The sequence below is a fragment of the Leucopleurus acutus genome (genome assembly GCF_964270905.1).
Source record: "Leucopleurus acutus genome assembly, chromosome: 9".
Taxonomy (NCBI): domain Eukaryota; kingdom Metazoa; phylum Chordata; class Mammalia; order Artiodactyla; family Delphinidae; genus Leucopleurus; species Leucopleurus acutus.
In genome coordinates this window covers 102,575,006-102,710,710 of record NC_139144.1, presented here as the reverse complement: position 1 = coordinate 102,710,710, position 135,705 = coordinate 102,575,006, and the positions used below count along the sequence as shown (strand labels likewise).

The 135,705-nt window shown below is 47.3% G+C and overlaps 8 protein-coding genes across 11 annotated transcripts in view; 3 read left to right on the top strand and 5 right to left on the bottom strand.

Moving 5' to 3' along the window:
- Positions 1 to 16,210: 16,210 nt before the first annotated feature.
- On the bottom strand, positions 16,211 to 19,908 carry AOC1 (amine oxidase copper containing 1; the record flags this gene model as incomplete). Its single annotated transcript, XM_082845870.1, has 4 exons — positions 16,211 to 16,527; positions 16,729 to 16,861; positions 17,218 to 17,503; positions 18,330 to 19,908. 4 exons carry the CDS (start codon positions 19,906 to 19,908, stop codon positions 16,258 to 16,260), a joined length of 2,268 nt encoding a protein of 755 aa, XP_082701996.1. The 3' UTR covers positions 16,211 to 16,257.
- Positions 19,909 to 36,302: 16,394 nt separating this feature from the next.
- Positions 36,303 to 46,205, bottom strand: TMEM176A (transmembrane protein 176A; the record flags this gene model as incomplete). Its single annotated transcript, XM_082846871.1, has 7 exons — positions 36,303 to 36,398; positions 40,962 to 41,092; positions 41,618 to 41,828; positions 41,992 to 42,048; positions 43,174 to 43,284; positions 43,764 to 43,971; positions 46,141 to 46,205. 7 exons carry the CDS (start codon positions 46,203 to 46,205, stop codon positions 36,303 to 36,305), a joined length of 879 nt encoding a protein of 292 aa, XP_082702997.1.
- Positions 46,003 to 53,399, top strand: TMEM176B (transmembrane protein 176B). Its single transcript, XM_082846066.1, has 7 exons — positions 46,003 to 46,103; positions 48,673 to 48,872; positions 50,662 to 50,772; positions 51,144 to 51,200; positions 51,440 to 51,667; positions 52,610 to 52,729; positions 53,131 to 53,399. Exons 2-7 carry the CDS (start codon positions 48,681 to 48,683, stop codon positions 53,218 to 53,220), a joined length of 798 nt encoding a protein of 265 aa, XP_082702192.1. The 5' UTR covers positions 46,003 to 46,103; positions 48,673 to 48,680; the 3' UTR covers positions 53,221 to 53,399.
- Positions 53,400 to 68,918: 15,519 nt separating this feature from the next.
- Positions 68,919 to 74,494, top strand: LOC309966195 (GTPase IMAP family member 5-like; the record flags this gene model as incomplete). Its single annotated transcript, XM_082846167.1, has 3 exons — positions 68,919 to 68,984; positions 72,606 to 72,654; positions 73,614 to 74,494. Exons 2-3 carry the CDS (start codon positions 72,612 to 72,614, stop codon positions 74,492 to 74,494), a joined length of 924 nt encoding a protein of 307 aa, XP_082702293.1. The 5' UTR covers positions 68,919 to 68,984; positions 72,606 to 72,611.
- A 3,297-nt stretch (positions 74,495 to 77,791) lies between these two features.
- Positions 77,792 to 91,473, bottom strand: LOC309966194 (GTPase IMAP family member 5-like). 2 transcript variants are annotated; one of them, XM_082846166.1, is made up of 3 exons: positions 91,298 to 91,473; positions 80,767 to 80,815; positions 77,792 to 78,856 (listed from the first exon to the last, which is right to left on the bottom strand). In XM_082846166.1, the coding sequence occupies exons 1-3, from the start codon at positions 91,301 to 91,303 to the stop codon at positions 77,970 to 77,972; spliced, it is 942 nt and encodes a 313-aa protein (XP_082702292.1). In that variant the 5' UTR covers positions 91,304 to 91,473; the 3' UTR covers positions 77,792 to 77,969. The 2 variants fall into 2 exon arrangements, with proteins under 2 accessions (XP_082702292.1, XP_082702291.1); XM_082846165.1 differs by lacking the exon at positions 91,298 to 91,473 and adding an exon at positions 88,789 to 88,815.
- A 9,859-nt stretch (positions 91,474 to 101,332) lies between these two features.
- GIMAP2 (GTPase, IMAP family member 2) lies at positions 101,333 to 103,554 on the bottom strand (the record flags this gene model as incomplete). The annotated part of the gene is made up of 2 exons (XM_082846161.1): positions 101,333 to 102,524; positions 103,527 to 103,554. The coding sequence occupies 2 exons, from the start codon at positions 103,552 to 103,554 to the stop codon at positions 101,560 to 101,562; spliced, it is 993 nt and encodes a 330-aa protein (XP_082702287.1). The 3' UTR covers positions 101,333 to 101,559.
- A 14,295-nt stretch (positions 103,555 to 117,849) lies between these two features.
- Positions 117,850 to 123,685, top strand: GIMAP6 (GTPase, IMAP family member 6). Its single transcript, XM_082846168.1, has 3 exons — positions 117,850 to 118,068; positions 120,084 to 120,158; positions 121,467 to 123,685. The coding sequence occupies exons 1-3, from the start codon at positions 117,897 to 117,899 to the stop codon at positions 122,117 to 122,119; spliced, it is 900 nt and encodes a 299-aa protein (XP_082702294.1). The 5' UTR covers positions 117,850 to 117,896; the 3' UTR covers positions 122,120 to 123,685.
- An 11,378-nt stretch (positions 123,686 to 135,063) lies between these two features.
- Positions 135,064 to 135,705, bottom strand: part of LOC309966193 (GTPase IMAP family member 4-like) — a 43,523-nt gene continuing 42,881 nt past the window's right edge. For all 3 annotated transcript variants that reach the window (XM_082846163.1, XM_082846162.1, XM_082846164.1), the window contains one exon: positions 135,064 to 135,705. This exon is cut by the window's right edge and continues 1,173 nt beyond it. The gene's annotated coding sequence lies outside the window, so the exon portion shown is untranslated.

Genomic DNA, 135,705 nt, shown 5'->3' with positions numbered 1-135,705 from the left:
GTACAAGCCTCAATGGCCAACCATGTCCCAAGTAGAGTTCAAATTGCAAAAACGAGTCTTGGAGGTTTAGAAATTCCAGAGATTTGGTGGAAAGACCCCTGGCACCCGGACACACGGGTTTACACCCAGTCTGGTCATGGGCGGTGTGTAACCCGGGGCCCACTTTCTCTCTCTGGCCTCACTTGGAACAGGAGGTGGCTGGGACACCACTGTGTTGCCGCCTAGGCCTCTGTAATAAGTGTGGCCCTGCGTCACTAAAGCAAGACCGCGTAGGCTTTGGGGAGCAGCACAGATACCAAGAGCAGGAAGATGGCTTCTCCAGCTTTAACTGGTAGTAGGAATGAGACGACTGCCATGCGAGGAGGTCAATGTCACCTAGGAAGTGGTGGACTTCAGCAGACTGACGTAGGTCCTTGGTTTTTCCCGGGGGTGGGGGCAGGGGACCTGTAAGGCTGGGGTGGGGGAATGCGGTGGGGGGAGGAGAGCCAGAGGGCAGAGAGAGCAGCCCCAGGGTCAAGGGCAGTGGGGCAGTGAGTATGGAGGAGATAGAGCTGGAAGAGGGAATGAGGTCTATGGGGCAGGGAGAGGGGGACGAAGGGTACCCCCAGTCCAGAAGCTGTGACCCTCAGGCTGGAAGGAAGGAATGAGTGTCAAGCCGAGGAAACTCAGTCGTGTGTGAGTTGCACCGCACGGCGCTTATTGGCAGAGCTGGGCTGGCCCAGGCTCTCTACCTCCGGGGAGGATGCTCCAGCCTGAGGGGCCCTGGGGTTAGAGTCCTGCTTCCCTGGAATCAGAACCCAGATGACCGGGAAGGCTCTGCTTTGTAATTCTTTCTCCTTTTTATACTTGAAATGAGAAAAATGAGAACATTCTTAAAGAAACCCTACACCTTTTGACTCTTCTCTGAGACAGGGGTTCCTCCGTGTGGGCCAGGAAGTCCCCCACCACCCCCTCCGCCGCCCCTCCTTCCCAGAGAAGCTCTCCCTCCCTGCCCCGGGGCTGCCTTAATCTGTGCCCCATTCTTGGAAGGCCTCTCAAAGCAACAGGTTCCTGTGTCCCTAAATCTTCTGGCTTCATCCTCTGTCGTTCTGTAAAGCAATCTAGTCCTCTCTCCCTTTTTCCTATTTCCATCTCCACCTGGTAGAGGAGGGGCCACAGACAAAATGACAATCTGCTTTACGTGGGAGGGGGAGCGGAGGGAGGGGGAACCTGTTGTTCTCTCCTCTTCTCTCGATGGCCCAGGAAGTTTCCTGGTGGGGCGGTGTCTCTTCCCACTCAGAGCTTCTCCTTCTGTCGCTGCGCCGCCAGCAGCTTTGCCGAGCCTGGCATGGGGGAGCCCCGCAGCAACGCTTCCAGCAGAGCTGGGGGAAATGCATAGGACCAATCCCCCCATCCCGGGGTCCAAGCCTTCGGCAGGTACGGATCCGATGGGGGAAGGTGTGTATAACACGGTCTCCCTCCTCGGTACATCTTCTCCCTCAACCAAACACACATAGAGTCGTGCCAGGCAGCCCCTATATTCTGGGGTCTGAGCCGCCAGAGGACTGTGGGCCAGTCTGGCCACATGGGAGGCAAATCACAGGGCACACCCATGGCCCAGGCTGCAGTCTGCCTACCCCAAAGGATGCAGCCAGGGTCCTCCTCTGGACACTAGCTTCATAGATGTGACTTGGGTCAGACCACCCTGGCAGCCCTGTTTGAGCACCGCTGGTCCTGTTTCCTGGGGGCCAACGTGACATGAGCCAACTTACTGAACAGTCTGAGCCAGAAGGGGCGAGAAGTGGAAATGGAGGCTTCCGGGGCTTCCCTGGTGGCGCAGTGGTTGAGAGTCCGCCTGCCGATGCAGGGGACGTGGGTTCGTGCCCCGGTCCAGGAAGATTCCACATGCCGCGGAGTGGCTGGGCCTGTGAGCCATGGCCGCTGAGCCTGTGCGTCCGGAGCCTGTGCTCCGCAACGGGAGAGGCCACAACACTGAGAGGCCTGCGTACCGCAAAAAAAAAAAAAAAAAGTCCACATGCCACCGCAACTAAGAGGCCCATATGCCTCAAGGAGGATCCCACGTGCAGCAACTAAGACCTGGTGCAGCCAAAATAAATAAATAAATTAAAAAAAAAAAAGAAAAGAAATGGAGGCTTCCACCTGCTGCCTTTCCACCTGCCGTGCAGGTCCTGGGACACTTCCTCTCCCTCCCTCCTCCGTCTGTCTCTCTGGGGACAGGCCCTGCGGCTGTGTCTTCCATGCTGCAGGTTCCACCAGCGGGAGGCCCTGCTGGGAGATTGGGGTGGGTCATCCCCATCCGTCTCCGTCTGTGGATAGACGCCCACAGGGTCCAGCTTCCAGGGGTGAACCTGGCCCCTGGGTCTGGGAGCCCCTCTTCCTCCCTTTGTCCCCCACTCCCGGGCTGGACGTGTCTCTGGAATGCCTGCCCCTGCTTGTTTCTTAGCACCTCTGTCACCTAAGTCACCAGGTCCCTAACTTCATGGGTCTCTGTGCTAAGTGCCCCAGGGCTTCTGTTTCCCCACAGCCACGTCTGCTGGGCCTTTCATCCTGGCCTTAACCTGGGAGCAGATCCCACCATTGATTTTTTTTTTTTTTTTTTTTTTTTTTTTGCGGTACGTGGGCCTCTCACTGCTGTGGCCTCTCCCGTTGCGGAGCACAGGCTCCGGACACGCAGGCTCAGCGGCCATGGCTCACAGGTCCAGCCGCTCCGCGGCATGTAGGATCTTCCCAGACCGGGGCACGAACCCGTGTCCCCTGCATCGGCAGGCGGACTCTCAACCGCTGCACCACCAGGGAAGCCCCCACCATTGATTTTTGATTATGTTTGGGTATTAAACACCCTGTCGAGTTGATTTAAAACTCTTATCTGACAGCCAAGTCAAAGTTTTTCCTCCCACTTCTGCTGGATCCCAGGTCCACGGGTCCTGGCCTGGGAATGGGCAGGGTCTGCTTTCCCCCGACTGGGACAGGGCCAGGCAGGGGTGGGATGAGGATTGAGGAAGACTGGCCCTGCTGGTGTGGGCCATTCCTGCCATCCCCGGGCTCAGGACGGCAAGCGGCAGGTACATGACACCCAAAAGGACCAGGTGGAGTGCAGCGAGCTGTATGGGGACCCTCTCCCGCCTGCTGGGGGGCGCGAACAGGAGACAGCTGGGAACTCATGGTTGGGCCTCTGGGGCCCTGTGACGCCCAAAGGTGTCGAGGCAGTACATGAAATTTCAGGCCCTCCAATCCATGGCGGTACTCTGTGTTTTCAGCTTTGGACTTTACCAAAGATTTGTGGATGCGGAAAAAGCCCCGTTCCGTAATCAGTTGCCTTTTTCTCATCCTTCTTTCTAATTAGCTTCCTTAAGGGTGAGAATTCAGGCATCTGCTCAGGCTTATGGTCAAGTCTAAATCTCTCCAAATTCTTTTTGGCTATAAATTGTTCCAGCAGTGACCTGACCGGCCAGTCCGGAGCCTCCTGCTGGGCCACGGACACTCAGCTCAGAGGGCCAGCAGCCAGGTCATGTGGGTTTCACTCTCATGCTGACACTTCTTCCCTCTTGTTGATGTGGATCACAGCCAGGAATTCCAGTGTGGAATCGGAGATCTTTGTGGCTTGGGGCAGAAAATACTCCTAATTCTAGATCCTGTAGGAAAATGTAAGAAGTGATGAAGAGCAAAAAGACCCTACTCTTTCCTTCCTTTTTCTCTCTATGCCCCGTCTCTTCCTCTCTTCTTTTTTTTTTTTTTTTTTACGGTACGGGGGCCTCTCACTGTTGCAGCCTCTCCTGCTGCGGAGCACAGGCTCCGGACGCGCAGGCTCAGCGGCCATGGCTCACGGGCCCAGCCGCCCCGCGGCACGTGGGATCCTCCCGGACCGGGGCACGAACCCGCGTCCCCTGCATCGGCAGGTGGACTCTCAACCACTGCGCCACCAGGGAAGCCCCCTCTCTTCTTTTTTAAAAAATATAACAGCTTTATTAAAATATAATGCACATACATACAATCCGCCCATTTAAAGTGTGCAATTCAGTGGTTTTTAATATTTTCACAGAGTTGTGTGACCACTACCACATTGAATTTTAGAACATTTTTTAGCATCTCCAGAAAGAAACCGTACACCCATTAGCAATCACTCCAAATTTCTCCCCAACACTCTCCAGCCCTAGGCAATCGTTAATCTACAGAAATAGCAAGATGGCCGCAGCATTTTACATTTCCACAGCAATGTATGACGGTTCCCATTTCTCTACATGCTCGCTGACATGTGCTATTGTCTGTCTTGTTGATTTTAGCACCCTAGTGAACGTGAAATCGTATCTCTTTGTGGTTTTGATTTGCATTTCTCTAATGACTAATATAATGTTGAGCATCTTTGAATATGCTCATTGGCCATCTGACATCTTCTTAGGCGAAATGTCTATTCAATGCTTTGCCCAGTTTTAATTATTTGTCTTTTTTTATTGATAAAGTGTGTGTGTGTGGGCGTGCACACGCGTACACATATAGAGTCTGGACACCAGACCCTTGTCAGGTATATGATTTGTAAATATTTGCTCCCATTCTGTAGGTTGTCCTCTCATTTTCTTTCTTTCTTTTTTTTTTTTTAAATAAATTTATTTATTTATTTTTGGCCGCATTGGGTCTTCGTTGCTGCGCGCGGGCTTTCTCTAGTTGCGGCGAGCGGGGCCTACTCTTCATTGCGGTGCGCGGGCTTCTCATTGCGGTGGCTTCTCTTGTTGCGGAGCATGGGCTCTAGGTGCGCGGGCTTCAGTAGTTGTGGCACGCAGGCTCAGTAGTTGTGGCTTGTGGGCTCTAGAGCGCAGGCTCAGTAGCTGTGGCACACGGGCTTAGTTGCTCCGTGGCATGTGAGATCTTCCCGGACCGCAGCTTGAACCTGTGTCCTCTGCATTGGCAGGTGGATTCTTAACCACGGCACCACCAGGGAAGTCCCGTGTCCCCTTAATTTCTTGATAAAGTCCTTTGAAGAACAAAAGTTTTTAACAGTGGTGAAGTCAAATTTATATATTTTTTCTTTAGACCATTAAGACAGTTAAGACAAACTTGCACTGATACTGGACACTGACCCTGCCCCCGCCCCCAGGCTTCTTGCTGTTGCTGGTTTGTTGCTTTGGTGACTTTGCTGGGTTATTTTTGTGGAGTGTGTTTACCCGTAGTGTGAAGGCTCTAATGTTGCTCCTCAGAAGGTGCAGACTCAGCCTGTGCACAATCACCCTGGGACGAGAGTAGCTTGATTTTCTCTTCCCCTGACCTCTCTCTTAAACCTTCTGTCTCTGTTGGCATCACACTCAGATGTTAGGCTCCACTGACTACTGGTTGACTACTCTATTGTTTTCAACCGTGCCTGGGGTATACAGTGCCTCACTGTCTGATCCAGTTTAAATTTGGGCCTCTTTATGGGAGTGTTTTTTTTTACATATTTATTGGAGTATAATTGCTTTACAATGGTGTGTTAGTTTCTGCTTTATAACAAAGTGAATCAGTTATACATATACATATATTCCCATATCTCTTCCTTCTTACGTCTCCCTCCCTCCCTCCCACCGTCCCTATCCCACCCTCTAGGTGGTCACAAAGCACCGAGCTGATCTCCCTGTGCTATGTGGCTGCTTCCCACTAGCTATCTATTTTACGTTTGGTAGTGTATATATGTCCATGCCACTCTCTCACTTTGTCACAGCTTACCCTTCCCCCTCCCCATATCCTCAAGTCCATTCTCTAGTAGGTCTGTGTCTTTATTCCCGTCTTGCCCCTAGGTTCTTCATGACCTTTTTTTTCTTTTTTTCTTAGATTCCATATATATGTGTTAGCATACAGTATTTGTTTTTCTCTTTCTGACTTACTTCACTCTGTATGACAGACACCTCACTACAAATAACTCAATTTCGTTTCTTTTTATGGCTGAGTAATATTCCATTGTATATATGTGCCACATCTTCTTTATCCATTCATCTGTTGATGGACACTTAGGTTGTTTCCATCTCCTGGCTATTGTAAATAGAGCTGCAATGAACATTTTGGTACATGACTCTTTTTGAATCATGGTGTTCTTAGGGTATATGCCCAGTAGTGGGATTGCTGGGTTGAATGGTAGTTCTATTTTTAGTTTTTTAAGGAACCTCCATACTGTTCTCCATAGTGGCTGTACCAATTCACATTCCTACAGCAGTGCAAGAGTGTTCCCTTTTCTCCACACCCTCTCCAGCATTTATTGTTTCTAGATTTTTTGATGATGGCCATTCTAACTGGTGTGAGATGATATCTCATTATAGTTTTGATTTGCATTTCTCTAATGATTAATGATGTTGAGCATTCTTTCATGTGTTTGTTGGCAATCTGCATATCTTCTTTGGAGAAATGTCTATTTAGGTCTTCTGCCCATTTTTGGATTGGGTTGTTTGTTTCTTTGTTATTGAGCTGCATGAGCTGCTTGTAAATTCTGGAGATTAATCCTTTGTCAGTTGCTTCATTTGCAAATATTTTCTCCCATTCTGAGGGTTGTCTTTTGGTCTTGTTTATGGTTTCCTTTGCTGTGCAAAAGCTTTGAAGTTTCATTAGGTCCCATTTGTTTATTTTTATTTCCATTCCTCTAGGAGGTGGGTCAAAAAGGACCTTGCTGTGATTTATGTCATAGAGTGTTCTGCCTATGTTTTCCTCTAAGAGTTTGGTAGTTTCTGGCCTTACATTTAGGTCTTTAATCCATTTTGAGTTATTTTTGTGTACGGTGTTAGGGAGTGTTCTAACCTCATACTTGGGAGTGGTTTTTTGAGGCCAGCCTTTGAGGTTTGTTCTAACTTCTGGAGGCGTCTTCGCTGTCTCTCTCTCTTCTTTTTTCTCTGACAAACTAGCTGACCTGCGGTTTACCTCATTGCTCTTATGGAGCTACAAGTGTTCTCGTCACTGTTTACCACCAAAATCTCCATGGTTTTCAAGAGCACCCTTATGCTAGAACTTCCCCAACATTTTGTTCTAAATAAAGTCAGCTTGCCTTTCTTTCTTTCTTTCTTTTTCTTTCTTTCTTTCTTTCTTTCTTTCTTTCTTTCTTTCTTTCTTTCTTTCTTCTCTCCTTTCTTTTTCTTTCTTTCTCTCTTTCTCTTTCTTTCTTCCTCTCTCTCCTTCTTTCTTTCTTTCTCTCCTTCCCTCCCCCTCCCTTTCTTCCTTCCTTCCTTTCTCTCTCTCTCTCTCTTTCTTTCCCTCCCTTCCTTCCTCCCTCCCTCCCTCCTCCTTTTCTTACTTCCTTCCTTTCTCTCTCTTTCTTTCTTTTCTTTTCTTTCTTTCTTTCTTCTCTCCTTCTCTCTTTCTCTTTCTTTCTTCCTCTCTCTCCTTCTTTCTTTCTTTCCCTCCCTTCCATCCTCCCTCCCCCCTCCCTTTCTCTCTTTCTTTCTTTCACATCATAGCTCTCTATTCTTATGGCCTTCTCTTTCCATGGCACAATTTGAACCACTGCTTCAGAGCTGGGGGCAGAGACAGTGGCTTCCTTCTCTGAGTGATGCCCCTGCTTTACAAGGTGGGGCTTTGGGTGGAAGCAATAGCTCTGGTCTTCTCAGCTTGCTGCTCCCAGCATGAAATCTCTGACCTACAAGCAAATTGAGGCAAGAGGAACTGAGGTCCCAGAGACTTTAAATGCTTAAAAAATACAATTAAATATATTTTTTACCAGTTATGAGTGTTTTGCTCCAGAGGAGGTTTGCAGAGCTCCTCACACCACCATTTTGAAAGTGGATCTCTTCTTTTTCTTCCTTCCTTCTTTCTTTCTTTCTGTGAGTTTTGTTTTGTTAACTTACGAGTTAATCATAGAATATTCCAGGTGTTAGAGATGATGTTCAGATGTGGGATGCCATTAATAAATATATCAGCTAATGTTGAAGACACTCCTCTTAACTCAAGGAAACTATGATCAGAAGTTAAAAGAAGTTTTTGTTTGTTTTTTGTTTTTGTATTTTTTTAAGCACAGTGAACAGCTTCCTCAGGAAGATTGAAGGTTAAAAGTAAAAAGTTTCAAAGCAAATACATTTCCTGGCTCCTCTTTGCAAGAAGTTATTTTCTACTGAACTGTAACCCTTTGTGTTTAAGAAGATTAGATTTTCCCCCTAATGTAAAAGATTTGTTACCTTCCTTTTCCTTTTACAGACATTCACCATCTTTTGTCTTTTAGTAGTTTCAAAGCTTTGAAACAATGTTCAGATAATCTCAAAAATTAAAAAACAATGGCTAGGATAAAAACTGTTGATGTTTTAAATATTGGATCAGTTGTTATAAAAGTGCTTTGTCCAAATCCTATAACAAACTTGTCTTAATGGTGTTAAGATGAAAGGTTTAAGATTTACCTCCTTAAACCTTGAAACATATTTGGCTAATTGGAATAATGGTTTTAAACTACAATTATGAACTTTATTTTTTTCTTCCAGTTTTATTGAGATAGAACTGACATAAAGTACTGTGTAAGTTTAAGGTTTGAAGCATGATTCATGATAAGTTTAGTGAACATCTGTCATCTCATATAGATGCAAAATTAAAGAAATTAAAAATTTTTTTCTTGTGATGAGAACTTAGAATTTTCCCTCCTAGCAAATTTCATGTATAATGTAGAGCAGTGTTAATTATATTTTTATCATGTTGTACATTACATCACTAGTACTTATTGATCTTATAAGTTTGTACCTTGTGACGGCCTTCACACAATCTCCCTTTTTCTCATCCCCTGCCCCTGGTAACCACAAATCTGATCTATTTTTCTATGTCGTTTGTCTGTTTTTTTTTTTGCGGTACGTGGGCCTCTCACTGCTGTGGCGTCTCCCATTGCGGAGCACAGGCTCCGGACGCGCAGGCTCAGCGGCCATGGCTCACGGGCCCAGCCGCTCCGTGGCATGTGGGATCTTCCCGGACCGGGGCACGAACCCGTGTCCCCTGCATCGGCAGGCGGACTCCCAACCACTGCGCCACCAGGGGAGCCCCGTTTGTCTGTTTTTGACCTACAACATTATGTTAGTTTCTGTTACATAACAGCAATTTGATACTTCTATACATTTCAAACCAATCACCACCATAAGTCTAGTTACGGATATGTCATCCTACAAAGATATCACATAGTTATTAACTATTCCCTATAGGGTGCATTTCTTACCCATGACTCATTTATTTTGCAAATGGAAGTTTGTATCTCTTAATCTCCCTCACTTCTTTCTTTCTTCTGCCTGCTGCCCTCCCCTCTGGCAAACACCTGTTTGTTCTCTGTACCTATAACTCTGTTTTGTTATGTTTGTGCATTTGTTTTTTAGATTCCACATATAAATAAAACCATACAGTAAAAAAAAAAAAAAAGATTTACCTCCTTACTGCTGGAAAAATAAAAGGTATTCAGACAGTTTTCTGGAATATTAAGCACAATGTGAAACTTTGTTTGCTTAATTCACATTCCTTGGGCACCAGGGAACCGGGAACGAACCTGCCCCGTTGGAGTCCTGGGGTTAGGGGTAGGCAAGCAGGAGCAAAGGCAAGCGAGCTCACACGAATTGTTAATTGGGGGTGGCCCCAATCTCTTTAGGGGAGACTACAGCAGAGAGTGGAGGGCTGTTCCGTGAGTCTCCTCTCACCCCAAACTGTCTCAGGTTTTCCCACCAGCTGGATGCAGGTGTGGAAGGGAGGAGAGAAAGATGACAGGTGTGCTGGTCTGCTGTCCACCCCCTCCCGCCCCAGTTTCCATAGATGATCAGGTAGAACAGGAATGGGCAGCGTTGGCCCATCTCCCAGGTGGAAACGGCACTAGCCCTTCATTCCGAGGCATGGGGGGAGGGAAGGAAGAACCAACCACACCCATGGGCTTATTTTTTCCCATGTCTCCTTGAAAACAGAAAAGAAGGTTGGGGAAGGTGGCGGTCCAGGAGGAAGCAGGCTTCTCCTCTAGCTTGCATTCTCTACATTTCTTTGTCCCTTGTTAACCTACTCAGTTTGATGGCCAAGTCTGGTCGGCCAGGAGCCTGGCTGCACACCTTGGATGGCTGCCAAAGAGTGGAGCCTGTCACTTCTTAAAGCCACTGCTGTGATCCCTGCCTGCCCCTGGTTATCCTCCCTGGACCGGGAGGTGGATAATGCGCATGTGGTACCAAGATTCCAGAATTAGTTCATGGCCAGACCAAATGCCCTCTCTATTATGGCCAGTTACGTAGAGACAGCCCTGCGTGCCGACAGTACGTTCTCCATTCGTGCTTTCGCGAGTTGGAGATGGTTCTGTTACTTCAACTACAGACAAGGTGAGACTAATCTACAGAATTAAAATAACCCACTAATGCAACAACCCGGTGCTTCTTTCCTTGATAATAAGAGGCCTGTTGTAGTTTTTGGTGGTGCTCTTTCTGGCAAACGTGTTGCCTGCTCTCCCGACTCAGAATGGAGCCAGTAGGCGGCCTGAGACAACCCAGGAGGTTTGGAAACATAAGCTGAAGGCACATTCTTAGAGGTCCTGGAGGAGAAACGGGCCCCGAGGAGGGGGCAGGAAGGAGTAAGGGAAGTGAATAATATGCAATAAGACGTGAATGCTGGGCTTTGGAGAAGACACTCCCCGCAGGAAGGCAGGCGTCTGGCCACTCCGTAGCCTGCCATCACTCCCAGGCCTCCCCAGGTGCACCTGTCTGGACGCTGAATTTGGACCCAGTGGTGCATACAGCAGGACTGCGGAGGAGCCTCGGGTCTGGAGGGGATCTCGGGCTCGCGACGGCGTCGTGGCGGGGATGGTAGGGAGGGTGTGGGTGGGCGCAGAAGCGCAGCGGCGCCACCTAGCGCCCAACCGGCGGCGGCGCCGCGAAATCTCAGCTCTTTCTCCCCAAAGGAGCAAAGTTGCGGAGTCCACCGGTCTTCAGCGCCTGGGAAGCCTTGGCGAAAGCAGGGCATGAAGATGGTGAGGAAAAGAAGCGTAGGGACAGCCTGAGCCCCCTTTATTTTTAAATTTGACATATACCCTTGATTTCGTATGTATTCTTATAAAATATGGTGATGCGGCGCCGCAGATTTCAAAATAATGCTTTTCTCTCTTTCCTGGGTCGGGTCTTCCTTATTTTTAGTAAAATAGTAATTGCTGAATTACACAGATGCAGTGTTTTGTTCTTATGATCCAGCTTTTGCGTGTAGGAAGTTGAGACTTGGTGAAATATCCTCATCACATATTTGCTCATGCCATATCCTTTTATTTTAAATTTTCACCAGTTTTATTGAGATATAATTGACATATAACATTGTATGAGTTTCAGCTGTACCACATAATGATTTGATACATGTACGTATTGCAAAATGTCACCACAACAAGCCCAGTTAACTTCCATCACCTCACATAGTTACATTTTGTTTTCTTGTGATGAGAGCTTTTAAGAATTACCCTCGGGGCTTCCCTGGTGGCACAGTGGTTGAGAATCTGCCTGCCAATGCAGGGGACATGGGTTCGAGCCCTGGTCTGGGAAGATCCCACATGCCACGGAACAACTAGGCCCGTGAGCCGCAACTACTGAGCCTGCACGTCTGGAGCCTGTGCTCCGCAACAGGAGAGGCCGCAACAGTGAGAGGCAAGCGCACCGCGGCCCCCGCTCGCCGCAACTAGAGAAAGCCCTCGCACAGAAACGAAGACCCAACACAGCCAAAAATTAAAAAAAAAAAAAAAAAAAAAAAAGAATTACCCTCCTAGCAACTTTCAAGTAGAGTGTAGAGGTTTATATCAATATATAAGTTTGAACTTATTAAATGTATTATTCAGATAATCTATATCTCTGCTTAGTTTTCATCTGCTTGACCTGTCAGTTACTGAGTTATGTACTAAGTATGTTTTCTTCCTGCACTTGAGATAATCTTGTTAGGTGCACACATGTTGTACCTCCTTCATCTCTAGTTTCTTTTATCATCTCTAGTTTCTATTATCTAGTTTCTTTTCAAGCATACACGGAAGTAGAGAAAAGAATAAAACAAACCCTCCTGAATCCAGGTTCAACGACGTGTGGTTAATCTCATTTCATTTATACCCCACGGACTCTTCCACAGCCCTTCTACTTGGTTATTTTGAAGTAAGTGACAGACATCATATCATTTTATTAGTAAATACGTTAGCACCTATCTAAAAAAGATAAGGAATTCTTATTAAAACATAACCACAATACCATCATCACTCCTAAACAATTTATAATAATTTCTTAGTAGCGTTAAATATCCAATGAGTGTTCAAATTTCCCAATTGTCTCATGAATATTTTGATTCTCTTTGCTCAGATTAGGATCCTAATAAGATTCATACATTATGATTAGTTGATATGCATCCAGTGTCCTTTTTAAAAAAAGTTTTTTTTTGGCCACTCTGCAAGGCTTGTGGAATCTTAGTTCCCCACCAGGGATTGAACCCAGGTCACGGCAGTGAAAGCGCCGAGTCCTAACCACTGGACCACCAGGGGATTCCCTCCAGTATCCTTTTTTATATATAGGTATGACATATCTCTTTGTCCCTTTTGATATTTCCCGGTCTTGAGTTTTATTTTGTCATATATTAGAATTTCTAGTTTTGGAAAATTAAACATTTTTCAAGATTACAAAAATTATATACGAATAAATGCTCCTCTCATTGAGATGTGGGGTCTGTGTTTTCTTCCCTTCAATTTGGGTGAGTTGGTGACTTCACCGACCAGTAGAGTATGGCAGAAGTGAAGTCATGTGACGTCTGAAGCTCGGTCATAAGAAGCATGCAGTTTCCTTCTAGTTTGCTAGAACACCCACTCTTGAAGCCCTGTCTCCACCTAAGAAGTTTGGTTACTCTGAGACCACCATGCTGTGAGGAAGCCCAAGCCACGTGGAGAGGCCATGCATAAGTGCTCTGTCTATAGTCCCTCCTGAGCATAGCCTTCGAGTCATCCCAGCCCAGGTGCCAGACACATAAGGGAAGAAGATTCCAGATGTTCCTCCTCGTCTTCTGAGATACTCTCAGCTTTTGAGCCCTCCCTGCTGAGGCCCCAGACATCATGGAGCAGAGACAAGCCGTCCCTGGTGTGTCCTGTCTGAATCCCTGTTCCACAGAGTTTGGGAGCATAATAAAATACTTGTTATTTTATGCCACTAAATTGGGGCAGTTTGTTATGTGGCAGTGGGTAACTGTAACACGGAATCAATTCTCAGGCATTGATGGGGATACTGTGACTTTTGCAAACCAGCCCTTGAATGCCCTAGCCTGTGGGTTTGGTAGGTGTTTTTTTTTTTTGGCTGCACTGCACAGCTTGTGAGATCTTAGTTCCCTGAACGGGGGTCAAACCTGTGACCTCAGCAATGAGAGTGCGGAGTGTTAACCACTGGACCACCGGGGAGTTCCCTGGTAAGCGTCCTTTTAACTTTCTAGCCAAATCCTTGGATCCAACATCTACACTTGGTATGTTTTCATTTTTATCAGATTTACCCTGGTTTCATCCATTAGAAATTCCAGATTATGGGATGTGGAGCTCAAAGTGGCCCCAGGACAGGGAATCGTGCAATTCAAAAGAGCAGGCCAGTTATCACACAGGCGGTATTATCACACAAAGCAAGGAGGTTGAAGAGTGCTTGCCTGCAAGGACCACCAGGGGTCTGGAGCCTGCACGAGGGGGAGGTAAAGACTCTGGGGTGCTTGGGGCTGCCTTTTTAGGTGTGACACTCAGGTTTTCTTGCCGTTTCATTAGGTGGGGAGGCGGTGCTGTAGCCAGGGAAATGGCCCAAATTATTAGGGCCAGGGAACAAGAACAGGGTGGGGGGAAGAGGACATGAGGAGTAGGTGTATCTGGAGTTTTCATTTCTTAGGCTGTTGGTGACTCAGCCACTCAACAAGCACCACTGGGGGCCACTGAATGCAGAACACCATCAGACCTGCTATGAAGAGACACAGAGGTAAGTGAGGGGTGGGTTTTGGTCTTCAAGCTGCCCCCAGTGTGGGTGGGGATGCAACAGTCCCACACACACAACAAAACGCATGTGAAGGAGCCCCTTGTCCTCTGGTTTCTAACCTGCTCTCATCTGGGTCCCCTTAGACCAATTACGATCTTCTGTCTTGGGGGAAAAGTTGGAATCTGTATAATTAACATCCAGTCAAAAAGCCAGGACTTGGCCCCCTCCCCCTGTGTGCCCTGGTTCCCTGTCGGCAGATCCTGGTCCTGGGCTCGCTTGGGTGACTGAGCTCCGAGCAGAGACGGGGACACATAGGTGGTGGTGAGGGGGCAGCGGAAGATTCGCTTGTTCTGCTTCCTTCCAGCCACAGTCGTCTGGGTGGAAATCCACACCTGTTGTATTGGTTCCTGTCGCTGCCATACATAAGCTGCCATAAGCTTAGTGGCTTCAAGCAACACGTTTATTCTCTCACCGTCTAGAGTCTGCAGGGCTGTGTTGCTAATAAAGGCTCTCGGGGACAATCCGCGTCCTTGCCTTTTCCACCGACAACCCTGGCTTCTTGCGCCTTCCCCGACTTCAGAGCCAGCAGTGTGGCAGCTTCTCTCCTCTCTGACCCCCTGTCTCTCTCTTACCGGGAAGGACCCTCAGAAGGAAAAAACCCACCCCAGACCCAAGAACAATATAGAAGATTTACGCTGAGAAATCCTTGTGATGATATCGAGCCACCTGGAGAATTTCCCATCTCAGGATCCTTACCTTAATCACACCTGCAGAACGCCTTCCTTTTGCCGTGTAAGGTGACGTATTCCCAGGTCCCAGGGACGTTAGAATGTGGAAATCTTTGTGGGGGGTTGAGTCTGTCTATCCGTCCATCCTGGCCAGCTGCTTTATCCCGTTAATCAGCAATAAGAGTTCCTTCCTCCCTCCCTCCTTCTCTTTTTCTTTTAAAACTTAGATTTTATTATTTTGAGTAGGTAATATGTTCCCATGATTAAAAGATAAAAACAACATAGCACTGGGGTGGGGGGTGATGGCACCTGGGGACCCACCGACCTGGGACTGCGCTGTGGCTGGGACACTTGGAGGCTCCTTCAACCTCCAGAGGGAGGGAGGAGACCCCGCCCCTCCCCACCACCCTGCCCGCCCCACTGTGGGTCCCCTCAGGCTCTCTTCACTCAAAAAAAAAAAAAGCCCACAAAGAAACCCAGCCACACGGAGCATCTCTTCTCCCTTCCCTGCCTCAGCCATCCCGCTTCTCCCTGTGTCTTCAGCTGCTGTGGTTTCAACGCCTGTGTCCCCGCTAACGTCCAATGTGATGGTGTTAGGAGGTGGGGCCTTTGGGAGGTGCTTAAGTCATGGAGGCGGAGCCCTCACGAATCGATTAATCTTCTTATAAAAGAGACCCCGGAAGACCCCTCACCCCTCTGCCATGGGAGGATGTACCGAAAAGTCACAGGTCTTTGACCCAGAAGAAGCCCCTCACGTGACCTTGCTGGTGCCCCGATCCTGGACGTCCAGCCTCCAGAACTATGAGCAACAAACTTTTGCTGCTTAAAAGCCACCCAGACTACGGTATTTTGTTACAGCAGCTTGAAGGGACGAAGACAATGGGCAACCATTTACATTAGAATCGTGTGTATTTTTCTTGGGTTTTTTGAATACATATATTCCTCTCTGACGCGAAGATTAGCATGCTATCTCTATATTGTTCTATACCTATCTTCTTACTTAGTATATCCTGAAGATCTTTCCCCATCAGTCTAGAGAATGCCCCTGTTCATTCGTTTCTTTTACAATCACCTAAAATGGCACTGTGTGGACACCCCGTAGTTTACTCAGATCTATAGGCTCTCTCCTGTAGAAGGACGTCTGGGTCGTTTCCAGGCTCTGCCAGTACCAACAGCACTGCAGTGGATTACTGTGTACATCTATTCTTCCTCTGTTTGTGGGTAGCTCCCCAGGATAACTCCGAGAAGTTGGATCAGTGTGTCAAAGGGTAAAGGTGTTGGCAATTTTGCTCGATTTTCCCATAGTGTCTTCCTGTGGTTGCACTATTGCATGCCTGTCAGCCACCCAGAAGGGTCCCCCACAGCCCCCCGAGAGGGAGCCGTCAGCCTCAGATTCTCCAAACTGATCTGATAGGGCAACCTAGTGAGTGTCCTCGCCTTAGTGATGGAGGTCTTCTCTGGGGTGGAGGCCAAGGCCTGTGTTTCTCATCGGTGTGTGTGCCGCACGCCCGGCCTGATGTACGGCCTCATCTGCTACGCCTTCTGCAGGAGGCAGCATAGGAGCTGAGGCCTGAGGGGGTTTACTGTCTGTGCTTGGGGTAGGGGGGGCACTCGGGCTTCAGGTGGGAGTTAGTGGGGGGAGGGGGCCTTCACACAGGCCTGTAGGTTCCATTGTAGCTAAAAGGGGGAGGCATCAAGCAGCCCCCGTCCTCCTCAGGGATCCAGCGCTGGACATAGGTGGAGCCATTTTCCAGAGGCCTCACGACCACGAGGTCTCTGGACGCCAGGGACGGGTCCTCTGGGAAGAAGTTGAAGGGCCGGAGCAGGAAGCCCACGGAGTTCCCGGGCGTGGCCGTGTTGGGGATGTCCTCGGAGTGGGGGATGTGCAGGAAGCCCACTGTGACCCAGGCCACCAGGTCCTACAGGAGAGGGGATGTTCAGAGGGGAAGGGGTGGGCAACCCCCCTAAGCCCCATGTTTAAGGAAGGGGCAAATCCAGTGACCACCGAGCTTGTTCCCCAAGCAGCAGGCCGGCCCTCACCATCCTGGGACCGGGCACAGATCTTGGGACTGGGCGGGGATCTGGTCTCAGGGTGGGGCTGGAAAGGGCAGAGCTGGTACCTCATCTTCAATGTTCTCATTGTTGTGAAGAAACTCCTCAAAGACCACAGGCGGGTCCCAGGGGTCGTTCTGGTTGTAGACGCTGCTGCTGCGTAGCTCCGACTCCCGGTATTTGGTCACTGCCAGGGGATACCTGTCCGGGCAGAGAGAGGAAGGTAGCCTCCAGCCGCTCCCAGGGAACATCTTCAGGGTCGATGATGGGGGAAAGTTACCGCCTTCGCTCAGATGCGGGATCATCCCCTGGGAGTCAGCCAGACGCACTGTCAACAGAGGCTCCGGGGCTCCGCAGGGGCTCTGTACCTCCCCTCCCGAAACAGAGCCACGTGACCAAGATCGTACACACGTGCACACGTACACACACACGCCCAGATACACCACAGCATAGACTCAGAATCTCCTGGACAGAAACACAGACGCACATGGACACAGGGAAACACAGGGACACGGAGAAGAACCTCCCGCCCTCCCGGCCCCCTGGGCCTCCCTCACCTGGCCCAGGTGACAGCCCGTTCCTCCTGCCAGCCCGGGGGCAGCACTTGGTCGGCCATGGAGTGGATCTGCAGTCGGTAGCTGCGCTTGTGGCCCCAGGGGTTCTTCTTGGGGCTGGTAAAGAGCAGGTACTTGGGCAGAGTCTGTCTGAAGAGGAAGGCTGCCTGACGCTCCCAGGAGAACTTCGTCTCCTGGAGAGCCGGCTGGACCAGGCGGTGTCTCGGGCTCCAGGGGTTGGTAATGTTTTCTAGCTTCATGTGCAGGGTCTGGAAGCTATTCTTCGTGCCTGAGTGTGTGCAGGGAAGGAGGAGAGTCAAGCGCTCCGCCCTGGGCCCTCCTTCCCGACCACACCCAGCAACAAACCACGGGAGTGGAGAGGGTATCCAGGGCGTGCACTGAGCCAGACAGTGGTGGAGGGAAGGGACCAAGGAACTAGCAGACAGCTCAGAGTCGGGCACGGCAGCTGCGGTGATTCCACCGCCACTCTCACAGTTCCTCTTGAGAGCAGAGCTCTGTGTCTGTTTGCTGAGGCCTTGGCCCCAGCAAAGGGCAGCTGACCTTTCCCCAGGGGAAGAGACTATGCCTTGGTCCCAGCAAAGGGCAGCTGGCCTTTCCCCAGGGGAAGAGACTATGTCAGTGCCCTCTGGGCCCAGGGGCAAGAGGGGTGGAGTGAGAAGAAGCTGCCCACCTGGTCACGGGGGGCTCTTCTAACATGTGATTTGATGTCAGGCCAAATCCTGTCATTAGGCCCATGACATCTTTTAAGGTGACACCACTAACTCAGGAGACACGAGGAGTATTCCCGACGTCACCGCATCCACTCAAAGCACCACTGGGCATTATCACCTCCCCCGCCCTGTGCACGCCTTTCTCTCCGGTCCGTCCCCCTAGGGGGTCAATGCAGCACCAGGGGAACAGCTGGCACTATTCACGTTCACCATTTTGCAGGGGCACACGGGTTTCTAGCACTGCAGGTTCCACGCATGCAGGCTGGGTAAACTCTCCTGGTATCGCGCTTCCAGGGGGAGTCTAAGCACCGTCTCCCACGAGTGTAAGTTATTGCTCTGATGTGGACATTTGGCCCGGAGGGTGGTTCCGAGCCCGAGTCCTACCTGCCACGTCCAGGTCAACGCGGTAATGCACTAGGTGGGTGTGCAGGTTGCCAAGCAGGTGTGTGTGCAGGCGGGTCCCGTGGCGCAGCCCCTCGGGGGTGTAGAAGGTGGCGTGGACATAGCCGGTGGCGTGCATCTTGGCCTCCATCACCCCATTGGGGTAGAAGATAAAGTCCCAGATATAGTCATAATTGTAGACCGTCGAGGTGGTCCTCAGCACGAGCACCTGGCCCTTGAGGCCCGCGTAGAAGTTGAAGCCGTCGCTGAAGTTGGAGTTGAAATGCCGCCGGATGGGCACCCCCGTAGGCATCTCGAAGAGACAGAGGGCTCGAGGGTAGAGGACAGGACCGTCAGCGTCGTAGTAGTGGAGGGCATCCAGGAAGGTGGCCGTCTCCGGGCAGTCGATGCCAGGGGCCAGCTCATGAGTGACGCTGCCCAAGCCCCAGCCGACGTCTATGTACTTGGTCTGCATGCCCGCGGGCGTGTGTCCTCCGTACAGCGCCACGGCCTCCTGCACGCTCACCTCGTAGGCTATACGCTCACCTCCGAAGTGCACGTCCAGGACCTGCAGCCCTGAGGACGAGCGCAGCCGGAAGGCGAAGCTCCAGCCCCCGTAGAGCACGGTGTTGTCCTCCAGGCTGTAGCGGGGGCCCTCGGACTGCACCAGGCGGGGGCCGTTCTTGGTGATGGCGAAGTCCCCACGTGGCTGGTAGAAGGAGAAGAGGGCTGCCTCTGGTAGGTTCTCTCCATCCTTGTCCTTGGCGAGCGGGTCTTCCAGGACTACCGCATCCACCTCTCCGTCGTCATACTTCTGAGCCAGCTCTGCGGGGCTGCGGTAGAACTTCCCGTTGTACCAGACCTGCTCCACCGTCCAGTCTTGGGGGTTCGTGCTTGCGTGATCCACCAGGAGCTCCAGCCCCGTGGGGTGCAGGAAGTAGCCTTCCATATGGCGCTGCAGGATGAACCAAGAGCGGCGCTGGCCGGAGGCCAGGCCGCGGGGCGCCACGTCTGTGAACGTCAGGCACTGCTCGTGGCAGTTTCCAAACGTGAAGCCCGTGGTGTGACGGAAAAACTGGTGCAGGGGTTTGCTGGCCTCCTCCAGGGTGTGGCTCAGGAGGCTATACTCTGCCTTGGACATGGGCCTGGAGGCCCAGGAGGCCTGGTGCCCGGGCTTGTGGGGCAGATGTCGCATGTAATGGGGCCTGGGCAGTGGTCCCACAGCAAACTCGGTGATGTTGGGATGCTCCTGGGCTCCGAAGAAGATGACAGCGCGCGCTTCCCGAACGGGAGCCTGGCGGCCTTTATCCAGAAATTTCAGCACGTGTTGCTTCTTGGGCAGCAGCATCTCAATGAGGAACACGGAGTTCTTGGCCATGGTCAACGTGCTGGCTGGCTGCAGCCTCAGCTCCTTCTGGGACCAAAGGAAGCCGTGCACGGCCTTCAGCTCTTGGGCGCTCAGGTCCGCAAACACCCTGCCCTTGTTGCCCGGGGTCCATGGGGAGCCCTCTGCCGCGGCCAATGTCTGTAGCACCAGGATGACAGCACCCGCCCAGCCGAGGGCCAGGGTCTTCCGCCCCATGGTCTGGAATGCAGTGGAATAGATGAACTTAGTTTTATGGGAGGAAATGGCTTTCCACCAGGTCGGGTCTTGGACTACGATATCCCTTGGCCTTGTGTTTTTCCCACAGACTCACTTCCTGGCTCGTCCCCGCCCAGCTCGAGGCAGCCCTCAGTGGCAGCAGGGGACCCACGCAGCTCCCAACACTGCTCTGGTCTCTGCTGTCCATCGACTTTAATTCTGCTGTCTCCTCCCTGGTCCGTAAACCTCTTTTAGTCCCGTAGATTTTCTTACTTGTGCAAACTCCTTTTCCCCTTCTCTGTGCGTTATCTGCGGGACAGCTCTTATCTCTCCAGCTTTAGGTCACTCGGAGATTCACAGTGCCCCTCAAATCCCACAGAATGCCTATTGTGCCATGGGTATTGACGGCAAAACTGCATTTTTGATACAACACGATATTTTTTATGTAGATAAAATCTGAAATTTAGCCTAGAAGTTCAAAGATGTGGCTCTGGAGCCAGGCTGCCAGATTTCGAGTGCTAGTACATCTCACCATTGGGAACAGCTGTGTGGCCTTGGGCTCCTTGCTTAAACTCTCTGGGTCTCCATTCACCCAACGGTGAAATGGAAATAAATGGAAAAATCGGTTGGACAATAAGGATAAAGTGTTTAGAACAAAGCCTGCCTCCTGGGAAGCACTCAAGAAGTGCGAGCTTTTTATTTTATTTATTTATTTATTTTTATTTCGCGGTACGCGGGCCTCTCACTGTTGCGGCCTCTCCCGCTGCGGAGCACAGGCTCTGGACGCGCAGGCTCAGCGGCCATGGCTCACGGGCCCAGCCGCTCCGCGGCATGTGGGATCTTCCCGGACCGGGGCACGAACCCGCGTTCCCTGCATCGGCAGGCGGACTCTCAACCACTGCGCCACCAGGGAAGCCCAGGTAACAAATATTTATACCGACAGTTGCTATGCTTTTGGAGTGGCATACAACTTTGGAATGCTGTGAAAACAGTGAGGTTTTAAACCTCTTCAGGACAACTTAAAAAGAATAGAAAACAGGTTGAAGAGTTATTAATCATTATACAACTGCCCAAACAGTTAGCAATTAGGAAAACAACACGGCATTCCAAATCTGACGCTGCAGAAGCTAAAGGAAACCAGCTTGCGGATGCTGCCGCCAAATGGGCAGCTTTAATATTCGTCCTGTCCAGCCTCCGGAATGTCCACTGCTGTCCGCTAACCCTGCTAACTCAATAAAAGATTTCTTTCTACAGGCTCAAGAAATCACCTCTAAAGGAGAGAAACAGATATGGCAACAAAAAGGGGGAATTTTGACCCCTCCACACAAATATGGTTTAGACCTGATAAAACAAAATGAAACCTATAGTGTCTTTTGAAGCCCAATGGCTATTACTCCAACATGTACATTCTTTAACCCGCTGGGTGTCTGAAAAAAGGTTTTTCTGGGGAAAACAATATTTTGGAAAACTCCACCCATAGTGGTGCAGAGGAAATATATTGTATTATTGACAGGGACTTACTGAGACAATTAAAAAAATCGGTAACTACTTTTACAGCAAGCTCCCAGGAGGTGAAAAGGATCGTGGATTACAACCTAGAGATTTTGTTTGTTGGAAAGGACATCAGATAAAAGATTCTTTGCAGCCATGATGGAAAGAACCTTATCAAGTATCAGTATTATTAACGAATCCATGCACAGCCACACTGAAAGACACTAATTCATGGACTCACACCTCTCGTCTTAAAAAGACCCCTCCACTTGAGTGGACTTGGATCCCTGTTTCTGGCTTCAACTAAGGCGAGCGTCACCAAGCTAGGATGAGAAGAAGACGGCAACAGTAGCAAGCGTCGAAACCAGGCCTCTGAGACCCATCCTACCGGTTCAATTGCACTGTTTACCAAAGGTCTGTCTCTCTATCAAAAAGTTATTGTTTTATTTCTAGCTATGGTTTTGCCCCAAAGTTTAGGACAGGAAGAGAACTCTCTAGTGACACTGTCACAGAATATAGTTCCTAGGGGCAATCTAGCTGCGGTTGGATTTGTCATCCAATTCCTAAGTCCACACAAGGCCGAGATGACCCCACATAACTTTCTGTCACTGACTTTTCAGATGTTTCTCTCATCTATAAAAAGTCTCCCCACCGGCCTATACCTCCATACTGGTTTACTACGTTCCATTAGTTTACTCAGTTCTGAAGTTTCTATGATGAGAAAGTGCTGTGGAAAACTCAAACGACACTTGATTTTTTTTCTTTTCTTTTTTCTTTTTTCTTTTTTTTTGCGACGCGCGGGCCTCTCGCTGTTGCGGCCCCTCCCGCCGCGGAGCGCAGGCTCCGGACGCGCAGGCTCAGCGGCCACGGCTCCCGGGCCCAGCCGCTCCGCGGCACGTGGGATCTTCCCGGACCCGGGCATGAACCCCACGTCCCCTGCATCGGCAGGCGGACTCTCAACCACTGCGCCACCGGGGAAGCCCGACACTTGATTTTTAAAACTGCTTTGCAGGGGAAAACTTACGCTATAATCCAGACAGCGTTATGCTCATACCAGATGAGTCCTTTAATATAACCTTCTAATGACTCACATAAGAAATCAGATTTCTGCCCTGGGGAATTCCCTTTCTAGTCTAAATGAAATCTTGAATAAATGGTTCAGTTCTGGGGACTCATAGCTTAAATCTCTGCTTCTGACTTTGCTATTGTTGCTGGCCATGTTGATTGTGTTCTACGTCATTTAGAGAGTAATAATCTCTTGTGCCTCTCGATGTATATTCAAAACTCCACCTAAAATACCGATGTCTAAATGACTTCAAACTATTGATCATCTCTATAGCTCTATATAAAATAGTGGGCACGCACAATTCACATACAGAGTAAAGTTGGCATAAGTCTTATCGGACAACCTAGAGTTGCCTATCAGTCCATGCCAAGCATTCTACTAGCCTAATCCCCTTAAAGGAAAGAAAGAACTGGGCTGTTAAGACAGGGCATTGGGGGACATGGTGGATCCAGAGCAGATAAGCAGCCATCCTGGCCTTGGGGGACCAAATATTTGCTCACCAAATGCTTTCTACTGAAAGAGTAATGATCTTAAAGGGGGGAAATAATGAAATAAAATTTACATTAAGGTAGGGCAAGAAAAACTTAAACATAGAATTCTCTCTCTGTGTTTGTTTGGGCCTCCCTCCTTCCCTCCTTAAAATGCAAGGTGCATCTGCGTTACACATTAACCAGAGCTCCTCAAAGATGGGAGTGCCTGCTGGACCGTAAAGATCAATTTTCCCCCTTTTTTCTGATGCTAGCAATGTAACCGCTTATAAGAAGAGTGTTCTTTCCCAGCTCTGCAGGGGGTCATGGTGACTTGCGGCTTTGCTCCCTGTGTGTTTACCTGGACTGTGCATCCTTGGCGAACTTTATGTAAAATGTCAATATGGCATTTTGATGTATGATCCTTTTGTCTTGAAAATGTATGTGACTGTGCCTTCCACTTCTAACTGGCAGAGCAGCTCTCAGAGCTTCCTGAGAATCTGCTCCCTGAGTTCTAATCCTCAGTTTGACTTGCATCAAATTCTCCTTTTTCCTTCTTAACTTGGTAGTTAACTGAGTTTTCATCAACACTTCTTATCCCCAGATTGCTTTCTGCTCCGCTAAGGAGGGAGGTGAGGAAGAGACCTGCGGTCCTTTAAGCCGAACTTGGCGATTCCTTTAACCTTTCCCTTTCCCAGGACCATCCTCTTGTCCAATGTCCAAATGGGCAGTGGGTGAGGTGGACAATGAAGCCATGGGAGAAGGGAGAACTTAGTGGCCAGTGAGACCTCCACGCTGGGAGATGTGATACGCACCCTCTCCTCCCCACTGCTCATCTCCAGCACCCGAAGGACAGAAGCCGCCTCCTCGCGGCACATTTCCCATCTTGCCCCCGGGCGGCTTGTGCCCTGGAGTGACACCTTCTGGGCTGTGTCTTGTGTACTTGTTTCTCTTGACCCTTCACTCCATGTCCATCTTCCCTTGCTTCCCTCCTTCCCAGTCAACCCCTGCTTGACTCTCCCTGGATACCCCATCAGTACATACCTGTGTGCTCTGCTCTGGACTCACCTCTGCTGCCAGACTTTGTCTCTGACTCCTTGAGCTTTATGGCTCTACTGGTCCCGCCCTGGAGGGAGGGACAGGGTGAGGCATGTGCTGAACAAGGTGGTGACCTACAGCTCAGGAGCTCCACAATGGGCAAGGGCAGTGGTACAAGGAAGTGCACGGGGCTCTGGTGGCTGCAGCCCAAAAGGTGCCTGTTACCCCAAGTACCCAAGTTTGGAAACTGCCCAGTCCTTCACCACTTTAGCAGCTGGGTTCACTTCTGTTCTCCCCAACAACACCTGTGCCCTAGATCTGCTTCCCTATCATCCTCCTTCTGCAGGGACACCTTTCACAGGAGTTGTCTGTGTTTCCTCTCTTATGATCTGTGCTGTGCCAAGGTCCGCTAAAGTAGGTGGTGAGTTTCAGAGGCCGGAGATAAGGAAGAGGAGAAATTTACCAGCAAGTAGTCTCACCTGAAGCAGATATACGGACGGAGGCAGAAGCTGGTAGAGACGGACACCGAAACAAAACCCAGAGAATTTAACCCATGTGTAAATGGAGAATCAGAGACAGAGTAGTTTGGGAGAGAGAAGCCACTGAGCTGAGACTCCAGAAGAAGTCATATTAGCCATCTCTGAGACCCTGACAGGATTCAGGAAGGAGGGAGGAGTTGGCTGGGAAGAAAGTCTATCAGGAGGGCTGAGGCTGCGGCCCAGAGAAGGGAAAAGGGAAAGGGAAGTGCGGGTGGGATGGGACAGGTACCCGTGCCAGGAGGGGAGATGGTACTAGAGTGGCTTAGTTAGATGGCAAGGGCAACTGGGCAGAGAGGATGCTCTTGGTCAAAGGGAAAGAACAGTCAGGAACATTGTGTGGCTTGGGAGAACCAAGCTACACCATTCCCTTGCTCACCGATTCCTGACGGCTTATTCTTTTAGTATTACATGCCTTTTGTCTTTCTCATCATTATCTTCCTGCTTCTTGCAAGTCATTTCAGTATTTACTGACAGCCAGATGAAGGAAGGAGAAAACTGTTAATCAACCCGATACTTGTTTGCAATTTCAGAAATCAGAACGTCAGATAACAAGTGCTGGTTAGGATGTGGAGAAATCAGAACCCTCTACAGAGTCCTCAGGAATGTGAACGGTGCAGCCACTTCGGAAAACAGGCTGGCAGCTCCTCAAATGATTAAACATAGAGTTACCGTATGTCCGGAAATTCCACTCTTCAGTGAATGAGAAATGAAAACATATGCTCACACAGAAACTTGTATATGGATGTTCATAGCAGCGTTATTCATAATAGCCAAAAGGTGGGAACAGCCCAATGTCCATCAACTAATGAATGGATAAACAAAATGTGCTGTATCCACACAATGGAATGCTATTCTGCATTCAAAAGAACTGAAGTACTGATACATGCTACAGTATGAATGAATCTTAAAACATGTGAAATGGGGCTTCCCTGGTGGCGCAGTGGTTGAGAGTCCGCCTGCCGATGCAGGGGACACGGGTTCGTGCCCCGGTCCGGGAAGATCCTGCATGCCGCGGAGCGGCTGGGCCCGTGAGCCATGGCCGCTGAGCCTGCGCGTCCGGAGCCTGTGCTCCGCAACGGGAGAGGCCACAACAGTGAGAGGCCCGCGTACCGCAAAAAACAAAAAACCAAAAACAACAAACATGTGAAATGAAAGAAGCCAGTTAAGAAAGACCACCTATTATATGATTCCATTTAAATGAAGAATTCAGAACAGGCAAATCTATAGAGACAGAAAGTAGATTAGTGGTTGCTTCAGGCTGAGGAGGGGAGGTTGTGCAGGTGGTGATACCAAATGGATGTGGGGTTTCTTTTTGAACTGATGAAAATGTTCTCAAATTGACTGTGGTGAGGGTTGTATATATCTGTGAATATACTAAAATCCATCCGATTATTTACTTGATGGGTGAATTGTGTAGTAAGAGGATGCTATCTTAAGAAAGCTGTTTTTAAAAAAATATCGAGAGGGACTAATATCTAGAAACACACACAAAACTCCTAAAAAATCAACCAGAATGAGGAAGTCATCCCAACAGAAACACGAGTGAAGAATCTCAGGGTAACTTACAGAAGGGGAAGCCTAAAGGGCGCAAGGGCACGTGAAAAGGTGCCCAAATGTAGTGGTTTTAGAACAGTGCAAATCCTTCAGCAATGAGAGATAATTTTATACCCATTTCTGGCAGAAATGAGAAAGCTGGATGACGCCAAGTGTTGGCAGAGATGTAGGGAAATATGCTTGAGGGAGGGGATGCGATGATACAGTCGTTCTGGAGCGCCATCCCCAGGACGCGGGCACAAGGTAGTTGCATCGCAGGGTAGAAACAGCCTCGGGAGCAGGTACCCCTGCAGGGCTCACTCCTGGAGGATGAAGGATGGTGAGGCCACCGCTTACTTTTGTGCAGGCAGGGAGGGAGGGCGTACAAGTGCGCATTTCACTGTTTTTTTTGAAGGAGTACAAAAAATGTTCATAGAAAGATAAAAATGTTACAGGGTAGCACAGAATAAGTGCCGCAGGAGCTGTGCCCGACTGGGATCCTGCAGGATTCAGAAGGAGCTGGCCCTCAGGACTGCGGCTTCTCAAGGCCTGCGGCTCTGTTTAGATTCCCCTGCGTTAGACGCCCAGGGCTGCTGTAACAAGTGCCACACACTGTGTGGTTTAAACAACAGGAGTTTATTCTTTCACGGTTCTGGAGGCTGGAAGGCTGACATCAAGGTGCTGGCAGGGCCAGGCTCCCTCTGAAACCTCTAGGGGAGAGCCCTCGCTTGCCTCTTCCAGCCTCAGGTGTTGCCGGCAATCCCCGGTGTCCCAGCGTTCCTTGGCTTGTAGACTCATCTCTCCAGTCCCTGCCCCCGTGGTCACATGACATTCCCCCCTCTCCCACCCGCCCCCCACCCGGTGTCTATGTCTCTCCTCTTCTTACAGGGATACCTAGTCATTGGATTAAGGGCCCACCCTACTCCAGTATAATTTCATTTTATCTAATTAAATCTGCAATGACCTTATTTCTTTGTACTATTGTTTTTTTTTTTTTTGTTTTTTGTTTTTTTTGCGGTACACGGGCCTCTCACTGCTGTGGCCTCTCCCGTTGCGGAGCACAGGCTCCGGACGTGCAGGCTCAGCGGCCACGGCTCACGGGCCCAGCCGCTCCACGGCATGTGGGATCTTCCCGGACCGGGACACGAACCCGCATCCCCTGCATCGGCAGGCAGACTCTCAACCACTGCGTCACCAGGGAAGCCCGCAATGACCTTATTTCTAAATAAGGGCGCATTCTGTGGCTCCAGGAAGGACAAGAATCTGGGGGGACGCTATCCAACCCAGCACACCCTCTTCACATCCCCCCACCCCCTGCCCTAGCAGGTGTGTGGCTCAGGGCAGGTGAGCTGCTCCACCCTGAGGGCTCCACAAAGCCGAGGCGAGTGTTGTCCTGGGGGGCCAGGTAGGAGCAGAGCTGCAGAGCTGAGATGGGTGGTGTATTCCCAGGAGCCCGGCTGGGGTGTGAGTCCTGGGCAGAATCTGCTAGTGTGCCGAGGAGGGCGGAGGTGGGGTGTCTGGGAGGAGGTGGTTAGAGCCATGAGCCCCTTGTGCACATCTGTGGAAAAGTGGGACGAAGAGGGGGACTTGAGGGAATGCCATGGAGCCCGTGGAGAGAAATGTCTTTAAGAACCACCCCAAGGAAAGAGAAAAGAATGGGGCCGGCAGAGGTGTCGGGTGAAGCTATGGCTGTTCACGTCGGGCCAAGGGTAGTGAGGTGTGGAATTTTGGAATTTGGGCTCTGCTACCTGGCTTCCTGCTCTGTTTTCCCAGCTCACCATAGTCTCTGTCTGGCTGCTGGTCCCTCCTGTACATGACCTTGATTTCTGAGGTGTGGTTCCTCCCCTCTTGGTGTTAATGATTGGTGAGAGTTACAGATAACACTTGGGCAAAGATTGTGTCCTTGAAGTTCTGGGCTGCCTGCCTCCCTTAAAGGGGCAGAAATGATGGCCTTGCGGACGACCGTGTTGTAGGGGACAGATTATCCAGTCTTGGAGAGGGGCAGCGTGACAGGTGAGGATGGATCCAGTGTCTGTGGTTAGTGGGCCAGAGGTCACAGCTCACAGCTTCCCCATTGCTAACTCTTGATGTTTTGTTTCTGGAAAAGTCACAACACATCAGAGATAATTTGCGGTAGTCTAGAGAGCGTGAGTGTTTCTGTAGAACCAGGAGAAAGAGATAGTTCCGCAGGTGCCGCACCACCGAAGTCGCCTGATGAGCTCTCTAGGCTAATGCAGCCACCGTCATGGGTTGCATCCCTGATTAGGGAAGACTGGTTCACAAGGAGAAAATTCTACCGTTTTCAAAAGGGGCCCTGGCACCACTGGTATTTCGAGCCCGGTCGCTCTTTGTTATGTGGCTGTCCTGTGCATTGTACGGTGTTTAGCAGAATCCCTGGCCTTTACTCACTCACTAGATGCCAGTAGCACCCACCCCGCTCCCGTTGTGACAAATAAAAATGTCTTCTGACATTGACAAGTCTTTCCTGAGGGGCAAAATTGCCCTCCTGTTGAGAACCATTGGTCTATATTTAAACCCTCATGATTTGTACCTGGAAATTATTATTATTGCTATTGGATGCTATCATACAATAGCATCTAAACTCCCTGACTCTCCGCTGGGGCCTCTCCCATCTGGCCTTCATGCTTTTGCAAGAATAAATCTGACCACGGGCCTTCCCCGCGTTGGTGGGGTACTGTTGCCTATTGGATAACACTCATACTATTGAGTTGGCATTAAACACCCTTTCCAGCCCAGCCCTGACCTTTCTTTTGTTCTTGGAATATCCCTTTCCCTCTAATTTGCCATCACCTAGCCCCGTGCTCCAGCCATTCCCAACCAGGCCAGGCCCACGGGGCCTCCTGGGCTTGGTCCACATCGTTCCCTTCTCTGAAAGCTCTCTCTCACTCTCCTTGTTCACTCACCGAGCTCCTTCCTTCAAGGCTCAATGCCAAGGCCCCTCTTTCAACCCCTTTTCCATTCCCCCATGGCCTTCCTTCACTGCTCGTAACTCTCTGTTCACAGGTCTGTCTCTTCTTATCTGCTTCCTTGAGCTCAGGGACTGTGTCTTAATTTCTTCAAATATACAGAGACCAACACAGGGCCTGGCATACGGCAGGGGCTCGAGGTTTGTTTTCAGAGCGCATGAATGAACAGATCATGCGGACACAAGGGGCACAGAAGAGATGTTAGAACCCAGAGGTTAGAAAAGTCTTGACGGATTGCTGTGTGGCATTCTAAGGAAAAGACATGGTGAAGTTGCGACTAGATTACGCTTCTAGCTTTATTGAGATATAATTGACCTACAACATAGAATAGAATGTGTTGATCTGATACACTTACGTATGGCAGTATGACAACTGACCAGCTGTAGTGTCAGCTGATGCCCCCATCATGTCACATAATGACCATTTCTCTTTCCTGGTGAGAACATTTAAGATCTACTCTCTTACCAACCTTCACGTATACAGCACGGTATCAATAACCACCATGCTGTGCGTTAGATGCCCAGAACTTATTCATTTTCTAACTGGAGGTTTGTATTCTTTGACCAACATCTCCTCATTTCCCTCATGCCCCAGCCCCTGATAGCCACCATTCTACTCTATATTTCTACACGTTTGGCTTTTTTTAAAGATTCTACATAAAAGTGGGATCGCATAGTATTTGTCTTTCTCTGTCAGACTTATTTCACACAGCATAATGCCCTCAAGGTCCACCCATGTTGTCACGAGTGGCAGGATTTCCTCCTTTCTCATGGCTGAATAATATTCCAGTGTGTAAACATACACCACATCTTCTGTATCCATTCATCTGTCAGTGGACCACTAGGTTGTTTCCATTCCTTGGCTATTGTGAATAATGCTGCAGTGAACCTGGCAGTGCACATCCTGTTTTCATTTCCTTTGAAAATATACTCAGAAGTGGGATTGCTGGGTCACATGGGAGTTCTATTTTTAATCTTTTGAGGAAACTCCATACTATTCTCCATAGTGGCTGCACAAACTCACATCCCCGCCCACAGTGTAGGAGGGTTCCCTTCTCTCCACACCCTCCCTAACACTTCTTACCACTTGTCTGTTTTTTTTTTTTTTTTTGCGGTACGTGGGCCTCTCACTGCTGTGGCCTCTCCCGTTGCGGAGCACAGGCTCTGGACGCGCAGGCTCAGTGGCCATGGCTCACGGGCCCAGCCGCTCCGCGGCATGTGGGATCTTCCCGGACCGGGGCACGAACCCGCATCCCCTGCATCGGCAGGCGGACTCTCAACCACTGCGCCACCGGGGAAGCTCCCACTTGTCTTTTTGACGACGGTCATTCTAAGAGGTGTGAGGTGATACCTCATTTTGCCTTTGATTTGCATTTCCCTGATGATTAGTGATGCTGAGCGCGTTTTCATGCACCTGTTGGCCACCTCTATGTCTTCTTTGGAAAAAATGCCTATTCAGTTTCTCTGCCCATTTTTCAGTCCGAGTGTTAATTTTGTTGTTGTTGTTGTTATTCAGTTGTATGAGTTCTTTTTTTTAAAGTTTATTTATTTATTTTTGGGTCTTCGTTGCTGCACGCGGACTTTCTCTAGTTGCGGCGAGCGGGGGCTACTCTTCGTTGCGGTGCACGGGCTTCTCATTGCAGTGGCTTCTCCTGTTGAGGAGCATGGGCTGTAAGCACGCAGGCTTCAGTAGTTGTGGCACGCGGGCTCAGTAGTTGTGGCTCACGGGCTTAGTTGCTCCGCAGCATGTGGGATCTTCCTGGACCAGGGCTCGAACCCATGTCCCTTGCATTGGCAGGTGGATTCTTAACGACTGCGCCACCAGGGAAGCCTGTATGAGTTCTTTATATATTTTGGATATTGACCCCTTCTCAGATATATGATTTTGATATTTTCTCCCATTCTGTAAGTTGCCTTTTCATTTGGTTGATTACTTCTTTTGCTGAGCAGAAACATTTTCCTTTGATGTAGTCCCTCAACCAGGTTACTATTAATATGGCCACATGGCCGGGGTCTGGGGTGGGCCCCTTGGGGCAAGGACAGCTGAGGATGGTGTGAGTCAGCTCGGGCTTCGAGGACGTGCAACCTGTGGGGTCTGCCAGGCTCCACACTAGGAAGGGCCCTGCCCGCAGTTTAATGCTCTACTATTGCTGTCTTGAAGTTCTTAACTTTTGCAAAAGGGGTCCCACATTTTCACTTTATGCTGGGCTCTGCAATTCATGTACCTGCTGCTGGCTTCATAAGGACAAGATTTAGACCTGCCTTTAGAAGGCCAAGGAAGGGCAGGTCACGGGGACAGGGCGGAGGGCAATCAGGCTAGCCCACTGAAGGTAGATGAACAGGGTTGATAAGATAAAGGGGCGAGGCTGAATGGCAGAGGGATCCAGGTCAGGGATCAGGAAAAGACGCTCTGGGAAGATGGGTGACAGCAGCAAATATGTAACATCAATTGGGGCCAAAGTCTCAGGTGCCTGGTTCTGGGCGTAACCCTTGCCGACTCCTATTTCTTACTCTTAAGGATGCTCTCTAACCCCATTGTTCTCATACAACTCCCCATTTGCTGGAGTGCTGGACAAAGCCTTATTTCCCTCAAAGCAGATGCCCACTTTCAATGGTACAGCCCCTGGGTCTGGAGGCAGGTTGGGGACTGATCGAAGGGAGCAGGATCGAAGAAGCTGCTCTGAGCCGGTTGATGTTTGCTGTAGAAGAAAGGCAGTGGCCACAGGAAGCCCCCGGGGCCAAATCAAAGGCATGACGAGGATGAACCTGGCCCGGGGAGCTGGGTTGTGTCCCCCTCAGAGCCAGGGCTGGCGAAGCCTGTCTCACTCTGTACCCTCAGGGCCCAGCTCCAACCGCACCCTGAGAGCTTGATACTCTCTGTTAATCTGAGCTGGAATATTACTCAGCCATGAAAAGGAACAAACCCACATTCCAGTCTGCAGCCTGCGGGAGCCCTTGACAGCCTCCTCGGCCACTGAAGTTGAGGCCGGGCATTTCTTCTCCGCTCCTTCTCCGCCTTCCTGCTGAAAGCTGTAGGATTTTATAAACAGCAAGAAAAGGAAAACATCTATTATCATACATTATCCACATCAGTGGAGGGATGAATGAGACCCAGGCATGTAGCTCAGGTTTTTTATTTTTTTATTATTAATTTTTTATTGTAGTATAGTTGCTCTACAATGTTGTGTTAGTTTCTTGCTGTACAACAAATTGAATCAGTAATACGTATACATATATCCACTCTTTTTTAGATTTCCTTCCCATTTAGGTCACCCCAGAGCATTGAGTAGAGTTCCCTCTACGCAATGTAGAGAACCTTCTGTGCTATACAGTAGGTTCTCGTTAGTTATCTATTTCATACATAGTAGTGTATATGTGTCAAACCCAATCTCCCAGTTCAACCCTCCCCTGCTTCTCCCCTCGGTAACCATAAGTTTGGTCTCTACATCTGTGACTCTTTCTCTAATTTGCAAGTAAGTTCATCTCTACCATTTTTCTAGATTCCTCATACAAGCAATATTATACGGTAATTGTTTTTCTCTTTCTGACTTACTTCACTCTGTACGACAATGTCTAGGTCCATCCACGTCTCTGCAAATGGCACTAGTTTGTTCCTTTTCATGGCTGAGTAATATTCTAGCTCAGATTAACAGAGAGAGTATCAAGCTCTCAGGGTGGGGTTGGAGTTGGGCCCTGAGGGTACAGAGTGAGACAGGCTTCGCCAGCCCTGGCTATGAGGGAGCCACAACCCAGCTCCCCGGGCCAGGCTCATCCTTGTCATCCCTTTGATTTGTTCCCCACTAGGACTCGGTAGAGTCTTGTTTTACAGATTTCGAGGGTTAGGCTGGGCGTGCTTGTTAAAGGGAGGTGCAGGCAGGGGACCCAGAGGAGGTGACACTCATGGGGTAAACTGAGGCCACCGGCCAGCTTGTCTCTTCAGTGAGGAGGGTCCCTTCCACATTAACGTGGGAGGTTCTGGGTTTCACTGAGGAGTGAATACCCCCCACCACGCCCATCACTCACGCAGGCCCAGGTGCCACTGTGCCAGGGGTGCTGTGCATGGCCTCGAGGAACCCTAGAGGTGGCCCTGCAAACAGGCATCATTCCTGAGGCTGCGCTGCTGGTCAGTGGCAGGACTGGGATTTGCACCTGGGTCTCTCTGGCCCCCAAACTTGCAGCCATCCCCGTTCCCTGCGACAGGGTGGTATTCAGCCCTGTAAGGGGCAGGTGAGCACCTCCCTTACAAGAGGCATCTGCTGAGCCCCCTTCATCTGTGTAGGTAGCCCTTCCATGTCTCTTTCAGGAAAGGAACTTTTGTGTCTATGCCAGGATGGGTGTGTGGGAGAAAAAGGCCTGCTGCTAGTAGCAGATGCCTTTGCTCACACCTACTTAAAAAAACCTTCAAACAAATATTATACCTAGAGGATATCTCTTGCCACCTCAATGGCATTATAACTTAACCTAGAAGGTAGGGCAGAAGCTGGAAAATTTTGCTTTTTCTGGTAAAGAGTTTTGCACCTAAACAGGTGCTTAATCTCTGATTGTAAGCTATCGGAAACTGTCCAGGATAAACCCAGATTCCACGCACTGGAGGCTTCCTCTGACAGTTCTGGGTCCCGTCTGGAAGAGGAAGGGACCCTCTCCAGCGGGGGCTGCATGGGGCACCGGAAGGACGGCCTGGTGGTGCCACACGTGACAAGGCTCCTCACGGGGGCAGGAGTGAGCTGGTCCCCGCCCCCTCCCCCTCCCCCTCCCCTCCCCCCCCCTCCCCTCCCCTCCCCTCCCCTCCCCTCCCCTCCCCTCCCCCTCCCCTCCCCTCCCCTCCCCCTCCCCCTCCCCTCCCCTCCCCCTCCCCTCCCCTCCCCTCCCCTCCCCCTCCCCTCCCCTCTCCCTCCCCTCCCCTCCCCCTCCCCTCCCCTCTCCCTCCCCTCCCCTCCCCCTCCCCTCCCCTCTCCCTCCCCCCTCCCCCCCCAGGGATGGAGCCGACTTCACGCATGAGCAGAGTGGCCTCTGCCCTGCGTGGGCGGTCAGGCGTTAGCAGGCTGCCTTCGCTTTGCACACAATCCAAGGCTTCTCTAGAGCTGTAGGAGCCGACGAGCCGGTGTTTTTCGTAGGCTCCAAGACATGGGAGATCTGTGAGCACCCAGGGTAGAAAAGGCTTCTCAGCTGTGGGGCTCTGACACGTGCTCGAAGAAGCAAGGTCTGGGCTCTTCTACCTCAAAGCGGGGAAAAAAGAACTGAAAACAAATATGGAACTCTAGTTAATGATATGTGTGCTGAAGTATTTAAGGGGACGGGTACAGATGTCTGCAACTTCCCTTAAAATGCATAAAAGACAAAATGCAAAAAGAGATGGAGAGGTGGACAGGTATGTGACAAAGCAAACATAGCAAAATATTAATCGTAGAGTCTGAGTAATGGGTACATGTAAATTTTCCCCCCAACTTTTCTGTGTGTTTGAAAATTTTCATAGTAAGATGCCAGGGGGAAAGGCAGAGGCTCCCTTGGTGGTGTTTAGGAGTGGGCAGCTGCCCAGCGATGTTGTCTGTATTGCTGAGGGAGCAGTTGGTACAGCCAGTAAAAATGCCAGAGAGGTAGGCAAGGGCCGGACGTGCAGGGAATGTGGACTTTATCTCGGAGACCATGAGAAGCCAATAAAATGTTTGAAACGGGGAAAACAGACATGTTTTTGCATTTTCACCTCTCACTGCGCAAGTCACACCCCCAGACTGAATTTTCCGAACGGCTGGTTACTTGATTTGAAATGCAAATCATCTGGAATGGAGTTAGGAGAGGATTCTGCATTAGTCAAAGCATTACTTCCCTCGGTTTTCTTTCTCACTCGTGGGTATGGGGGCAAAGTCCCAGGCTCTTTCAGGAACACGTACAGATTGGAAAACTCAGAGTCTGCAGGCATAGAGCAGTTAATTCTACTGTTATCTTTCAGACCTACCGGTCCTTGGGGGTAAACAACATGAAGAAAAAAATATAAAACTCTAGTATAGATTGAGCAACCGAGGAGCTCATTCAGTGAAATGATTAACAAAAAGCCCAGGATCAGGAGTCAGACTCTCTGGATTCAACTCTCCGTGATGACATTTCCTAGCAGTGTGACCTTCGGCAAGTTACTTGACTTCTCTGAACCTTAGTTTCCTGTTTGTAAAATGAGGATCACACTAGTCAGTGCCTCACAAGGGTTGCTGTGAGGATTATAATAAATGAGGCAAAGGCATTCGATCACCGTAAAATACTTGGTTTAGTGCCTGGCGTGCAGCCAGTGCTGAAGAAATGTTCAGCAAATAATTATTGCTCACTGGTCTACTTCCCCACATGCAGTTTATCTGTACTCATGGCTTATGCCATTCCACCAATGTCTTTAAAATGGTTATTAAGCACCTATCTTTAGTTCCTACTATTTGGAGTTTCAGACCTATAGCTCCCTTATCATGGGAATGCCCCTTCCTTGCACCCTCCAGCTGGGCATCTGACAGTCCTGCCAGACCTGGACTTCTTGGCCTCCCAGCCCCTCCAGCACACCAGCCAGTTCTATGCCCAAGCAGCTCCTTCATCTATTGCCTGCTATCCACTCCTCCTGGTATTGATGCCGAGAACTTGGCCTCTGTGCACCGGGGCTGAATCGAATCTTGGAGACAGAGTTCTGGGTGAAGTAGAAAACGATAGCTTTATTGTTCTGCCAGGCAAAGGGGAACACAGAGGGTTCCTGCCCCTCAAAACTGTGTGTCCCAACCCAGGAGGATTTGGTGTGGAGTTTTATAACAATGGTTCAAGGATGGGGTTGTTGATAGGGTTAGGGTGTGTGCAGTGCCTGCACTCCTTTAATCTGGTCTCAGGTAATCTCTTTTTTATTTATTTTATTTTATTTTTTTGCGGTACATGGGCCTCTCACTGTTGTGGCCTCTCCCTTTGCGGAGCACAGGCTCCGGACGCGCAGGCTCAGCGGCCATGGCTCACGGGGCCAGCCGCTCCGCGGCATGTGGGATCTTCCCGGACCGGGGCACGAACCCGTGTCCCCTGCATCGGCAGGTGGACTCTCAAGCACTGCGCCACCAGGGAAGCCCCCTTAGGTAATCTCTTGATGAGCTTCTCTGGTTCCTTTAATCTGGCATGTTCCTAGAACAAGCTGAGACTTGTAGGACAGAGCCACCTGACAAAAGCTGTGGCCCTTGGTAGGACGCTGCCATGCCAAACTGGGGTCTGGCACAGAGGAAGCCAGGGGACCAAATACTTTGATCACCTCCGCCTGCCAGGGCCACCTATAGGCTGAAGCCAACCTGCGCTATGGCACAAGGGAGCCTCCAAATGCGGCCCATGGAGGCCAGGCTGCCAGGCGAGCAGGGTGGAGAGGACACCTGGAGGGGCAAGAAGAACGTCAGCACTCTTAGGAATCCTGGTTTCTTGTCCACTGACCAGGTCTAGGTCTGTGACTCTGAGCACGGAGGAAGGAAAGTGTTCACATCCGTAAGAACATCACCTCCTTTCTTCCGGTTTCATCTTTTTCAACCAGAAAAGTCATACTGGCAACCAAGGCAGTCCAGACCCACTCCTGGGCCGGGCACGGCAAAGTCACTGGGCCACGAGAGACACCTGATACCCACTCTCTCCTGGCTGTTCTCAGCTTATGCCACGGCGGCCTTTCCATGGAGAGCCACGGTTCTCTTCTGAAACCACCGGAAAGCTGGGATAGTTTCTGTCACTCATAGTGGTCAGGAGTGAGGATATCTTGTGCAAACTCAAGAGTAAACTTTAAATATCTCTCACTTATTTTTTATTTTTATTTTTTTTGCGGTATGCGGGCCTCTCACTGCTGTGGCCTCTCCCGTTGCGGAGCAAAGGCTCCGGACGCGCAGGCTCAGCGGCCATGGCTCACGGGCCCAGCCGCCCCGCGGCATGTGGGATCCTCCCAGACCGGGGCACGAACCCATGTCCCCTGTATTGACAGGCGGACTCTCAACCACTGCGCCACCAGGGAAGCCCAGAAGTCTCTAATTTTAATGCATTTAAATGTATCAGTCTTTTCTTATGGCTGGAGCTTTTGGTGTCTTGTTTAAGAAATCCTTCTTGTCTATTGTGCCGAAGGTGACCAGATTGTGCTGGAGGCTTGGAGCTGTGCTTCAGGGCATCTTCTTTGGGCCCTGGGTCACACTGCTTCCGCTGTGGGGCAGGCAGGTTCTTCTGGGACCCCAGGCTTGGCCGGGTAGGGGAGGGAGAGGCCACTTCCGGGGTCCTTCTACCATGGAGCCCAAGTTTCCAAGAAGAGATTTTCCGTGGACCGTGTCCCCACCATTCTTGTGAGTGTGGAAGGTCTTCCCAGTGGATGGGCAGGCCTGTGTCCCAGTGGGCCAGGACCGAGCTACCACCTGTATGGACGCTCAGGCAGGGTGGGCTGTAACAGGGGCTGACTCCAGCTCAGAACTGGGATATCTGGTTCCTGAACTGTGGGTCCCTGGAGCAGATGAGGTGGGACAGGGAGAAAACTGGAGGTGGTGGAGCAGTAGGAAACCTCCCATCTGCCCTCTAATTCTGGATTCGAGGGCATGTAATGGCACGATTCTAACCAACTGCCTCAAGCAGAACAGGTGGCAGGTTTACGCCTGTTGGGGGACGGGGAAGATGTCCTGCCTCCTTGGCCCTCACTCCTCAAGGTCACCTGGGTTAGGCAAGGATGTCGCACTGTTCACAGTTCCCTTCCCAGGACCCACAGTGCCTGCCACATGGGAGGCATTAGTAGATATTTGTTCAGTAATACATTGACAATTTTCAAAGAATTGTGTAAAAAAATTAATTTTCTGGTTTCTCCTGAAGAACACTTTTTGTAGCCACTAGGTGGCGGAGTTAATTACATCAAGCTGGCTTGTGCGGGGGTGGGGGGGGTGGGGGGAGGGGTGGAATTCAGATAGGGAAGCAGGCATTTGAATTTAAATTCAATCTTGTTTTAATTCTGTTTTGGAGCCTGTTAATTACTAAGTTTAAAAAACATATTGTCCTAAGAAATATTTGCAGGATAAATCTGAGATAAAGACCGTGGTGGATGACTTTCTTTCTCAAGCTAAAGATGGTATGAATTTCTCTTCTACATTGTTTCCAAATTCAGTCATTTTAGGGCTTTGACTAGATGTAAATTCTTTCCATTCTTTATTCAGTTAAATGAATGTCAACTCAGTTTGCCCTTTTGCTCAGAAGTGATCTTTTACTGTCAGAATGTGGCAACCTCCTTTGTTTATTGCATCTGGCAGATTTGAGTCTCTGGGACTGACCCCTTCCCAAGTCCCCCCCACCCCCCCACCCCCACCCAGAGCTCTTCCTCAGCTTCCATCCCTGTTGATTACCCTCCCTCATTCCGAACAGCTTCAGAGAGTCCTGGATCTTCGGTTTTCTCTTCTGTAGGAAATCAGGTATCTTGCCAGCCCTGCCTTTTGTTTAAAAAATTTTTTTCAAAAGCAATTTGTTTATTTGAAAATACAGGGCTTCCCTGGTGGTGCAGTGGTTAAGAATCTGCCTGCCAATGCAGGGGACATGGGTTCGAGCCCTGGTCTGGGAAGATCCCACATGCCATGGAGCAACTAAGCCCGTGCGCCACAACTACTGAGCCTGTGACACAACTACTGAAGCCCACACTCCTAGAGCCTGTGCTCTGCAACAAGAGAAGCCACTGCAATGAGAAGCCCTCGCACCACAACAAAGAGTAGCCCCTGCTCACCGCAACTAGAGAAAATCCATGCACAGCAACAAAGACCCAACGCAGCCAAAACAAAACAAAACAGAACAAAACAACAACAACAACAGCAACAACAACAACAAATATATATATAAAGTACAGCTACAATCACAGGCTTGCATCAAAGAGGCTCTTATTTTGAGGGGGAAAATGAATGTACACATCTGGAAATGACTTGGAGGTGTTGAGATAGGGATGGACAAATAATCCTAAATTTATCTCCGTATCATTATGAGTTATTATGATAGTAAAACTGTCCTTTGTTTTTCTGTGTACAGGTCTGTGAGTTTTAATACATGTATAGATTCCTGTAACCAGTACCATGATCAGGATAAAGAACAGACCATCAGCCCCCAGACTCCCTTGTGCCAGCTCTGTTTTTAGTCACACTAAAATGTTGCTGTACAATATTGTGCTTATATTTAATGATTTAAAAAAGCGTGGTGCCACTTTCTCTGGCCATCACAGTTTCTGATGAGAAACCACAGTCACTGGATTACCCTTCTCTATAGGTAATGGGTCATTTTTGTTTGGCTATTTTCAAGGCTTTGTCTTTAGTTTTTAGCAGTTTGATTATGATATATCTAGGCTTGTACTTCTTTGAGCTGGTTCTGTTAAGGGTTCATTGAGCTTCTTGAGTCTGTCTGTTTGTGTCTTTCAGCAAATTTGGGAAGTCTTCAACCATATTTTTTCACACACAAACAAAAGTAATTGTTTCAGATACCATTTGTTTGCCTCTCCAGATGTCCTTTCCATATTTCTCTGTGCCCCAGAGGGGTGTCGTATACGGATCATATCATTGCCCAATGTTCCATGACTTCCTGTTAGGTTTGGCGAATAGGGAAAACTAGCAAGAGGTAGAAATGGGTAGTTTGGGTATTTATTCCTCAGGATGCCTCGCTGCAGAATCATCTCAGGCTGGCTGTGTTTCTCTGGGAAGGTGAGAGCTCAAATCAAGCACCATCTCCATCAGGTTTCTCTGTCTCTGGCTGAAACACAGTAATTGCTCCCCTTCCTCGTTTTTTGGGTTTAGATGATGATACGCTCCCCTCCACCTTGGTTAGCAATCCTGGTATGACAAAATTCATACCAGGGAGTGGGGATCAGAGTCTCTCTTCCTTTCATCCTTCATTCCCAGGCATTTGGGCCTACAGTCCCAGGACCAGCCTCAAAGAGAGTCTGTTTTCAAGGCCGGCAACTCTAGACCCAGACTGGCTGTTGGGAGTGGAACGAGCTTTGTAGGTTTGCTGTTGCCTCATTCTCCTCTGCCTCCCTCCAGCCAAGAGAAATACCGTAAGCAAGAAACTGGGAGCAACAGCACGAGAGTTTATTATCATCATTGCTCAAGAAGGGACATGAAGCAGGCAGGATGGTGAAGGTGAGCAGGAAATGGACCAGAGCAGCTCTGATGGTTGGTGGTGCAGGGCAGTGGCTGTGGCCATGGGGGAAGGATAACTGGGGCCAGAGGAGAGCCTCTCTTCCCGGCCTGGTTCTTCTTCCACGAGGCAGATGCTGGGACACCCAGTCCAGGTGGAGCTCCAGACATGAGTCCTCTGGAGAAGCAGGGCTAATTTCACTCACTCCCAGCAGTTTCTTCCAAGGGAGGGTCTCTTTTCTAAGGGAAAAGGAGGGGGTGGGACAGCCCATGGGGGAGAGAAAGTGTAAATACTCTGTACCAGGGCAGCTTATTTCTGGAGCCAATCAGATCCACCATCAGCCTCATGGTACCTGATGCAAAGAGCCCCAAGGTCCCACCATGTACATGGACTTCCCTAGCTTCCTAGGGTCTCTTTTTCAGATTTTATTTTTGATGTGGACCAATTTTTTAAAAGTCTTTATTGAATTTGTTACAATATTGCTTCTGTTTTATGTTTTGGTGTTTTGGCCGCGAGCCATGTGGGATCTTAGCTCCCCGACCAGGGATTGAACCAGCAGCACCCCCTGCATTGGAAGGTGAAGTCTTAACCGCTGGATTGCCAGGGAAGTCCCTCACTAGGGTCTTTGGACTGGGTGTTACTTGGTCAGGGACAGGGGGTCTCTGGGCTGGGCCACTACTGGGGTGGAAAGACAGGAATGATGCCCCTTGACACTCACTATAATGACACTTTTCTCCTCCCCAAACCATCCGTTCTCCATTCCTATCTCCCCTGGACAGCACTGCTGCCCCAAACACACAGACACAAGCTTTAGCACTCACCTCCTTAGATCGGTATTTTCTCCAGCAGCACAGACACAGGGGGACCAGAGATGCTAGAAGCAGCAGAGCCCAGACCCCCAACAGCATGGCATTGATGCTTATGAACAGGGCCTGGGGACAGAGGACCGAAGCTATAGGCACCCAGAGAGACTGTTGCCATTTGTGGTCTGTCTTCACGCTGATCATGGCACAGGGTCACTCTCCACCCCATTCATCCCATCCCCAAGTCGGTAGCTTCCGGGGTGGGGGGAGGCTGACGAAGGAGCCTGGGGTGGGGGTCAGTGGGTGTAGCATGCAGAGAGCGGCCAGTAACCCCTGTCACCGGGTCTCAGCGTCCTCATCTGAGCAGCGATGGGCTTGGGCTGTGGTCTGGTTCCCTGACAAGCCCAAGACTTGAACATGCATTTAATACCTTCGTAGCTCTTCACGTATTTGCAGTATTAGCTCCTTTATTATGAGTTCAGTGTTTGTATTTCCCACAGATCTGTACCTCCCACAACCATAGGAACCGCTTCTGTTTCGTTCGCTGCCACGTGTGGTGACGGGAGACATGCTCAGGGCAGAACAGGTCACGCCCTTCTTGGTGGACAGCCTCACTCTCCTCCACTGTCTGACCCTCCCTGCCCACCGCCTGCTGCCTTCCCCGGCCCGGCTACTCAGCATGTTCACATAGGAGGTGCACAGCTGCAGCCTTCCCTCGTCTGCACTCGGAGAGCTGGGGGCCCCGGTGGGCCTCCAGGAAGGGGAGACATCACAGATACCATTAAAGAGGAAATGGTGGTACTCATGGAAACTTCTAGCCCCAAGGATGATGGCGGCTGTGGCCGTGGAGAAAGCTGCCAGGGCGAGCAGGGTCCTCAGCAGGGCCTGGTGAGGGCAGTGTGTGGAGACAGACCTTGGAGACTCAGTCTCTCTGGAGCCCAGCCCGGGACGAAGAGCGGGAAGCCTAGTGGAGGGGGCGTGGGATGGGCGGCAGGCTTGGGGTGGCCTCCAGCTTCCGGGGCTGGTGTCAACCCCTCCCCAAACTCACCCAGTAGGTGCCACCTCGTTTCTCATAAATGAAGGCGACAGCTCCAGCCAGCACAGCCTGGGGAGAGATTGAAGCAGCAGGGGTAGCTCGGGGCAGCCGAGCCCCACCCCCAGCAGCCTGCTTCTTTTTCCTTCCTCAAGTCCCACAGGCAAAACCAACCGTCCTGCTGGCCTTTCCCCACAGCACCCCACGTGGACCCGAGGTTTTGAGCTGAGCTCTGTTGTCTTCAACGGTGAGGGTATTGAAGGCCGAATCAAACGCCCGAGGCTGCAGGACCCTCTATTTTAGGGACATCAAAACTGCTCATGGTCAAGCCGGGTGTAAGCCCCCCTTCCCTTCTCCAAAACCCTCTCTTTTTAAGCAACACCAGGTGCTTTATGAAAGCTCCAGGGCGGTGGGGTGGAAGGTCCGGGGTGTTGGAGGAGCTCTCAGTACAGGATCAGCGTCCGCTGCCTCGGGGTGAGGGCAGGCGCTCGTTCCAACAGCGCTCAGCCTCCCACCCAGCGGGTCTTCCAGGACAGGAAGTCTGGCTGATGCCAAGGGAAAGATGGATCTGAATCCTGTCTGGCAGTTCTGTCGCTAATCTCAGTGTTTTCGGCCGTGGGGTGGATGACGATCATTACTTTGGGCTCCTCTCTTAATCGATATGTGTGTTTTGCTCTTGTTCTGTGAGGGTGGGCAGGACAGAGGGCGCCTCCTTCCTGCTATGATCCGCCCACCCATCTCCTGCCGCCGGTGGCACACGTCCATCTGCTGACATAGCTGCCGTTGTCCGGTGAGCCCCCCTGGACTTCCCCTGTGTGCAGGGCCTGCAGAGGGCAATGGGAAACCACCGGGGGGTGCATCTCCCTTGTACACACGCTCCAGCACGTTCCGCCTCCCTCCATCTCAGTGCAAGTGCCTGGAGATGAGCCCTGTCCTAGATCCTTAGCTGATCTGCTGCTGAAGGTGGGAGAAGTGGTGGGAGAAGCCCGGTGCAGGGACCCGGGAGAGCTGACCGGTGACCGTGGCCCTCCCAGCCCTTAGCTCAGCTGGTTTCCCGTCTGTAGAAGCCTGGTGTCAGCCTAGAGATCTGGGAGTCTTTTCAGCTGCAAACAGTCTACATTCTGATGGGGTCGATGGTGGTGGTCTCTCACCTCTGATAGGGGGTCCCTCTGCCCACGGTCCTCCCGCCCCACTCACCACAGCCCCTGTCCAGATGGGGGCTCCCGATCCAAGCAGCGTGGTGTAGTAGAAGATGAAGAGGAATCCCCCCAGGACCCCACTGAACACCCCCAGCACGATCTGCACCGCCTGAGAGGTGAAAAACCTAAGAACCCGGATCCCGGGTCCCAGGCCCAGTCTGCGTCTAAGCCTCAGGGGAGTTTTGAGGACTTTCCACTCCACGTATTAAAGGTTAGAACCCTATGAAAGGGGAAGAGAGAGAGAAGAGAGGAAGAGAGGGGGCACGAGAAGGGAGAGGACAGGAGGGGAGAGAAGGCAAGGGGAGGGGAGAGCTAGCCCACGCTGGGTCGTGAGAGGATGACCTCCGGGTTCCACCAGCTGGGACTTTAAATGGTCAGGGGCTCCTCTGCACACTTCAGCCCACAGCCCACCCTACCTACAGCTTTCACTGAGAGGCCAGTAAGTGAAGGAAAGGCCGGAACTTGATCTCTAGGAAGAGCATAAGCATCCCACTCAGAGAGAGGCTGGCTGGGAGAGTGTGCAGCCAGGGGAGGGGGCTTACCCTTCCCAGTCCGGGGAGCCTGGGTGCCCGTCCTCGCCCTACTCACCCAGGAGGCCACCAGCAGCCGGCGGTGGCCCAGGGCCCGGGAGGCGGCGTGCGGCGAGGGCACGTGGGGCTGCAGCAGGGGACACCTACTCAGCAGCAGCTTGGCCAGAGCCAACTCCTGGTGGATGTGCACCTTGATGCAGGTGGGCTGGGGAGCCCCAGAGGCCACGCCCCCGCCATCTGCCATCTTCAAGCCGGTGGACACCCGCCTGGGAGGGAGGAAGGGGGCGTCAGGGGGAAGAGTTGGCAGGAGGTTTGCACAGATTCCATGGGAGCTGGCGAGGCCCCCGGTCACAGTGCAGCATCTGGGACCTGCCTTGAGGGGTGTCATGTGAGGGACCCCTGCGTCTGCTGAGGCTGTGGTCACCGCTCAGCCCACTGGAGCTGCCCTCTTCACCCTAGACCTGCTGTGTCTCCCCATCCTCCACCCACGGCCTCAGGGTCTGGACCAAGCAGTGCCCTGGAGCCCTCACCTCTCTCCTTTCTGCTCCCAGCCCGCTTGTGTGATCACGGCCCTCACCCTGGCTCTCCCCCCTGCCTCTCCCCCTCCAGAGCCCTCAGGCTGCCGGACAGAAGAGAGTCCTGGCTGCCTGTTGAGCTACTGTTGAGGTAGCTGCTTCCCAGCTGAGCCCGGGGACCCACCCCCCGCCCCTACATGTCTCCCTCTCCATCAATGGCTACTCAGCCCCACGCTGCCTGTTCAGACTGCGCCCCCCCAACCCTCTGCATGAAGCTGTGGGTGCAGATGGAGGCCCAAGACCAGAATGACTTGACTTCAAACGGGGACGAGGCTGTACCTGGCCTCCACTCCTGCCACCTTCCTGGATGCATGTCCTCTACATGGTGGTTGGTCCTTCCCTCCCCAGCAAGTTCTGGGGGGCCTTTGAGGGGCAGGGTGTGGACTCCTCTGGGGAGGGGCCCTGTGAGAAGGGTCTCTGGGAAAAGGCCGCCTGGGCTGAGGGTCTGCCTCACCTGCTCTCATCAGGGACCGGCAGTCACGGTCGAGGGTGATAGGAGGGCTGGGGACGGCTGAGTGGGGGCTGAGAACCAGGCAGAAAGGAGAGGGGTTTGGTGGAGCTCCAGAAAGGGAAGGATGAGGCAACTTCTCAGCACACAGCTGGAGCAAAGGGCCCCTCCAGGGTTTTCTAGCTGCCAGGGGAGATCACTTGGCTCCGACGCTCTGGAGAGCACGGAGGAGACTGCAGAGCTGACCAGCCCTGGAAAATCCCCCATCCCCACCAGGGCAGGGGTTTTCTGAACAAGGACTTGCCTGTGCTGTGTGCACCCCAGTGTGTGTGCTGCGTAGGGATGAACACGCCAGCGTGTGCGTGTCTGTGCGCTCTGCCTTCTCCCGCCAGCCTGATTATCTACTCAAGACCAACCCCCCGCCCCCAGAGGGGCCCCTTTGGGCCAGCTCTTTTCTGGGAAGTCAAGACGCTGAAGGTCAAACCCTCATCACTCCACCCCTTCCTTCTGCTCTCTCCCACCCACTGCCGGGTGCCTCAGCTCTGGGCAGCTCTGCTCTACTCGGCCGCTGGTTCCCAGAGGACAGCAGGTGAGCAGGGCCCTCAGGTGAGCAGTCCAGGTGACCCATCCCAGGAGACTCTCAGTGCAGGACCCTCTCTCTTTCTCTCGAGGAGTCTCCAAGACCAGTCCCCAAAGCCCCCATCCTGTCTCACAGGATGCCATTCTCCCCCCATTCCTGGTCCCTGTAGGACCTCCTTGGGAGGGAGGGATACACTAGATAGAGGACGTGACACTAGGAAAATGGCTAGGGAGGTCGGGGGGCCCGTGCCCGGCCGCGTCGGCTGGACTCTCCCTCCCCAGTGCCTCATATCTTTATTCTGAGGGTGGGGTGGTGAGGCTCGGGTGGTTTCCTGGTGAGAGGTCCTTCAATAGCAAAGGCAGAAGGTGGAGGGCCCAGGGTGTAGCTGGGATCCTGGCCCTCTCTCCCCAGCTTCAGGGGCACAGGGAGGAGCTGGGCAGAGGAGAGTGTCCAAGGCAGCAGGGAAGAGCCCCACACCCTGGAGTTAGGGTGGCATGAAAGGGGATCTTCACGGGGCTGGCCTGGCTCAGAGGAAGAGCAGGAATCTAGGTTGAGCTGGGGATTGGAGCTGGGGGTGAGGCGAGAGGGGGAAGCAGTGGTATCCGGAGGGCTCAGAGGGAGCCGGAGCCCAAGGCACATTCTGGACTCTGCAATATGGTGCTGATCGCTGGGTCCCAAGGAAGATCTGGCCAGAATCCCGGCTGGGCTTCCTTGTGTGTCTGCGAACAGGTCTGAACCTCCTTGCACGTCTGCAGAATCGTCAAACACCCGTCCTTTATACTGCACGGAGGCCAGGTAGGTGAGGAGTGAAACTGCTCTGTAAAGTTCATACGATACAAACGGGAAGGCCTTAAACTTATTGCTCTTGCTGGTGTTTTTAGAATTGTTATTAATCATGTTATGATTTAAACAGTGATAAGTAGGATGTCCATGAGAATTACCTGGAGAGGATTTCCTTTGGAGCTAGGCAAGTTGATTCTAAAGTGCCTAAGGAGAAGTAATCTAGCAAAAGTGGCCATGAGGGGCTTCCCTGGTGGCGCAGTGGTTGAGAGTCCGCCTGCCGATGCAGGGGACACGGGATCGTGCTCCGGTCCGGGAGGATCCCACATGCCGCGGAGCGGCTGGGCCCGTGAGCCATGGCCGCTGAGCCTGCGCGTCCGGAGCCTGTGCTCCGCAACGGGAGAGGCCACAACAGTGAGAGGCCCGCGTACTGCAAAAACCAAAACAAACGAACAAACCAAAACAAAACAAAAACAACAACAACAAAAAAAGTGGCCATGAAAGAAAAAAGTAACGTGGGGGGGCAGGTCATGAAAGAGCTCAACTAAATATTAAACTCTGTACTCATTATTAAAATTACAGTAATGTTGCATGACTCATCAGATCCACCAATGGGCAGAATATAAAGACTAAGATAGGCTTGGATTCCTACGGGAATTTTATTTTTGCTCAGGGGAGCATTTTAAATCAGTGGGAGAAAGATGATATATTCCGTAAACAGAATATACTCTTTAGAAGTTAACCATCTGAAGAAGACAAACCAAAACCAACTTGGACCCATTTTTTCCAACTTACAAGGTAAATTCCAGACGGCTCAACATTTAAATGTGAAAACTGAAAACATAAACGCACTTAGAAGAAAACATGGATGAATTATTATTTTATAATCTTGAAATGGGAAAGTCCCTTTTAAGTACAATATACAACCCAGAAATCATAAAAAATGACTGAAACCTTTGATTATATAAAAATACAAATGAAGTCAAAACTAAATCACAAATTGAAAGCACTATCTGTAACTCGTGTCGCCGATGGTAATTTTTCAAATACACGAAGAACTCCTATAAAAACCAAAACAAAACAGAGTAATGAGTAGTTCATAGGATATGAAAGGAAAGCTCGCAAAAGAAGAGGAAAAAGGCTCTTAAACGTATGAAAGATGACCAACCTCACTCATAATAAGAGAACTGATACTGGAGTAGTCACAGAAAGCAGACTGGTGGTTGCTTGGGGCCAAGGGTTGGAGGGGTTCCCGGGGAAGGGACATTAGGGGACTTTTTGCAACATGGAAATGTTCTGTATCTTCACTGTAGTAATGGTTGCACATATGTACACATTTGTTAAAAGTCACTGAGATACACAATTAAAAGGGGGCATTTTATTGACTAAAAAGGATTAAAATCTACAACGGAATGTCATTTTTCCAAGAGACATTTGAAAAGATTAGAAAGTTTGCTGACACCTTCTGCTGGTCTTGGGGAGGAGCAGTGGACACTCTTGGAATTGCCCTTGCATGAGAATTGCATGGAAATAGCTCCATGGAGGGAAATACCTTTTAAAATTACAAATACACATTCCTTGACCTGCTGATTCCACATTGCTTGTAAGAAAAAAAATAAAGGTCTATAAATAGGGGACTGCTTAAAACAATTATGATGCATTCGTACAATGGAATACTATGCAGCCATAAAAACGAGTGAGGGCGTATTTTATGGACTGATGTAGGATTATTATTACTATTATTTTTTTGCGGTACGCGGGCCTCTTACCGCTGCGGCCTCTCCCGTTGCGGAGCACAGGCTCCGGACGTGCAGGCTCAGCGGCCATGGCTCACGGGCCCAGCCGCTCCGCGGCATGTGGGATCTTCCCGGACCGGGGCACGAACCCATGTCCCCTGAATCGGCAGGCGGACTCTCAACCACTGCGCCACCAGGGAAGCCCGATGTAGGATTATTTTTAAAAGATGGTTCTGTGAAGAAATCATTGTGCAGAAACTGTGTGTGCTATCCTGCCATTTGTGGGAAAAGAGGGAGAGAAAGAATATTTTTACATGTTTTTATATGCAAAAACGTCATTGTAGGATATATTAGAAAATGATACTATTTTCCACCTGGAAGACAACTAGCTGGCTAGGAGAGAAAGAGAGGAGAGTGGGTTTTAGCAGTATACCCTTTTTTATCTTTTGATTTTTTTTTAACCATATGAAAGTGTTACGTATAAATATGTACACTATGTTGCTGAAATAATTCAGATTCCTTTCTTTGTCAGTCCCAAGACCCAGACAAACTGTATCTGACCATTTTGGGAAGAGGTCCAAGAGTCTATATGGTGAAAACTCTAGAGGTGATTCCGATTTGCATCCCAGATTAAGGTCACTGTGACAGAGACTTCCCTGGTGGTCCAGTGGTTAAGACTCTGTGCTTCCAAGGCAGGGGCCGTGGGTTTGATTCCTGGTTGGGGAACTAAGGTCCCACATGCCGTGACTTGGCTTGACTCAAAGACTGTTTTCTCTCCCTGCACTCATGCAGTGTATTCCTTTTTCCCTTACTTAGATCTCAAACCTCACTTCTGTGCATCTCCCCAGCAGGCAGGATGACCCAAAACATGCTGGCTGTGAATGGAGTCGATGTGGTCTCTCCGCTGTCCCAGCCCACTCACATCGACATCCACATCCATCAGGAATCTGCTTTGGCACAACTGCTAAAAGCTGGGAGCTCCCTGATGGAGCGCCTGTCCCACCATCCTGCCAAGGCCAGCATAAGCTACGGACAGCTGGCACTAGGGGTAAGGGCGGGATGGAGAGGTGGGTTAGCAAGGTGACACAGAGGAGGGTAACGCTCCTTCTTCAGTACAATGCGGAAAAGGAAAGTGGGTTGAATCCCCATGAAAACTCACTATTCGTATCCCATCTTGTTTGGGAAAAGAACGTTTGGGAAGTTTCGCCACAGAGATTTAGATGGAAAGGAACAGTGGATCCCTTCTTTGGTGCAACGTGAGCAGTCCCAACCAGAGCTGGGGGGGTGGGCGGAAGGGTCCCTGGAGGCTGTTCATTCAGGTTGATTGAACCCACGTGGACAGAGGGCCTGTGACGCAAGGCAATATGATAGGCACTTTGGGGGAAAAACTTCAGAGAGAATATCTAGGTAATAACCTGAAGGTGCCCAGCGTCCATCAGAAGGGATCAGGCAACTACACTAATGCCTAAAATTAAAGGTAGCTCAGGTGACATCCTTGGGAGGCAGGATGGCGTCCTGCAGGGGTAGGCATCTGAGCCAGACCTTGAATGGAGAAGCAGCGTGTTTAGACAGATAGAGGTGGAAGATGGAAGAAAAGGAATTTCGAGTTGAAAGAATGACAAGAAAGAGGGCAAAGAGGCCAGAAAGCATAGGACAAGTTCTGTCAGGGTACAGAGAATGGGACTCATGGCTGATTAGACTGGAAATACAGACCAGGGCCATATTGCTGAGAGCCTTGAGTGACAAGGTGAGGAGTCTGCTGTCCTGAATCAGCTTCGATAGTGGGAAGACTGTGGAGGGATTCTGAGCAGGTGCCTGAACTTCAGGCAGCCTCACAGCCAGGAGGTGTGCAGGTAAGAAGCATGGCGGGTCTGCACCTGCAACGTCGCAGCAGAAATGAGGAGGAAAGAGAGGAATCCAAATCCTTTGTGGATGGGGTTGCCATGACTTGGGAGTGAGTGGATGTGGAGTACAAGGGAGGAGAGGAGTCCGGGAAGATGCTGAGGTTTGGAGTGAAGGAGACCGGAAAATTGGAGCCCTGGAAGTCAGCGAGGCAGACACTGAGGGTGTGCGTAGGGTCTGGAATTTGGACGCAATGAATCTGAGAAGCTGGCAGGACATGTAGGTGGTGATGTCCAAGAGGCTGTGATAGTTGGATCCTCCAGGAAGCAGACGCTGAGTGGGAGTTGGGTGTGCGAAAGGTTTATTGGGGTGTAACATCCATTCAATGAAAAGGGCAGGAGCAGGGCTGGGCAGGGGGAGACATCAGATCATGAGGCAGGGCTGACGAGGTCTGGGCCCGCCCAGTGGGGAGCTCGGGAGCAAAGACTGCCCATCACAGGAGTTCCGTGTTAGCTGAAAATGGCCCTTGAACCACTGCCTTGCTTAATCATTGGCTGGTTAGCCACCCCGAAAGACTGTACCCTCAGTTTGAAAGATGAAGGGACCTTGAAGGCGCTGACCACTGTAGGCTGTCAGCTGACCATTCTCCTTTCCTGAAGGAGGTCATCATGGCCCATCATGGATGACGGGCTTCCCAAGGGAAAATGAGGAGGAAAAAAAGGAGGAATCATCAGGTGGGATGACAAATTGTGGTATTCAGGAAAAATGGGATTTAGAAAAGAATGAAGGATAAAAGGCTGGCAAGTCAGAGAGATGAGGGAGAACCAGGACGGGCTGCTTCACAGACGTTAAGGGAACAGAATTTCCAGAATCGGAGCTGCGGAGAAGTCAGGGCAGAGGAAGGGGAGAGGAAAGCCACCTAGGTGGGAGCTGGGGGGCTGCTCCTGGAGCAGGTGACTCACGGGAAGGGGTGTGGCTTTCCGCATCTCTTGCAGGTGACCCAGATATTGCTGGGGGCTATGAGCTGTGCTCTTGGAGGGCTTCTCTGCTTGGGGCCCTGGATTCAGCTGCGTGCCTCAGGCTGTGCCTTTTGGGCAGGGTTTGTGGTGAGTAAGAAAGGGGTTGTGAGCTCTGAGGGAGGCAAGTGTTTATGGACAAGGAGAAAGAAAGTTCCTTTTGGACCTGGGTCAGGGATTTGGGGAAGAGACCACAGACCCAGAGTCCAAATGCTCTCTGTTATGAGGAGGCTGCCTTAGGGGGTGGGCACAACCCTTCCACCCTCTGTTTTTCTCTTTAAGGCAAGGCTGGGAACAGCGGGGCAGTTGCAGGTGGAGTCCTGTCCATCTGCTAGGTTTCTTTGCCTGTTCCTTGCATCCTGCTTCAAATTGGCTGTTCTGGGGCCTGTTGGGAGAAGTTTGATGGGAGTTCATTTCAGGACAGCCAACTGGAGGACTTTTCTGGTGTCTTCTCTTCCTAGGCCATTGCAGCAGGAGTTGGGGCCATTGTCCATGAGAAACACTGCGGCAAACTTTCAGTGAGTCTGGGCATCCTCTGTGCCCCACCTTGTCCTCTTCCCCCTCCTATGTCTCTGTTTTCCTGCCCTATTTTTCTGTCTTCTCCCCTTTGGTTTCAAATATCCTAAGATATTTCCTGGAGGGGTAGGGAGGGTTTCCTCAGCCAGGAAGCTGGGGAAGAGGAGACCGGTTTCAGGCCGGGACCCCACGGCTCTGCTACCCACAGAGGGAGTCTGCAGCCTGAACCTCTCTCTTCTAGGGCTTCATATCAAGTCTGCTCACCCTGGCTGGCATTGCCACGGCCGTGGCCGCCGTTGTCTTCTGTGTGAATAGTTTAACCTGGGAACTTGTCTTCTATGACATCAGCTCCGTGTATGATTCCTTAGACCCTGACAACCCCACCTTTGGGTACGAAGAGACTAGACGAAACGATTCCTATCCATCGTGGAGGGAGGAGCGCTGCAGAAGCTACATGCAAATGCTGACGGTGAGAAAGGAGAGTCAGTCTTCCAGGACGCGTCACAGCTGTGCATTGGGGAATTGGGGCACCTGAGGGCAGAGGTGTAGGCTCTCTAAGCTTCGACCTCATCCAAGGTCTTTGGTTCAGGAGGTTTTAACTTAATCTGAAGCCATTGTTCAGATCCTCATGGCATGAAAATTCCCTGAATCAAAGGGGATGAGGACAAAGAGGAGACATTGAAGCGAGCATTTCATGAACCACCCTTCCGTCTTTCCTGGTGTGTGGCTGTTATCAGTTGTCTATTGCTGCATAACATACCACCCCAAAATGTACTGGCTTAACGCTGCAATTTACTATTACTTCTCCCATTCTGTGGGTTGACTAGGCTCACATGGGCAGTCCTCACTTGCATTTTCTCATGCAGCTGCAGTCAGGTGTCAGTTGAGAGTGAAGTCATCTAAGAGCTTGACTGGGCTGGGCCACTAAAATGACACACTCACACAGCAGGGAGCTCAGCTGGGGCTATCAGCCAGGGAGCCTACAACAGTTTCTCCATGTGGCTTGGGCTTCTCGTAGCCCAGCAACCAGTTTCCAACAGGGAGCATCCCACTGTGAGCATTTCAAGAGGTAGGAAATGGGAGCTGCCAGGCCAAATAAGGGCCACCCCATAATTGACCTAGTGTCACTTCTACTGTATTTTGTTGATCAAAGCACTACCAGGCCCTTCCAGATTCTAGGGGGTGGAACAGTGGATCCCACATCTTCACAGCGGGGAGGTAAGGTCACATTGCAGGCAAGCAGATGGGATGGAGTCAGTGGCTGCCCCCATAGTTGGAAGATGCAATCTGCTTTGGTGGGAAGTAGTTAGTTGGCCAGGGTCTGATCCCTCCTGGGGTAGCAAGATGATAGTAACAGCAGAAGCAGAGGAGCAGACCCCTGACTGTAACTGTTTTCTTCTTTTATCTTCAGGATTTGTTCCTAGGAATCCGTGGTCTGCTCCTGGCCATCTGTGTCCTGCAGGTCATTGTATCCTTGGCTTCCCTGGGCATGGGTCTCCGACGCTTCTGTGGCCAGAGCTCCCGGGCCCTGGTGAGCTGTTAGGGAGGCACTAGGGAAGGAGAGGATCTGGTTGGTGGAGCTCTAGGGATGGGAAGGACAACGGGGCAGGAACACTGCTGAGCAGGGGTCACGCTCCCCCTCACTCAGCCCTCTTCCCGTGCTCCGCTCTGCCCTTCACTGTCCGGGGAGCATGACCCCATCATGTGTCCTGGGTTGAATTCCGCCTTCTGCCTCTGCGCCCTTCTTTGCTCTCATTTCCCCACGTTCCCCTCTTTCCCACGTCCTAGGTCTTGTCTAGCTCCCCTTCCTCCATCACCTTTTTCTTTCCTCCTTCTTTCATTTGTCTGATTTCCAGTTCTATGGAGCTAACTCTACTCCAACCTTTTCCTCCCAAGAATTGATTTTCCTCCTGTTTTTTTTTTTTTTTTCAGGATGAAGAAGGGTCAGAGAAGAAGCTGTGGGGGGAGAATTCAGTGCCTCCCTCTCCCCACAAGAAGAAGAGCACAGCTGTTGTCCTGTGAGCAGCCAGAGACCCTGCATGTCCCCCCAGAGTAGCCCAGGGCCCCTCACTGCCCCGTCCCTCACACTTGCTTCCTTAGGCTGCCCCTCCTCTCGCCAACACCCTCACCCGCTATTCCCACTCCAGGGTCCTCAGTTCAGTGAACAGGTATTGTCACATTTTTCCCAATGCTGATTAAACAGAAACAACCACAAAAAATGATTTTGTGCAGAAAGGATGTAGTCTCCCTTTGTTGCTACGCACGGTGCGTTGGTACACGTGGAATTAAATGAGAGTTATGGGTCATATGGAAACAAGGTCCCAATAAGACTTAATTTACGTTCTGCTCTATATCCCAAGTGCAAAAACTCCTTTTCATGATTTCCTTCTGTTCAGTGTAAAGTGAAAATAACTCTTACATACTTAGAATCTTTTCACCTGCTAAGGTTTTCTTGAAGCATCTATAACTGATCAGTGGGCTTTACAGAACCATGTGAGACATGAAGCAAGATCATTTCCTCCCTCCCTCCCTTTCTTCCTTCCCTTCATCTTCCTCCCCCTCTGTCTCTTTCCTTCCTTCTTCCTTCCTTCCTCCCTCCTTTCCTTTCTTTTTTCTCTTTCTCCCCCATCTCTCTCTTTCTCTCTTGTTTTTTGCAGTAATTACTGTTGGTTCTCTCGCTATACACACACACACACACACACACACACACACACACACACACACCCCTGTTATTCTTCAATTTCATTGTAAATGATACGATTGATTAGTTTTTCACTTTTAAAATTTTTTATGTACAATGTAAGTATATAGACGTAAGCACTTCTGCTATGGACCCAGGTTCATTTGTCCAATGTGCAGAAAGCCAAATGCTGAGATGCTGAGGTGTGCAGCAGAGAAAGTGCTTATTCCCGAGGCAGCCAAGCGAGGAGACAGGAGAACAAATCTCATATCTGCCTCCCTGAAGGTGAGGGGCTTGAGATATTTATGGGATAGAGAAGCAGGGTGGTCTTAGGCATGGAGAAAGGTGATTGGAAGTAGGGAAAATGTGAGGTAGCTGGTATTCCATGCCAGCATATCTGAGTTACATGCTTCTTCAGGGATACATGTTCAAAAATGGAGGTACTTAGCATGGTCTGAGGGTGGAGTTTTCACCCTTCTGATGTCAAAAGGTCACTCACTGGACCCCTGTGCAGGCCCAGTTTTAGGGTCGTTGGTCCCAACCAGTCTTAGCCAGCTTAAACTGGACAGGAGCCGACTCCAAGCCTTGGAAAACAACTTAAGCCCCCGTTACTACAGTGACCCATTCCTCAGAGGTGTTATCTATAGGGGGCCACTAAGGAGTCAAAAAATGATTAAGACAAGCTTAGTCAGTGAACGCAGGTTACAAGGGAGGGGTTTTTAACAAGCGGCTCCCTTCCCTGCAGTTCTGTAGGATGAGCTCAAGAATTTCTGTTAGTCACCAGTTTCTGTTAGCCTTATGGTGCATGATTTCATCTCTGAAGGGTAAAAAAGCGGTCATGGTCTGTAGAATTAAGACATCATAGGGATTCTGGCTTTTTCGGTTCCAACATAGTGAGCAGACTTGCATTTCCATTGCGGTTTTATGAAATCTCCGAGAGGTAGGTGTTATTACTAGTTAGAAGACCCACAGCAGAACTGGCTGGGAGCCCCGCCTTTACCCCCTGCACAACCCTGCCCTACGATGTGGTGTTGGCAGGGGCAGAGCTGCTGGTACGGCTGAGGCATAGCCCCACCATTGGAGGTAAGGGTGGTGGGCTTATAGATAGAGATTTGTAAGCAAGCTTGTGTAATAAAGGTCAGAGGGATGAGGTGGCATTATGTTCAGACTATTGGACAGTGCTTTGCAAATTACACCCTGAGGGGCAAGTCTGGTCTGCCACCTACTTCTGTAAATGAAGTTTTATTGAAACACAACCACACTTCTTGGTTTACACATTGTCTATGCAACAAGGGCAGAGTTGAGTGGTCTCAGTAGAGACTAAATGGCCCACAAAACTTAAAATAGAGTTTGCCGTCCCCGGGTGCGGGAGACCCCAGTGGAGGAAGTAGCTAGTCCTACTGGGTGATTGACAGGAGCCGGGGAGCCTGTGCTCTTGCTTCCCCAAATGTGAATCTAGCATGGGCAACAGGGAGAAGGCTTTGCCCCACCCTAGACTGGCTGAGTCAGGATTTGCATTTTCTCAAGATTGGCAGGTGCTTCGTGCCCCCTGTCACCTTTAGAGAAGCACGGAGATAATCACATCTAGGTGTCTTGTTCAGATATAGAACAAGCCCCTTGGAATTTGATGTCTTTCATTCTTTTGATGCATTTGTTAACCTTAGCATTTTAAAAAGGAATTTTCGTGAGAAGAAACAACAGCAGGGCAGACGCAAAGAGGAAGCATCTTTCCTCTCTTCCTTAGCTTAAGATGCTGTGGGGTTTTTGTGGTTCGGTATTTCTAAACCGTCCCTTTAGAGCTGGATTCGATAGAAATTCTTTTCGTTTTTCATTCTGGTAAATAAACGACAACTTGGTAGTTTGCTCATTTGTTGATTTTGCTGCTGTTTTTCTAGCATGAAGCGATCTCTTACTGTCAGAGTCTGGTAGCTTCTTTCTTTTCCCCCTGACGTCTCTGTATGTCTCTGAGGGAAGGGGTCGCCCCTGCATCTGACTTCTCCCTCTCCCCCATTTCTTCTTTTCTGGGCTCCACTGCCCTCCCTCTCCTTACCCTGTGAATAACCTTGGAAGTTTCATAATCTTTGTTTTTCTTTTCTGTAGGAAATCAGATATCATCCCCTTCTCCCCTTGCTTTTGTTTACTTGGAAAAACCAACAGTTATTTGTCTATTTGCACAACTCAGTTTCGGTGACCAGATTGTATTTATGCAACTGACTTCATGACCCTGGGATCCAGCAATTAATCACAAGCCTATTTATATTTACTGAAGTGTTTAAAACCATTCAGAGTGTAAACGGGAAATGGTTCTATTTTTCTTTTCCAATCACTGCTTTTTTTTTTTTTTTGTGATACGCGGGCCTCTCACTGCTGTGGCCTCTTCCGTTGCGGAGCACAGGCTCCGGACGCGCAGGCTCAGCGGCCATGGCTCACGGGCCCAGCCGCTCCGCGGCATGTGGGATCTTCCCGGACCGGGACACGAACCCGCATCCCCTGCATCGGCAGGCGGACTCTCAACCACTGCGCCACCGGGGAAGGCTCCAATCACTGCTTTTAACTGTGTTTTGTCAGCTCCCCATTTCCCCATTGGATATTGGTCCTTTTAACATCAGGACCAGATTCCAGATTCCACAACCGGGTCATTAAAATGGTCTCATGTTTAAAACTGCAGTCATCAGAGCTTGGGTCTCCCTGTTAGCAGAGGCCGCCGCTTGGACTGGGAGGGTTAGGGATGTGCTGTGCTAGTGTGTGGCCCCTCCCTCTCCTTCCGGTTTCCTAAAGAGTCCTGAGGGAGGCAGGGGAGGGGATGGGGGTCCGGGCTTTCTTGGCTCAGCTGGGGGCCAGTGACCATTTGCTGATGTGATGTGTGTAGTGTCTGTTCTTGCGCCGTCTTGGAGGCATCTAGGAATTTCCCTGCCGGCTGCTCCGTTAGCTGCGTGGCACAATCAGGAAAACTTCCTGGAAAAGTACATCCTAAGGAGACAGCTATGAAATGCCGGGGGTGGGGAGGGCTTTCCTGCGGTACGAGTATTCACTTACTATTTCTTGCCCCTGCAAGGCCCAGAGTCTCTTCAGAGATATTTCAGTGGATGGAATAAGGCCCCATCGCCTCAGGCTCCACAAAGAAGGCCCTGGAGCCTCAGATGCAAAGAATTGCTCACAAAAAAGTTTGCAATTAATTTTTATGGGAAACTAACAGATGTGTGGACACGGGGTGGGGGGAAGGGGAGGGTGGGATGAACTGGGAGATTAGGTTTGACATAAATACACTACCAGCTGTAAAATAGATAGCTAGTGGGAACTTGCATATAGCACAGGGAGATCAGCTTGGTGCTCTGTGATGACTTAGATGGGCAGGATGGGTGGGGGGATGGGAGGGAGGTCTAAGAGGGAGCAGATACATGTATACGTACAGCTGATTCATTTTGTTGTACAGCAGAAACTAACACAACACTGTAAGCAATTATACTCCAATTAAAAAAAAATCCTTTCTGAAGTAGGAAGCAGACATTATGAAAGTGTTCATTTCCACGGTAGGTACTGCCCCACTCACTCCTCATTCAGGAGGATTTCTGCTTTCTTAGTGGTTTCCTTTGAAATCTTTTTTTTTTTTTTAAAGCATGTGCACTTAACTAAACAAATTCTAAAGGTAACCAGTAACCTTATCCTCTACCTGAAAAGTACTGTGCCTTTAGAATGCTCCTTGTTAAATGATATTCTTATCTTGAGTTTTAGTTCTATATTGACTTATTTCAACCCCATAAATTAAATATTTTATTTTTTTCGTATACTCAGTGTTTGTTTAAATTTACCTATATTTTTATTAACGGGTAAAAAGCTCTCCTTTTCCTCCTGTAATTCAGGCCTTCTTTCTGATATCCTTTTTCTTCTTTTTTGAGGTACATCCTTTAAACGTTTCTTTAATAGTAAAGATCTCTTGGTGGTAAACCTTCTTAGTTCTTATTTATCAGAATATTCCTTATTATACCTGGCTCAAGATAACTAGTTTCACTGGATATACCATTCCAGCTTTAGTTAATTATATCTAATTCTGGTTGCTTTTGAGATCTTTACTTGTCTTTGATGTTTTGAAAATTTACTTCAAAATGTGTGGGTGTGCATGAATTTATTTTCCCTTGAAAATTCCTCCTGAGAAAGTTTTTTTAAAAATTCCAAGTCTCAGAGTTCACACAATTTTTTTTTTAACCTGGGAAACTCTGAATTATGCCTTTGAATAATTCCTTTCCCACATTCTCTCTAATATTTCCTTCTGAAATTTTGATTTGCCGCATGTTAGACCCTCTCACTCTAGCTTCCTTATCTCCTAACCCGGTTTGTGCTTTTTATTTTTCATCTCTTTATTTCTACCTGCTGTGCTCTGGTTAAATTCTTCATAATTATTTACCAAGTTACCCAATTTCTGCCTCAGTTATGTATAATCTGCTTTTTCCGTTCCATTAAATTTTAAGTTCCATTTTCTAGATATGATATTTACTTCTTTTTCAGATCTTCCTGCTCCTTTTTGATATTTTCTTGTTCCTAAGTCATGCCACCAATGACCTATTTTATTTCTCTAAACTTACTACATTATTTTTTTATTTTCTGTAACAGAAGTACCAAGTTTGAAGTCTTTTCTGTTTTTTCTCCCAACCCTCCCAACTCTCACCAATACTGTCTTATTTATTTTATTAACATCTATTTATTTTTATTAATTTTTTTTACCATTTTGACCATTTTTAAGTGTATAGTTCAGTGACATTAAGTACATTCGCATTGTTGTGTAACCATCACTACCATCTATCTCCAGAAATTTTTGTTATCCTAAATGGAAACTCTGTACCCATTAAATACTAACTCCCCATTTCCCCCGCTCTCCAGCCCCTGCTAACCCCCATTCTGCTTTCTGTCTCTATGAATTTGACTATTCTATGTACCTCATATAAGTGGAATTATATAATATTTATTATTTCGTGTCTAGCATATTTCTTTCGTGTCTAGCATAATGTCTTCAAGGTTCACCTATGTTGTAGCTTATATCAGAATTTCCTTCCTTTTTAAGGATGAACAGTATTTCATTGTACGTGGCACATTTTGTTCACCCATTCTTCTGTTGATAGGCGATTTGGTCTTGAACTGTAATGGTAAATAAACCCTCCTGTCTTGTCTATACAAGAGTGATATTAGAGAGAGTTGGGAGGACAGCTTCTAAATATTTGCTGGATGAATCAATAAATGGCATGAATTATTTTTTGCAGTGTGAGTAGAGTTTTGTTTGAACTAATTATACTGTCTGCAGTGGGATCAATGGGATGTATTTGCGGGGTAACTGAGTAGGGCAACGATTCTCAGTGTGGGATTAGAATAACATTCCCACTAGGAATGAGAACCACTGGAGGCTTTCACAAGCTCTCCTACCGTTCTTGGTTGAAATATCTTGGTTCCACCTTTGGAACCAATGGACTAGTGTTAGTATGCAGTTTCATAAGTAGATGGCCCCAGCATTCATCATTCCCCAATTTTCTAGGCACAGCCCTGGACTTCCATTTGGGGATCCAGTTTTTCCTCATTGTCTGGCTGTGTGTTCATGGTGGGGCTTTATCCTCGGTTCCGGGCATAAGGCATGTGACCCAAACTTAGACTAAGCGCAGATCATTTCCCGCAGACCACGGTGATTGTTTCAGGAGTGGGCCCATTGCCCAAGTCCGTCACATTACAGTAAATCTTAGGGCTACCAGGAAAAGCTCTTGCACTTGAAGAGTGCAAGGTTCACTTGAAGAGTGAACTTGAACCTGCAAGGATGTAAAGTTGGAGCTGTAGCCGCCACCTCGCCCCCACGAGAGGTTCTCCTGGAGCTGCCAAAGGCCACACCCCCTCCACAGGCTCGAGAATGAGGACAACCTGTGGAACGCAGAGCCGACAGGTGGGACAGAACCACTCCTGAAGGTGTTGCTTGAGCTCTGAATTCAGCAGTGCCTGAAGCTGGACTGAGCCTTGACTTTAGTACGTGCCCAGTAAGTAGTCTTTTGCTTAAGCTTCTTGCAGTTTGAAAGAGTTCTAATTAATAGGCTGAGAGACTGGACTAAGGTAACTGGCATTTAAATGGGTGCCCTGGAGTCCCCAGGTCCCACATCCTAGGGTGCTGCACTCAAAACCCCCTGGGTGGGCTGCTGTTTTGTGGGGGTGAACCCAGGTGTACTTACTCCATTGCTGTTACTTGGGGGGATAAAACGTTGTGATTTGGGGGTTGGAGGGAAATCACATGTGCCCCGATATGGTTTTTACATTCTACTGCCTCCCTTCCCCCCATTTTCCATGCCCTTAGGAGAGAATTTGGTTACAAAAATATATGTGCGGCATAACAAGTTGTATATATTCTTTGCAACAAATGCAAATATACACATGCATATATATGTATATGTATGTATATACTCATAGGATCGGTTTTTGGAAGGAAACACCAAAACTGGCTCCCCTGATTGCCTGGAGGGATGGAAATTGGACATCAGGAGATGAAGCAGGGGGACTTTTCATGGTAGACTCATTCCTACATTTTGAGTATTCCCTAATCAGAAAAGTAGTTTAAATTAAATTATTAAAAAACTAAAATATTTGAAGACTTCCACTCGATCCCTTCTATCCTCGCTAACCCAGTGCCTGCTCGGCGTTACCACCAAGCCCATCTGCTTTGTCACTTTACTACTTTAAATGGAGACGACACCATGGCATGATCCTGGGATGGTCCGCATGCGCAGAGAACCCAAAACACAGTCAGGCTTTAGGCAAAAGAGCACAAAAAACACGTCAACTGCCAAGAGCCTTTCTCCAAAATGATTGCACAATCTCTCTGGGGAGAACTGAGGTTTCAAGTAGGGCTATGATACTGCATAGGAAAGCCCCTGTTTCTGACATTTGGGGGGTGGGGAGTCCCTGCCTGATGGACCAGAGTTGCTAATCAGGCTGCCTGGGCAGGGAGGGCCCCCGGGAAAGTTCTCGCGTGGAGGCCACAAGTTCAGGCTGCCGCCACCTTCATTTGTAGGAATGAAGACCAGGTACCTGAGGAAAGCAGAAGCCCAGCGAACTGATAGAGAAGCCCTGAGAGATGCAGAAGGGAAATTAAGACCATTCAAATAACATCTTTAGCAAGATGAGGAATTGCATTAAATATTACATCTATCAGCATAAGAAGGTGCTATCGATAAGGACAATTAGCAGACAAGAGTTACTTAGAGATTAAAAATATGGTTGCTAGGGCTTCCCTGGTGGCGCAGCGGATGGGGGTCCGCCTGCCGATGCAGGGGATGCGGGTTCGTGCCCCGGTCCGGGAGGATCCCACGTGCCGCGGAGCGGCTGGGCCCGTGAGCCATGGCCGCTGGGCCTGAGCATCCGGAGCCTGTGCTCCGCAACGGGAGAGGCCACAACAGTGAGAGGCCCGCGTACCGCCAAAAAAAAAAAAAAAAAAGTAGGTGAGTTTGAAAGACAGCAGCCATCGTGCACAAATTGTAAAAATGTGTAAAACCAATCACTAGAATCAGTAATTTAAAGTATTTTTTCATATTTTCAATTGTGACCCTTTCATATGTGTTTTGATTTTCAGGGCAGTATTTTTCTTCTTTTCCTTTCTGAAATCCTTGGTCACTCCTTTGGCCAGCCCCGCCCATTCCCAAGTGATTTGTCTTAACAACTGATGCTTGTTTGTACTTTTCTTGGTACTTGTTTATCTTTATTGAGGTATAATTGATACACAGTGAACTGCACATATTTACAGGATGCAATTTGGTAAGTTTTGACATATATACACCACGATTAAGGTAGTGAAAATATCCATCACCTCCTGGAAGTGTCCTTGTGCTCCTAGGCAATCTCTCCCCCCTGGCCCTCCTCTCCCCCCATCCCCAGGCAACCCCTGATTTGCTTTTCGTCAATGTAGATTAGCGTACATTTTCTAGAGTTTTCTATAAGTGGAATCATACAATGTGTGTTCATTTTGTCTGTTTGTTTACTTCTTTCCCTCAGCCTAATGATTTTTTTTTCAGTAAGCCTGATTTTGTCTTTTTAATTTAATTTTTATTTTATATTGGAGTATAGTTGATTTACTAAGCCTAATGATTCTGAGAGCCATCCATGTTGCTGTGTATCAGTAGTTCATTTCTTTTTATTTAGAATACTATTCCATTGTGTGGCTATCCCGAAGTTTCTTTATCCGCTCACCTGTCGATGGATTTTTGGGTCGTTCCCAGTTTGGGGCTGTTACAGGTAAACAATCTTCTGTAAGCAATCAGGTACAAGTCTTTGCAGACATATGCTTTCTTTTCTCTTGGGAAACACCTAGGATTAGAATGGCTGAAACATCACGGGTGTATGTTTACTCTTTAAGAAAGCTACTCAGTGTTTTCCAGAGCCATGACACCATTTTATACCCCAACCATTTCCCCCACATGCTCACCAACACTTGGTGTGGTCAGTGTATTTAATTTCAAGCATTCTAGTCGTCCTTTTTAATGCTTGCACAATAATTCCATGATATCCTTACCGATGAACTTTGACCTCACTACCTGTATTTTTGCCTCTAGAAAAAAAGCTGTGCTCCTGGGCTGCGGTAACTGGAGTCTTTGGAATAGGATCACTCATTAAAGGGTATAGCTATTTAAAATTGCAATAAATATTATCAGAGAGCTTTCCAAAAAGGCTAGAATCATTTTCATTTTACCAGCAGTGCATTAAAGTGGTCTTTGTCCCTCTCCCTAACCTCACGACTGACTTTTGCCAGTAGGAGATATTGGAGCTCATTTTAATTTTTGCAAATTATGTTAATTTTCACCTCCTTGACTATGAAGTTGAGTATCTTTTCACATATGTATTGGCTGTTTAGTGTTCATCTTTGAACAATCTACACATATATTGCCCAGTTTCCTTGATTTTTGTGAGCTTTTTTTATGACATGCATTTTAAGATTTCATTGTATTTTTCAAATCTGTTTTTTTTTTTTTCTTGTCTTTAACTTTGAGGCCATAATAAAACATTAAAGAATCTTTTCTTTGATAACTTCTGGCTTCATGTCTTGGTTAAGAAAGTATATCCAACTCTTGTACATACAGTTTCCTATATTTTATTTTATTTTATTATTATTTTTGTGGTATGTGGGCCTCTCACTGTTGTGGCCTCTCCCGTTGCGGAGCACAGGCTCCGGACGCGCAGGCCCAGCGGCTATGGCTCACGGGCCCAGCCGCTCTGCGGCATGTGGGATCCTCCCGGACCGGGGCACGAACCCACGTCCCCTGCATCAGCAGGCGGACTCTCAACCACTGCGCCACCAGGGAAGCCCTTTTGGTTTGTTTTTGAAGTATAATTGACCTACTACACTATGTTAGTTCTTGTTGTACAACATAGTGATTCAATTATTTTGATACATTTCAAAATGATCACCATTATAAGTCTAGTTATTACTCACATCTTCTTTATCCATTCATCTATTGATAGGCACTTAGATTGCTTCCGTATCTTGGCTATTGTAAATAACGCTGCAATGAACATAGGGGTGCATATATCTTTTCTAATTAGTGCTTTTGTTTTCTTCGGATAAATACTTAGGAGTAGAATTGCTGGGTCATGTGGTAGTTCTATTTTTAATGTTTTGAGGCATCTCCGTACTGTCTTCCATAGCAGCTGCACCAATTTACATTCTCACCAACGGTCATGAGGGTTTCCTCTTCTCCACATCCTGGCCAACACTTGTTATTTATTGTCTTTTTGATAATAGCCATTCTGATAGGTGAGAGGTGATATCTCACTGTGGTTTTGATATGCATTTCCCTGATGATTAGTGACACTGAGCATCTTTTCATGTGCCTATCGGCCATTCGTATGTCTTCTTTGGAAAAATGTCTATTCAGATCATCTGCCCAATTTTTAATCAAATTATTTTTTTGATGTTAGTTGTTTGAGTTCCTTGTATATCTGGATATTAACGCCCTTTTGGATATATTATTTGCAAGTATCTTCTCCCATTCAGTAGGCAGCCTTTTCATTTTACTTTTTATTTTCCTTTGCTGTGCAAAGCTTTTTAGTTAGATGTAGTCCCATTTGTTTATTGTTGCTTTTGTTTCCCTTGCCTGAGGAGACAGATGCAAAAACATGTTACTAAGACGGATGTCAAAGAGCTCACTGCTTATGTTTGTTCTAGAAGTTTTATGATTTCAGGTCTCAGATTTAAGTCTTTAATCCATTTTGAATTTATTTTTGTATATGGTGTGAGAAACTAGTCCAGTTTGATTCTTCTGCATGGAGCTGTCCAGTTTTCCCAAAACCATTTATTGAAGAAGCTGTCTTTTCCCTATTGGACATTCTTGTCTCCTTTGTGTAGATTAATTGCCCATGTAAGTGTGGGTTCATTTGGGGGCTCTCTATTCTGTTTAGGCTAACTTTTTCTTCTTGAGTGAGTTTTGGTGGCTTTTGTGTCTTTCCAGGAATTGAAAGACTATTTCACCTAAAGTGTCAAATGGATGGGCATAGAGCTGTTCACAGGATCTACAGCCATCTACATATTAAATAACCATCTAATAATGGCTATTTAATATCTGTAGGATCAGTAGTAATGTCTTCTCTTTTACTGGTGATATTAGTAGTTTGTGTCTTCTCCCTTTTTCCCTTGGAAAATATATTTTTAAAATTTTTTACATAATATATATATTTTTTGGCTGCACTGCATGGCAGGTGGGATCTTAGTTCCCTGAACCAGGGATGGACCTGTGCCCCCTGCATTGGAAGCATAGAGTCTTAACCACTGGACCAGCAGGGAAGTCCAGGAAAATATTTTTTATGTTTATTAATTGGTCTTTTCAAAGAATCAGGCTTGGGGCCCATGCTGCTTTTCTGGTTTTAATTCCATGACTTCTACTCCCATTTTTGTCATTTTTCAATCTTCTTGCTAGCTTTTGGGTTTATTTTTGCTCTTCTTTTTCTAGTTTCTTAAGGTTGATGCAAAAATAGATTTTCTGAGAACTTTCTTCTTTTCTGATCTAAGCATTTAATTCTTGCTATGGTCTGAATGCTGTGTTCCCCCCAATTCACATGTTGCTTTAGTGTGGCACATTTGTTGCAGCTGATGAGCCAATACTGATACATTATTATTTAATTAAAGACCACAGTTTACATGAGGGTTCCCTCTCGGTGTTGTCTAGCCTATGGGTATTGACAAATGTATAGTGGAATGTATCCACCATTATAACATCAGCCAGAATAGTTTCACTGCCCTGAAAATACTCTGTGCTCCACTTATTCATCCATCTCCCCAAACCCTGGAACCATTGATATTTTACTGTCCCCATGGTTTTGCCTTTATTAGACTGTTGGAGTTGGAATCATACAGTACGTAGCCTTTTCAGATGGCGTCTTTTACTTAGCAATATGCATTTAAGGTTCCTCCGTGTCTTTTCATGGCTTCATAGCTCATTTCTTTTCCGTTTATTTATTTATTTTTAATTTTTATTATTGTCTGCGTTGGGTCTTCGGTGCTGCGCGCAGGCTTTCTCTGGTTGCAGCGAGCAGGGGCTACTCTTTGTTGTGGTGTGCGGGCTTCTCATTGTGGTGGCTTCTCTTGTTGCAGAGCACGGGCTCTAGACGTGCGGGCTTCAGTAGTTGTGGCACACAGGCTCAGTAGTTGTGGCACGCAGGCTCAGTAGTTGTGGATCACGGGTTTAGTTGCTCCACGGCATGTGGGATCTTCCCGGGCCAGGGCTTGAACCCGTGTCTCCTATATTGGCAGGCGGATTCTTAACCACTGTGCTACCAGGGAAACCCCTCATTTCTTTTCAATGTTGAATAATATTCCATTGACTGGATGTACCACAGTTTATTTATCCATTTGCCTACTGAAGGACGTCTTGGTTGCTTGCAAATTTTGGAGATCATGAATAAAGCTATTATAAATATTCATGTGCAGATTTTTGTATGGAGCTAAATAATATATTTTTAAATAAAGGGATGAGAAAGGAGGGCCTTCTAAGAATGAAAGAAGCCATAAAGAAAATGTTTGTTAAAATTTCCAGACTGAGCAAAAAACTTATTGTAGCCAACTTAGATGAACAGCAGGGGGCAGTATCTGCAAGACATTCGACACCAATTGACTGTTCTCTCTTACTGAGCATATTGTCAATTTAAATTAGAGACACAGGTCTCAAACTTTCTTGACTCTTTTATTTTGTTTTATTTTATTACCTCCATGCCTATGGTAGAAGAAAGAAGCATCAGTGATCTCCTTTGGATCTGTCCAAGAAACCTTATGAGTATTTAGACTTGTTAGGAATTACTAGATTTCAATTTACATCTCACAATGAGGAAAAACATTATTATTATTATTTAGTTATTTTGTGGTATGCGGGCCTCTCACTGCCGCGGCATCTCCCATTGCAGAGCACAGGCTCGGTACGCGCAGGCTCAGCGGCCATGGCTCACGGGCCCAGCCACTCCGCGGCACGTGGGATCCTCTTGGACCGGGGCATGAACCCGTGTCCCCTCCTGCATTGGCAGGCGGACTCTCAACCACTGTGCCACCAGGGAAGCCCTATTTTTTAAAATAAATTTATTATTTATTTCTTTTTTGGCTGTGTTGGGTCTTCATTGCTGTGTGTGGACTTTCTCTAGTTGCGGTGAGAGGGGGCTACTCTTCGTTGCCGTGCGTGGGCTTCTCATTGTGGTGGCTTCTCTTGTTGCGGAGCACAGGCTCTAGGGTGTATGACCTTCAGTAGTTGTGGCGCATGGGCTCAGCAGTTGTGGCTTGCGGACTGTAGAGCGCAGGCTCAGTAGTTGTGGTGCACGGGCTTTGTTGCTCCACGGTATGTGGGATCTTCCTGGACCGGGGCTTGAACTGTCTCCTGCACTGGCACGCAGATTCTTAACTACTGGGAAGTCACCAGGGAAGTCCCAGGAAACACATTATTAAATAAGACAACCATAATTCTACAAGCTTTGAGAGACCAATGGTTATTTTCACAGGGCAGAGCTACAGTGTTCGAGGACTGGATATCTCACAGACTGTGTTGCAGGAATAATATTTACTGTTTTCCTCTGTAGCTGTAGGGGCAAAGGAACAATTTCCCTCCTTTTATTTGCTGGTATTTCTTTCACCAACCATGAGAAGCACTTATGGTTTGAAGAGCCATCACTAGAATTCCAAGAGCTAACACTGAAGGAAAAGAGGAGTCCTGAATAGTCACAAAACTCTACACAAAGAAAGGAAAGGGGCAGAAAAGGAGTGTTAACCGGTGTTATATAGAGTAGGTAGTATTTTGCTTTCTTGAGTAATAAATAAAGGCCTTTCTTGAATCAACAAGAAAAATACATATAATTTAGCAGAAGAAATCAGCTAAGTATATGAAGAGGCTGTTTAGAGGAAAAAGCATACAACTGTCCCCAGTAGAAGGCGGCTCATCTCACCCTATGTAGTAGCTGAGGAAATTCCTGAAGACAGAACTAAGATGATATTTTTCAGTGATTAATTTGCATTTTTTCTAATGCACAGAAAGTAGCCGGTCAGGATCCATAGTCTATGGTGTGGGGTCATGGGTATTAGCCTCAGTAGCTTAAGACAAGTAAAAGGACAGGTTTACCTCAACCGTGCAGAACTCACGTGGCAGGTGTGGATCTGATATCGTTGAGCAATGTCTTGTGTACCAGGTATTTACAAAATATGTGCTGAGATGACTGAACAGGTTGACTTCGTGCATAGAAGTATTCACGGTAAACCAGTTGAGAGTTGGTAAATGGCTAGCACAAAGAGTTATTTTTGTTTTAGAGGAGTTGATCTTTTAACCTTCTTTCCCCTACCCACCCCCCCACCCAACTAAAATGAGACAGCAGAGGGATTTCTAGCTAGCAAAGACAAAAAATGTCTTCTGTATGTTAAAAGCATGCCTTTCTGTCTTCTACAGCAGGAGGGCGTGTGTCCGCCTCATTCAGTGTAATAGCTATTATTGTTTGAAAAGTTAAAATGACAGTATCAATATGGGAGAATATTTTGTAAGTCAGGCATGGCTTTCATTGCAAATGTGAAACGTGGGTGTTATCTGCATTATAAATGCCCTCCCCTCTAAGCAAAGAACCAAGAGTTACTTGCAGCCCAATGTCCTGATTATAGCTGTTTCTCAACTTATAGTTCTGAACCCAAATGTGCAAGTAATGGTTCAAACTCTGCCCCCTTCACTCTAAGGATGTCTCCAGAGAGGTGCTTCAGCCCCTGCAACCCAGGGGCCCCCAGCAGGGCCTCTGCACAGAAGCAGAGGAAGAACATTAATCAGGGCAGTGGGAGACGCCATGGCGCCCCTATCCTCTTAAGCGCCTGTCACTTTGCCTAAATCGCACTGTGGGTGGGGTCGGATGTGTCCCTGGCTTCTGTGGAAATGCAAGTCCACCTAGGTGAAGAAACCTACCAAACTTTGTTTCCTCCTCAGGTCAAAGCATGGGTGACTTGAGAGCAGGGTATTTGACAGAGAAACAAGAAGGGGGGCCAGAGCCATAGAAGGTCTCAAGCAAGATGCCTGCCTTGAGTTCAGCCTTCACTGCCATCTGGAATTACATATAAGAAGCTATCTTTATGCAGGAGACAGAAATGGTGGGCGTGGGGAGATGCGAGTTGGGCCAGTGTGGGCCAGTGAAGGGCGGCGGGTGCTTGGTTTGGGGTGCAGCTGTGCCCCAGATGTTCATTGGCTTCCCCGGGTCTCCAGACTAACTCAGGCAGAGACCTTGTTCTGCACAAAAGCCTTACAGAGATGCGGTGGGGAGAAGGAAATGGAACTGTTATTAAAAAGAAAACAAAACCAAGACAAACCAAAAAAGAAAACCCTCTTCCTCTGGCGTCTCCGAGGGCTTTTGAGTCACTCTCTGAGGATAGCTTGGTGAGGAAACTCACACATTGTCCTTTTCCTGCCCCGGGGGACGCAGTCTTTCTCTCTCTCTCTCTCTGGCAGGTAGAATTGGTGGCCAGGTTTTTTCATCTGTCACTCCTCTTATGTTTTTGTGAAGAGACTAGAAGCCAATGAGAGAGGCTGCCTGGGAGAGGAGGGAAGATTGCAGCAAGATCGTCTGAGAACTTGCAGAACTTTCCAGGACCTACCAGGTAACAGGGCTTGTTCGTCTCTCTACCTCTCTCTTTCCCCTTCCCTCCCTCTCCTTCTCCCTCTCTGTGCAGTTCTCCCAGTAACAATCTGTGTCAATCTGTACACTTGATCTTTCTAAGCCTGAGTTTCATTATTCCTAAATTATCAGGGTCAGGAATTATATACCCTAAAGCCCCAGATAACTGCAAACAGAAAATGTTACTAGTACTATATTTTTCAGAACCTAACATTTTGAACAGGATGAGCTCAGAGAGTAGCCCTTTGGTGATACTAGCTTGCTTATTTCTTGCGTTTGTGCAAAAGTGTATTCACATAGGCACCCACATCTGGGTGCACCTATGGAGTTCTCTGCACGTTGCTGGGTGAGGGAGGACGGTCTGACCCTCCTCCCTGCGACCTGCTCCCAGAAGTCATAGGATGCCCTTTGAAGAACAGGCTGAAAACTGGCCTTGCGATTTTAATCTGACTTGATGTCTGTTGCTTGTCTCTGTTGCATCCACCGCTCAACTCGAAGGCAAGTTTCTGTTTTCAAGAGGGAAAAAGATTTCAGGAACAGGACGTGCTTTATTTCTGAGAAACACGTGCTTTATTTCTGAGAAATAAAACACGTGCTTTGGTAAACACGTGCTTTTCCGCTTTGGTAAACACGTGCTTTATTTCTGAGAAAGGCACACAGTTTATTGTTTTGAAAAATGATTTAACCCGCTCACTGACCAGGATGGAGTTGCGAGGGCGTTATCCCTGGAGAAGTACCCTGCTTGGCACCCTTTGACAGCGACGGTGTCTCACCATGGCATCTTGTTTATGATTCCTAATCGGCGTGTCACCTTCTCCAACCCTCTCCCGTGGGGCCAGTAGGGAGGAGATCCTGAATACTTTTGGCAAATGAGAGTGAGATAATCTGCCTGGGTTTTGGCCCATTTCAGGCCAGTTTCAGCCCATTTCACAATTTTGCCAAGGGTGCCTCTACCTTTCCTGTCCCCACGTGCTCCTTTCAGCACTGCCCAGTGGAGACGTCGCAGGAAGTGGGGCTTCCCAAGGGTGGTACAAGGAATCACCTTCTTTCCCTGCCTTTGGAAGGAGCTGTTTTCTAAACTGGTCCAACCGTCCTCCAAGTGTAGGGAGAGAAGTGTCTAGCAAAGCCAGGGATTTAGTAACATTTTCAATGAGTGGATGGAAGGATGATGGCTCTGCAGTGAGGTTGATGGCCAGGAGGAAGCACGATGATGGTGATGTCGGGAGGGGACTAATGTGGTGACGAAGGCACAGGGATCTGCAGGGGACAGAGCAGGGGAGGATGTGCAGCTGGGACCCGGTGGCAGCCTTCTGGCCAGAGGTGTGGCCGTTTGGACTAGAGAGGGAAAAAAAATCCTCACAAAATAATTGAGAAAGATGGTTCTTGAGAAGGGGCTCCTTTTTTCACTTCTCCTTCTGCTCAGGCTAGACTCAGAGAGAGCAGGAATTTAAGCCTCTCATCCTTGTTCCAAGATGGCTGGCTACCAGTCGCTTGGCCATACACATCACGTGAGTAGCGCTGCTTGACCCGTTCCCGAGGGTCTGAGGGGCAGCCAGAGGGGAACATCCCTCCCAGCACACAGGGCAGGCGGCACACTCTGGTCCTGCCTGTACTCCCAATTGGCCGAGAGACACCGTGAAGGGGTTGCCATCTCTCTCGGATATCCCTTCAACCCCCAGTCCTGGCTGCAGGTGGCTTCACGTCGCTGCTGTATTCCTCATATATAAAAGACGTGGACAGTGTTACCTGATTTCTCTGAGTCCAGGTATATCAGCTCCAGCCCCCCTCCAGCTCCCCCTTCTGCAGCTCTTTCAGCATCACCTTCTCTGCCCCTTAACATTCATCCAATCACTTACCTGGTACCAGCCTGGTGTCCTCAGATGCTTGGGAGCCCCTCCTTGCTGGTCCTCTCTGGAGACCACCATTCAAGATGATCCAAGGGCAGTACATGAGAAAACAGAGGACCTTGGTTTCACGATCATCAGCACAGAAAATAAGCTGATATCTAAAAAACACCTGTGTCCCCATGTGCCCCCCCATGCAATCACATCTTTTAAAAACTCCTCCCTGTAGACTTCGTGCTTGAAGAGATCCAGCCAAAGGTGAGAATTATTTTCAGGTTTGCTCCTTCTCCAAATTTCAACAGAGAGAGTTAGCTGGATCGATGTATCAGTTTTCTCCAGAAAACACAGAACCAATAGGATGTATGTATGAAGAAATCTATTTGAAGGATTAGCTCACGCAATTATGGGGGCTGGTAGGTCCCAAACTGGCAGGCTGGAAACTCAGGCAGGAGCTGATGTTGAAGTCTTGAGGCAGAATTCTCTTTTGGCTTGAAAATACCATTAGAACGAATTACAAGATATTACCGGGAAACTGTCTGATAGAGGGTGAATTTTGACATTCAAATTAAAATAATTCCCAAGTTATTTATTTATTAAATTATTTTCCCTTCAAAGGTAATCACTGTGGCCAGTTTCAGAGGTGGAGGGGCTAGATAACATCCTATATGGTGTGATTCCAAGGAGCGTGGAGGAAATCTACTTATTCCAAAAAGTAGTTTTTTTCGGTTCACCTGTCCCAGATGCTGAAATTCCACAATTAGAGATTCATTCTTTAGCATTAACTGCTTGGGCCTTAGAAAATACTCTGAAACTTGGCACACAGTGAGGTCCTGATGCAGTTTTGGGAAGGGTCGTGAAGTTCTTTGCCAATAGTGAAGCTTGAGTAGTCATTCTTGGGTGGGGCCTGAGTGGCCCCACTCGCTGAGCACAGGAAGTAGGAAGTAGGAAGAAAGACAAAGATCAAGAAAAAGGCATATGGGGTACAATGAAAGAAGGGGAGTGGACTGGAGAGAGATGCCCCTGAGGTAGCTACTGGTCAGAGACTATTTGAGTTGAGAATATGGAAGCATAGATCTTTGGTAACATAAGAGCTGGTCTGAGCCTAACAGATCAGGTCTTCCCTCTGTTTACCGGACGTATGCTCCACCCCACTGCCCACCTGGGGTCACGACAATCTCCTACTCCTGGCGCGACCAACCCGTCCTGGTTTGCCTGGGGCTCTCCCAGTTTCAACACTGAAGTTCCTTTGATCAGGGGATCCTCTCAGTCCTGGGCAAACTGCGATGATTCGTGACCCTCTCTACCACCATCACCATGGAAACTTAGGGAAGAACGTCTTTTGTGAGTTTACCCAAGGTGAAACTTTGCGAGGCAATCTTGAGTTTGGGTGTCAGGACTGAGACCCTGAAGACAGAGAGCCAGGAAGCCAGGATATGGCCAACTTCCTTAGTTGGTCTTCTGGGTGGACAGCACGTTTTCAGTGCATCCTGTTAGCAGCTAAATCCAGGTGGTGGGAAAGCACGTGCGGTGCTCTTGTGTTGGGACTGTCTATATACTCTGTGAGGAAGTTCAGTCTAGTGCCAAGAAAGGCTGAGGGTCAGCAGCCCTGGGTTTAGTCTCGGCTCATCCATTAAAGTATGTGTGACCTTCAGTAGTTGTTTTCTTCTCCCTTCAATCTCCTCATCTATAAAATGTGGTGTTTTGTGTCGGATGCCACATCCGACTCGAGTATGAACAATCTCTGCCTGTTTTCCGTCTAGAACAAAATGGAGGGGCTTCAGAAGGGTGGAGAAGACACGTGCATCAAAGGTAAGATCTGGTGGAGCCCTGCCCAACACCTGGGGACCAAGAACTCAGCATTGGGTCAGCAAACTTCCCACCTGTAGGGAAAGGTACAAGACTAGAGTCACCTCAACACAAAGAAAATGCATATCCCCCAAGAAATAGAACTTATCAGGCTATCTGCTGTCATGCCCTCCTTAGTGAGGGTAAGTTCTTTCAGATAAAACCCTGCCATCTTGTAAAACAGAGACCAGGCAGGGATGGGAGGAGATGAAAGTATGCGACTAACAATTAATTCAGTGGTTGCAGGAAGCTCTGAGCATCAGAAGGCCTTCAGGGTGGGAACTGAACAGGGAGAATGTTCTGGAAAGGGTGGAAAAGTTCAGCATCCCAAAAGGAGCGCTCCTAAGGACTTTGGCCAGCTGGGATGATTTATTCCACCAACCCTGCATGACTTCCCTTTATTCTCTATGTAAGAATATTTACTCTGAGCCCAGCCCTGTCGTGGGAAAAGAGAGTGTGATAGCCTGATTGATCCAGGGACGCTATTTCTTCTAGGTCTTTTCCTTTTTATCTTTCGTTCTCTTCCTCCTAAAAAGGCATTTATTACTCTTTTTGTCAGTTCAGGCTGCTAAAACAAACACCACAGACTGAGTGGTAATCAACAAATGTTAATTTCTCACTGATCTGGAGGCTGGGAGGTCCAAGGTCCAGGTGTGGTAGGTCTGGTGTCTGGGGAGAACACTCTTCCGGGTTGCTGTGTCCTCATCTGGGGGAAAGAGAGTTCTAGTCTCGTTCTTTTCTTAGAAGGACGCTAATTCCATCATGGAGTTCCATCCTCACGCTCTCATCTAGACCTCAGCACTTCCCAAAGACCCAACTTCCAGACACCATCACATTGACGATTAGGGTTTCAGCACATGATTTTGGGGGGGACACATTCAGCCCATGGCAATGGCGCATTAACTTTCCGTGTGCTCTGACAGGTGGAGGAGAAGAGAGCTTAAATCCAGGATCATTTTGGTTGAGGATCATCCTGGTGGGCAAAACAGGCAGCGGGAAGAGCGCCACCGGGAACAGCGTCCTCTGCCAGCCAGTGTTTGAGTCCAGGCTGGCGGCCCAGTCGGTGACCAGGAAGTGTCAGGGCGCAACGGGCACGTGGGATGGGAGGAGCGTCCTGGTGGTGGACACGCCCCCCATCTTTGAGGCGAGGGCCCAGGACCAAGAGGCGTACGAGAACATCGGGGACTGCTACCTGCTCTCGGCCCCGGGGCCTCACGTGCTGCTGCTGGTGACCCAGCTGGGGCGCTTCACAGAGCAGGACGTGGTGGCCGTGACCAGGGTGAAGGAGGTCTTTGGGGCGAGAGCCCTGAGACACACGGTCATCCTCTTCACCCACAAGGAGGACTTAGGGGACGGATCCTTGCGTGACTACGTAGCAAACACAGACAACGTCAGGCTGAGGGGCCTGGTCCGGGAGTGCGGGCACAGGTACTGCGCCTTCAGCAACCGGGCCTCCGGGGACGAGCAGAGGAAGCAGCTGGCCGAGCTGATGGCCGTGGTCGAGGGGCTGGAGAGGGAGCTCCAGGGCGCCTACCTCAGCAACGACCTCTTCTTTGATGCACAGCGGCTCCAGCAGGGCGGGGGCGACCCCCATGGAGAAGGTCACGTGCGCTACCTGGCCAGGGTGCGGTCGCATGTTGCAAAGCAGAAGCAAGACCTGAGAGAGGCCCAGAGAAACCGCGCCTTCAAGGCGCTCCTGCGGGTCAGGCGCTGGGCCGTCGTGCACGATGCTCTTTGTGTTTGTCTTATCTGGTGCGGCGTACTTTTCCTTCTTATTCTGCTGATCATCTGGTATCATCTTTAATTCTCCTCCGTCTCATCTGTTTGTCAGAGGCTTTTCTAAAGTATCACCTCAAGGATTCTTTGTTCATTTCAGAAATAAATTCTGTTGGTCTGCAGAGGACATGGTTTGTCATCTCCGCGGCTCCCATCTTCCTTGTAGGTTTCTGGCTCGGTTCATGCCTCCACCAGTCCCTCGGTGAAGCCACGTGCCTCAGAGGAAGATGACGATGGCTCAGTTCGAGGGATGCCTGGCTGGTCTATATACAATCTCATTTTCTTTGTAGTGAGCAGCTCAGACATAGGCCTGAGACCCAATTCAGGCCAATGGGAAGTGAGAAAAAGTCTGCAGAGCTGGGGCCAGGTTTCTCCTTGCCCAGGAAAGACCCCCAGAGAGAGACAGTCTCTTCCTCCTCTGAGCATTGTTGGACCTGAGTGTAATGCTTGGAATGACAGCAGCCGTGGGGCTACCGACCTGAGGTTGAAGCCAAGCAGAATGATGGAGTCAGCCCGAGCCACTGACTCCACCGCCTTGAAGCTTGCACTGTCTCTGGGTTTCCAGTATGTCAGCCAATAAATTCCCTTATTGCTTAAGCTACTGGAGTTTGGGGTCTCTTTTACCTGCATTTGAAAACATTTGAACTAATGAAGCGTTCTCCATATCCTTTAAAAAAAATCCTTAAATCTATTAGAACCTCCCTGTTTTCATGCTTCCTGTGAGTAAGTGAATCGAGACTAAATAAACGAATTTCTCTTTTCTTGTTCCCAGTATCAGGAAGGACCTCCCTCTACAGCCAAATTTCCTGCTTAGAGTAGACATTCACTGAATCCTGAAGAAAGTGAAAAATCCCTAGAGTCGTATTATTTTGGAAATGACAAAAGGAGGGGGCAGAGTAAATGGGACGATCCCGAGGGGGGTCTTTTCCATGCTTCGTTTATCCTTTGAGGGAGAAACAGAGCCACATTTGAACACTTTCCAAGGAGTTACTTTGGCGAACATTCACGTGTGAGCACAGGCTGAGCAAAACCCTTTCTCCTTCTCTGCTGTAAAGTATCCTTGGGTTAACCCTCCGGCTTTATTCCTCTTGGAAATCAACAAAGGTGGAATGTCGTCGGGATCACTGGGCAATGCTGCTCCTGGGGAAAGAGATGACTTCCTGGTGCGGGGAGGCCTGGGAATGGACCATCTACACGCCTGGAGGGAGACCATCCTCCTGCAGCCCTGCTCTCTAATACTTTCTTGGGCCGAGTTCCCTGGAGGGAGGATGAGGCCGCCCCACCCAGAGGGCTTCAAGGACGGCACACCCAGCTCCAAAGTCTGCCTTCCTCTGCGCAGCCCACTCTCCCTCTGAGGGTCCGGGACAGTGCAGGGAGCCACTGTCACAGGGAGGCAAGACGGAAACCTGGCTCCCTCCCGACCTTGCTGCTAGTGCCTACACCGTGTCAGTTCCACCCCGTCGGTGTCGCCCCTCCGCGTTGTCTCCTCTCCTTCCCCACGCCTCGTGTTATGGCGCAGACTGATGGCCAAGATGGAATTCTTCTCTTCTGAATGGTGTCCTTTGTTCTCAGGCTTACACTTATTTAGTCCAATGGCCACATTGCTGCAGCATGGTCTTCCTAAAACTCCTAACTTGCTTAAAAGCCTCGGGGAGGTAGCCCTTGAACCCTGGGGGTGACGCCCAGGGCCCCGCCCAGCCAGGTGCCTCCCTGCATTCCCCTCGTTGAGCGTGGGCTCCCTCCTCCTGAGTGAGTCCCGGGAGGGAGGGGCCGGCACATTCCTAGAAGCCCAGCCCTGGCTAGGTTGCCTCTGCCCACCCCCTCAACCCCACCCCCTCTGAGCCCGCCCCCTCCTTCTGGCTGACACGTTTCTCTCATACCCATTTTTATATGCCTTTATCCCCCTACCGCGCTGAGCATAGAGCCCGACACTCAGTGCTCACACAGGTGTTGGTGGAGCGGGACTGAATGAAGACAAGGAAGGGAGAGACCGAGTTAGGTCGGACCGTTTGGAAACACTGCATTGAGGAGGGGGTCCTTGGTCTGAGAACGCAAGAGTGTCTTGGGGTTTCAAGAGTTTGTGGAGCTCAGACATAGCACTCCTTGCACAAGATTGGAATCAGTTATGGGGTAGCGCTGTAGAGACCAACACGCACCTTAGTACCAGTGGAGGTTTGCAGAATGACGCTTGGGCATCACAGTCAAGTTCCTGAGATTCTAGCGTATTCATCACTTGCCCATCCAGTCACAGGCTGCCTGGGACGACTGCGGGTCTCCCCTACAGGGTACGAAGCAGGGGCTGGGGGCGGCAGCTATCCCAAAGGAGAAGCTCAGAGGGGCCGCACAGGGCCCTCCTCTTTGGATTTCCTGTTTCCACTAACTTCGTGACTTCCGCTCAGATTTCACGCCAATGTCTGCCCTCTTCTCTTTGCTACCATTGAAATGGGCAACGCCACGCTTTCCCCAAATTTCTGCAGGTATCACACACGATTGTGCTGACTTTGGGGTTCAAGATGTTCCACTACATCAGAGCTCAACCCATGATGGAAAACTTCCTAAGACGGGGGTCGGCTAACCGCAGGCTGCAGACCTAATCCGGGCTGCCGCCCGTTTTGCATAACCTGTGAGCTAAAAAAGGGCTTTTACATTTATTGAAGGGTGAAGAAGTCAAAAGAAGCAAAACGTTTCACATATGAAAAGTACATGAAATTCAAATTTCATAAAGTCGTATGGGGATGCAGCCTCGCCTGGCACCTGCATCTTGTCCACCGCGGCTTTTGCGCTGCAAGGGAACAGTTGAGTGTCTGCAATGGAGACCAGATAGTCGGCTAAGCCTGAAATACTACCCTTAAAGTCTGGCCCTTGCCAAGCCCTGCTCTAACAAATTCCAGTTCCTTAATTTCCCAGGCACTGACTCTGCACAGACCCCATTCCTCTTCTCCTCACCCCCAGGCCCCTCCCCCTTTCTCCCTCAGCCTCTTCAGGCCCCAGAGACCACCCCCGCCCCCCACCGAAATGTCTTCATCTTTCTCTCTTGCGGGTGTGTGTGTGTGTGTGTGTGTGCCTTTTTATTTTTTTTTCCACAGCCTACAAGGAAGTCAGAGTACGTTTCTGAATACAATAAGGAATTCCACTACCAGCTTTTAATATAACATGTTTCTCTCCTCAACAGCAAGGCTGTAAAAAGTAGGTCACAGAGGTGAGATGCTCACACAGCAGGACAGTCCACTCACTTTCCTCCCTGCAAGCTCCCTAATATTTCACGACTGTATCCAGTTAGTTTATTATTTGCTTTCACCATTTTTAACAAAACAAAAAGGGGATTTTCCTTTGGATTTTATTTACCTAAAATGCAGCTGAAGAAAATGGATGGTGTGCCCGGTGCAAGGAAGGGAAATTGAAAGTGAAACTACACGAAAAGCAAATAAAGTTCCTTATCAACATAGACAAAGATACTGACTCTGAAAAAATGGAAGCTGATGGCAGGTATCATCTGAAAATGCTCAGCATTCGTGAGTGCTACACAAGCTAATTAAAATGGCAAGCAAACTCAAAAAGCATATAACAAAAACAGCAAATATTCCGATGTGAGAAGCGATCGAGCGCCTGACCCGCAGGAGCGCCTTGAAGGCGCGGTTTCTCTGGGCCTCTCTCAGGTCTTGCTTCTGCTTTGCAACATGCGACCGCACCCTGGCCAGGTAGCGCACGTGACCTTCTCCATGGGGGTCGCCCCCGCCCTGCTGGAGCCGCTGTGCATCAAAGAAGAGGTCGTTGCTGAGGTAGGCGCCCTGGAGCTCCCTCTCCAGCCCCTCGACCACGGCCATCAGCTCGGCCAGCTGCTTCCTCTGCTCGTCCCCGGAGGCCTGGTTGCTGAAGGCGCAGTACCTGTGCCCGCACTCCCGGACCAGGCCCCTCAGCCTGACGTTGTCTGTGTTTGCTACGTAGTCACGCAAGGATCCGTCCCCTAAGTCCTCCTTGTGGGTGAAGAGGATGACCGTGTGTCTCAGGGCTCTCGCCCCAAAGACCTCCTTCACCCTGGTCACGGCCACCACGTCCTGCTCTGTGAAGCGCCCCAGCTGGGTCACCAGCAGCAGCACGTGAGGCCCCGGGGCCGAGAGCAGGTAGCAGTCCCCGATGTTCTCGTACGCCTCTTGGTCCTGGGCCCTCGCCTCAAAGATGGGGGGCGTGTCCACCACCAGGACGCTCCTCCCATCCCACGTGCCCGTTGCGCCCTGACACTTCCTGGTCACCGACTGGGCCGCCAGCCTGGACTCAAACACTGGCTGGCAGAGGACGCTGTTCCCGGTGGCGCTCTTCCCGCTGCCTGCTTTGCCCACCAGGATGATCCTCAATGAGGACGAGGTTGCAAACAGCTTATTTTCTATCCCGCCTATAAAAAAAAAAAAAGAGTTTTTCGTGTTTTACTAAGTCAGTGATTCAAAAAATTTTTTATTTTATCTTGGAGTTTAGTTTATTAACGATGTTGTCTTAGCTTCAGGTGTGCAGCAAAATGATTACTCTATACATATACGTGTATCTATTCTTTTTCAAACTCTTTTCTCATTTAGGTTATTTCAGAATATTGAGCAGAGTCCCCTGTGCTATACAGTAGGTCCTTGTTGGTAAAGTTAGTGATTCTTAAGATTTTTAGGTCACGGACCTTTCATGGTATCTAATGAACGCTATGGACCTCTCTCCCTGCCAAACAGTGATATTTAAATACATACAAATGTTTGCAGACAACTTGAGGCGACTCTTGAATGGCAGGAAGCCCTCACTGGGAGCCCGAACTTGGACCCATAGCCAGGAGTAAGAACCGCTACACTGTGAAGGATGCTCCAGGGACTTCGTCAGGACCAGGGAAAACACAGCTTTCAGAAAGCTGGTCCCTGAGCTTTTCCAGGGAAGGTGCTTAGCCCAGTTTCATGCTAAATAAACGTGAGATTAGAAAGAGGTGGAGGATGAGAAGTCATCAGTGAGAAACTATTATCACCTCTCTTTCCCCCACCAATTAATTCCCAGGTACACAGGCTGCCAATCACATTCATCTGAACCTTGGGGGTTAAGGAAGTCTCAGATGTAAGAGCTCCAGTGACCACCCACTTAGGACCAGCTGAATGTCCCCGGGTTTCCTCTTTTTGGGTGGGGAGTTGGATGTTTGGACGTGAGCCTACAGAAGGCTTGTCGTTAAAGTCAAGGACGGAGTCTTGTGACGGGACACGCTGTCCCAGAACATACAGTTTCGATTGTAATACTTGGAATTAATGATGGAATGTTTTGGTTTAAAACTGTTTGCACCGTAACTGCTTTTATTGCTAACCGCCTGACTTGGCTGCTGTGAAATTGAGCTTTTCTTGCCAGCAGAATGTGAACAGGAAGACGCTGGGTTCCGGATGGCCGACCCAATCGTTCAAAATTAGAACGAACATCCTGTTACCCTGGGATATAAAAACCACACCCGTACAAGACTCGGGGTCTCACCCTGCTTTTGGTGAGGCCCCGATCGGTTTGCGCTTTTGTGCGTAATAAACGCCTATCACTAATCTACTTTGGATTTGCACTGGATATTGGTGTTCTGTCTTGGTTCTGATTCCTCTCCGAGGGAAGTTCGCAGGTGTGTGTGAGACCGCAACAGTCTGACAGATGACCCTGGATCGGTGGCTGAGGAAGAGATGATAAGACCATCATGTATAAGAAATACATGCGTTGGAAAGATCGTCAATTTGGCTGATAGAATGACAGGAAATTAGAACAAAACTGGTGTTGTCGAGGGTGACCCTGCATCAGAGCTAAAATCTTCAAGGGATGAAGAGAGCGAGAATCTGAGGATTTCTGGAGTTCTTAGGAGCTCAAATGAATTAAGTTATTTTAGTCTCCTAAAATCTTTTATTGTTATTCCTTTTACCCTGTGTTGGTTCTTCCCTTTCTTAAGTATCCTGGATTATTTTTTTAGCAAACACGATCACTAAATCTTTATGGGGAAGTTTTCCTCTTTTCAGTTGAGTGCAGGCAGGGAAGGATATCATTTTCACAATTCGTTTCCAAGTCCCCTGACCTCTGACTTGAAGTTTCATTTCCTCATTTCCCATACATCACGGCACAGGGGAGCGCTTCACACTCCGGTGTGTGTGCTGTGATGATGGTGGGGAAGATAAGAACATGGTAGCTTCCTTTTCTTCTGCAGTGGAAAATAACTGGGTTTCTTTTCTGTCACTGTGTTTGAGGTGAGGGAGAGGAGGAGAGAAAACAGTGACTCTCCCCCGATGCCTAGAGCTCTTGAGAATTTGGAGGCTTTCTTACCTTCAGCCATAGTCCCGTATCTGCTCCTCTGAAGCCCTTCCATTCTCTTCTGGAATAAAAAAAGGAAAGGAATAAAAAGCAGGTGTCCATATGGGACTTGGTAAGGCCTGAGAACACCTCCAATTCAGACAGCCAAGAATAATTATCCTTAGATGAGCCGTTTCCATCGCTAATTTTCTAACTTATAGTTTACTTTCAAATATCCATATATAACTTTAAGCAAGCCAGGTGATGCTAGGTTATATTAGCACAATGAACTCCTGCTTTTTCCTCATCCTATAGGAAAGCATGAAATGTTTGAAAACAAGTCAGTTGATTATCTCCCCTCTACCTGAAAAGGCATGAAATAAAGAAAGTCTTCTTCTGTGGAATGAGAAGCAGGATTTTCTTTATTGTTTTATTATTACTATTGTTATTGGAATCAAAGTAAGCAAACTTGCTAAACTACAGAATAAAAATTGCCTTGCTGTAAATGACATTGGCTTGTTTGAAGTACTGGCCATTTCCAGCCCCAGAAACTCTTTGTACCAGATGGATATCCCAGTGGCAAGGAGGAAAGTACAATGTACCTTCCAATGGGAGTGTGGAATTGGGGATCCAGGGCTCCTGTGAGGACGGACATGAGAGGACGAGGTAGAAGACGGAGGAGCACGGCCACCACCCTCCCTCCCCTCTGAGCAGCTGGTGGAGAGAAGCTGGTGCCATGACTGAGGGACAGAGTCAACATTCAGGACAAATTCAAGGTAAATTCACTTCCTGCTCAGTTTTAAACCACATGTCTTTCCTTGTGGGTCTCCCAATAACCACTTAAAAAATTTTCCAGTAGATATACCCAGAAATTGGCAAAACCATGGGGATAAATGTTTCATTCAGATGAGACATAATATTGTGTCGTTCTTCTTGGTGCTAGAAAAGGTGAGCATTAGAAAGGGCAAGCATGCAATGTGCCACTATAATTAAGATGATCTCTGAGACTGTATTTTATTTATTCAGTTTTAAAGATTATGCAGTTCTGAAGCAAACATTTTAAGGGGAGAAATACACAGAGTAATGAAACAAATGCCCACTATTTGCAGTGAACAGATCTAAGTATTTTGGCATTTTCACTGCTGCTGTTTGGTTTGACTGAAAAAGTTAAAACATTACACATATAGTTCCATTTATTTATTTTTTGACTCCCCCCAACCCGTCTCATTCTCCCTCTTCCCTTCAGAGGCAACCAATATTCTGAGATACACATGTATGTATAGGTAATATATAGTACTTTTTGGTATTTTAATCTTTTATGTCAGTGACATTATTTATGTAGCATTTTATCCAACTCAATTTTATTAACAAACACTTGGTGTGCCAAAATACGTGCTTGCTACTACAAACCACGCCGCAGAAGAATCCCCCTACACGGCTCCTTGTGCACATGGACGATTTCTCTGGGATATATAGTTTCCACCTGACAAGATACTGCCAAATGTGACTCCAAGAAGCTTGTGCTAAGTCATACTGGCAGCAGCCATGGGTGAGAATCCCCCAATCTTCACCTACGCTTGGTGATATTAGATTTTTAATTTTTTGGTCACCCTGATGGGCATATCTTAGGATGTCTTAATTGGTTTAAAGGTGCAGTTTATTGATTAACATTGAATTCAAAACGGTTTTCATAGTTCATTTGCTATTCAGGTCGATTCTGTTATTTCTGCCTCTTTTACATGCTTCTGTTCCCTCAGGAGGGAAGAACAGAAATGGCCCTCATTAGGGAAACCAGCCCTTGTCACATGCTCAGAGTTTATTAAGGCAACTTCCTTCCTTGCCTTCTCCTTCTGCGCCACTTTCCTTTCCTTAAGCCCGGAGAAGAGCATTTTCCTCGCCACATTCTCCCACGCGCTGTCCTGGCCTCTGACCAATAACACTCCAGCTTTCGCTGAAACTGCTCAAATCCTCTGACATCTTTTCTACTTCAGACGGCAGTTGCTATATATTGGAATCAATATATCGATGCGGTAAAGACAATGACGACAGTGGTGACAATGTTGATGATAACTTTACCATGGTAATAATCCTCTGTGCAGCCGTTTGTAATTTTCAAGTTTCTTTCATGTCCATTCTTTGAATCGTTCTCCTAAATTCCCTATGATGTGATCAAGATAGGTATTAAAATTTCTATTAAAATATTAGGAAACTGAGCCTCAACTGACCTGCCCACGATCACACAACTTCCATGGAGCTAAGACCAAAACATGGCTCATTTTGCCTGTGTATTCTCCTAGATTTATCAGGGTGGAGAAGAGATTATACAGTCAATGAACCTCTTGGAACACCACATACCATGCTGCCATCCATGGTCAGGACATAAACTGAGGCAGGCAGGCTGGAAGCTTACCCTAAAACTAACAAAGGGAACTGTATTGCAAAATCTTGAGTGCACGTTTTCAAAAAAAAAAAAAAAAGATTATTCAAAGGTAAAATCGCAGGGGCAGAAGTTGCTCGGAATGGAAGTATTTCAGTTTAAAGCAATCTGGTGTTTTCCCATGACTTGATGATCAGTGTGACCCAAATGGAGCTCTGTGGCCTCACAAAAGCCAGTCAAAGTTCAGGTTACATTAGCAGAGGCGCGCACGGTCCTCCTGAACCGTCTTCTGAGTGGGTCAGGCTGCTGGGGGAGACACGTCCCACCGAGGAGTAGATTATTTTGGACAGATATTAACAAATAATAAAGTGTGCAGAGGCTAGTCAGAAAGGATATTGATGGAGATGCTAAAATGAGTCGTAGAATATTAAAAGGACAGAATCAAGCCTAAGAAAAGATCGGGAAACATCCTAAACTCGAAGGAACGTGACACGTGTCAATCACATAGTAGACAGAAGAGGGAGAATCGGGAGTGGAGGCACATTTCTTCTCCACAAGGAAAACCCTTTAAATCTTCCCCCAGGTGGGATCAGGAATCGTGAGAGAGTCGCGGGCAGCATGCGGGCAGAGATTATAAGAGTATCTGACAGGAGCAGCAGGAGGATGTAGCTTAGGTAGGAGGTTGAAGCCAATGAGCATATAATGTACCTCCTGATTTGTACACTACACGAACCTGATTTTATATTGACGGCACCTTACTTTATCAAACCATTGGAAAGCAGGCTCTCTCATGCTGTTTTAGGAAAGATAAAAATATTTTCTGTCTGCCTGATTCATATCCTCCTTCGCCCACCTGCCCCCTCCCGCTGTTTCCTGGTATCACTTGTGTCAGAGTTTAGCGTTGTGATTTCATAACGCGGCTCTCACAGGAGCTTTAGCAAAGGGTTGGTTCCTGTACACACTGGAATCTGTTTGCCATACGGTCGAGTTCGACATCGTGTTGTAGGAAAAGCGTGGGTATTTGGGGGAGAATGGGCTGGTTTTCAGAAGATCAATGAACAATGTTCACTGAGAGGTTCCGTTTGGAGCACGTGGATCAATGAGGGCGGGAACATAATGACCTCGAACTTGTCCTGTGGACCCCTAGGAATAGACTCCCGGTACCCAGGCCTCAGGGGGCGTGGTGCTTGTCAGGGATGGGGCGGGGCTGGTACGGGGAAGTGAAGAGCTAAAACTGAGACGTCCGCCCCACCTAGTTAGGGCACCTGGTGAGTTTCAGTTTACTCATCTGTCAAATGGGTTGAGAATCTTAGTGAAGCTTTATGAAACCCCGTGAAGCTTATGAAAGTCAGAAGAGCTAAGAAGTAGGCAACTAGACGGAAAAGGCCTCCACGCTGTGGAAAGCTGTGGGCCGTGAACGCGGGGTGAGCGGTTCCCGAAGCCGCTTCCCTCCCGCTAGGAATCCGCGGTTGCCCATAACGCTCACCATCGGCGCCCCGTTTCACTGATGGGAGAGCCCAGAAGTACGGTAACCGGTGTCAGATCCCACGAGAAATCAGTAGCCCTGACTCAGCCGCGGCCTCCAGGACGCGCCCCCCCTCCCCGGGCCTCCACCCAGGACGCTGGGACCCCCGCCGGTTCCCCTTACCAGGCGCGGCGCTGCGGGCTGGGTGCCGGCGGGTTGGCGCGAGCGCGCGGCCGAAGGTTCCAGGGCACGGCTGCAGGGCAAGAAGGAAAATGGGGCTGACGGAGTGCGCCCCCTGTCCCCGCAGTTGGGGACACCCCCTCCGGATGGGGCGAAACTGCTGCTGCGGAAACCGGAAAGTAGCGAGTTCGGAGCGTGCTTCCCCCCTAATGGAATGTTTCCTGTCGGAGCCCGCGATTCCCTCGCCCACTCCCATTTCCTCTTTAAGACGTGTGCAAAGAAGTGATGTTTGGAGCGTGAAAGAGAAGAACACGGGCCCCAATCCCCCCAGTTCCCCCGTTGCTAAAGAGCCCTGTTGCCTCCGCGGGCGTGTCGTGCTCTCCGGCCAGCATTCCCGGAAGATCAACGTTTAATCTCTCCTGTTGAGTCCAAGTACCTCTCACTCTAACACAGACCACGCTGACCTGAGTCTCCCTGTGAAAGCACCTACAAAGAGATCTACTGAGAAAATTAGTTATTTTCTTTGGCACAGGAAAGAATCACTGGCTTTTCAGGAAGGAGGACTTGTCTACCTTCGTGCAAAGCTGGAGCCCAGATGTGGAACAGGTTAGAATGGAGCCTTCCTCCTTTCCAGAAACTCCCCAGGGCTGGGAGGCAGAAAGTGACTACCCTTGTCTTTTGTTTCTTGGGGCTGGGTGTCTCTTCTTGGGGGTGTGTGTGTGATGTTTGAGGAGTGGTAAGCAGTTCTCTTCAGCGTATCCATGAGCTATTTCGCCAGCATGTGGAAGAATAGATCTTAGGTGTTTTCAGATGTAGTAAATCAAGGGATATACACGATTTAACACTATTTCCAAAGTAAAAAGGAGTGCCTAAAATTAATGGTGTAGAGTGAAACGAAATATAAAATAAATAAGAAATGGGCCGAGAAGGAGATTGAATGTAAGGTATAAAAATAATGAAGACCCCAAATAATAATTAAAACAAAACACTACATCATTTTGGAAGACAACTACTTAAAAAAAAAAAGAGGTAAAAGACAAATTTAGAAAAAATCTCAAAATATTTTATTGCTGGAATAAACAAGCCCAAATGCAGTTGTATAACAAAAGGCAAACATTGCCACTATCAGATGAAGGCTCCCGGGGCAGAAAAAAACAAAACAAAAAGCCCTAACACCATACACACAAATAGACTCAAAATGGATCACAGGCCTAAGTGTAAGGCTGGACACTGTAAAATTCTCAGAGGAAAACACAGGCAGAACACTCTTTGACATGAATTGCAGCCAGATATTTTTTGACCCACCTCTTAGAGTAACGAAAACAAAAATAAACAAATGGGGCCTAATGAAACTTCAAAGCTTTTGCCCAGCAAAGGAACCCATAAACAAAACAAAAAGACAACTCTCAGAATGGGAGAAAATATTTGCAAACGAGGCCACCGACAAGGGATTAATCTCCAAAATATACAAACAGCTCCTGCAGCTCAGTACCAAAAAAACAAACAGCCCGATCAAAAAATGGGTGGAAGACCTAAATGGATATTTCTCTGAAATACAGATGGCCAACAAACACATGAAAAGATGCTCAACATCACTAATTATTAGCGAAATGCAAATCAAAACTACAATGAGGTATCACCTCACACTGGTCAGAGTGGCCATCATCAAAAAATCTACAAACAGGGCTTCCCTGGTGGCGCAGTGGTTGAGAGTCGGCCTGCCGATGCAGGGGACTCGGGTTCGTGCCCCAGTCCGGGAAGATCCCACATGCCACGGAGTGGCTGGGCCCGTGAGCCATGGCCACTGAACCTGCGCGTCCGGAGGCTGTGCTCTGCAACGGGAGAGGCCACAACAGTGAGAGGCCCGCGTACCAAAAAAAAAAAAAAAAAAAAAAAAAAAAAAATCTACAAACAATAAATGCTGGAGAGGGTGTGGAGAAAAGGGAACCGTCTTGCACTGTTGGTGGGAATATGAATTGATACAGCTACTATGGAGAACAGTATGGAGGTTCTGCAAAAAAACTAAAAATAGAACTACCATACGACCCAGCAATCCCACTACTGGGCATGTACCTGGAGAAAACCATAATTCAAAAAGATAAAATACATGCACCTCAATATTCATTGCAGCGCTATGTACGATAGCCAGGACATGGAAGCAACCTAAATGTCCATAGACAGAGGAATATGGGTAAAGAAGAAGTGGCACATATGTACAATGTAATATTACTCAGCCATAAAAAGGAACAAAATAATGCCATTTGCAGAGATGTGGATAGACCTAGAGACTGTCATCCAGAGTGAAGTAAGTCAGAAAGAGAAAAAAGCAAATATCGTATAATATTGCTTATATGTGGAATCTAGACAAATGGCACAGATGAACTTATTTGCAAAGCAGAAATAGAGACACAGGTGTAGAGACCAAACATATGGATACCAAGGCGGGATGGGGGTGGGCGGGATGAAATGGGAGATTGGAATTGACATATATACACTAGTATGTATAAAATAGATAACTAGTAAGAACCTACTGCATAACACAGGGAACTCTACTCAATGTTCTGTGGTGACCTAAATGGGAAGGAAATCTACAAAAAGAGGGGATATATGTATACGCATAACTGATTCACTTTGCTGTAGACCAGAAACTAACACAACATTGTAAAGCAATTACACTCCAATAAAAATTTTTAAAAATAAATTTTAAAAAAGCTTAAAAAAAAAATGAGTCTTGAATCATAGCCTAGCTCTGGCTTCCCCAAGGACTTACAGGAATTCCTCTTCTAGGGAGTTCAATCCATTGGGTATTCTCTGGAAAGAGTAGTGGCATCTGCCCAGCCAGGCAGTTGAATATTGAATATTGTACCAGAATATTGGATATTGTACAATACTGAATATTGTACAAGACTATGTAAGAGGGTATGCATTGTTTGAAATCTTCTGTCTGAAAAACTCATCATGGCCAAAAACAACTCTCGTAAGTAAGCCAAATATGAACCTCTTTAGATAAAATGAGAGCAGATCCAGGCAGCAGGGCATGGAAATATGAAAGAAACTTCATCAGCACACGATCAAGGAATTTTTAAGCTTGAAGAGATAAAAGAAAAGGTGAGGAGATGTATGTGGTTGATATGAATATATATACATATATATTCACTTAGACAGTTTTTGAGAAATTTTGGTATTTTGACTCTGTATCTGGTTAAGGAAACTCTTCCTATAGGACTGTAAGGAAAAATAAGTTCCAGTTCTGATTTGCCATGTTTTACCCTTAGAAAATCACTTGACTCTCAGTACATTACTTTCCTCTTCAAATAAAAGGCTGTAAATTATCTGTCATCCACACTGGGCAGAGCTGGACCGTTTTTGACAACTTCAGTGGCCTCTGCCTTACTTCCCCAGATACCCTCTTACCGAAGATAGGCAGGAGGGGCAGTGGGCCTGGCTGTGAGGGCTGTCTGGTGTCCCACACCCTCGGTCTGAATCACAGCCCCACCCCCTGCCAGCCGTGTAACCCTGGGAAGCTGCTTAATCTAAGTGCTAAACCTCTCCTGCACAAATGGGATCATTAATGTAGCGCCGTCCTCATAGGGCTGTTGGGAGGATAAGATGAGACCATCTCTTCTCCCCTCCCTCTTTCCCTCCTCTTCCTCTCCTCTCTCTTAGACCTGCTGCCTAATAAGATACCTGGTTAACCCTCCATCCTTGTTCCCTAACACCTTCTACCTGGTGAATCATGTTCCCTCTAGTATATAGTTGGATTCCCTCTACAGCCCCTTCTGTGGAGATCAGAGGAGGTTTATTCATTTTACTTTGGGAACGGAGGTGCAGGTTAGTCAAAGAACTCAGTATCTCACAGCAGGTCAGGGGCAGAGATCTAGGTCAAATGCCAGCCCCAGGGCTCTTGCTGTTTCATCCCAGCATCGAGAAAGCTCTGGGGCTTCCCTCCATTCAGTGTTGAGATAGCCCATCCCCCTTACTACCCGGAGCTCACACCTGGGGGGCAAACACGCGTTGTGAGGCGTGTTCTTACCATAGTCATTTTCTTCATCTCTTGCTGTTTTCTGTCCTCTCATGATTAACTGAGAGTCCCAAACACCATTTGTTCAATCATTCAGTCATCAAATAAGTATAACTACCTCCAATGTGTCAGGCAAAATCCAAAGAGCTGGTGACACCACAGTGAAAATGTCATAGTTCCTGCCCTCTCTGAGCATCAGAATTTAGGGAAGACATTGGAAGAGCCTGGTCTGGGGCTGGGATGATACTGTGAGAACACTTGGCGAGCTTGTTTTGTCTTTCAGGACCTTGAAATGCACAGAGCAGAGTGCATTTGACAATACTCTATGTCAATGAGTAAGCTTTAGATATTAATTTTCCCAGGTAATTTTATGTTAGTGACATAAGTGGTAGAAAATAAGTTTTCCCAGGAGATTCAGCAGCCAGGGGTGGGGTGGGGGGCTTTGGAAAACCCTGAGAACAAGAAAGTTTGCTCACTGACTTAGGACCTACCTTAGGGTTGTTGGCCTGGGAAACAAACAAGAAGAAAATTGGAATTTTGTTTTTGGAAATCGGAAAACAGACGTATTTCCCAAACTGGTCTGGAGAGCTCCTGCTCTCAGAAAACCACATGATTTGGCTCGTCCTAATATGTCTAAATAGGGTGAGAGTGGGATGCTCCCTTCCAGGTTTTTATGTTCTTGCCTCAAACCTGAGGCTTCTCCAAGTAAAGTGAGCTTACCCACTCCAACATTATTTAATACAATTAAACGTTCTGTGGTCAAGTTTGCCTGATCACATGAGTGCCTGAACACGACAGCACAGTCTCCCCTCAGTCTACTCCAGCCTCATTCCCACCTAATCCCCTCCCCAGTCAGCCCCTCCACAAACAGCAGATTTCAGGGCCTTTTCCAACCCACCTTGTGGACCATTCATCCCACCGCACACTTTTGCCTGAGTCCTGTCTGTGCTTCAACGTCCGTTTCAAATTCTACCACTTCATGTCGCCCACCTGGTTCCTACAGGTAACTGTGTTCTCCCCCTATTGGCACCAACAACGACGCAAAAACAAAGGGAGAGGTTGGCTGAGTAACCTGTCTCTGGCCAAAGGACTCAGATGGCAGGTTTGCCTAGAGCTCAAGCCAAAGCTCTCAGTGTTTCTGCAGTAACTCTCCTGCCGCCACCCCCACCCCCGTCACCCACCCCACCCCTGTCACCCCGCCCCCCGTTACACCCCATCCAAAGCTTTCTGTAAAGTTTACCCCAGGGGTAAATCACATAATATGATTAGTTTATTTTGTGTCTAGAAATCAACAAACTCCCATAATTGACACCAGAGCAGAAATGAAGAAAGAGCCCACGAGGTTCAGAGCCAAGAAGAAAAATTTAGCTAAAGCAAGATGTCCTTGTCAAAGCTGGAAATGAGGAAGTGGGTTATGGGGAATCCACAGAACTCTCGAATAGGTGACTGGACTTTCCATATCGTTTGAAATGGGGGTTAAAATCATTTAAAATAATTTTCAAGAAGGAGGTGAGCTCCCACTGCAATCTGGGACGACAAATGGTTCTTAGTTATTGAGCTACGTAAAACATGTAGAATCCTGGGCTTCCCTAGTGGCGCAGTGGTTGAGAGTCCACCTGCCGATGCAGGGGACACGGGTTCGTGCCCCGGTCCGGGAAGATCCCACATGTCGCGGAGCGGCTGGGCCCGTGAGCCATGGCCGCTGAGCCTGCGTGTCCGGAGCCTGTGCTCCGCAACGGGAGAGGCCACAACAGTGAGAGGCCTGCGTACCGCAAAAACAAAAAACAAACAAACCAAAAATCATGTAGAATCCTGTATTCGGAATCCTCTGAAAACTCAAAGTTCATGTAGTTTAGTGCCTCTCAGATTTGCTGTTTTTCAGAATTACTTGAGTGTTCTTTAAAAATGTCCATTCTGGGGGGACCATGCTCAGAAATTCTGATTTATGAACCTGATGTATCTGATGTAATCAGTCCACAAATCAGAGTTTGGAAATGAGCTATTTATTCAGACCCCTTCACTGTACAGATGATGTAATTGAGGTGTCCCTGCAGCTGGCGTGAGAGAGACCTGAATTAGGGAGCAGACGTGTAAGGGATCATGCAGGGAGAGGGGTTGAAGACCTAGTTCTGGACCTCTTAAATTTCTGGAGGGTCCCCTCCTGTGGGACAGAGGGGAGAGGGAGAATCTGGGGGGTGAATTCTGATGGTATCCTGACTCACCACATTGTAACTTGCTCTGAAGTTAGACTGCTTTCGGGGCCACAGAAATATCTTCTGTCTGTGCTGAAAATGCCATTTGGGCAATGTTGAATGCCTTTTAAAATGTAGTTTATTCCTAGGTGTGGTTCCAGCACACACTTCTCTCACTGTATGGAGGGAGTGTGGAAGGAGACAGGAATGTATGTTCTCCAGACTGGAGAATATGCTCATAAACCTTCTTTTGAACTTCCTCTACTGGAAACTTGTGACATCTTTACAAATCCGGACGCCCCATCTTAACGACTCCGGCTTTCACTTACCCACATGGTGCCTGGTGGAACCCAGGTGCTCACACAGTAAATGCTCTCACAGCCATGTTCCTTCTGGTTGGTTGCAGCTCCTGTCCCCTGCCGGGGCTCGCTTTTCCTGGTGACAGACTCTGGCAGGTGATCTGAGAAAGCCCTGATCTCTGCTTTCCCCTTGGTTGTGAGTGTTGCAGGCTGTTTTCTCCCAGTGTGCACAGAGAAAGTCTCAGGCCTTTGAGACTCAGAGCTCTGGAAAGCGCAGAGGGAGGCTTAGGTGGTGGTGACGACTTAAAGAGACAGGAACATTCACTGTGGGCTTAAAGAATTTCCCTTACAAGACCTCCCTCCTGGTGTGACTAATGTGGTGTGTGTCTCCAGCAGGGCCCCTCGATACCAAATATCTTGTCATACCTGAGGAAGGGAAGGGTGTTGTAGGACCCCGAGGCCTGACTCTCCTTCTAGAACTGTTTAGTGATCTAATCTTCAATGACTTTTTACCCTGTAGGCATCTCCCCCCCCATATCAAATAAGTCCAGAGAGCCTCCTGCCCCAGAACAAAGAACATGATAGCTTTTCTCAACAGCTGTCCATTGACTGGACATCCATGTGGCCAGGGCTCCTCTGGGGTCAAGTCTGTCAGAAAAATCCAGAAGCAGAGTTTTATCTGAGCAAGGAAGTCTCAGCTACTGAAGGACTTGAAGCTAGCCGGTATGTTGAGGATGGGTACCTTTACACAATTCCTGAATTAGCCTTATGAGGAGGCTTAGTCTGCTCCTCTGTGCTGGTGTCACCAATTCTAGTTGTTCTGTCTTCTCTCAAGAGGGTCATGAGAGTGAGGTCAGCAAAAGAGCCAATGGTGCGGTAAACAGGCTACAAAAGGACTGGCCCTAGGACTGGTCAGGTCACCAACCTAACTCAAACTTTCTGGAGTTGACTGTCCCTATGTGTGGGAAGGAGGGCTGTCCTGAGCCCTAATCTACTGACTGGGACCTGCTTTTTCATCTCTTTCTTTCCAGCCCATTTTTTCAGGTAAGAAAGAGACCCAACTTCCACTATTTTCCATTCTTTATTTCAGGGACAGAATCCCTCGAATTACTGACACTCCCATTGTTTCCATTCAGCATCATTGAAGCCAGGAGTCTCTCATTCTCCCACTAGATCAGCAGTGCCAGGACTAGGGTGAGGCAAGTTTGGTGTCCGGGGCACAAAGCTGAAGGAGGCAGTCACTGCCAATGTCTCTCAAGTGCCAACCCTACAGGTGAATGGCCCTGGAAGTGAGCACTTCCTTAAGACTGAGGTGCATATGGCTCCTCACTGGCTTCACCCCGGTCCAAGCCACATAGACCAGTCTTGACTAAGTCTTTCACACCCAACATGTACATTTCATGAAGATGCTTTCAGTGCCTCTTTGACATCTCCTTGCCGTTCAGTGTTCTCATGCGTGCATGTGGTGTCTTCCTTCAACCAGTTGTGACTCTCTGCCTGAGGATTCATCTGGTTACAGGAAGATGCTTGGCTAGTGCACGGAGCAGCCTGAACTCATCAGAGAGCTGAGGTCCCCAGGAGCAGACCTCAATCTGTGACAGTGAGAAGTTAGTGGGTAAATACCCCAGTTTCCTTGCTTATTAAATTGTGCACTGCCCACCAAGTGAGATAATTCTGAGGTATATTCTGGACCAACTGCTGTGGTCCCTGGCAGGACGGAGACCCAGTTGTCTGTGGTGGAAACCCCCTTATCATTGTCTACAGTGGTCAGATGCTCATCAACACAACCTGGGTCGGCTCCTTTCCCTTCCCTGTCTCACATTCCCATGGCCCTACTAGTGCTTTCTGGGATCGCTTTCCTACCCCAAAGTAACTGTCTGTCTCCATTTCCCTCTGCATTCTGATTGGATTAGCTTTTGGTTACTCGCCATTGTCTCTGGGCTTGGTCCCCTGGTATTCTCCGACTTGCCATCGGTTGTGGAAACCTATCCAAGGCCGAGGCCCTGAGACTCCTGGGTCTCAGAACCATCCAGGGCTCCTGCTTCCTCTCCTCCCTATTTCTACACTTCTTTCTTCTCCTTTCAGATTTGCATATTCATTGTTTTCTTCTCTATCCTTATAAATCCAGTAAAAATTATGCAGAAGGAAAACATCCTTCTTGAACAGACCTTCAGAAGAGAATAATAAGTTCAAACCTTCTGGGATCACTCTTCATGCCTGATGTCTCCCTGCATTCTCTTGACATAGCCAGAGCTCAACTCTCAGCATCCCCAGGGCTACAAAGGAATAAGAACTACCCAAATATCATCTCAGGAGAGGAGATTATAGGGAAATATGTCTTCAATGAAACACTGACTATCTGACAGACGTTGGTGCCACTATGCACCAGCATTTAGAAGGACTATTTTAGCGTCATGTAGATCCTACTTTCTTTTTTGTGGGAGAGAGAGAGTTTGTGGCAACCAAGGTTTACTTGTTAGAAGTACCAGTGAAGTAGGTGTCATCCAGGATTCAGTGTCATAGGACAAGCACCAGGGCAAGCTTCCTAGTTTGACAGCATAACGTAAAAGGAGAGGAAAGTTCATAAGCTGAATCAGAAGTTAAAATGTTGTGTGTTTCATATTCCAATGTTATGTACAATGGGACACTGGAGCCCAAGATAGAAAATAAAAGTTCCGAGTGAGAGGGTTGCACATGTTAACACAAACGGAGACTTGTGCAAGAGCTTAGGATGAGTTTCAGTTAATAAAAGACCAGGAGAAAGGACTGGCAGGGTGTATATTTGAAGAAATACCAGCGTGCCAGAAAACAAAAGAATGGGCAAAAAACACTCAGAGAAAATGTGTAGGATATGAAGAGAAAAGGACTGAGAACAGAACACCAGAGGCCTTATAGTTCTGGAACCATTAAGAGGAAAACAGTACAAATGTTTGAAAAGTGGAATGCTAGCTGAAAAGTGTGTTGTTATTAAAGACAAGCTATAGAAAATATGAAAAAGAAAAAGAATCCATTAAAATGGGGGATTTTTGCTTCTGGTTAAGTTGGAGAAAGATTCAAAAGCCCTCAGCTTCCACACTGACAACAAAAATCGGACAGAATGAAAATATACTTCTTTATGTCAAAGGATGGTGGAAGCAAGGAAGCACTGAGGAACTGAATTCTAGATATGACAGAGCCGTTTATAGATGAGGAGAGAGCTGGGGAGCCTTCTATACCTGGGGTAAGTACTTGGTGTGGATATAAACATTTGGAGGTATTGGCTTGTCACAGACAGATTTTGCAGAGTGGAGGAGAAGTCAGATGATCATTTGACAACAATGTGGGTTATCTAAATAGATTGGAATCTGTATGATCCTAAAGGCAATGCTAAATTGTCTATCTGGAAAACTCTTTTCCTGTTCTCATCACAATATTTTTTCCTAAGAAAGCAGCAATGGAGAAGGGTCAAGAAAATAATGAGAAATTTTTCTATCCCATTAGGCCCTGCTAGTGAGGTAAAGCCATTTCAAATTAGAGCCTTACACCTTTCTCAGTTCAAATGTTGATTAGATAAAATGTTGCTTAGGTAGGAGATGGTTATGTGTAGTATGAATCTGAAGTGAACTTAATCGATTTCATGTTGGCTCATTCTCATTTCAACTCAAGCATTGGAGCCAATGATGTGATCAGAGTAATCACTAGACAGATAAATGAACTTGCACTATCCATGAAATAATCCAAAGCTGGGGAAACATAAACTTTAGACTTCAGTTTTATTGTCTGCAATATAAATTTATGTGACATATGAAGAGTCAGGAAAATAGGGCTCATAATCAAAAGATTAAACGTTAGAAACAGAACCACAGATGACTCATTCATTGGAACTTAGGACTTTAAAATCGCTATCATAAAAGTGTTAAAGAATTTATAGAAAAATAAATATAATGGGTTAAGAATTGAAGAATTTCATGAGAGAAATATAAACTCAAAAGTATTAATTCTGGAAATAGAACATAAAATATTTGGAAAAGAAAACATTTATTGGATGGACCTCATAACATATTGAACATTGAAGAAAGGACCTATGAGAATTTATTGAGACTAAAGCATAAAAGGAAAATATAAAAAATAAACAAACACAGCACTAGTGATCACTGGGATAGTATCAAGCAGTCTAATATAATTGAATCCAAGAAGGAGAAGAAAAGACTGAACTGGTAGGAAAAAATATTTGAAGGAATAATGACCAAAATTTTTTAATTTTGATGAAAAACTTCAAACCATAAATCCAAAAATTTTAACTGTATGTGGGAAATACAAAGAAACCCCAAATCCAGGCACTTTACAGTCAAACTACTAAAAACAAAAACCAAAAAAAAGAGAGAGAGAGAGAGGGAATAATTTAAAATTAACTAGGGGAGGAAAAAAAGACACATTACACAGAGGGGAACAATATAAGAATAATGGCTGCTTTCCTATCAGAAATAATGCAAGCCAGAAAACACTGGAATATCAATAATATTTAAAATGCTGAAGGAAAATGAAAGATCGACCCAGCAAAACTACCCTCCAAAAATGAAGATTGAAAAAAGACATTTTAAGATTGAAAACCAAAGAGAATTTGTCCCACAATTCTTCAGGCTGAAGGAGAAAGATACCAGATAGAAACTTGGATCGACAGGAAAGAATAAAGTTTTCTGGAAAAATTAAATATGTGGGAAATATGAAAAGACTGCTATTTTGATTATTGCTTAGTTTCTTAGAAATGAAATAGACTAAAGCAAAATATTAATAACCTATTGTGGGTTTCTAACATATGGAGAAGCAAAAAATGACAATATCACAAAGGAAGGGTAGAGATTAGATGCAAGTACACTTTCATAAGGTTCTTATATTAATATCTTCTTTGAAGTGGTCCACTCTTAAGTCAAGGTAGAGAATAATATGTTAAGGATAAATACTTTCGTTTTGAGAGCAATCACTTAAAAAAAAAAGTCCAAAAGAGGAGAGGAAATGGAATAATTTTGAAAAAATCAACACACAAAAATGAAAAAAAGAGGAACAATGAAAATATGGGGCAACAAAGCAATCTACAGATTCAATGCAATCCCTATCAAATTACCACTGGCATTTTTCACAGAACTAGAACCAAAAATTTCACAATTTGTATGGAAACACAAAAGACCCCAAATAGCAAAAGCAATTTTGAGAAAGGAAAACGGAGCTGGAGGCATCAGGCTCCCTGACTTCAGACTATACTACAAAAGTACAGTAATAAAGACAGTATGGTACTGGCACAAAAACAGAAATATAGATCAATGGAACAGGACAGAAAGCCCAGAGGTAAACCCATGCACCTACCTACGGTCATCTCATCTTTGACAAAGGGGGCAAGCATATGCAATGGAGAAAAGACAGCCTCTTCAATAACGGATGCTGGGAAAACTGGACAGCTACATGTAAAAGAATGAAATTAGAACACTTCTTAACACCATACACAAAAGTAAACTCAAAATGGCTTAAAGACCTAAATGTAAGGCCAGACACTATAAAACTCTTAGAAGAAAACATAGGGAGAACACTCTTTGACATAAATCACAGCAACACCCTTTTGACCCACCTCCTAGGGTAATGAAAATAAAAACAAAATAAATAAGTGGAACCTAATTAAACTTAAAAGCTTTTGCACAGGAAAGGAAACCATAAACAAAACGAAAAGACAACCCTCAGATTGGGAGAAAATATTTGCAAACGAATCAACAGACAAAGGATTAATCTCCAAAATATATAAACAGCTCATGCAGCTCAATATTAAAAAAAGAACAACACAATCAAAAAATGGGCAGAAGACCTATGTAGACTTCTTTCTCCAAAGAAGACATACAGATGGCGAACAAACACATGAAAAGATGCTCAACATCACTAATTATTCGAGAAATGCAAATCAAAACCACAATGAGGTATCACCTCACAGCAGTCAGAATGGCCATCATCGAAAAATCTAGAAACAATAAATGCTGGAGAGGGTGCGGAGAAAGGGGAACCCTTTTGCACTGTTGGTGGGAATGTAAATTGATACAGCCACTTTGGAGAACAGTATGGAGGTTCCTTAAAAAACTAAAAATAGAACTACCATATGACTCAACAATCCCGCTACTGGGCATATACCCAGAGAAAACCATAATTCAAAAAGATACATGCACCCCAATATTCATTGCAGCACTATTTGCAATAGCCAGGGCATGGAAGCAACCTAAATGTCCATCAACAGATGAATGGATAAAGAAGATGTGGTACAGATCTACAATGGAATATTACTCAGCCATAAAAAGGAACAAAATTGGGTCATTTGTAGAGATGTGGATGGACCTAGAGTCTGTCACACAGAGTGAGGTAAGCCAGAAAGAGAAAAACAAATATCGTATATTAACGCATATATGTGGAATCTAGAAAAATGGTACAGATGAACCTATTTGTAGGGCAGGAATAGAGATGCAGATGTAGAGAACGGACTTGTGGACATAGTGCGGGAAGGGGAGGGCAGAACGAACTGAGAGAGTGGCACTGACATATATACACTACCATGTGTAAAGTAGACAGCTAGTGGGAAGCTGCTGTGTAGCTCAGTGCTCTGTGCTGACCTAGAGGGGTGGGATGGGGGGTGCGTGGGAGGGAGGCTCTAGAGGGAGGGGATGTATGTATACATGTAGCTGATTCACTTTGCTCTACAGCAGAAACTAACACAGCATTGTAAAGCAATTATACTCCAATAAAAACAAAATCCTACTGTGTGGCTGAGAAGAGAAATAGATGGGCATGTGGAGGGGAGGGGACTCAGATAATGCACGGCCTCTAGGGGCTCAGGAGCAGTACTTTATCAGCAACCCAAGCCCTGCAGAAGGCCAGCCTAGTTACACGGGATAATAATAACTGGCCCCTTAGGGCTTGCCCTGTGGGATGAACGAGAAAGCATATCTAAAGTGCCTATCGGTGTCTGGCACACCGTCACCATCAATAAACAAGTGATACAGGAATGAGGAATGATGTGCCCAGCCTAGTGTCTGAGTCACAGCCGCCATTCAACAAAGGCAGCTCTTAGGGGAGGGAGAGACAGAAGACCCAGGTTTGAAGGAGGAGTAGCAAGAACAGCAAGGAGCTTCTGAGGGTTCTCTGCAACGTCCATGAAAATAAACTTGTTAAAAGAAAAAAAAAAAAAAAAGAAAATATGGGGCAAATAAGAAGCAGGAGCAAGATGGTAAAGGTAGATGTAAATCCAACCATAGCTATAGCTATTTTAAATTCTTTTTTTTTTTTCGCGGTACGTGGGCCTCTCACTGTTGTGGCCTCTCCCGTTGCGGAGCACAGGCTCCGGAAGCGCAGGTTCAGCGGCCATGGCTCACGGGCCCGGCCACTGCCCGGCATGTGGGATCTTCCCGGACCGGGGCACGAACCCGTGTCCCCTGCATCGGCAGGCAGACTCTCAACCACTGCGCCACCAGGGAAGCCCAGCTATAGCTATTTTAAACGTAACTGATCTTTGACAAAGAAGCAAAAATAATTTAATGGAGGAAGCATAGTCTTTTTAAATTTTTTTATTTATTTTTACTTTTTAAATTGAAGTACAGCTGATTTACAATATTATATTAGTTTCAGGTGTACAGCATAGTGATTCAGTATTTTTATAGATTATAGTCCATTTAAGGTTGTCACAAAATAATGGCTATAATTCCCATTGCTGTACAATATATCCTTGTTGCTTATCTATTTGCTTCATAATAGTTTGTATCTCTTAATCCCATACCCCTATTTTGTACCCCCCTTCCCTCTCCCCACTGTATCCAGTAGTTTATTTTCTATAACTGTGAGTCTGTCTAAAAGCATAGACTTTTTTTTTTCATCTTTATTGGAATATAATTGTTTTACAATGGTGTGTTAGTTTCTGCTTTATAACAAAGTGAATCAGCTATACGTATACATATATCCCCATATCTCTTCCCTCTTGCGTCTCCCTCCCTCCCACCCTCCCTATCCCACCCCTCTAGGTGGTCACAAAGCACTGAGCTGATCTCCCTGTGCTATGCAGCTGCTTCCCACTAGCTATCTATTTTACGTTTGGTAGTGTATATATGTCCATGCCTCTCTCTCACTTTGTCCCAGCTTACCCTTCCCCCTCCCTGTATCCTCAAGTCCATTCTCTAGTAGGTCTATGTCTTTATTCCCGTCTTGCCCCTAGGTTCTTCATGACCATTTTTTTTCTTAGATTCCATATATATGTGTTCACATACGGTATTCGTGTTTCTCTTTCTGACTTACTTCACTCTGTATGACAGACTCTAGGTCCATCCACCTCACTACAAATAACTCGATTTCGTTTCTTTTTATGGCTGAGTAATATTCCATTGTATATATGTGCCACATCTTCTTTATCCATTCATCTGTTGATGGACACTTAGGTTGTAAAAGCATAGACTTTTCAATAAATGATGCTGGACATCCACATGCAAAAAAAAAAAAAAGAATCTAGTCACAGACCTTATACCTTTCACAAGAATCAATTCAAAAGAGATCATGGATATAAATGTAAAATGTAAAACTATAAAATTCCTAGAAGATAACACTGGAGGAAATCTAGGAGATCTTGGGTTTGGTGATGACTTTTTAGATAAAACACTAAAAGCATGATTTATGAAAGAAAAAATTGATGAGTTGAACTTCTTTGAAATTAAAACATTCTGGGCAAAAGACATTTTTAAAAGTGCTCAATGGCATGGAACAGAGAAAATATAAAGGAGAAAATCAAAGTTAGATTTTTGTAAAACTTATAAAATTAAACTTCTAGCCAGGCTGATCAAACAAAAAGAAATAATCATAAATTGCCAATATCAGAATTTGAAGAGGAACAAGTATTGGGTTCCCAAATGGACTTTTTGGCCAACCTAATAATTTAGCTCTTGTACATATTAAAGGGATGATAAAATATTTTATGTTTCTGCAAATAAATTCAACTACTTAAGTATAATGGAAAAATTCCTTGAAAAGCACATCATACAAATATGAGCATAAGAAGAAATAAAAAGACAGAATATTTTACATTTGGTTAAAAAATACTTTAAATACTAATTTATAATATTAGAATTTATAATATTAGGGAAGGTTTAATATAGGTTTGGGTCTGGGGATCGGAGATCTCAGAATCAGCTCTCTAACACTACCAACAACCCGAGGCTGAGTTTCTTCATCTTGGGATTGATGTAGGCGTTTGTCTGTAGGTCAACCTTGCCTTCTGGGTTTGCCTGTCCTCATGGCTCTCAACTCTCCTTTTAGCTCCACATCCTTTTTATGTGTATTGTCTGCTTCATGCTTGGAGTTTTCCTAATTTTCTAGTGAGCTCATCAGTCATAAAGATTGTGTTTATTTTATTTTATTTATTTATTATTATTTTTTTTTGCGGTATGCGGGCCTCTCACTGCTGTGGCCTCTCCCTTTGCGGAGCACAGGCTCCGGACGCGCAGGCTCAGCGGCCATAGCTCACGGGCCCAGCCACTCCGCGGCATGTGGGATCTTCCCGGACCGGGGCACGAACCCGTGTCCCCTGCATCGGCAGGCGGACTCTCAACCACTGTGCCACCAGGGAAGCCCTGTGTTTATTTTTAAAAATTCTAGTTGCGTTTAACAGGATGGTGCTCCAAACTATTCAGTCCACCATCTTGTCTGAAGCGTAAGCGTCTGTGTGAGTTTCAATGCTAACTGCGAATGGGCACCAGGGGTAAAGTCTGGCTGAGCCTCTTTCAATGTTAAGCAAATTTGATGCACATAAAACAGACTATTGATGTGTGAGTGTGTCCGCGTGTGATTGTTGAGCACGAATTGGTTGTGTTACAGAAATGAGCCACGTGTTCACTTACCATCTTCTGAGGATAGAACCATAGCAGAGAATTAAAGACATGTGATCTCAGGAATTTTACAACTTACTTGTTATTGTACTGTACCCAGTAGAAATTTTATTGTTATTTTTGTTATATTCAGTAGAAATAGTAATAGTATAAAGAAGAAAAGGAGTTTTTAGGGACATAAAACTGACTTTAGAGATTTGCAAATGAGAGGAATTTTATGTTTACAAGTTTCAAAAGCTATATTTCAAAACAAACAGTAACTTTTAAAATCATTTGGTTTACTGACAAATAGAATGATTTAAGATTTAAGCACTTCACAGAATCTCAAACGTTTGGTGCTGTCAGGCACTGTGTTCTACAGGGAGGTACATGTGCGATTCACCCACTAAATGACAGTGGATAGAGAACCACTGATTGTAACTATAATGTAGGAGTCTTGCATTCCCGTCTAATGGTCTTTCTAAAAATTACCATTAATTTTTGGGGTATAATTAACAGTAAGCTACAGAATAAATTGCACATGGTAAACAGTAAGCGGTAAAAGAAATTGCACATTCTGTGCAAGACACGAAATAACAGAGTTTGCAATCTGACAAACACCTGAATACACATCACTATTAGGATTAGGGCTTTGGTCATGGCTGAACGTCTCTGAATTTCCGTGTACTTTACAAAGCTCTCTTTGAAGTCCTGTAATCTTTCCTCTGACTGCACAGTTGCACATTCTGACCCTGTTACTAGGCTGTACAGCCCATTGCTGTAGTGGCCACCCATTTTCGCCATCACTAGGCTCTCAGTCAAGTCCATTAGCTCCTTCACCTGGTCATCCCGATTGCTCCCTTTAGCACGGTTACTAAAGGCACACACTCGCCCCCCACACACAGCCACCAGCTCGCTTAGGGCTTTGTTATCTGAGCCATGGATGTAATCCATCAAAGAGCCTCCCTTGAGGTCTTCCTTGTGGGTGAAGAGGACAATTGTGTGTCTCATGGCATCCTCTCCAAAGATCTCCTTCACCTTCTGCACAGCCTGCTGGTCCTCCGTGGTGAATCGGCCCAGCTGTGTCACCAGGAGCAGCACGTGGGGTCCTGGTGCGGAGAGTAAGTAGCACTTATGTACCTCTTTGTACAGGGAATCAGAGGGGTCCTTCCCAGAAAACATGTCTGGTGTGTCAATGACAACCATCTCTCTGTCTCCCCAGCTTCCCCGACTTTTACTGCAAGTCTTCGTCAAGGACTGGGCACTCGGCCTGGACGCAAATGCTTCCTTCCCGAGGATGCTGTTCCCCGTAGCACTTTTGCCGGTTCCTGTTTTGCCCACCAGAATGACTCTCAGCTCTGCTCCTCCGGCGTGTTGAGCTTGTTGACTCTTTGTATATGGTCCTGCTAAAAGCAAGTTTACTTAGAAGTGAAAGACAAATACCGTATGATATCGCTTCTATGTGGAATCTAAAAACATGATACAAATGAACTCATTTACACAACAGGTATAGACTCACAGACTTACAGTTACCAAAAGGGAATCAGGCAGCGGAGTGATAAATTAGGAGTTTGGGATTAAAATATACACACTACTATATATAAAATAGATAACCGACAAGGACCTACTGTATAGCACAGGGAACTATACTTGATATCTTGTAATAACCTACAATGGAAAAGAATCTAAAAATCTATTCATATGTGTGTGTGTGTGTGTGTGTGTGTAACTGAATCATTTTGTTGTAAAACTGAAAGTAACACAGCACTGTAAATCAACTATATTTCAATTAAAAAAAACAAAGGTGAAAAAAAAAAAGAAGAAGCTTGCTTCGTTATTCCCACACTGATCATGCCAATGGAATATTTTTAATGATAAGGAAAAGTCTGGGAAAAGATACTCTCACAATGTATGGTATTTCTGAAATAGAAGCTAACTCTATTATCAAATAAAATAATGATTTTTAAAACTCTAGATTTCTCTAGGTCTGCAGGGCATTGCCATGTTGGCTCCTAGAAAAACATATTTGGAGGATGAGTTAGAATTAAAAACATACCTTGTCGTTCAAAATTTGCCTATATCATCCAGTTCTGGCCCTGTAAAAGGCAAACTTTCTGGAGATGAGAGACGGGTAGCCAAGACAGTGGGTTCCGTCTTCAGGTAGGGAAAGTAACCTGACTGTTCCAGGACCAGAGACGGCTCCTCTGACCGTGGCTGGGCAGAGGTGTGGTCCCGACCACCAGCGAAATGGTTAGACCAGGAAAATACTGAAATCAACATGGTGAAATGATCCTCTCTAGTGAAGAAACTGCTGCTCGCTTATGCTTTGCTTCAAAGTATAGCATGATTTTTATACAACATAAGCACAGAATGGGTAAACAGGCACAGAGAGGAAGTCACTTTCTTACCAGAGTGACTGCATTCCTTTCGGCCCATGGCAGTTCCTGAGGGACAGAGAGACCAGAGACCAATTAAAAAACTATCATTTTTGAGTTACGACTCATGAGAGAACCTTATATTTCTAGAGCACGTTCACAACCATGGCTCATTTGTCTACACAAAGCTGAGGAGGTGGGTGGAAAGAAGTACTATCTCTCATTTACAGAGAAGTTTAGTCACTTGCTCAGAGTCAACCCAGTGAGTCAGAAGATGGGTTTCGCTTGTCGCCCCACCTACTTCTTCTTGTCTCCATGCCACCTCTCCTCCACTTACCCTCCTCCCTGAAGGACCTCCGCGCCCACTCTTGCTTTCCGTGGCCACACACCTTCCTTTCCCTCTGCGTCCTTTCTAGGTCTGCCTTGGGTCCCAGGTTCAGACTGCTCTTTCTTTCGATCCTTCTCCAGCTCGCCCAGCCCCTCCCTCCACGCTGCGTCCTTGCTGAGAGGCTCAATGAATTAAGAACACGACTCCAGAAAAGTACACTGTCCTTTAAACCAGAAATACACTTCATTTGATCCGTTAATTACTTGAATTTTCCTCTTTCCACGTAGAAGCCTTGCCATTTAGTTCCTTTTCCTACGCAGAGAAAAGTGTCTTAAAACTGACAGCCGGTACCAAGCGACAAGGCAGAGAAAATGCATGAGTTAATGACCAAATTCTTCCCAGTTAGCACTTTTTATTGGCTCTATGCAAACGAAGCTCTCTTTGCCAGTAATGGGTAATCTAAATTCCATGAAGTTGACAGGTCCTGTAAACTGGCTTCACTTAAGCCAAACGCCATCACTCTAAATTGTTTCCCTGAAAATAGGGCAAATTTGTTTAAAAATTTTTTCTTTAGCCTGGGAACTAGAAATCAACACTGCAGAACTTTCTTGAGTGTGGACTTACCTGAGTTATTTTTGAAAGAAACAGAAGCCTCCCCAGTGAAATCTGTGACTTGCCCGTTCAGCCTGAAGAGAAAAAAAAAAAAACCAAACAAACCAGAAAACCGGAAACCTAGTCTGCTTCTTCCTCTCTCGAATCTCCACTGGGTTTCCTCACTGCAAGTGAGCCCCAGCACATGTCTGTGTCTGATTCTCTTTTTAAAAATAGTTAAAATGGCAAAATTTAATGAATAATTCGTTGTCGCATGGACTGTCTTTTCTCAATAGTGAAAAAAACAATGTTTGAATCATTTAAACTGGACAGGAAGAAACGGGGCGCCAGGGATGCTGGTAGATTTGATTCCTTCCCACCCGGGCTGTGTCCCCGCAGTTACAGGTTTGCCTGAATGAACACCCCTCAACTCCTCCCAGGAGGAATGACACCTCATCCACACCGTAGCAGTGACTGTCCTAAAGGCAAGTGCCGCTGGGCTGGGGGCAGAAAGAACGTGGGTGTGAGGGGCACAGGACAGGGCACTGTGCAGAGCGGGGAGGGTACAGAAAGGGGAACCCGGGAGAAGCCCATGTCTGTCTGACTGTAACAGTCACGTCCATCAGCGCATTTGGAAATAACTCACTCATGGTTTCCCTGCTTTTCCTTCCTGTCCAGTTCCGCAATGTCAGGGAGGCACCCCTGGGAAGCAATGATCTAGGCAGTGTCTACAATAATAATCTGAGTCTCTACATTCAGGAAGAATGACCCAAGGGGTTAAAGCTGAAATCACTCAAATGCTTTTTTTCCCTTATTTATATGACGTTCACCACAGCAGGGGCAGAGAAAATGTGGGACTTAGATAGCCTTTAAATATCCCGGATTAGTAGTGGTGCACTTTGCTTTCTCTCCCAAGCACTGATGAGAAACAATCAGAGGCCCCGACCTCATTATAGGAGAGGTTTTGGAAACGCAGTGGAGTCCCGGGACACGGGTGGACACCACTGCTTTGTCACACACTAACTATTATCACCGTTTTGCATTCTTCCACATCCTTTACTATGCAGTCTTCTACTTAATATCAGTAATCTCCTCCTAAAAACAAACGATTCTGTGTCAAAATACTAACAGGGACCTATTTCTTATTGTTTTTTATGAAAACACATATAATGCAATGTCAAATTCAAAGCCCATCGATTTTCTAAATCACATGTAAAATTCACTAAAGTACCTATATAAAAACATTTTTTTCAGAACAAAAGCTTAAAATATTGCTCTTTTGAATACCCCAAATATTTTTGGTTTATAAAAGAAAGTTATTGGATAAGTATCCTGACAAATAACTCAATTAAAAAATGGGCAAAGGACCTGAATAGATATTGTTTCTGAGAAGACATACAAACAGCCAACAGGTCCATGAAAAGGTGTCAACATCACTAATCATCAGGGGAATGCAGATCGAAACCGCGATGGGCTATCACCTCACACCTGTTAGGATGCTATCATCACAAAGACAGGAGAGACGTGTTTGTGAGGATGTGGAGAAATCACGCGGTGGTAGGAGTGTAAATCGGTATAGCTACTATGGAGAACAGTATGGAGGTTCCTAAAAAAATGCAAAATAGGGCTTCCCTGGTGGCGCAGTGGTTGAGAGTCCGCCTGCCGATGCAGGGGACACGGGTTCGTGCCCCGGTCCGCGAGGATCCCACATGCCATGGAGCGGCTGGGCCCGTGAGCCATGGCCGCTGAGCCTGCGCGTCCGGAGCCTGTGCTCCGCAACGGGAGAGGCCACAGCAGTGAGAGGCCCACGTACCGCAAAAAAAAGAAGAGAAAAAGAAAAGAGGTTTTGTGGAGGGTGGAGGGAAATCAAAAACAAGTCACAATGGCTGTTCAGCGCAGGTGAAAAGTGTGTGGGGTGAACTGGTGAAGCAGGGAAGGAACGACGGACGCCTGACTTTCAAAGTTTCACCGAAGTGATGGGTGCAAAACAAAAACTCAGTGAGCAAACGAATAAACCCCAACAAACAAACAAACAACAAAAGACCCAACCTGGAGCTTTTCAAAGAGGCTGGACTGAGCGACTTATCTACTGAAAAGTGTGAGGAAATGTTAGCTTCACATTGCAAAGGGCTAGCTGCCGAAGACCTACTTCCAAAGGATGCTCAGAGTTGCAAGAAGGGTCATCTCATGGAATAACTGTAAAGATTAATGGCTAAACAATTTTTTAAATATTTATTTAGGCTGTGCTGGGTCTCAGTTGCGGCATGCGGGCTTTTTAGCTGCAGCATGCGAACTCTTAGTGGCAGCATGCATGCGGGATCTAGTTCCCCAACCAGGGATTGAAGCCAGGCCCCCTGTATTGAGACTGCGGAGTCCTACCCACTGGACCACCAGGGAAATCCCTAATGGCTAAAATTTTAATTTAAAAAGTTTTAAAGACATTTTACATCAAACAAGACATCAACAGAAGCATTCCACTAAAAGATGCAATTATCAGCAGTGTTACATTACAAAAAGAGGTATATTGCAAGCAAGGGAACCCAAAGAGATGTCTATTTCGAGTTTCCTTCCCTCACATTGCTTTGTCTATGGTTTCAAATGATGACTCACAATCGTCTCCTTGTGGAACATCTCGTACCATGAGGTAAAGATAGTTGTCAGCTCCTTGGAATTGGACATGAACATACCTCAAGTGTGGACTGTTCTACCCACTCCTTCACCAGTTCAGTCCCACACAGTCACCCCCACTCAGTAGCCACAGTGACCGCTCTTTGATCTGCTTCCTCTCTCAGTGGACAAAGCTGACAATAATCCCTTTAAATTCCTCTGACTTTACATTACTATGGTGAACTCGGGAATCGAAACCACCAGGAGTAAAGCGCTGTCACCTGGGTGAAGGCATGAAGAAGCCATCTGGAACATTCCAGCCCCAAAAGATGCAACAGGGAGGAATCAAGGAACACAGTTGACCAGCAGGGAGGCACAGAGGCGTGGAGCTAGGCCAGTGTCCCCACCAGCTGAAGCCCCAGTCTGCGTGGAGAAGAGGCAGGGGAGAACTTCTGTGCTCTGCCCGACTTCCTGAGGCACAAAATCACGAGCATAATAAAACTGCTTTTGCCACTGAGTTTTGTGGGTTTTTTTGCGGTATGCGGGCCTCTCACTGCTGTGGCCTCTCCCGTTGCGGAGCACAGGCTCCGGACGCGCAGGCTCAGCGGCCATGGCTCACGGGCCCAGCCGCTCCGCGGCATGTGGGATCTTCCCGGACCGGGGCACGAACCCGTGTCCCCTGCATCGGCAGGCGGACTCCCAACCACTGCACCACCAGGGAAGCCCCATGCCACTGAGTTTTGGAGTGATTTGTTATATAGCAATAGATGATTGGATCACCTGAATAGATTCCTACAAATGGAATTGCTAGACAATTGGTAGATGCATTTGTAATTTTGATAGATATTACTGGATTGTCCACAATAAAAATTTTAACCAAACTAGTTACATCAGCATTTTGTTAATTTCCCCATATCCTTGTTCATGATTTTATCTGCCGATCTGATCAATGAAAACTTGTATTCATGTGATTTTTATATGAGTTACTCAACATGAATGTGGTCGAGTTATTTTTCGTATGTTAAAGAACTATGTCTTTTTTATCATCTTCTCATGTGTTTGTTACTCATGTTTAGATTCTGTTGTTAATCGTTCTGACATTGATTTGTAGAAGTTCTTTATGTGGCCGAAAATGATCGTTTTACCTCTTCCTCTTGGAGTTTTGAAAATAACCATCCAATTTTGTCCACTGTTTGTTTTCTGTGGCTAGTATTCAGAAGAATGTTCAATAATCCCAGTATAGGAGGCCTCCTTAACTTGTTTCTAACTTTTGTGGCAATACCTCAATGCTTCCAGTTAAATAAGGTGTGGGCTTTGAGGTTGAGATGGAAATTTAAAAAGTAACCAGTTATTAGATGCTGAATTTTACCAAATTACCTCCAACACTAAGGTGATGACTGGATTATGTTGCTCCATAGCTTTATAATGCATTAAGTTATATGAAAATATTTCCTGATGTTGAACCTTCTTTGCATATTTGGGACTAATCTTTCTCATCTAAGTCATTGCTGGCTTCTATTTGATAATAGTTAATTTTTGCATTTCTTCATGAGTGATCTTATTCATTTCTAAAACAAAGAAATTCTTTTCCCGTTCATTGGCCTGGTTCTAGCTGTATTTGGTTTTGGGGTCTCATTTTCCTTCCAAACGTATCAACCATGGTGTTTTTCTCGAATAGATACTTGCACTCCAGAAGAATTCTGGTTCTATCTTTTAAGAAAACAAGATTTTTACCATCACTACCTTTCACCATCACCTCTTCCTTTCTTAGGCAAGCCTGACGTTAAACAAAGACTATAGCATAGTGAATGTTATGAAGGAAAATGCCAGGGTGCCACTGGGAATGTATAAAGGATAAACTAAACTAATGGGAGGGGGGTAGCTGGGAAAGACTTCTGAGAAAAAGTAAAATTGTTTGAGCTGAACTTGAAAAGGGAGTGAGGAAAGGGATTGGAGGTGTTTCCAGGAATAAGTAGCAGCATATTCCAAGGCAAGTGACAGCACGGAACTCTCAGGTATTAAGGAAGGCAAGGATGGCTAGAACCTAGAGGCAGGAAGTCAGATTGTGTAGCAATGAGGCTGGAGATTGAAGCAGGCAGTTGTCAAGTTTGGATCCTGAATGTTTTCTTGCAAAACAATGGAAACTCACTCTGACATTGACTTGGGGTTGTAATGCCACGGCCCTGATTTTGAGTTATGTGAAGAATGGATTCGAAATCGAATGGATTCGAATCCAGTGGATTTGAAATCCCCTCTGCCACGCCTCAGCTGCAGCCCACCATCCCTGAACTGTCGCTCCTCTCTTCTGAGTAAAGCTATTTGCTTAGGCAAAGAAAACAGCACACAGGGAGAGACTTAGAAGGATGCCCAAGGGGCTTGAAGTAGTTCAAGTGAAGAGGTAAAGCTTCAAGTCCTCAAACACCAGGTATAGGCTGGAAGGTTCGGTTCGTGTAGCCTATGACCCATTGCTCTCAGATGTGTAGGATATTTAAAAAGAGATGGGCACCTCAGATCTAACATGCTGCCAGGTCCTGGGTTTGAATATTGTTGCAGTTTATCTTATGACAGGGTTTCCGAAAGCAACCTCATCACTCGAGATGAACTGTGCCGAAGCTCAGCAGTAGAGGGCCGCCTCTCGCTCAGGCAAAGCAGCGCCGTCTGTCCTGCTGTGGTGGCTTTTATTTAAGCATTATCTATGTTTACATCTTAAGACTTGTTTTCTTAACATTCCAGAAATGCCAAAGCAGCAACATATGCTTCTATCGATTATACAAGCAACAGTGGGCTTTCTTGAAGACATGCCGTGCTACGCGTCCTTGAGCTCAGAAGCAGCACAAGGACATCTCCGTGTGTTCCCATCATTCTGATTATACTAAAGTAGCACAAGGACGTTTCCTTGTGTTCTGATTATACTGAGGTCATTTCATGCATCAGTGCCCAAAGTATCCAGGACTGCCTGCAGTCCTGGCTTATTCGCTCGCCCTCGGTTTGCCGAGGGGTGCCAGCCCCTTGCCTTGCAGAGGGGCTCTGGCCTATGGGTCACGTCCCCTTTCCATGTCCTCAGTTATTCCACTACAAATATTATCCATTGAAATTGTAGAGATTGCTCTATTTGCTCTAGTTCTAACTTCCTGTCTTCCACATGTCCCCCCAAACCTCTCCGTCATTTTTAGTTACCCATCAGTGACCACCGATGACCAAAAGACATCCTCCGTATACTCAATGGGGTTTTGGAATCTGACCGGTTCAATTCCTGTTTGGCCATTAACCAGCTATGTGTCCTTAGGCAAATCTGACTCTAATTTCCTTCATCTTCAAATGGGAAAAAACTTAAACTACTGATAGGATTGTCAGAATTAAATGGAAAAATATATGTAAGCAGGTAGCCCCAGCACCTAGCACCGTGGTTTCCAAGCCGTAGCCTGCATCGGAATCGTCTGAAGAACTTGGGAAAACACAGGGCAACATCCCTGGAGTTTCTGAATTAGTAGGATTTGGGTGGAGCCTGAAAAGTGGGAGTTCTAGCAAGTTCCCAGGTGATACTAAAGCTACTAGCCCAAGGACCTCATTTTGAGGACTGCTGCCCTAGGGCATTGTCATCATTTGTATTGTTGAAGTGGGGTTACCATCATGTGCCCTCTACCCAACTATAAACAGAAGTAGGGGGGTTATCTCTGAGGCACCTTAACTTTCTGGCTTTCTCCCTACATAGGACATCTAGGACATTTCCTGATTGCCCAAAGCACTTCTTCATTTTCTTTCTTTTAGGTTCATCTCAGGTGAGAGGGTCCAATGCTGACTTTCGCACCCAAAACCTTTACGTTTCAGATGTGCTTTGTCTATCCCGCTTATGGTCTCCCGTTAGCTGATTTAATCCGAGGTGAAAGACCTTCTACGGAAAATGCCTTAGCCCAGTGGCTCTCGGATTTTACTTGGCATCAGACTCACTTGGAGGGTTTGAAAAAGCGCAGATTGCTGGACTCCCAGAGTTTCTGGTTCAGTAAGTTGGGGAGGGAGCCCAAGACTTTGCATTTCTAACGAGTTTCCAATTCGTGCTGCTGCTGCTGCTTCCTGGCCCGCACGTTGAGCAGCTCTGGCCTCGTACACAGTAATTCTGCAAAGTAGCTCCTGGGGGTAGTTTCCGTGACTCTGGGGATCAGAGTAGGTGGCCACGTACATAACCAGTAAGTAGAGTCAGATGTCTCTGATGTGCCTGTCATGCGTCAGAGGACGATGTAAGGGAAAAAAGAAGAAACCAATGTGGCTTCATCTCTACAGGTGTCCTTGTATATTGATGAGAAGACAAGGACTGACACCTATGGGAAAGAGGAGTCCAGTGATCTCAAGTTGCTGTGTAGGAGGGCAGAGAGGAGTTTTCTCTAAAGGATGGGAGGATGGGATATGTGGAGAGACAAACAGACAGGTGAGAGGAAATGGCATGAACGATGGTTTGAAGGTAGAAGTAAGCATTGCATGGGTGGGGAAAAGTGCACAGGTGAACTGCGCTACGTGGTGGCGCGAACTATGCTACCATGTAATTACTTCTGGCTGAACACTGTGTTTCATATCCTCTTCTCATTTAATACTTCACAGCCACACTGGGAAGTAAAGGTTATTATCTCCACATCTAAAGAAGTAAAAATAAGATTCAGAAAATTGAATAACTTGAACAACGTTACTTAGAGAATGAGTTTGGGACCAGAGCGGGAAAGGGAATTTTCAGGACCCCAAGCCTATGGCTGTGTCCTTTATAAGGTAGCAGAATAGAAGGAGATGGGGCTGCGAAGAAAGTTTGAAGCCTGATGTAAATCTGTCAATTCCAGGCCAAGAAGTATGAACTGTGACCTATAGTGGGGGGTCTCTTGAGCAGCAGACACATGAGAAAGCTGAGTTGCATAATCTGGATTTGGTACATGGAGGTTAAATTAAGGAAGTGAAACTGGGACAAGAGGGAAGTTACCATCTATCTACGTGAACTCCCATTTCCCTCTCCCTCCCTCTTTCCCCCCCTCCCTCCCTCTTCCCCCCCCCCCCACCCCGTACTGCTCCCAACCCTGTGTTACCCAGTACCAGTCTCTTTCACTTCCTCTCCTTCTTTCTTGCACAATGTCTTTTTTTTTTTTTAACTGAAGTATAGTTGATTTACAATGTTGTCTTAGTTTTCAGGTGTACAGCAAAGTGATTCAGTTATACATACACATATATTCTTTTTCAGATTCTTTTCCCTTATAGGTTATTACAAGCTACTGAATATAGTCTCCTGTGCTATACGGTAGGTCCTCGTTGGTTATCTATTTTATATATAGTCGTGTCTATCTGTTCATTCCAAACTCCCAAGTTATCCCTCCCCGCTTTCCCCTTTGGTAACCACGTTTGTTTTCCATGGCTGCGAGTCTGTATCTGTTTTGTAAATAAGCTTATTTGTATTTTTTTAGATTCTACATATACATAATATCGTATATTTGTCTTTCTCTGTCTTGTTTACCTCACTTAGTTTGCTAATCTCTAGGTCCATCCATGTTGCTGCAAATGGCATTATTTCATTCTTTATTTTATGGCTACATGGAATTCCATTGTATATAGGTACCACATCTTTTTTTATCCATTCATCTGTTGATGGACATTTAGGTTCACAACGTCTTTTTTAACACTCCTGACCGCAGTTCCTTACCCCACGACATCAGGGAGTCTGAAGTACCCAGTCTTAGGAGAACACACGTCCCTTCAATCCTGGTTTCCAGTCTTGACAGATTCCAGAACTGATGAGTCTGAGGGTCACAAAGAGTAGAGCAGAGGCACTAGCTTTTCTGGAAAGGCCATTCTAGACTCTGCCAGGCTGCTCCTTAGAGAGTGCTGCAACCGAAGTACACACACACACACACACACACACACACACACCCCACACACACCCCACATACACACCCACACACACACACCCCCACACCCACACACACACACACCCCACATACACACACACACACACCCCCCACATACACACCCCACATACACACACACACACACACACACACACACACACCACACACACACACCCCACATACACACACACACACCCCCCACATACACACACACACACACACACCCCACATACACACACACACACACCCCCCACATACACACACACACACCCCCCCCACATACACACACACACACACACACCCCACATACACACACACACACGCCCCACATACACACACACACCCCATATACACACACACACACCCCCCACATACACACACACACACACCACATACCACACACACACACACACACACCACATACACACACACACACACACCCCACATACACACACACACACACACCCCACATACACACACACACACACACACACCCCACAGACACACACACACACCCCACATACACACACACACCCCACATACACACACACACACACACCCCACATACACACACACACACCCCCCACATACACACACACACACACCCCACATACACACACACACCCCACATACACACACACACACACACACCCCACATACACACACACACACACACACACCCCACATACACACACACACACACACACCCCACATACACACACACCCCCCCCACACACACCACACACACACACACACACACCCCCCACATACACACACACACACACACCCCACATACACACACACACACACACCACATACACACACACACACACACACCCCACATACACACACACACACACACACACACCACATACACACCACTACTGTGGCGCTCAGCCCCCAGTCTGTTCCCAGCCTCTTCTGCTCTCAGGTCTTACCCTTTCTAAGGATTAGCACCTCTGTGGAGGAATTTGCTTCAGAGGTTAATTTATTCTGGACACTGGGCCATGATTTCCTTTTCCTAGAGATGGAGGACATTTCAGGCAGCAGGCAGACTGTTAAGCTAGGGTGGTTAGAGATGGTTGCAAGGCCCCCTTTCCTATAAATGTGACCCGCTGGCAGTGAGACACACACACAATGACAGGAACTTGAATTCCTACCTGGAGAACTATACTGGGGTTAACAAAGGGAGTGTATTAACTCCAAAAGCCCTTGTTCTACTGCATTAAGATATATAAGGGTTTTTTTCTAGCCTTTCCCTAAAATCGTCTCCGCCTCTTCCTACTAATACACTAGACCTTCCCTCTCTGAGTGTCACCACAGTACTCATTATACCTGTCAGTGGCTTTAGGACTTTCCCATCAGCTCCGCGTTGCTGGTTTTCCCCGTGAACCCCTCAGTGTTGGACTTTCCCATTGTCACCTCAGGACTTGTGTCTCCTGTTAATACACAAGTAGAGTGAAAATAACATGGGTTGAGGTCAGAAGATGAAGACTGTGGGCATCAGGCTGCCACTGTGGTTTATGGGCAAGACTCATAAGGCCTCTGAGCCTCATTTGTTTATGGTTAAAATTAGGGTTGTGGCCAATGATCTAAGGCCTGTGACATTAGAGCTCCCCAACACTTCTGACCATATCCAGTGAGCCTGACACCCCGCTCACCCAGGAGCACGGTCCCCAGCTCACAAACCCATCAAAGCTGACTCGATCCTCAGAGAGCCAGTCGGAACGCAGTTGTCACTCTGCAGGGCTGGTTCAGAGACAAGCGATCCCTGAACAGGTGGCCCAGTTTGGTACATGTTCACCGTCAGTTGTCCATGCTAGGAGTTAGTGAAGGAATCTGTCGGCCACGTTTCTGGGTGATATCGCTTACTGGCGCTTTGGGCAATAACTGTTCCTTTGGTGTGTGTTTGTTTTTATTCTTGTCCTTGTTTAACCATTTAAAAATGTTAACAGTCCTTTCCATTTCCCACTTGAGCCTCATGAGATAACACAGTGCAAAAATGGGTAAATGTCACCAGAAGACCAGACAACAGACTCCTTCGTAGCCAGGTGGGGCTATGGGGTGCAATTTTCCCCATTCAGCACCTCATCGCTCACCCTTCAAGCCTGCACGTCAAGCTTGACTGGAGGGGGCAATGCCTTCATAAGGTCTCCTGAGGGTCACGTGAGCGAGACGGCTCTGGTCTGCTACTGAGATCCACCCCCACCGCCATTTCAGGACTGGAGCCCCCAGCCTCCCAGCTGATAGGAGTGTTGATGGAGGGTAACTCACCGCTGACCCCCTCCCCATAACCTTGAGGCATTCCCTCAGGATTACTGTCCGCTGAAGAGATTCAGCTCCTGCAAGATCGTCCCGCCATCCCAGGGCAGTCACATCTCCTGACTGGTCGATGTAGAGGTATAAAGGCCCCAGTCTGGGACAGCTCTGTGCCGCCATCGTAGCTCCAGCTCCTGGTAAGGTTGACCGAGGCCTCTGCTGTGACTCATCGCAGCCCAGTGTCTCCTTCTGCCCAGTCCTTCTTCCTTCACTCCCCCACAGGTTTTGATCCCAAGAGCGCTCCTGAATGAATTTCACACCTGCACATTTTCATCTCAGAATCCGCTCCTGGTGAACTCAGCCAGTGATTCCCATCGAAGCACACAGTGTAATCTTCCTCTCTGAGTTGGGAGGGAAGCGGGGAAGAATTGGGGAGAAGGGGTCCTGGCTTAGCATCGGGGGCACCCAGGTTGTGGAACGTAGGGCTCGGGGCATTTCCCGGTGACTCCATCGTATGAGATTGTTTTAGTCCTTCTGGAAGCTGGTTTTACTTACAGGTGTATTTTCATCTGTACTTTAGAACCAACTTCCCTAACCAGTATAAAAAAAGAAAATTACAAGGACCTTTAAAAAAATCGGCATTGAATTAGATGCATCAGTAAACCTAGGAAGAATGTACTGACATTTTCACGATAGCGTTCATTCCAGGCGTGTTGCATACACTTGCATTTTCTGATCTACGATCTTGTGTGTGTTCATTAGTCACTTTCTTCTTTCTGTTTTCAATTTTAAGTTTTTGTGCAGTGTAGTATATTTTTAAAATATTTATTTATTTATTTTCCTTATTTTTTGGGGGGTGCTGCTGCATCAGGTCTTAGTTGCGGCACTCAGGATCTTTGTTGTGGCATGCGGGATCTTTTCATTACAGTGCGCAATCTGCTTGGACTTCTCTCTAGTTGCAGTGCGGGCTTCTCTCTAGTTGTGGCGGGCGGGTTTTCTCTCTCTAGTTGTAGCGCGCGGGCTCCAGGGCACATGGGCCCTGTAGTTTGCGGCATGCAGGCTCTCTCGTGTGGTGCGCGAGCTCAGTAGTTGTGGTGCACCGGCTTAGTTGTCCCGCAGCATGTGGGATCTTAGTTCCCCGACCAGAGATGGAACCCGCGTCCCCTGCATTGGATTCTTTACCACTGGACCACCAGGAAAGTCCCCGTAGTATAGTATTAATAGAGGAAAGAGCTCATATATGTTTACAGCTCACTAAATTGTCAGTTGTCACAAACTGAACACATCCAAGTAACAAGCACTCAGCTAAAGACACAGAATGTTGTTGGCACCCCAAAGCAGGGGTTCTCAACCCCCGGGTGGTGGACCGGTACCGGTCCACAGCCTGTTAGGAACCGGGTGGCACAGCAGGAGGTGAGCAGTGGGCGAGCGAGCGAAGCTTCACCTGCCGCTCCCCATGGCTCCCCATCGCTTGTATTACCGCCGGAACCATCCCCCCATCCAATGGCATTACCGCCTGAACCATCCCCCCCATCCAATGGCATTACCGCCTGAACCATTCCCCCATCCAATGGCATTACTGCGTGAACCATTCCCCCATCCAATGGCATTACTGCGTGAACCATCACCCCATCCCTCCCTGTCCGTGCAAAAATTGTCTTCCATGACACCAGTCCCTGTTGCCAAAAAGGTTGGGGACCGCCGTCAAAAAACACAGACCCACTTTAAGAGTGAGATTCAATCCCAACATGATGCTTCCCCTCCTTCACTCCCTACCCCACATCAGCAGGAGTCCAGTATGAAAACGGTGAATTAAAGCTGAGAGAACAGCAGGACACAAGCTCTAAGAGGGGGTTTCAGGGAAACCCCCAGACAATGGGGGAGACAACACAAGGGCGCCAGAGGAAACTGAAGCCTCTAGCAGCCACACCAAACATTAAACGCAGCTCGCAGCCAGACCAACGCCAAACCTCACACCATAGGCCTATTCCCCTCAGTTCCTAATATCTGACGTATCGTGTCTGGCTTTCAGCAACATTACAGGGCGTGCTGCAAGGCAGGAGAAAACACACAAAGCAAACACTAGGACCAGACTCAGATGTGACACAGATTTGGGAATTTTCAGACGCAGAATGTGTGTGTGTGCGCGTGTGTGTGCATATGTGTGTGTGTGCGCGTATGCATGCGCGTGTGTGTGTGTGTATATATACACACACGCATGTAGAAAGACTTATAAAGAATTGGCTCGTGTGGCTCCTGGTCCATGGGATTATGGAGCTGATGAGTCCCAAGATGTAGGGTCAGCAAGCTGGAGACCCTGGACAGCCAGTGGAGTGGCCGAAGGAGGAGCCTGGGGGAGAAAGAGAGACAATGAATATCTGTCATGACCCGGAGGACAGAGGATGTCTGCAGGAAGTGGGTAATTCTCAAAAAAGGGAGGAAATCCGTAAAAATCATTCCCCCGGCGCAACATTTTCTGAGAGATCTGCTGCTTTCCTTTAAGCCTCTGAGTTCTAGTTGTGCTAGTGCAGAATAAAAATCATAATACGCGTGTTGTTTTTCCTGTGGCTGTTATCATGGCTGCAGAGGAAGTGCAGCCTGCAGAGCTTTCTGAGTCATGAGGGCCCCTCCTGGGTGTTCCTACCACTTCCTCTTCCCTCATCTCACAGCTCACGGCTGCACTTTCAAGGGCAGTTTTTGAGCTGAGCTTTCAGATCACATTTTGCTGAAAAGCTATAAGCTATGTCCTCTATCTATTCATGCGCCCGGGACACTTTCTCTTACCTTCTCCATTCAGCCTGCAATGTGGCAGCTCTCGAAAGGGAAACAAAGAATTCACGAGTGCCTGCAACCCCGGGAGACACAGAACACGGCCATTCGTCCTGCCCAGCTGGCAGCGGGGCGGTAAGTCCGAGTGTGTGGGGACTGTGTCTGTGCGTGATGTGTACTTGTGTTTGTGTGTGTGTCGTCTTTGAGAGTGTGTAGTGGGGATGGTGTGGGTAGTGTGTTTTTGTGTATGTCTCTTTGTGTGTAGGTGAGTATATGCATGTTTTCTGTGTGTGTTATGTTTGTGTGTGTGGTAGGTATGTTTATACGTTTGTGAGTATATGTGTGTGAGTGGTGTTTGTGTCTTATGTTCGTGTTTGTGTACGTATGTGTGTTGTGTTTGTGAACATATATGTTCATGTGTGTTGTGTAGGTGTGTGTGCTATGTTTGTGTGTGTTCGTACTTTTGTGAGTGTGTGTGTGTGTGTGTGCACGCATGTCCGAGGTACAATGAGAGGAGCCAGGGCTGAGAGTCGGGAGAACCTTGGACCCTTTGTGCTCTGCCTGGAACTCACTGCTTACTCCTGGGCAAGAGGCTTCTGTGAGTTTCACTGCTTCCTGAGAAACCTCACAAAGGTGACGTGTCTGCTCCGTGTTGGAGACAAACACTGTGGCACGTGGCACACATGTGATGCCTGTCGGGCAGGGTGTAGGCTGAGGCGGCCAGGGGCCGGGCAGACGCGCTGTCTGGGCGCGAGGGTGGAGTGCAGGGTCTGCCTCACCCACCTGCCCTGGTCCCGGCCCGGCCTGTATCTTCTTCTCACCACCCTTCTCTCTAGAGGAGGAAGGAGGTTTCCTGGGTGAAGCGCTGCTTCCGCTTCCACCAGTGATGTAAGGGCGCCAAGGACAGAGAGATTGAGGGATCCCCACTTTGCAAAGACAGGGGGCCCCTTTGAGAGGTAGAAGCTGTGTCCTCACAAGAATGCGGCTGAACAGGTCTGGGTGAAGATGTCCACCTGCCTGGCCACTCTCCCTGGAAAGCCACCAAACCTCCTGGGCTGGGTCCACTCTCAGCTGGCACGTTAGCGCTGACATCACTGAACCCCAGTCCTGCAGCCACAGCCCCGCAGGCCCCCGGCCAGCCCCTGGGATCTGGCGAGGACTGAGGTGGTGGGCCAGGTGAGCAGAGAGCCTTAGCCCCCCGGGGATGCTGTGGCGACGGGAAAGCTAAGTCTATGGACGTTCCCCCAGAGTCACCATCCCCTTCAACTCAGAACCTCCATCTGGAGAATGTCATCTGACTGTGATTGTCTCTGAGTGTCCTACACATTCCAGAAAAACAGTCATGGGGCCACACGGTTCCCTCCCCATCCCACAAAGACTACCAAGCAGATACAACATGATGGGCGCCTGAAACAGGGAACCGTGTTGGTCTGCAGGGTGGAACGGATTGAAGGCAGGATACGCTGCTCTCTCCTCAGGATGACGCCAGTTCCTGGGTGGGTGACACGGCCCTCCTTCGCAAAGAGGACTAGGAATCGCTCTACAGAAGGTCAAAAAATGTGCTGGAATCTTCTACAGGGAAGAGATGTCACGAACATGTAGTTGTGGCCCAGCACTCACACCTCCAGGGACATTGAGGCCCAGGCGGTGCGACCACCTAGCTGCTGGCCTGGGGAGGAGCGCCGAGTTCCCTGGGCCCCCAGCAGGACCGGGACTGGGCCCGACGTGGAGGGAGCCTGTCCGAGTCTGCCGCCCTCCTCACCGTCCAGCTCTTGGCCTCTGCGGCCCTTGCTGCTGGGCTCTCCCCACAGATCATCTGGCCCCAAGAGCCCCTCACCAGCCCCTCCAGCAACTTCCTGCTCACGTCCCCCAGGCACGCTGGCCACTGCTCCCAGGACAGTAGCTGTCAGGATGCATCCCTGATCCTTTCTCTCCATCACAGAATCACCCCAAAATGGAGACCACAGTGCAGGGGGGAGAAAGGAGGAAACAGGGTCCCTAAAGGATGTAGAAGGTCTCTTAGACTTCCCCTCACTCCGTCTCTCCCCCGCAAACCAATGCAAACAACTTCCTTTTGGCAAGAGAAAGGCACAAGTCAGGTGCCTCTTAAAACTCAGTGGAAAAGTCAGTGAGACATACGATTCTTTTTTCAGGAGGAAGAATATTATGAACTCATTCTCCCGGAGAATCGCGAGGAAGGGCTGTCTCAGGATCCTACACAAGACGGGTCAGGAGGTAAAACATGTTTCCAGCAGACATAAACTTAGAGAGGCATGGCCGGGGGACCTGTAGGCGCAGGGGGCGCGCTGGGAGAGGCAGCAGGAGCTCCTCCTGTCAGAGATTTGCCCACCCGGCGGCCATCGAAAGGCGTTTGGGTTGGGCCTCTCTTCAACATGGCCAGATAGGAGGGAAAGGCCCCTGATGGGCGCAGTGGCTGAGGGGGTGACGCACAGCGCCAGCCGCCCCTTCACTGAGTCTCAGGAAGGATGTGCTCGCCCCCGGCCTCTGTGTGGGCATCTCGCTGGCTCGAGTGTGAGAGCTCTCAGGGTCACGAGGACTGCAAAGCACTAGTGAACAAGCAGGATGCACTCAGGTGCCCCCAGGACCGGGCTCCGCCTTCCCAAGGGGCTCCCTCCCCACGAAAGCTGTTGCATCAGGGTCAGGGCTTCACTTTCATGGGCTCAGCTTCACCGTCTAGCCTGAGGAGACAGAACTTAGGGATATAGGAATGCCGGAAATCCATCCACTTTCCTGGCCAGAAGTTTCAAAACCTAAACATAAAATGTAGCTTTTCTACCACATCGTCCAGCAATTCCACCTCTGGGAATATAGCCCAAAGAATGGAAACAGATGTTGCACATACGTGCATTAAGGCTCATGGCAGCATATTGACAATAGCAAAAAGGTGGAAACAACCCCAAAGTCCATATATATATATATATATATATATATATATATATATATATACACATGAATAAACACAATGTGGTCTACACCTACAGTGGAATATTATTCAGCCTTAAAAAGGAGGGAAGTTCTGACACATGCGACAATGTCGATAAACCTTGAAAACATTATGCTAAGTGAAATAAGCCAGACACAGTAGGGCAAACATTGCCTGACTCCACTTACATGAGGTCCGTAGAAGAGTCAAACACACAGAGACGGAAAGAACAGGGCTATCAGGCGTTAGCGGGAGGGAGCAATGGGGCGTTAGCGCTTAACGGGGACAGGGCTTCAGTTTGGGAAGATGGAAAATTCTTGGGCTGCATAGTGGTGATGATTGCACAACAATATGAAGGTACTTAATGCTACACCTAAAAATGGTAAACTTCATGCTACGTATATTCTACCATAATTTTTTTCTGAAAGTTACAAAAAGAGAGAGGGAAGGAAAGAATGTGAGTCTAGGGCACGTCTCAGATGCTGACGCCGGTCTTCCCTTCTCGTGATCCCCGCCCCCCGGACATTCTGCCCCTGGTGAGGCTAGAGTGGGTGGATGGGCTCTAACCCCGGTCTCCCACCTTCTCTTGATGCTTCCAGGGCTGAGGGAGGATGAAGGGACCCCGCAGAGGCTGAGGCTCATCCTGGTGGGAAAACCTGGAAGCGGGAAAAGCGCAACAGGAAACAGCATCCTTGGCCGGAGAGTGTTCGAGTCCAAGGTCAGCGCCAGGCCCGTGACCAAGGCCTTCCAGCGGGGGCGCCGAGCGTGGGCGGGGAAGGAGCTCGAGGTCATCGACACCCCCGACATCCTGTCCCCGGGGGCGGCGCCGCAAGGGACCGCTCAGGGCCCCTGCGGAGCCATTGCCGCCTCCTCGCCGGGGCCCCATGCGGTGCTCCTGGTGACGCAGCTGGGCCGCTTCACCAAGGAGGATCAGGAGGGGGTCAGGCGCCTCCAGGAGCTCTTCGGGGCGGGCATCCTGGCCCGCACCATCCTGGTGTTCACGCGGAAGGAAGACCTGGGCGGCGGCACCCTGGAGGAGTACCTGCGAGAGACCGACAACCGGGAGCTTGCCAGGCTGGACGTCCTGTGTGAGCGGCGACACTGTGGCTTCAACAACAGGGCGCAGGGGGCGGAGCAGGACGCCCAGCTGAAGGAGCTCATGGAACAAATCGAAGCCATCCTGTGGGAACACGAAGGCCGTTATTACAGCCACCAGGCTTACCGTCAGTCCCCGTGCTACGTCTTGCTCTAGCGAGAGCCGGCGGGGCAGGTCCCCCAGGGCCAGGGCTCCGAGGAAGGGCGCAGCGAGGAGTCCTGGTGGCAGGGACTGTGTCGCATCCGGAAGGAATCTGGGCGCACTGACACACAGCTCCTGGGGAGGCCGCCCATCTGAGACGCGCTGGATTCCACGCAGCCACGGCTGCTTCCTGCCAGCCTCCCTCGGCCCCGGAGTCTGTCTTCCAGCCCCTCACTTGCTCTCTCCGTCCCACAGGTCACTGACCCTCCCAGTGTCCAGGGCAGGGTCTGGGGTGGCGAGCGGTGTGCGGGCTCCTGAGTTCGCAGGTCCTTCATCACACCTTCCAGAACACGCGGGCCCTCCCTCCTCTGTGCCCCTCCATCCTCACGTCTCCTTGGCATTCCGAGTCTGCAATAGAACACCGATAGGACCACAGCTTCCTGCGGGCAGGCCCGTGCCTCATTCGCCCATGTAACTCCCACAGCATCCTGGCCACTGGAGTCACCGCTTAAACGTCGATGTAGCAAATCAGTGTGGGATGTCGACCAGGTGCCTCTGCATCTCTTGGGCTGTGTCCTTGCCCGCTAAGGGGGCAGGCATGATGACTTTTAAGGCCCTGTGCCATGTGGGCCAGGACAGGCACTGGGCTGGGGAGGAGAAAGCAAGTAGAAACGGGAGGGGTAGAAGGCGCAGCCCTTTTATTCACTCTTGAGAGAGGCCACCCAATCGCAGCAAAGGAGCCCTGTGGGAACCTCTTGGTGGGGTGATGAGCAGAGCGGGGTGGGGGTATCCAGGGGGCCAGGTCCGGTCAAGAAATGGAGCCTAGACCTGGTTGCAGGACATGGAGGCCCCCGGAGGTGCCAAGTGGGCTTGGGCAGAGAGGAGCACTTCCCTGAGGCAGACTCGGACTAGGGAGGTCACACAGCTGTTACTGCCCCTCGTGATGCCTGCCGTCCGGCCGTCCAGCCGTAGAGAACAGAGGCGATGTTCAACCCCTCCTCTGCTTCACCTGCAACTGCTTCCCTTCTCCCTTGAGAGTGGGGAGAAAGTGTGGGTGGGGTGTGTCTTGGTGTGTAGGTGGGTCCCCAGCAAGGTATTTTGGTGCACAGAATGGGAGGAGGCAGAGAAGAAAGGGAAGCTGCAAAGAAAAGAAGCAGGTGAATGATGTAAGACGTCCTAGGGAACAGCCTGCCGGGCTGATGGGGAGAGCCCTGCAACACGCGGCTGTCGTCTTCTCCAGACGCAGCGGACGCCTAAGAAAGCTTAAGCATTTCTTTTGCTAAAAGATTCAGACAAGTGTCTCGAGGCAGAACGAGACTTATTTTGGTGTATGCTTACGATAGCCTTTGTGCCAGATCATTTATTAAGTAGGTGATCTGCGTCCCGCTGAACTGGAACGCAACGTTTATCATAAGTTAATTTCTCATATTCCCTAAGATCTCTGTCAGGATTTCCGATTCTGTTCTTCTGACTTTTCTACTCCTGCATGAATAAAACATGGATTTGATTAGAGTGGCTTTGATTATAATGTGACACACCGGTTTCCTCCCCAGTCTCCATTTTTGTATTTCCTTTGTTATTTTCAGGCATTTATTCTTCTGTGTGAAAGTTAAAATCGCTTTGTTTAATTTTCATAAAAGAATCTTGTTGGGATTCCAGTTGGAATTGTCTTACATTTATGTATTAAATTTGGGAGGATTGGAAGTAAGATAAGTCAGAGAAAGACAAGTACTGTGTAATATATATCACTTATATGTGGAATCTAAAATGTCAAACCTGTTTAAAGAAAGAGTAGAACGGTGGTTACCAGGAGGTAGGGACACAGGGGATGAGACTGGTGGTATTTAAGGGTCCAAACTTGTAACAAGCACGAAATAAGCCATAGAGATCTAAGGTACAGTATCTTGAATGTAGACAGTAACATTGTACTCTAAGAATGTGGTGTGATGAATATTGTTACAGCAGCCATACACCCTGCACACCTTAAATTTACACAATGTTAAAAGAAACTCTTTCAGTTACATTAAAAATCTAAAACACAAAAAAATTGGGAGAATTGGTAAATGCCTCCAGGATAAGTGAATTAAGGCCATCTTGTTTCTAAGTGAATAGACTCATGACTTCAGAGTTGTTGAAGTAAAAGCTAAAATCATTTGCATTTCCTTCAGGAGAAGAAGATACATTCCTTTAATTTAGGTACTTTTGTTTGAACTCTGCTGGCTTGATTGATTTCATAATGGAAAATACAAGCACCTGACCAAATGACACCCATCCAGTGACTCTAAATGACACGCCACTCCAAACATGTCATTCATTAAAAATTCTAAAGGAATTGTTTAAAATTATATCGAATATGGGGTTTTCTCTCCTTTATTACTAAAAATCAGGGAAAATACCTCCCACGACTTTTCAGAAGGAGGGATAGATGTTGCTTCATGCCATCACTCCCTCAGCATCAGAGAACGGGGAAGGCATGTGTTGGTATGTTCTGGAAACTCCATGGTCTGTGTACCAATAGGAAAGAAGTGGTGTGGGTGAGGGTGGGGCTAGGGGGAGGAGAGAGGGTTGTCTTGGCCAAGGCTGTGAAAATAGTGAACTTTGGAACTCATTATTCTCAAAAAATATCTCTACACTGGAGGAAAGCATGAAAAACACAGATCTGGAGAATCTGAAGTGCCCAGTGAGCACGTGGGCTGCTTCCTCCTTGGTGGGTCAAAGCAGCGGCTAAAAACCCCAGGGAAGGTTTCCAGCTCCCAATCCTCCCGTAATGACATTCATACACTATGTAGAAAATTCAAAATAATGAGAATTTCTAAACAACTGTTAGAAGATACTGAAAAGTGACCAAATACAGGGAGACACTATAAGGAACTTGACAGTTAACATAAGGAGCCATGCAACTGCCACTTTTTTTTTTTTTTTTTTTTTCTGCGGTACGCGGGCCTCTCACTGTTGTGGCCTCTCCCGTTGCAGAGCACAGGCTCCAGACGGGCAGGCTCAGCGGCCATGGCTCACGGGCCCAGCCGCTCCGCAGCGTGTGGGATCTTCCCGGACCGGGGCACGAACCTGCGTCCCCTGCATCGGCAGGCGGACTCTCTTCCCTGGTGACTGCGCCACCAGGGAAGCCCGAGCTGCCACTTTTATGTGGCTTTTCCCCCCGAGAGCACTTCCCCATCTTGCTGACCCAGGGATATCGCTCAAGCAGAAATTCACAGTGACCTGAGAGTAAGAGGATTGAGTTTGGAGGCTGCCAGAGAGGGTAGAAATTGATGGAGAACTCCCAAAAGGAGCCACACAGGGGGGTGGGTGGGAGCATTAGAAAGTCTTCATATAAACTCCCTTCAAGTCTCTGGCTGACCCATGAACGGCAGTCTCTGAAGGGTCCAGGGGAAACTTTTTTTGGACGGCTGAAAGAGGTAGTTAGAGGTTTCAACAGTTGCCCTCAGCAGCAAAGACAAAATTTGAGATTCCGGTCCACCACGTATTCCACTGAAATACCAACGGGAGTGAAATCACATCAGGACTAAGGGACTTGCCCTAAAAGAGCAAGATTGGAATAGCCCCTCGCTAATGACGTCGACAGCCAAGCCTTCCCAAGTTCAAAGGGACCTGCCAGGAATTAGTGCCTGCTAGAGCGAACACAGTACTATTCAGAAGAGCATAATAATACCCAGAGTCCCTACAACATGCTATCGACAATATCCTGTGAACTATTAGACATTCTCCTTTTCTAACATAAGGATAGAAAGCAATAAAATTTCCTTCTACACATGTTTATCTACATCTCCCAAATTTTTGTGTGTTCTGTTTTCACTATCACTCAGTTTATAATATTTTGTGTATTCTTTGTGATCTCTTTTTTCACTCATGGATTATTTAGGTGTATGTGTTTAATTTCCAAATATTTGAGTATTTTCTAGAAATTGCAATATCCAATATGGTAGCCACCAGCCATATGTGGTTATTGAGCACGTGAAATGTAGCTGGTGTACCTGAGAAATTGAATTTTAACTTTTATTTCATGATAATTTGTTTTAATTTAAATTTAAACACTGAAGCACTGTAAAATATTTTACCATGAAACACAGCTTTGTTGTTTGGGTAGAAATACACTTCACTCTAACTGTTGTATCACATATTGTTGCTGTATTGCAATGTAAATTTTGGCCACATTTATTGTCTCTAGTATGAAAACATATGTACATCATTGATCTAGTCAATGTCAGAAGATTGATTCCCTTTGAACAATCTTCCTAATGCAGAGATGTAATACTTTTATTCGAATACTTTGTGTAGACAGCATGAGTTATAGTGATACCTGTGTACATTGTAGCAGATAATGACCATTCAATTTAAATACGGTTTATTATTTTACTTATAATAGGGTTAAGTTAAATCTTAATTTAAAAATAAGTATGGACAATATTTAAACTTTAAAATGAAGGCATGATATTGATGCAGAATGAATGGAGATGACTAAGCAGGCAGGAAAACTGGAACAGGAGAGAGAAAGAGGCTGGAAGGTGTGTTATAACATTCACAGTGGCAACTGCAATTTGCTGCCGTGTAGCAAAACCAAAAAAGAAAAAAACCGCTGTTAGAGACCTTTTCAGCAAACACATACAGGATTTGATAAAATGTTTCCTCTCAACCATCAAAAACATACTTGACAACTGAAGGCAGAGTTAAATGTCCAGCAAAAACCTCTAGACAACTTTTAATAGGCTCTGAGCTTATAACTTGGGCCAGGTGTAAAACAGTTTGGATTACTGCATGAAAAAGAAAAACACTTTTACTTTGGTTATGGAAAGTTGTTTTTGTTTGTTTGTTTGTTTGTTTGCGGTACGCGGGCCTCTCACTGTTGTGGCCTCTCCTATTGCGGAGCACAGGCTCCGGACGCGCAGGCTCAGCGGCCATGGCTCACGGGCCCAGCCGCTCCGCGGCATGTGGGATCTTCCTGGACCGGGGCAGGAACCCGCGTCCCTTGCATCGGCAGGCGGACTCTCAACCACTGCGCCACCAGGGAAGCCCTATGGAAAGTTTTACTGCAAATTTTTAAAGAAAAGACTAAAAATTCTAAAGTATGCAAAACACGAAAGACCTTCCATCTAGGCACCGAACAATTGCCCAGAGAAGGCAAGACTTTTAAAATAATATCAAAGATGAATTGATTTAAGGTTTGAAAAATTGCAAGTCTCTTTCTTTAGAGCTATATGAGAAGTGTGACTTAAGACATGATCCGAATGATACTTTGAGTATGTCTTAAAGTCATCCCACATCTAGGAAAAGATGTAAACTCAGGGCAAAAAAAAAAAAAAAAATTCAAATTAGGGGTATAGATATTTTTACATCTTTCAAATCTGTCAGAGGAGAATTTTAATAGATACTTGGCACAAATTGCTCATGATGGAAGCACATGCAGTCATCTCCAGTCTCACACTTGTACTCTGCACCCCAGAATTCCTGGACCATATGCTCTTCTCCACTTCTGGATCCTGCTTTATTTTGCCTTGACTGTTTCCAGTAACATTTCATCTCTCTCCACTTATACAGAGTATTCGATTAGGAAAACTGAAGCCAATCTACGTACTAAAAGTAGGATGAACTTTTTGTTTTTCCTTCTAAAATGGTAAAAAAAAATTTTTTTTAAAGTTGCCTTTAGATACATTAGATTGGTGAGTGTATGACTTTCATCCATATCTTTCTTTTTCTTTTCTTCTTTTCATCTTTATTGGAGTATAACTGTTTTACAATGTTGGGTTAGTTTCTGCTGTACAACAAAGTGAATCAGCTACATGTATACATATATCCCCATATCCCCGCCCCCTTGCGTCTCCCTCCCTCCCTCCGTATCCCACCCCTCTCGGTGGTCACAAAGCATCGAGCTGATCTCCCTGTGCTGTGCAGCAGCTTCCCACTAGCTATCTATTTTACATTTGGTAGTGTATATATGTCAATGCTAAAAGTTGGATGAACTTTTAGTCCAAGGAATGAAAGGCTTGCCCTGGCCTGGGGAGCGAGGTGGTGTGCTGACCTGGGTGATTTTCAGCAGCTATGAGCTGTGAAACACACCGCCGTCTCCCGTAGTCTATTTGTAATGGTTGCCATGTGCTCCTTCTCCAGCAAGTTCCAAATCTTGTGGGAGTGCTTCTCATTGGCAGACCGTAACCCGGACCTGTAGGGAAAGGGATGATAAGGAACGTTGGCCCAGGCTCCTTCCCTGAGATGCAGAGGACCCAGGAAGAATCAATGGTGCCACGTTTACAGCATTCAGCACAGCTGAATAATTCAGATGGAAGGATTCACCTTACATCTGACCTTAGGGAAAGCTTTCCTATCTCATCCACGACATCGAATAGGAGTTACACCTATTTGATGCTGGGTATGCCTGGGACAAAGTATTAAATTATTATCTTGAATTTTCATTTCAACATGTACTCCCTCAGTAGTGAGTGGCAGCTAACTCTTCCTGTTCACTCCTTTGTACCAACTTGCTGGCATACGTGAGGCCCTCACTAAATATTTTTTCACCCTACCCCTTGAAGAGTTGGTGAAACTTGGCTCAAGCTACATTTCCACAGCATGGAGAGCCCCAAATCTTTCTTGTTCTTTCTGGGAATTTCCTGAGCTCACTTCTTTATGCTTCCCTCTACTTTCTCAGTCATGTACTACTGTTCTCTATTTGACTCAATTTCATGAAGACTCAAAATTCACTGCTTTAGCTGGTTTCCACAATAACCATGGATACTAAGCTTCTTGTACGCTTTGGCATCTTTCCTAGTGATTTTGAAACTCATGGGGCGGGTCCCACAGGCAGCAGTGGGTGTTATTACATCAAGTCGACTGCCTTCCCTCTAGCTTGGAACAAGGAAGTGCTAATCTCTCCAGAACCCAGGAGGGAGAAACTCTGGAGTGACACTTCATAAACGATCTCCTCTCACGAAAGGCAGAGGGATTGACCTGTCTGGGGATGTTAAGAATGTTAGGAGAGCCATTAGACCCATTAGACCACTTCCTGCTATGAGTTTCATTTTTCAGAAACAGGAAACAAACGGCCCTCTCAACCTTTTGACCTGCTGTGATCAGATATGACCAACACTTTTGGTTCCTTGTTTCATCCTATAAGCAGACCGAAAACGTCCTCTTTCTGGTGGTCCAGAGGAGTCTTGCTTTTTGGGTTTCACCTTCTCAGACTATGACTCTTTGGTTGTCAGGTGGCCCCATTATGTGAAACTAGCTCTCTTCCATTTCAGGGAAAAGAAGGAAGACTCCTAACTTAGGTTTTTCATCCCTGCTCTGGTCTCCACTTCATCTTTACCAGGGAGTCCTAGAATTCTGGTAACAAGATGGTATTTAGCTTTATTTGATTCAGTTCTTTGTGTGTATAGTTTTCCTGCAGAATCCTGGAGGGGAGAAGGGTCTTTGGCTCCCTGGCTCTGGCTGGTAACATTTGGAGCAGGGGAAATGCCTTGAAAATTATTGAAGTGACTTTCCCTTTTTATTCAAGCACAGGATATTTGCTCCAGTGTAATCACTCTCAAAGTATATTCCTGGAGCAGCGAGATCGGCAATGCCAGGGAACTTGTTAGGAATGCAGATTCTCAGGTCCACTGACTCAGAAACTTTGTACGTTAGCAAGTCTTCCGGGCGACTCTGATGCATGCTAATGCTCCACAAAATACAGAAAAAACCCTGAATAATCAGATTTTAATATTTTTAAAAATACTAATAGACTTTTGTCGAAAGATGACAACCTTGTCAAGCTGGGTGTTTTCTCTAGAATGGATGGTCTATATTGTATCACTTCTCCAATTTGCATAAAAAGGTTTAGGCACTAAGCGATAACATTTTACACGGTAGAAGTCCAGCTGATAAGAGATGAGAACAACTCCTCTTATAGGGGAGAGGAAACAGGAAGGCAGAGGAATCAAGCCATCAGATATGTGTCCTAAATTTTGTCTCTCCAAGTTCAGGAAACAAGAGGTATATTAGATAGTTAAGTCCCGGTCACTTCTTGAGCTAGGATCTGGGGAAAAGCCTTTAAACCTGGATGCCACCCTATGTGGTCCTCGTCTCAAGGATGGAAACACTTTCCGTTTCTATCTGGTTTGGCTGCTCCCCGGTACTTTCTAGCATTTGATTCTTCGTAGTTTATCCAAAGTTTATCTGTAGGATATTTAGTATGTTACAAGCCTCTGTCCTTTTGGAACCAGACTCAAGTTCTGAGGTTGTATTCTCTTTCCTTGGTTCGTATGTAGAATGAACAAGAGTTTAGGATTATAGGAAAGTCTGGTTGGGAATTGGCAAAGGAATTCACCACGAGGGTGGGAGTGAGGTCGCTCTAGAGCCAGGTGTAGAGCACACTCGCCCCAGCTGCCTCTGGCACGTGCTGCTAGTCATCTGCTTACTAGCATTTACCCCTCCTGTTCACTAACAAAACTACAATTTTGCTTATAACTGCAACGTACCCGTGTGAAATACTGAATTGCAGTGTTTCTTGCAGCTGGGGGTAACCATATGACCACGAGGTAGTAGCAGAAGCCCTGTGGACATTTCTGGGTAGCCTTTGCTTCTGTAATAGATGTGGCATTCTGTCCTCCTTCTTGTGTCTGTGTTCTTTCCACCTGCAATTCAGACATGAGGCTGAAGGTGAAGCAGCCGTCTTACCACTTTGAGGACAAAAGTTACTTGCAAGTAATGGTGGAGAAAAAAATCAAGTTCTTTGGATAGTTACATGGGCTCTGGACTTACCAGCCGTAAGCTCCTTGTATCACAATTGAACCCTTTGTTAAGCTGCTTTGGTGAAGTTCTCTTCCGTGCAACCAGACATAGCCTCCAGCTTACATTCCAGGGCTGAATGAGCGTCACTGCCGGACCAGCCACAGAGATTTTAGACCATCAGGAGCTGTGGTGAAGTCAGCCAGGAGACCCTCAAAGGGCACTGCCTGGAGTGAGAAATTCATTCACTTGGTGACTTTACACCAGCTTGTGGACTTTCTTGTTGGGGACCAGCAGGGCTGCAGAGGCTTGACAGACATGGGATGTCACCCAACAAGTAGAGGAGACAGGGACTGAGGCTTGGAGACCCCATCTTTCTCCGCAGATCACGATGTCACAGAAGAAACCCATCCCCCACTGAAGGAAAGAAATACGATGGTTGCAAGGAGTCGCTAAGTCACCTAAATGGGGACTGAACACGGCTCTTTAGCAGATCCGATTGGACTGGTTTTTAAACAAGAGGAAACATTTAGTTATATATTTTCCCTAGAAGTAATGGATGGGATCTAGGAAAGAGTATAAAATTATAGACAAATTAAACAGGTACATTTTCTATTTGTGTCCTAAATGTAGTATATGTTTAGTTTTGCGTCGTAGGCTGTTCCAGTGAATTCCAAATTGTTCCACAAGAAGCAACTGACTTATATTCTCAGAGGACTCGTTTCCACAAGCTTCTCAAAGCATTTTTTCTGCAAAGGCAACTATTATCTCAAGAGGAATTAAAAATAGAGTTAAAATTTCCGTATCTCATTATCCTTTCTCACAAATCCTATATCAGAGATATAATGCCTAAGAAAATGTACGCACTACATGGCATAGCCATTGTGTATATGAAGCCAAAACTACAGAAAATGCAAGGAGATATGGACTAACAGGTCCTAATAATATGACTTTAATATAAACTTGTCAGAAAAGACAAATCAAGTAGACAAAAAATAAGTAAGGAGATAGAAGAATAAACATAATGAAGAAAGTAGCTCTCTTGGATTTATAGAAAATACACTCTTTTTGCGTAATATCAGAGAATACACCCTTTTTCAAATGCACATGGAACATTCACAAATATTGATCATATATTAATATACGTTAGCAAACATCAGTGAGTTCCATGAAGTAGAAATAATAAAAACAACACTTTCTGATCATGATGAGATAAAACCAGAAATTACATTTGGAAAAAAGTCCTTCCATCGAGAAATGAAAACACCTTGTATGAAACAACTCTTGTTGAAAAGCAAAATACAAACGAGGCTTTAGAATTTCTTACAGATCATACTAATAAAAATACTAAATGTCAGAAGCTATAGGCTTCATTTAAAGAAGTGATCAGAGGGCTTCCCTGGTGGCGCAGTGGTTGACAGTCCGCCTGCTGATGCAGGGGACACGGGTTCGTGCCCCGGTCTGGGAAGATCCCACATGCCGCGGAGCGGCTGGGCCCGTGAGCCATGGCCGCTGAGCCTGCGCGTCCGGAGACTGTGCTCCGCAACGGGAGAGGCCACAGCAGTGAGAGGCCCACGTACAGAAAAAAAAAAAAAAAAAAAAAAAAAGAAGTGATCAGAGTAAAAAGCATTGCACCAAAAACTTCTTCAACTAAAAAAAAGAAGAAAATGAATTAAATTCTCACTTCCAAAAAAGCTAGGAAAAGTACAATAAGGTAAACCAAAAGAAAGTACAAGTATGAAAGACAAAAATTAATGTAGTGGAGAAAAAAATACACCTAATTAATCAATCAAAATCCTGGTTTATTGAAAAAATTTTAAATTAACAAACTACTCATTAACTTGTTCAGGAGAAAAAGAGAAAAGGGCACAAATAAAACTTCCAAAATGACAAGAGGAACAACCATTGAAATTGAAGACAATTTTAAAATTTAGAACCTTTTTGCAAATAAATTTGAAAACCTAGAAGAAATGGATAATTTCCTAGGGAAATGCAGATTACCAAACTTATCTCCATTAGAGACAAATTTATTTTTAAAAATATTTTTAAAAGGTTTTTTGATGTGGACCATTTTAAAAGTCTTTACTAAATTTGTTACAATGTTGCTTCTGTTTTATGTTTTGGTTTTTTGGCCCCAAGGCATGTGGGATCTTAGCTCCCCAACCAGGGATCAAACCTGCACCCTTTGCATTGGAACGTGAAATCTCAACCACTGGACTGCAAGGGAAGTCCCTAGAGAGAGAAGATAGACCAGTGTACATGGAAGAATTAGAGAAAGCTATTAAGGAACCACACCACAAAGTAAGCACCAGGGACAGACTGTTATGCATGGAAATTCTTCCAAACCTTCTAAGTCCAGATAGTTTCAGTGCTCTTTAAATTGTTGCAGAGCGTCGAAAACGATGAGAAATTTCCGAATTGCTTTTTGAAAACAAATATAACATTGATACCTAAGTCTGATAATGATGGTACAAAAAGATAAAACTATAGAGCCATATCTCTTGTGAATATCAACACAAAAATACTAAATAAAATATTAGCAAACAGGTGCCAACACATCAAGCATGTGATACATCCTGACCAAGAGGGATAGAAAACAGAAATGAAAAATTGGTTCAATATTGGGAAATCTGTTCATATCATTCACCATGATAATTCTCATGGACGATTTTTTAAAAGCCTTTAATGAAATTCAACAGCCATTCATGATAAAAACCCTCAAGAAAATAGTGATTGGGGGATACTTGTTTAACATGATTACACACACACACGCGCGCGTGTGCACACACACACACAAATACATGTACTACTGTAGCTCAGCAGCTATCTCACTTACCTAATTGAGAAACACTGAGGGCGTATCCAGGAAGAAAGCAAGTATACCCACCCACTACTAATCAACATTCTAATGGAGGTTTTAGCAAATGCAATTTGACAAGAGCAATCAATTAGGGGTATAAGAATAAGTAAAGGAGAAGTGATACACTGTGGGACATCCATAAGATGGAATACTAGTCAGCAATAAAGGAGAACAAGCTCTTGGTACACACAGCTTGAATGATTCTCAAGATCATTACGCTAAGTGAATGAAGCCAGTCTCAAAAGGGACTTTGTTTTACTTATCTCTAGATTCTCAGTGTCTCGTATAAAACCTACCACCAAGAACAAACAACCAATGAATGTTAATAAATAGATAAATAGGTATGAACTCCCAAAAGCCTTGAGAGAAGAGAACATGCTTCATTCTTCTATTGTATTAGTCACAATGCATAGTTTCATTAATGTCTGCCTTCTGCCCTGGGAGGCAAATAGGCAAAACTGCTCTCAGGATATGTCACACGGGCTTCTCATTTCCTAACTGCTAGTCAAGAGCAAAACCTTTTTCTGTGTCTCATCTACAGCATTAACTCGGAGGCAAGGGTAAGAATAATTGAATGCATTTACACAGAAAATAACCACTGATGTTAGAATTTTCTTCGTATTAAGCCTGTATTTACTTTTTCTTGGGAGGTGTATGTGGTTATTTGGTTAAATATTTGTTAATAGAAGGTTGTAATACAATAGCACATTAAATTCATATCTCAGAATTTTGACTACAACGCCGATGATGAAAACAGTAGAGACAGAGATCACCCACCTTCTGCAGAGTGAACCCAAATCTCTCTACTCAGAGCGACTACCTCTAAAGGAGTCATGTGCTTCTTTGCACGGTGCTTCTCATATGCGTGAGCCTTTGCTGATTTTTATTAAGTGTACAGTCTAAACTCCTTTGTGTTTGGGGGAAATCATGGAGAGACATATGCCCTAGTTTGAGCAAAATGGGTTAGGACATGGAGAAGACGATTTTAAGGTGACAGAGCAAGGAGAGTTGGCATAGGTCACATATGACCACCAGAACACGTTGGTAGAACATGGAAAAGTGCTTTGGGGAAGCCTAGAAATTATTAGGTGAAGAGTACTCAGTAGAAGAGTAGAAAAGGGATAGGGACTTAGCTATTTTTATCCATATATTAAAAAGAATTGTTGCATCAGGAAAGCCACAAAGGTCTCAGAAACGTAGGTCACGTGTAATTTCTATCAACACATAATGAATGAGACCAAGGGCAATGTAGTCTCTGACTGTCAGAGGTGTTGAGAATGTGGCTGAAACCTTCCAGGGAAAAGGAGAAAGGGAGAAGTCTAGAGGGTAGACCAAGACTACTTCCAAAATCATCTTGAACTTTTACAAAAGACTATAATTCATCCCTGTGCTCTTAGAAGAAATAGTGGTAGTATTTTCCAAAAAAAAAAAAAAAAAGATTCCATTTTGTACAAATATGAGAGAACAGAAAAGTTTTATTATAATAACAATAAGCAAACAATTCAACTGGGTGGGACAGCAGTTAGTTTCCCAAGAAAAGGAGAGAACTGGTTATACAGCAAATTGGTTGGCGTTGGTCAAAGAGTTTCTACAGATACATCTGAATATACCAAACATTGTTCTCTTATCTGTTGAATCTCTATCTTTCACTCTTTCTTGCATTTCACATAGTTGAGTTCTGAAAGATCTATCTTCCAGACAACTCTGTTCCTCAATGGGCAGATGATAAGGAACAATTGAGTCCTTCTGTAAAATTGTAAGTAAACAAATTTCCATTCATCTACAAAGAATTCTACAAACATCTCCATCTATAAGCTTAACTAATGCAAAGAATTGATCTTTCTCATAAACTATAAGGTTAAGATGATCACTGTGATTCTGAGGGTAAAATAAGTGAGACGAAACCACAGGGGGAGATTACCTACCAATCTAGAAAGAATCCAGAGGAGAAACATTTACTAGGGATAAACAGAGAAAGCTTGGGGTCATTTTCTTTGGTCTCCTGCATTCCTTCTCTCTGTGT

What these genes read in the sequence shown, in the direction of transcription:
- TMEM176B (XM_082846066.1), top strand. Translation starts at nt 48,681, where the DNA reads ATGACCCAAAACATGCTGGCTGTGAATGGAGTCGATGTGGTCTCTCCG. An exon ending in ACGGACAGCTGGCACTAGGG is followed by an intron (nt 48,873 to 50,661) that starts GTAAGGGCGGGA and finishes CATCTCTTGCAG; the next exon opens with GTGACCCAGATATTGCTGGG. An exon ending in GCTACATGCAAATGCTGACG is followed by an intron (nt 51,668 to 52,609) that starts GTGAGAAAGGAG and finishes TTTTATCTTCAG; the next exon opens with GATTTGTTCCTAGGAATCCG.
- LOC309966194 (XM_082846165.1), bottom strand. An exon ending in ATACGGGACTATGGCTGAAG is followed by an intron (nt 78,857 to 80,766) that starts GTAAGAAAGCCT and finishes TTTTTTTTATAG; the next exon opens with GCGGGATAGAAAATAAGCTG.
- GIMAP6 (XM_082846168.1), top strand. Translation starts at nt 117,897, where the DNA reads ATGTCCTCTATCTATTCATGCGCCCGGGACACTTTCTCTTACCTTCTC. An exon ending in CAGCGGGGCGGTAAGTCCGA is followed by an intron (nt 118,069 to 120,083) that starts GTGTGTGGGGAC and finishes TTCAGGAGGAAG; the next exon opens with AATATTATGAACTCATTCTC. An exon ending in TACACAAGACGGGTCAGGAG is followed by an intron (nt 120,159 to 121,466) that starts GTAAAACATGTT and finishes TGATGCTTCCAG; the next exon opens with GGCTGAGGGAGGATGAAGGG.